Source organism: Callorhinchus milii, unplaced genomic scaffold, assembly GCF_018977255.1.
Source record: "Callorhinchus milii isolate IMCB2004 unplaced genomic scaffold, IMCB_Cmil_1.0 Scaffold11, whole genome shotgun sequence".
Taxonomy (NCBI): domain Eukaryota; kingdom Metazoa; phylum Chordata; class Chondrichthyes; order Chimaeriformes; family Callorhinchidae; genus Callorhinchus; species Callorhinchus milii.
In genome coordinates, this window is record NW_024704752.1 from 6,255,169 (window position 1) to 6,399,347 (window position 144,179).

Below are 144,179 nucleotides of genomic sequence, written 5' to 3' on the forward strand. Positions count from 1 at the left end.
TGAATTTAAAGTTCAGGAGGACATTCCACATATTTTTGTTGGAACAGAAAAAAATGTGACGATGTAAAAAAATTAGCTATGGTAATTCCTGGACCATATATGTTATATGAACTTACGTAAAGTGAGGGTAGAGCAATCCTTAGACACAAAAGAGTACATTTAGTTGCAGGCTTTCACAGCTGTGTGACATGACAAGTGAAAGAAACCTAATCCAGAGATGGCAATATCAAATTTGCGAGACAGAAAATGGCACGAACGTCTTACTGTTCCAAATCCACAATTTTTTTCACAATACTGGTTATTTTTTTTCCAAAAATTCAGCTGTTCTTGGTTTTCAACTACAACGCAGGAACTCTTGGTACAATGTAATTGGATTAAATTAATCAATAATCTTTGCATTTGATACAGCACCTTATCATGTTGTTGAGATGTCTCAAAATGTTTCACAGAATATTCGGTAAAGTGAATTGACTGTATATTTTGTGGGCAATATGAACAGGATATCTGTTAATAAAAAAGCAAAATGGAACCAAAGTTTTAATTGTGAGATTTTCGAATCATTGTTACACATTATTTTTAAATGAAAATAGTCCAAAGGGATCTTTAACATCTACCTGAATCATCAGAATGGACATATGGGACCTCGGTGTAACATTTCGTCTGAAGAATGGCACCTCCAATAATGCAACAATCCCAAACGCTGCAATGGAGTGTCTGCTTTGACTAAGAACTCAAGCCCTGGTTCGGGGTCAAATACATGCTCCACACATGAAAAATTTCCAGCTGAGGTACTCCATAATACCCAATTGAGACTGCATGTTTGATTGTTTTCTTATTTTTGGAACGTTTAGTGAAATGAATGCACTGTTCAATTTATTTTTTAAACATTCAGAAATTTGGCTTCCGGTTTGTACTCTCTGAATGCTGCATGTGATATTTAATTACCAGCTGTAAATCAAGTGCTTCGTGATTGTCTTTCGAGTTCCAAGATTAAATAAATGTTTGGAAATCACAAAAATACTGTGTTATTTTGTAATATATGCTGGGTATTTTTCACTGCACGTTTTGATCTCAGAAACTACACGAGCTGCAGGGGTAATGGGGAAGTATCCACAGAATGTTTTAATCGTATTAGTGAATTAACAGTGATAATGACAGGCTTGCTTCGATCTTCTGACCACAAGGTTCTTTCAGAAGCTTTGTAATTTCTCGATGACAGGGCGAGTTGGTATCTGGCAGTTCCAAGAATTCAGCACTTCACTCCATCTCCTCTTTCCAGCTGGTTAAATATCCTTTTCCCTATTTATTTTATTTGTTTGGTTTACTGTTTACTATAGGTTTAAAGAGAAATGATTTGTAGTTGTCTATGTGAAAATTGTGCTTTCAAACTATTACAAAAAGATCTTTCACGAGTTTCACCAAATCATCTTTTTGAAGACAATATCCTCCAATCTTCCACTGAAGACACTCAGACAACTAATAATAAAAACTTTTTCTTTGCCTTCATGGCTCTCTCTCTCTTCACATTTGAGGCAGAGTTTGTGCATTCCCTTCCTGGAGGAAAACTCACAATCAGGTGGCGGGTGTGTTTTGCCCTCTCAAGCCTCACAAGTTCCTCCACACTCCATTTTCTCACTCTCCATACTGTTCTGATATCAGACATTGTGTGAGATTTTAGTACACTCATTTCTGCAATCCCATTATATTTGCTGTCTGTGAGTAACATTCCAGATAAGTTCAATTTAGGTAAATTATATATTTCACATTTTTTTGAGAGGCCAGGAGACAGTTAGAAAAGTTTTTTTTCCCCCACACAGAATGTTCTCATAATAACACTTGCATTGAGATTTCTCAAGGATTCACAGGATATACCTTAAAGTGGATTAAATTTTAATGTCGTCCTCTGTGTTGACACTTCCTCCTAGTTTTGTGTCATCCGCGAATTTCGATATATTAACTTCGATGTCCTCATCTAGATCGTTGATGCAGATGGTAAATAGTTGAAGCCCATGAACTGATCCTTGGCGCACTCCACTAGTCACATCCCGCCAATCTGAAAAGGACTCGTTTATCTCTACTTTATGTTTCCTACCCGTTTACCATTGCCCAATCCACGTTAATATGCTCCCCCCAATTCCATGGGCCCTTATCTTTTGGACTAATCTTTTATGCGGCACCTTATTAAATGCCTTCTGGAAGTCGAAATAGACCACATCCACTGATTCACCCTTATCTAGTTTACTGGAAATATCCTCAAAAAACTCTATGAGATTTGTCAAACGTGACTTCCCTTTTGTAAAGCCACGTTGACTTGGCCTAATTATATTGTGCCCTAAATACCGCACTACCACATCCTTAATCAATGATTCTAAATTTTCTCCTATCACTGATGTGAGACTAACTGGCCTATAGTTCCCCATCGTTTCCTTTCCACCTTTTTTAAATAGTGCTATGACATTTGCAATCTTCTAATCCATGGGGACTGTTCCAGAATCCAAGGAATTTTGGAAGATCAGACATAAGGCCTTCACTATCTCATAAGCTACCTCTTTTAAAACCCTGGGATGGAAGCCATCTGGACAAGGGGATTTGTTACTTTTTAGTGCTAACAGTTTCCCTAGCATCAATTATTTACTAATGAAAATTTCCCTAAGTTGCTCCCTGTCCTTATCCCCTTGGTGAATCCTATTGTTGGCAGACTTGTTGTGTCTTCTTGGGTGAAGACAGATGCAAAGTACCCATTTAGGGACTCTGCCATGTCCTTGTCCCCCATTACAACTTCTCCCGTCTCTGACTGAAGTGGACCTACATTTACCCTCACTAGCCTATTCCTCTTAATATATTTGTAAAAACTTTTACAATCAGACTTAATGTTCCTAGCTAGCTTACCCTCATACTCCTTTTTCTCGCTCTTAATGAGTTTTTTAGTTTTATTTTGCTGGTTTCTAAAACTCTCCCAATCTTCAGATTTGCTGCTTTTCTTGGCAGTTTTATAAGCCTTTTCTTTTAATTTGATGCTTTCCCTAACTGCTCTAGTTAGCCACGGATGAATTGCTTTCCCTGTGGTACTCTTATTCCGCAAGGGAATATGCGACCGCTGAGAATTTTGCACTACATCCTTAAATATTTGCCACTGCTGGTCTACATTTTTACCTCTTAATCTTATTCTCCAGTCTATTTTACCTAAATCTTTCCTCATATCTACAAAATTAGCCCTATTTAAATTCAGAATACAGAATTTAACTATATCCCTCTCTAACTTAATGCAGAATTCAATCATATTGTGATTACTCTGCCCTTGAGGATTCTTAATACCTACACTGCCAACTAGCCCTGTTTCGTTACACAAAACAAGGTCTAGGATGGCCTGTCCCCTAGTTGGTTCCTCAGCATGCTGCTCTAGAAAGTTATCTCTCATACACTCAATGAACTCTTCTTCTGACCTACTTTTGCCGATTTGGTTCTCCCAATCTATGTGGAGATTGAAATCACCCACTATGATCTATTTACCTTTCCTACATGCTCCACTGATTTCTTGATTAATACTCTGTGCTATATTGTGATCGCTGTTTGGGGGTCTATAAACCACTCCCATTAATATTTCCCATATTGTCTCGACCTCCTGGATTTCAGATCCTTCCTCTCCACTGTTTTTATTTCATTCCTAATTAATAGGGCTACCCCCCCACCTCTTTTCCCACAGTGCCTATCTTTCCTGTAAACTGAGAACCCTGGAATATATAACTCCCACCCTAGATCTCCTTGTAACCATTTTTCAGTGATGGCTACCAGATCGTACCCATATGTGTCTATCTGTGCTTTTAATTCATCAGTTTTATTCTGAATGCTTCACGGATTCAGATATAACATTTTTAATTTCCTACCATTTCCTCTACTCTCTGATTCCTTATCTACTTTGCCAAGCTTCTTACCCCTAGTTAACATATTCCTATTATCTGCCATGCTATTCTGCACTGTCATCTTTACTTTTTCTAATGCTAACTTACGGTTTCTCTTACCTATATATTCCCCCCACTTTACTAGTTTAAATTTCTAATTATTTCGCTGTTAATTCGTTCAGCGAGGATATTTGTCCCAGCACAATTTAAATGCAGCCCTTTTCTCTGAAAGAGCTCTCTTTTCCTCTATTGGATTATAGGTTTAAAGAGAATTAGTTATGTGAACATTCTAACAATTACAAAAAGATCTTTTCACGCACTTTCACCAAATGAAGACAATGCCCTCCAAATCTTCCACTGAAGGGAAATAAGAAACAAAACTTGTGGAAATTGACAATTAAGCAATTAAAATGAAATCAGATTTTCCCTATGTGCAACAACTTGTTGGCCTAACCCATAGGAGAGCGAAGTTATTAAGTGAAGGCTGCCAGCAATACACAAGCTGACTAGACTTGGTAGTTGGTAAATTATTCAGATTGGAATGCAAGAGTAAGAATGCCGCATAGTTCATTGGAACCCTTATGGGTTTGGAACTAGGATCAATGCAATAGATTGGAGATATTCCATGAGATCGAAAGAGACACACATAAAATTCAATAACAAAAAACTGCAGATCTCTGTGGAAACAGCTCACTATGGAAACGCTGTGTGAACCCAGCTTGCGATAAAATTCAATTTCAATGATGAACATTAGCCATAAATGAAGCCAATGCTTCTCTTGTCCATACTCTCACACTAGAGCATCTTGCTGCAAACCTCTGATAGAGATTGCAAGTAAATATCAGTAAAACAGTTGCAAATGGTCTTCGACCAATTCTACATGTCTGTTAGATAAAACCATAAGCTTTCTCCCCGTCTCCTTTGCTAAAGTAACCCGAAGCAACTGGCCTAACAACCGTCGACCACAAGATGGGAACTGCGCCTGGAAAGAAAATACTCAAGTGAGTTGGAAAATAAAACCTGCTGTTTTAACCAAAGGAAATGAATACCAGAAGGGAATAAAATACACTCTGTGGTACAGAAAAGAAGCTACTCCGGCAGGGGAATGGAGGGAAGGATCCAAGGCAGAACAAAGCAGAAACTGAAAGAATGAAGAATTAGAAATGGAGGGAATCTCACGGGAGGGTGGTTGGAAGTCTTTAAGCATTATTGGCCCTACACAATATATCGGTTTTTAATTCTGCCCAAAAGACTTTCTCAATTGAGCATTCCTGTGCTGATACATTGCCTATCACGTGGACATATAGGAACACATGAATTGCTGACCAAAAAAGACCAAAGTCCATCTATTTCACCTTCTACGAACTGGGTAGACACATGCTATAATAATAATGGAGATGTGGACTAATCATAGCAATCAATCACTATCAATTAGACTACAACAGAGGTGAGGAAAACCTGCTAGTGATAGACATATGTGCTTTTGTAAAGTTGTTGGCTGCTCCTAGTTATTTCCCCTCCCCCCAAACCCCCCCTCGCCACCCCCCCCCCCATTCAAAACTGATGCAGTGATAGTCGTCAAAAGATAGCAACAAAGAGTGGGTTTATATGTCATTGATTGGAGTCCAACACATATGCAACTGGTTTTGCAGCCAAACGTTCAATAAAATACAAATAAAGAAGCTTTGTTGACCATTCATTTTGGTGGCCAAGAACTTTTAAGGCAATCGTAATTTTGTTGTTTTATATTCGGGGATTATTGCCTGTATTAGTCTATTTATAAGGCATCGATGCAAACTGAAGTGCTGCTGAGACCACATCCTTGGGTTAGTTTTGACAAAAAGGCTTCAGGATGATTTGTTTTTAAATTGATCCGCTCAATCCTAGTTTATGTTGTTCTATTTGTGGTAAACTGCAGTGGAGCATTCAGTACAAATGCAATATTACAATTATAATCCTTGCATTTGATATAGCATCTTATCACATCGTCAAGACATCTCAAAGCGCTTCACAGAATATGTAGTGTAGTGCCTGTGTATTTTGTGGGCGAAATGCAAAAACTGTATTAACTAAATGGAAAAGTTAGAATGACTTGTTGAACTGGTCAAACAGATGCCATCACTTGGTATCTCCATCACAGAGCTTTGGGTTTGGTTCCCAACCAAGGGGCAGCAAGCTTAATGTGAGACCTGACTGATGTTTGATCTCAAATCCCTTTAACTAATGAGGTTCATAGTTTACATTCAACCCACAAGACACCATTGTCTTCACACAGAATTGACAATGTTTAGTTTTGTTGTCAAATTTAAAGGTTTTGTCATTTAAAATAAAAAAAACTATTGATCTCATATCTCAGAGATGAAAGGGTCAGAGCAGATTTGCAGGTTTAAGAAGCAATCAATGCTAAGAAATAATAGAAAATTACTTTATTTGAAGTGAAGGAAGCCTCTAGCAAAAAAAAACATTCCTCGATATCTGTGGCTATCCAACAACATAAAATGAATAAAGGAGTAAAATACAAAACCAAAATGTATATTGTTTTAAGATTCGTGCTGGGTAAATATTCTGATTTGTAATACATATTCTGCACTGTTATGCCATTATAGCACACTACAACCTTGTCAAATGTCTTTATCTACATGACAGTGTTTTTTTTTGCTATTTCAATAATAAAACAGCAGGACTGAATGTTTGTGATGGGAAATCTGACTAATTACCTGTGGGATGATAGATTACTCTAACTCAGCAGTGCCAGTCATCGGAAACAAAGCATTCACAGATATCAATCAATCCTTTGACAAACTAAATTTTCAGCACATTGAAATGGCCAATAAATATGTGTAAGTGCATGTTGCCCTGTTAAGTACTCAGTATTGTCCCTTCATTCTTTTTAATTAAGCATCTCTCCAAACACAAACTGTGCAGCACTGATTTTAAAATCCAGCCACTGTACTCATTTCAGCAATTGTTGCTCAATGTCATTTAATCTGTCTTTGTACAAATTTATAAAGTCCACCTGTTTAGCTAAAAGTCTTGTTATGACCTATTTACTTTTATCCAATTCTGACTACTGAATAAAATAGAATTTGATTGGATATGATTTTGCAGTTGGGTTCAAGGATCATGATGTCTTGTAAATTTAAGTGATTTGAGCAACTTCCAAAGTTTGTTCAATAAAAGACTAGTCAATGAGGTCATAACTTGTTACTCTTTCTTTAACATAGGAATACAGGAAAGTAAGTAAAGACTTTGCACATCTTCTGGACAGTTTCAAACATCAGATATAATGCTCTGTGTGGTGGTAAATATAGTAATAATCATTGCATTTGATATAGCGCATCACATCATCAAGACATCTCAAAACGATTCACAGGATAAACTATAAAATGCAGTGACTGGGTATTGTTTTGTGAAAATGTAGATATAGCACACTTTCACAATATACTCGCACAATAGGATTTCTTCCTTTAGAAAACATTCACTCTATGTAGTGGAACTGGCTATCAAAATTTTGATTATTTTAGACAGGTGACACATGTACAACATAGATAGATGCTAAAAATAATTGACATGAGCAAAGGTTCATACAAAGGTTTTTTTGGGGGGAAAGAGAGATCAAATACTTAGATACATCTGAGTTTTCATTCAGCTAAAGACTAATGAAAATCCTTCAAAAAACTATCTTCAAGATTCTCTCTGAATGTCAAGACATCATACAAATCAGTGACAGCATCCTCACACAACTCACACTTAGATAAGTTTGGCAAGGTAAGCAAGGTCATCTTGGAGCTGAGCTGGCTCTAAGGTGGCATGCTTGGCAACATTTTGCTGGAATCTAGTCAACCCTGTGTACTGGTCTCATTAGTCTGGTTCCGGAGCCAGGAATTTATGGGGGTTGGTTAGATCACTGAAAAGAAAAAAGTACTGGTAAGGTGATCAAACAACAGAAGGGCAAGAGAACGTCAAATTACTGCCTACCAGGTTAATAATCTTTTGGGTATCAATAGAAGAACAAAACAATCCTCACAAACAAAGCCTCGATGGCCAGTCTAAAATAATCACAAATCATTTAAGCAATGTGACATGTCCGATGGATCACCTTACAAAAACAATCATATCCTGAGCCACCGCTCCCTACCCCCGCCCCATGCACACCGATATCGACATTGCACCACCTACCCCAGCGCCCCCACCCTCATGACTTTCTGTTCCAGCAGCTCGGTTTTAGGAGTGGGAGGGTGGGGGGGGCGGAATCTGTATTGGATTTCCCTCTCCCAAGATCCTTGCCCCCTGCCTCGGGAGACCTGCACTCCACTTTACAATATATTCTGTGAAGTGCTGTGAAACAACTCAACGTAGTGATAAGGGGCTATATAAAATGCAAGGATTATTAATATCATCATCACTCCCACAATCCACCCATCTATGTCAAACTAAATCTCTAATCAGAAATGTAATCTTGCACCTTTCCCTCAATCAGTAACAATAAACACATAATGTGCTTAGTAACCATGTATAAGAGTTACTTAGCTAAGAGTATTTTTCAGGTTCGACTGCTCTCTGAACTGTCCGACTAAATGATTAAACAATGCATGAGCAAAAGAAAAAAAATTGTGAAGGCAGTTCTGATCTAAAATGTAGATGGTCACAAAGGACAAGTATATCATCTGAAAATAATATGAATGTCTTCGTTAGTAGCTGATAAAAGCCAGAAACATGATTAGCTGATGGTAGAAGGCATCAATAATTGTGAGTTTCTAGTAATAACAATAAACCTTGCATTTGATATAATGCCTTATCACGTCTCTGAGACATTTCAAAGTGCTTCACAGGATTTTAATATAATGTAATATACTAATAACACAGCGAGCAAGTGATATTAACAGTCAGGGTCAACTTGTTGACATGCACTAAAGACCATTTGCACAAACAGGTTGGCCATTTCAAAGAAAGCGGTTAATGGAATATTGGGGTGCGAACAACAACAACACATTGCATTTGTATAGTGTCTTATCCCAAGTTGCAGGACATTCGAGGTTTTACACCCGAGCTGAGGGTTGGATTCATGTGGGCTGCGGGGCAAGGAGGTTGGGGTAAGAAGATGACTGAAGGTGCGATCGAAGAGAAAGGTCTTGAAACGGACCTAGAAGAAGGTCTCCAAACTGAGCTCCACATCTGCCCCTTCTCTCCTCCCTCTCCCAGGCATCTTCCTTATTGTTAAACGCTTCAAGGTGTTATCCTACATTGAAGGGCATTGTATAAATGTTGTTGAGTGTAATAAAATAATTTCCTGCCTCAGGCTGTTATTCATGAACTACTGCTCTAGAGTACAGCAGCATTCCTAAATGTATGACAGTGTCCTGCTTCATGTTTCGTAAGCAATTTGTATTATTTTCCCGCAACATTCGTTTGCTCCCTATTTCCTTTCATTGAGAAACTGACGTAATAACTGCTGCCAAGTGGTGAAATTGATTATTGAGGCAGCGCTCATTTATTTGCACTTTTTTTGTGCCGACCAAAGAAAAAACAGTTTTGCAGTTGCAAAGTGGCACGCGCAAAGACGTTTTTGCAATCATTTTTACAGTATGCATTGCGTAAGGAGCCAATAAATTACATAATTACGCTGCTGCTATTCACAACATCAGTACATGTTCAATGTAATGCATTACATACATCTTTCATCAGTAATGACGGTCAACTTCTGTGGCTCACCATTTCAATGAGGTTGTCTTACCCTGGGACTTCTCAGCTCATTAAACATCTTTCAAACATTCATGGACAATGCTAATAATGTCAGAAACAGAACTTACTTTGGAAGCTACCACATGCCATGGACACCTCCTCCTTCTGCGATGTCATTTGGTCTTTCATCCCGCCAGTAAGATGTCTTTGGGTTGCTCCACGATGCTGAGATGCCACAGAGAAGAGCCCTGTTTCTCTGCATCACTTCACACCTCACCCCACTGGATTTTTCTTGAATCTTGCATCTGTAACAAAAGTCAGCTTTTGAAACTAGCGTGAATTCAGAATTACTGATGCCAAAATGTTATTGTCGCCTCAAAAACATCATATCAAGAACCCACACAAAAATCATAGAATGAAGTATAGATTTGCCGACGGGAGCACCTTGAATCTGACGCTCCAACCACCAACACTGTATCCTCGGAGAATTAATCCCAGAGTCCTAATTTCTGGTGATAATACTTTCAATGATGTCGCCAAAGAGATATGATTGGCTCTGATTACAATTCACCAGGGTTAAAAGTGAATAAGGAAAATATGATTTCATTTACAACTATATGTTGGAACTGTTCTTTGTATGAAAAATGTGCATATTTTAATATGAATTTGTTTACCTTACATTTTACAGCGCCAATTTTATTTTGCAACACATAATTACAAAATTATCATATTAATACACTCCCCGTGGCTATATTATTTCACACTTTGTTATCATGTAACTCATCTAATGTGATCAAAAGCTGAGCACCTTCGCAGCCCATTTCAGAGAAGCAGTGTGAGTGAAGAATGGCAGACACAAATTTAAAATCATAGCTTTATCAAAGAGTGACCAGTCCCAGGTAAGACAATATAGTTTCATCAAATAACACAAAAGTGTATTCCAATACAAAGAACTGAGTTTCATTTAGTTTTCAAAGTAATGTAGATTTTTTTCTCTGGTGGTTTTGCAAAAGAAGGCTGTGGGTTCATGCGCCACATCGGGACTTTGAATTCGTAGTCTAGGCTGGCCCTCCAATGTAGTACTTATTAAATCCAATCAAAATTTGTAGGTACTATTAGTAGTAATAATAATGTAGTAATCTTTGCATTTGATATAGTGCCTTTCACGTTGTCGAGACATATCAAAGACCTTCACTGTAAAATGGTTTTGACTATACTGTGTGAGCAAAAGGACAATAACAAACCCCTTTTATAGATTATTACTATTTGTCAACGGCTGGAATGACTTTGCAAGGTTGGTGGCTGAAGACTGCATACGGGTTTGTTGCTGTCATGGGAAGAGATGAAGCCAGTACTGGAAGGATGAGATTAAATGGCCAAAGGGCCTTCTTCACCAAAACCTATCTTGTGAATTTCCTAATTTTTTCATTAGGAAATGGAGATGCATATTATTACATAGCTCAAATAATTAATCATTATTAATAAAATATGTGCAAAGACTGGTGACTAGAGAATTTTTTTTTAAAAACGCATTGATTTGAGATCACCTGAACCCGAATGCTTTCATTAACTCATTTGTTAGCAAGCGTTTTTCCAAATTATTCTGAGAATCTTCCGGTCTGACCGCAGTAAGCAACTTTATTGTGATGTTATCAAAATTATAAACAACATTTTGGGATTTATTGGATCTTAACATGTAAAACTCATTGATAAAAGTAAGCAATGAATAACCAACTTTGATTTGTTTCGGTGAATATGGATGAGGGAAGAATATTATCCGGGACACTGTGAAGCCTGATGTTTTTGAACTGTTGCTTTGGGTTCATTAAAATCCACCTTAACAGCCAGACAGGACTTTAATTTAACAGCTCATTCACAAGGGCAACATCACATCAATACAGCTCTCCCCCTCAGTACTTCATTGGGAGTGTCAGTCTGCATTATGAGCTCAAGCTCTGATCTGGGGCTCGAACCTACAACCTTCTGACCCAGACGCGAAAGAACTACTGACTGAGCCAAAACAACGCATATTTCCTCTTGGGAGCCAGACTCTGAGTTGGAACCAGGATATAAAATTAATTTCCACCCATGTAATGGCTTGAAGCTCATTTATATCCTGCTTCCAATACCAAATCTTTTATACACTCATTTACAAACAGATACTTTCAGTAGAAATTTATATGCCACAAAACAAACAACTTTTTGAAAGAGTAATTTGTTTTCTTGAAATGAAAGATATTTATTGACCATTCATCCCATTAGGAAGCATTGTTTAGGTTAATTTTCTGCTGTGTAAGGTAGAATGAGACCTTTTGTACATTAATAGTTTAATACATATGAACTGACAGTTCTATGCATATGAGCAACTCTTGGTAGTTTGGTTTGGATATTCTTATCTATGGTGATGGATTTCCATGTGTGTCACACAGCGACTGACCACACAAAAAATGGTCTCATCAAGAAAACCAGTAAAATGCACAAAATAAGTTACCATTCTTCAAGCAGGAAAGTGAGGGATGTCAGGTTAAATGGCCGTCAGTGCCAAGCTCAATACTTCCCTCACACAATATTTACACACGTGCACTTTCCATCACTGTATAAAGATTAGGACGATAGATCAAGTCAGGTTTGGAAATTGTTCTGCGGAACTGCAGCAATTCATTCAATACTAATAATGATTTAGTGACCAATGTACCAGATTGAATCATCCTTGTGAACACTTATTTGCCAAATCTCTATATATTGTCCATTTGAAAAAATGAAGTAACACCAAGGTTACCATCACGTGACAAACACCAAAATATGTATGTGCTTTTTCACACATCCAGCCTCTATGATTCACACAAGGATGGCAGTGGGCTACGCAATCTAATGGACTAAACATGCATTCAAATAGGTTAATTAGTTCAAATTTAGTTTGAAAGTTCATCATCATTTTGGAATGGATTTGCAATGCGACAGTGAGTGACATCCATTCCTCTTATCATTTCTGGTGCACTTCCAAAGGTGGAATAATTCTCCCTCCCCTCTTTCAAGGTCTGTCTCAAGACGCATCTCTTTGACCGCACTTTGGGACATCTTCTTTCCCCTCCCTATCCCTTTCAGCTCGGATGCCAGACCAGCAGTGTCAGGTAGGTAGCGATGTCGTCCCAATGTGAAAAGCACTATATAAATATAAACTATATTGTATTTACTGACGACTGGACTTGTCCGCCAATCTCCTGAGCTATCCTCAAACGTTCAGTAATTGTACAAATGAATTAATACTGATTTTACCTGAATCTGGTTTGAACAAATTTTGATACTATACTCCAACCTCACACTGATTATTAACCCAGGTCCTAATTTTTCTAGTATTTGGTGACCAACATGTACAGGTCAAAGTACATCCTTCCTAACTTATGTCTTGTAACATTGAGTAACACTGGATTGGACTATCCCCTACCTGTGACATAATACTACTATTCCTGTTACTTTTCAGCATGGTGCCTTATGCCTTTCTGAAAACATCTGTCTAACCATGGTTGAACTACCTCACACTGAGCAATGCTCCATACCCTTTATTCGTATGTGTCCATGCAGCAGAGTTTGCTGTATCTCTCATTTTCATGAGGGTTTTTGTTTGCTGTTGTATGAATTCTTTATCCACATTTTCAAATTATCTAGGTACAAAAATTGTTTTCTTTGTGTGTATTAGATGTCCTGAGAACAGGGTGCAGCTGGAGGGCAACTGTAACGAGGCCAGATGTCTCCCGGATTTTTTTTTTACCCGGGAGCCCAAAGGGACGCGGAGAAATGATACAGCGGGTCAGCCACTACATTTGGTTCTAAATGTCCTCAAACTCAAAACTGTGACAAGCAAATTATAAAGGCAGAGGATAAGTGTGTGCATAGTTTCTAACAGAATTACTGTACAATGGCTGCAGTTTGTGCAAATAATGTCACAGCTTGGGGCTTTGAAATTGAACATATAGAACAGCAGATGGCTGAGTGTTACACTTCCTTCCTTCAAGCACACTCCCTGCCATCTGTTATTTTATATAATATATATATACACACACACATACAGTAATGGTTTTGTTTTGCGATTAAATGTAAAGAATGAGGGTAACGATCGGGACCCTGCTTCAAAAATCAAACAGATGCGAAGAAATTAGGACTAACTTTAACATCCCCTTGTTTATTTTTATCTCTTGCTTAAATGATGCTGTTTGAACAAGCAAGTCTGGATGACTTAACGGAGGGGACCAGCTTGGGGAAGCTACCGAGTTCCACAGAGAAGGCAATCTGAATTAGTGAGTCCACAAACACATACGCACACGTGCACGCACACGCACGCACAGGCACGCAGAGTTGATGATACGATAGTGCTGGCTTAACTCATCTCCCTCATGGTGTGGCTCAGGAACTCGTGCGAAGCAATACCTTAAATGAAGGCATCGCCGCCTTAAATATGTCAATCAATAAATAACTGCTTCAAGAGATGGACAGATGAAAATGCCTATTAGTCGATCATGTGTCTTTGCGTTTGATTTGTAAACCTTGTACAAAGACTCGTTCTTTAAGCCCATTGTGAATATACCGATATGTTAGTTTTAGGTAGCACATTTAAAACTATGACAAATTTCTTTTAGTTGATCAATCAACCTACCTGAAGTTTTTTTTTCCCCCACACAAACTGCAATACAAAAGAACTGCAAGTTATGTAACAAAATAGAAACATAGAGGCATGGTGCACTTGAACCTACTTGCACCAGTATTTAAAAACCTAAACTGGTAGCAGTCACATCTAATTACTGTCAAGGTAGCTTTCCCATTAACTTCTCATTTGTGGGTTGAATGCACAATACTAATGGGGTCACTACCTGAGTTCATTAATTGAAATCACACTCGTGATGGATCATGTGACCTCTTTTAATGACATATGTCAAAGGATTTTACATCATATTGTAACAGCATGCCGTGACTCAAAATCGTGCTCCACATACTCCCAGACGAAACATTACGCTTTGAAAAAAAATTATAATTATATTTTGACGTTCGGGGTCAATTTTCTCTGGAGTGCAGATACAACAGAGATGGGGAAGGAGGGGGTGGGGAGTATTTGTTTCCGTCAAGACCTGCAAAAGGAAGTTCAGTGATTTGCTGCCCTTTCAGTAGCCACTGAAGGAGGTTTGCACTTGAGGTGAGGAGTCGCTAGGGTTGATCGGATCCTGCATCCGTTTGATTGGGAAATAAAGGGGATTTTTCAGTGTGGATAAAGAGACCCCCTTTGAGTAACTGCTCAATAGTGTGTATCACTCGGTTTGACCCCTCTTTGTCCTCAGTCTCATGACCCCATAAAGCAGCAGACCATACATCATCTCGGCTGATTTTATTTCCCTCCAAAAAATATTGCTCCAGAAATAAGACAAGTTATGCGTTTTTGCAACTATCCCTTACATGTACATGCAATAAAATGTGAACCAAGCATGTTATATTCTTGAGGACTTCATTATAAGATGGGAGAGGTGACATATTTGCACAAGAAGCACAGAAAAAGTTCACTCATAAATGCACTTGCACTTCCAAAAAAATTGGAATTTTAAAGCACTGTCCATCATAGAATCACAGAACATTACAGCATCAGCAGGCCATCAAATTTGTTGCTGGTGTTTTTGTTCACATGGACCACTTACTCAAATCCCACTTTATTCCAAGTTCCCTACACAGCAACTTACATTTATATAACAGCCCTTGCACAGGGTAGCATCTCAGAGCGCTTGATATCCCTCCATAAGGCGATATTCCGCTTTTTTTAAGCATTTAGATCATTTTCTTCATTGTGTTCTTCTAATCAATTTTGGAAGCTACATTTCTCACTCTTTGAAAATAAAACTAAATAATTAAACAATGATAAGCACGTAAAATGTAATGAAAAGCGCTTTCACATTCACATTCTCTTTTAACTAAAGTGCTAACAAATTCTGCAACAGAATTTTTCATGTGAAAGGACACATTACAATGAATTGATAGTGTGCGTGTTAACATGATTGTTGGGAATGGAGAAGCTCTGAACTATTCACTTGGAATTTCCTAACACTGGTCGATGTGCAATGTCCCATGATCAAAATCTATAAATATACACTCACTATACTTTCACTTTAAATCCACACAAATCACTTTGAGATGTTTCGGTAACATGATAAGGTTCTGTCCCAAATGCTAGGATTATCATTATTGTTTTTGGGCTTTAAAATCCTGTACAATCCTAGAATTACAGAACATTACAAGCCATCAAGCTTGCCTACAAAAATACAGTCACTGCACTTGACATTATATCCTATGAAGTTCTTCAAGACATCCTCCTGGCGTGAAAGCAACAAATGCAAGGATCATCATTACTATTATCAGGCTGTGAATCAGCGTGCCATCACCACCATGGAGACACCATCATGCATGAAGACCTTGAAGTTGATTAATTCCAACATGTTGAAAGCAAATAAGACTGATCAAAAAATAAATATGGGATCGGAACTTTACTTTCAGCTTGTAGAAAGCATTTTGAATAACAGTTGTTTCAAAGAATTGTTTTGTAAGGGCGAAACTCTGATCTTGGATGTACATTGACCCCTTACCTCTGGGAACCAGGCCTTCATTTGAATCCAACTGGGTTGATTGAGTGAACTTCTCTCCTCTGCCTAATGGCTGTGTACATTTGAGCAGTTCAGCACAGTTTATATTGAGGGTGGGCCAATAGCACAACTGACCCTAATCTGGCCTGAAACTGTAATCATGGGTACAATTTAAAAGCAGCTTAATGCTGTGATGGGGGGGATAGCAGTTTGGGTTTTCAGGAGGAATGAGATCAGGTGGGTTGAAGGGTATTCTTCTGACCAAATAAAATTGGTCGTTCACTTTGACAATTTCTAGGCCAATTCTAGCACAAATAAACTGTCAAATTTCCCCACCTCTCCATCACTCCCCTTACCTACTGATCTTCTCCTGTTTGTTGATATAAAACTTAGACCCTGAAAACAAAATACGAGATTTTTCTTTTGTGGATAAAAATGACTCTAATGGTACCTAGCAGTATGGGAAATGGAAAACTCTTCGCTGGTGGAGTACAGGGAGCTCTTCTGCTGAAACTGGAAACAAAATGCTTTGGGAGCCAGCTTCCAGTTACTGTTCATGGGCCTTTAACAGAGACAAACAATTTATGAACAATTGGGAACACGGCAGGTTTCTGAGAGGCGCTGTGACACCCTCCATTCGTGAAGCTAAGCCACCCAATGAGAGCTCAACCGCAATTATTACAGATTAGCTATTTAACAAGGAGGAAATTAACCTCTTGACCCCGAGGAGGAATGAACTGTTCGCCAACTTCGGAACTGTGGCTCAAAACTCATGCAAGAGGCCTTGTTTCAATAACACTGAAGTGTGAATCATTGTTCCGAGATATAGTGGCAAGGAGGCAGGCAATATTTGGCTTAGGCATGAGCGCTTCCCCACCCCCCCACCCCCACTTGCATTTATCAGAAAACAAATCTGGAGAGAGATCACCAATAGGGTCAAAGCATTGTCCGTGGTCTGTACAGCCCAGCAGGAGCACAGGAAATGTTTCCATGACATGAAGAAAGCAACAAGACGGAAACTGGTCATCAGCTGCTGCCTGGCAAAGAGTCGTCGGCCACTCATACTAAAGGTTCTCACACAAGCCCGGAGAAGCCTAGAGAGTCTTTAGCATAGAAAGTCTGAGGCCAAGAAAGACTTCACGCTTTTAGTCGTGAGACCATTGTCCATTAAGACCATTGACTATTCTTAAATTCAGTCTCAATAAGGAAGCCAGTTGTCTGCAGTCCTTAAAAAGACCTGCAGAAAACCAGCATCCAAATTAGAACTAATTTTCTAAACTTCACAAAATTCTGCATGGTCTTAACATTTTAAGACAATGATTTTTAAAGCTAAGAATATCACAAAAATGTGGGGCTCGGCAGGGGGAAGACTGAGGCTGAACTGATCAATACAATATTGGTAATGTTGTTTGCCACCATTTAACTCAGAAAGTTTAACCCAAGAATTAAAAACATTCTGTTATATATAATGCATTTGCACACAAAATAAACAGTCACATCACTTTACAATATATCCTTTGAGACATTTCAACGATGTGATAAGGGCACTATATCAAATGGAAGGATTATTATTTTTATAGTAGTTTACAAATACACAATGTTATCTTATCTGCCTTTCAGTACTAACACTTGACTAATACATTTGACAGCTATTTTTCTTCTCTACAGAAGAACCTAGATACTCTGAAGTGCAGAGCTCCAATCCATCATTCATCCCACCGCAAGTTGCTCACACATCAACCCCCACTCTATCAGACACTATCAAGCAGAGAGGCTTACACTACCCCATTATTACATAGAACCAGCACATAAACCAGCCACTCAGACCAAATAGTCTCAGCCAGTATTTATACTCGGTCACTCTTATACTTTATTCCCTTCTCTCTCTCATGTACGTAGCAAGCGTTTTCTTAAATACATTGATGTTTTTTGCTTCATCCATAGCTTCCGGGAATGAGTTCTGCATTCTCACCACCCTCTGTGTTAAGAAGTTGATCCTATCATATCAGAGTCCCAGTACAGTACCCATTAAGCACCAAGAATATAGCTTGACCTCATGTTAAAGTGGTGAAGTTCAAAATGAGAGATTATAACTATAGAGGTCAGTGAACCCACCTTCAAAGTTAGAGTGTTAGAGTATAAACAGATATTGCCAATGTATTTCTATCACATTACTATGATGAGAGACAACAATAACAAGATTCCATTTATTGAGCGCCTTTCACGTCGGGAGGACGTCCCAAGGCGCTGTACAGTTGGGTCAGGACCTGAGCCTTGGGGGAAATGGTCAGGCTGAAGGGAGGGAAGGGAGGAGGGGGGAGATGGTCGGGGTGAGGGGAGGGAGCGAGGAGGGGGGAAATGGTCAGGGTGAGGGGAGGGAAGGGAGGGAGCGAGGAGGGGCTAGAGAGTCGAGAGGGGAGCTGAAGGCACGGTCAAAGAGAAAGGTCTTGAGACCGGTCTTGAAGGAGGAAAGGGAGGAGGCAAGGCGAAGGCACTGGGGGATAGAGTTCCAGAGACACAGGAATCATACAAGGATCATGTCCCAGAGGAATGCTCTCTTTTTCATTATCCATAAAGCATTAAACAAATGACTGCACTGAGAAATGACCATAGACCAATTTGGCAAAGGAACCCTCAATGAAGGCTACACAAAGACTCAGCCAAAGTGAGAGCAAATTTCTCTTAAGCTTTCTTTTCCCTCTTCCTTTACCATCAAGTTCAATATCCAATTGTCTTTTGTACCCCACAACTGATTCCTGGCCAGGACCACTTTCCTCAACCTCCGCACATGGGTTCTCCTCCCGCATGGTCAAGTGTAGAATACCCAAAGGCTCTGTTCTTGGCCACCTTGTTTTTCCTTGTTTACATGCTCATTGTGCATCACTGACCACCTGCAAATGAACTGAAGTGAAAGAAGTCTGTGGTTGATGTCCGCCATCAGAATGACTATAGATTTTCATTTAACCATGAGAATGTAATCAGTGATGCTCCAGAACTTGAGGAAAAGACGCAGTGAGGTAAAATTGCTGCTGTCTATCTAACGGTTTACTTACATCTTCATGGAAATGTGCCTATGACCCCCTTCTGGAATAGTACATTGTTCACCTCTTGAATCGAGTTGGACACTGAATTAGCTAAAGCCCTGCAAACCAACCCCATGTGATTAGAATGATTGAGTATTAACAAATTTCAGAGCAGCTGTGACTTTGAGAGCCACAGGTAGGGTGGTTCTGGTCACATCTGTTAGCATTTGGCATAACTGCAATTGTGTAATTATGTCCCCCGAGAGCCTCAAGCTCCTTAGAACCTGCTCCCCTGTTAACCTCAGTGATGACACATTGTGCCTGTAAACCTTCTTGCTTTGTTATTGTCATATGTTGAGACTTCTGATGTGCCCAAACTTCCCATTCATCCTGTTCCTCATTGTAAAGACTCAAAGCAGCCAAGGTGGGAGCAAATAAGAGGCTTCTTTTCCTCTTGCTGGATGTCATCAAGTACTTGTTTCTTAGCACCATTTCCGATCTTGTGTTCAGGGCAATGACATAACCAATTTTTTTTTGTTTATTTAAAATTGCCTAAGAATGAAATATTATCATAACATTATCATGTCAAAACCATCTCAGAGTATTCACATATTGATTACTCGGAGATTGAAATTATGTAGGCAAAATGCCAAAGCTAATAGTCACCAGCAAGGCCCAATAAAAAGCAATGCGGCGAGTGACCAATTCAAATTGTGTAGGTGACACCTTCACATGGAGCATCCCATCAGTACTGTCTTGATGACAAGCTCAAGTTCCCGCAGGAGGAAGTGCCACCAATCAAACTAACTTGTCTGTTTCCCCTCCCAAAGTGCTTTAGAAATCAGTTTCAAGCGTTGTTTCAGAAATTATAAACCTCTGTCTACCACTGTCAACTGTTTTATGGTGAATTGGATGGCCGTTTCTGGATGTTGCCTCAGGTCGGGACTTAGAATTCATATTGTCTCGACTAGTGGCTCTCAAACTTTGTCATTGTGAGCCTCCCTAAGCAAGGAAAAAAAACTGCACCTCTGTCTTGTTTACTGAAACAACACAAAGAACTGAAAAGAATATATGTAATAAAGTAGAAGAGCTTTGTTCAATATAGTTATAATAAGTGTATGAGTGTCAAAAGTACTCATTTTTATTTCATAAAGTATCTTTTGTGTTATCTCACAGTGCTGTTCAAAAAAAATTACACATCATAGCGGCTAAACTAAAACAGCATAAACATTTTAGGAAATCAAAACACCAAACAAATATAGATTATGCCAGTATCCATAAATATGCCATCAAGTATAGATTATACAGATTATCCATCAGTCCTACCTCATCAGTAGGAGGAGTAAGGTTGTTTGGGGCTTGATTGTTGCGGGCAGCATTGTTGTGGGGTTTGGTTGTCGGGGGAAGAGCTTTGCTGGGACACGGGATCAACCCGGCAGAGCCCCTGGGACTGTTGGGAGGTGTCTTATGCCTCCCCAGACACACGTCTCCCCAGACGCACGCCCACCCCGGGAGATGTGGCCCATAGGTTGAGAACCTCTGTTCTAAGACAAAGCTGCAAGGGTTGTTAAGAGGTGCTGAACTTCGGATGAGATGTTAAATTGAGGTCCTGTCTGCCTGACCAGTTAGAAGTTACAGATCCATCCCATGGCACTATTCGGCAAGAAAACTTCTTCCCAGTGTTCTGGCCAACAAACTCCCATAATAAAATTGGTCACTTACCCCATGGCCATAGGTAGGACATTGCTGGGTGAAAAATTGATTGCCACGTTCACCCACAAAACACATACTTTCACATTAATTTATAGTATGAAGCGCTTTGAGACATTATAAGGATTATTATTATCATCATCAATGGGATTATTATCAATTCAGAAACATGGACCCAAAATTCATCCCCATTTTGGGAGTCGACATTGAGCAGGGTTTACACTGCAGTTGATCTGTCTTGGAAGTGCTGACTGATTACATTGCTGCCCAAAGTGGGAAAGTGTTCAATTTCACAGCAACAAAAAACCGTCTAGTTGTGTCAAAACCTTAGCTTGTCAGATACAAACACAGAAAGGAGAGCACAGATCAACAGGGACCACTGAAGCAATGGTTAGCTGATGTCATGGTCTCTGCACAGAAAAACGTAAAATGATTCCAAGCATCTCAATCGCAAGTGATCCCACATCTTTACATTCTTTACGATTTGCAAGATTTAATTTTCCAAGAAATACATGATCACACTTTGATTGTAAAATGTATATTTAATATTATCGCAGTGGTGTACTATAACTTAAACATAAGATAGGAGATAAAAAAATCAGAACCACTTTTAGAAGGCATCAACTCCCTTGCCATTGGGTTTCACACTGGAAGTTAAGTCATAAACATAATTTACTAACATGTCATAAGTGTCAGGGTTTGTGCAGAGTAAAACTGTGTTGCCATTTACAATAACGGTAGCATGGTCACAGGGGTTTCATTAATTTTTACTATCACCAAACACAGCAATTTTTACTGGTGAAAGGCTATTAATAAAAGCCTGCAATATAAACTCTGAAGGAAGCTAATAAAACACTTAAACACAGTGTGTATTTTAATGCTAACAATGATGATGTGTGTTGGCAGCAATAATGGGCGTCTTTAAAAGCATTGCAATTGATAACAGACAATGAAACGCAAACAAGATGATTGAATTGTCAAACTCTCAATAATAAATTATGGAGTAGTTATGACCACTTGAATACACTAACTACAAGACATTGTCACTCCACACTGTTGGAGCTGTAAATGCAAGCAACAAGGACATTGTCAGGCAATGACACCTTTCAAAAGAGGATCGGAGAACCTTCTGCACTGTTAATTCTATGTGGACAAAATGTGGAAATCAGAAAAACAAAGCAGAATTCATATAGGTTAAGAATTTTACCATCTATTTAAATGAACTCCTTTTTATTTTTAAATAAACAAGCCTTCTGGTTTTGGCAGGTTAACAGATTCTCAAATGCACTAGAAAATGCTTCCCCATAGCTGTTATGCAGCAAATAATTATTCTGCCATGCTCAAAGCATTGCCAAACAAGACAGCAGTTATCCAAACAGCAAGCACTCGGGTTGTATCCGCCTGTTCAGAACTAGTAGAGTTCACTTAAAACATGCAATGAGACATTAAAACAGGATCCTGTTTGCCTGTTCAGGTGGATGTTAAAGATCTCATGATGTGAAACAAAATAGAGTTTCTACTAGAATCCTGGTCAACAGTCCCCCAGATAAAACTGGACATTCACTTCATTGCTATGTGTGTGACACTGCTGTGTGCAAATTGGCTGCTGTTTAAACTTACGAAAATACACTATCACTACACTTTACAATACATCCTGTGAAGCGCCTTGAGTTGTCTCAACAATGTGTTAAGGTGCTATATCAAATGCAAAGATTATTTTTAAAATCTACATTCAAGGGCATTTTCATCAATCTTCGACAGTTTATTTTTCCTCTGTCTCAGGATGTGAGCAACAAAGCCATTGTACCACCATTCATTTTCCATCCCTAGCTGACCTCAGAAGGAATAAGCAATAAAATAAATGTTGGCAAAACAAATCATTTACGCAGATAGATAAATGCAGATAGTAAAATAAGTTTGAATTTTGTTCCCTCTTTCCTTCAAAATGGTTAGAACTTGTCTACAAATTGCACTGATCTATGATGAAGGCATATCTTGGACTCTAGACAAATATGACGAACTGAAAGTAAAAGCAAAATACAAATTAATGTATCATTTTAAAGTGGCTAGTATCTGTTTTAAAACTCATTTTGATTCATACTGACTTCAAGGCTTTTTAATAAATGGGCGATGTGAAGTTAGTGTTTAGGTTTATTGTAAAAACTAAAGAACTTGCATTTTGAAATGTCTCAAAGTGCTTCACAATAATTACTATCAAGTGTCGTGATTTGATTCTGAAGGAATATTTGTAAAATTCGCTGTAAACTTTGGAAAAACTACCCCAGGTAGCATTTTGGTATATTTGCATAGATGGAAAAAGGTGAGAATAGCTTGGGTCAAAAAATGTGGCAGGTTTCTAACATCGCTGGCAAAATCAGTACAAGTGTAATAACGCAACCAGCAAGGCATCTACATCATTGATACATGATTATTCCTTCAGTGGAAAATTTACAGTTTGTACCTTAGCTTAATAAGAGACTAGAAATCTAAATACTGCAATGAAAACTTTTTCCATTTCCAATATGGCTTTTTTTAAATGCATAAGTGACGTTATCAAAGCAAACAGTTCCTGGCTCTTTCAGAAATTGAGCGAGTCCCAAATCTCATGAATTTTGGCTACGCTGCATTTCTAAAGAAGCTGTGATACATTTTTACATATGTGAAGAGCTAATTCTGATGGAGCAGTAACGAAGAGACACTCGCATGTGTTAATTCATTATTGAAATATTGGCACGAAACATGAAAAAGATAATGTTCTGCAAACAGATTTGCTGTGAAAAATGTAATGATTACCAAACACTCCTCATGCAAATTTCAAAGAGATATTAAGCAAAAGTAAGGACTGCATTACTCATTTATACTTACAGTAAGCCTTGTATGTGATATAGCGCCTCATCATGTCTTTGAGATAACTCAAAGCGCTTCACAGAATATACCGTAAAGTAAACTGACTTGATGAGGCATCACTTGAATATCATAAAGTGACGGATGAAACAGATCAAAGATCTGCAAATCAAAAATACTTTAAATAGCTGGAAAATATCTAGGACTATGGGGCTGTGTTGTTTAAACTGGTGAGTTTTTTTTAAAAAAACAATTCAGTCACTCATTTCATACTGCAATACCTTACATATGCCTCGCTGCTATATATAAAAAGCTGATAATATGTGCTAACAGGTCAAAAAGGTTATTTTAGGTCAAAGGTCCTGGTTATACCTCGCCTTTTTAAACAGCTTCTGGAACAGGTTTCACTCTGCCATGGCTTGTTAGCCTTTGCTTTCTTGTTTTGCTTGTTCACACAGCATTTGCCTGCTGTCAGAAAAGTGGTGTTTGTGCAACGACAAGCAGAAGAGATGCTCTGCTCGTTCAAGCAGAGTCAATAAGCATGAGAGTAGAAACAGCGACCCCCAACTGGTTGACTAACTGATAAGTCACATATATGAACTTGACAGTCTAGAACTAAGGCCAAGCTTTCTGATTTCAATCGCATGTAAAAATACCTTCAAGAATCAATGCACATTCATTCTGGATTGAAAGGACAGAACACCCAAATTTATGGAGTCGAATTGTCAATTTCTAAATCACTGGGGGAGAGAATACCCTCGTATCCACAAAGCAGCATTCACCTTGGCCTGAACTACTATACAATAGGGTCATGAATCTTTCATGGAACTTTTTTTTACTCTCATTAAAGCTAAGGCTGTGCAAAATTCTCGCTCTGTTTCAAGACAGATGAATCCAGGACCCATAGGTGAGTCACTCTGGCTCATTTGGTAGCATTCTTGAACCCTCACCCTTCTGATCCAGAGTCAAGTCCCAGCCGATGACTTGGTACTGGAGGAATGCTGCATTCTCAGGGGTTGTCCTTCAAATGAGTCACTGGAACAAGGTTCTGCCTCTTCATTCAGGTGATTGTGAAACAACTCTTAACACTTTTTAAAAGGAGAAGCAACTCATTCCTACCCCTGACTTTTCTAGTCAAAACAACTATTCAAAGCTTCACGTTAATTAGGATGATCCACTGAAATTACATCACATCTGTAGATTACAGCATAATCACATCTGGAAGAATCTCTGTTCTTAGACTATGGAATTAAGTCAATTACAAAAACAGATTCCTTATTGTATCTTTAAGAGTACTTTTTTTGACTGTAAAACGTAACAGAATGATCTGCGAAACAGCCTATTACTGTAAAGTATAGCAAAGACATGAGAAGGCACTATATCAAATGTGCAAGTAAAATATTATCATAGCTGAAGTTATGCATCAGTTTAAGGAATTATTTTCTTATGAGTGGACTAAACCACACATTCCACTATTACCCACAGTAAATTCTTCTTTCTTCTGATGTGCTTCCACTTTAAAAAAATTTAACTTTATATTTACCTTTTTTTCTCAACACGGGATACCGTTTTGACATAAGAGGAGCTTACGGCACTTTACTTGATTAATGATTAAAGTTAAAATAATAAACCTTTCTGAGTCTCTATAGAGACATAAATGAAAAAATGCTATTCTTGCTTCTATTCTGCCTTAGTGACGTTTCCGGGATCAGTCTCTACCTCTGTCTCCTTCAATCTCAGTCTCAGTGGATTTGGGTCTGTCTCCCTTCCTCTCAGCTCCTGTCTGTTTGAGTCTTGGTATTTTTCAGTTCCTGACTCGCTCCTACCCCTGTCTTTTCTAGTCAAACAGCTATTCAAAACTACATGTAAATTAGAATGATCCACTGGATTTACACCACATCTATAGATTACAGCATAGTCACATCTGGAAGAATCTCTGTTCTTGGACTGCAGAATTACGTCAATTGCAAAACCAGATTCCTTACTGTATCTTTGAGAAGAGGACATTTCTTGACTTTAAAACACAACAGAATGATCTGCAAAACAGCCTATTACTGTAATATATAACACCCACTGAACGGTTGTCAAGATGTTATTAAAAGGGGGTTTAAGTAGCATTTTATTTTGAAGATTAGGTTGCAAATTTATTGCCATCACTGGTGATAAATGCTTGTTTTTATAACAGTCTGAAGTTGATACTACGCCACAGTGACAACATAGCAATCATAAATCACCAACTGCACTTCGCTGAAAGCAAAGATAATAAAAACTGAATACATATTAATTTGCACAGCATTCGTTGCATCTATAATTGTTTTCAGAAACACGTTATTACAAATTGCAATCCAAACTTATGTGCCTTCCTAACCACAAAAAATACTTTGCAGGATGAACAGGTTACTTAGTTGAAGAGGTTTTGCTGCAGCGATATTTTGGAGGTCAAACCAGCTCTTTTCAGTTTCCAAACAAAATAAAACAGGTAGTTATTGATCAAATATTACAGCCCAATAAATGGCACGAGAAGAACAAACGATTGGTGGAAACATGTTATGAGGCTGCAACAGAATGAAGAGGTTTGAATGACATCATAAAAGCAAGACTCAAGGCGCTCTCTATAGTCATGAGAAACTCAAGATTGTGAGCCAATAAATTGCCAGCCACAGCTTTCCCAATAGCTTATTACACAAACCATGAAACAACAGAATTGAATCCTAATTAGGTTACGTTAGCTGATCTCACCTGAAGCAACAGTTGGGATGTTACAATTGGTCTCAGCATCCAGTTAGGAAGGGAAGCAAGTGGATCAATATTCAGTGAATACCCTATCATGGTTAAATAGCCTGCCAACACTCACACATGAATAATGGGTAGTTGATCATTCTGGTGAGTTTCAGACAGAGAAGCACTTCAGTCAATTTGATTTCATCCTTACAGAACACCAACTCTACCCAATAATAATCTTTGCATCTTATACAACACCTTATACTGCACCTTGTGGAGTCCTGTAGCTTAGTGGTTAGAGTAATCACCTCGCAAGAGAGAGGAGCTCACCCTACTACATTCACATTACAGCTCAAGCTGTGTTTTTTTAAAAAATGATTCCATTGTCCTGGCTTCAACCACCCTTCCAGGCAACCTGTTCTACTTGTTAGTTATCCTCCGAGTAAAGAAAAACGTCCTGGTGTCTGTCACACAACTGCCCTTTGCAACTCTAAACCTATGTCCTCTTGTTCTACATTGCATTGGATCCATCAGAAAATACTGTTGTTTACTTTTTCAATCCCATTTAAATGGTATAAGGTCTTCTCTCAAGACTGAAGAGCATTAGCTTGTCCAGTTGTTGTTCACAGCTCAGACATTTTACGTAAGTTGCTTGTGGGCCATTAATGTGCAAATTGATTGCCTTGTTATACAAAATCCACATGAGTCACACCACTTTACAGTATATCCTGTGAAGCAATATGAGATTCTCAATGACATGAGAAACAGTTATATCAAATGCAAGAATTATTATTTTTACCATGTCACGGGACCAAATCTCAAGCATATAGCTGTAATGGGAAGGCATATAAACATGTGGGAAATGTCCACCAAAATGCCAACATCATCCCATGATATTAATACATTTACTAACGCTGAGTGCCACAAACTCTATGGGTGACAACTCTGCTGATCCCCTCAGTGATGTCTAGGTCCATACGCCTCTAAGCAGACACAGCAATTTTCAGCTAAGCAGTGAATCGGTTAACTGTGAACAATATCCTGGATCTCTTCCAATTTAAGGTGCAACCAATTTGCGAGGTTGCAGTACACTAAAGGAACAACACACTGTACTGCAGAGTAATAAGATGAAGGTTGGCACTCAGTTCCTGATTTCAGTAGAGGGAGGGGAAGAGAGAGACTGCAAACACGAGAGGAAGGTTGCGAGGCATAAGGCAGAGGTGAGGACGCTCCAGAGAAAGGAGGGAGGGAAAGTAAACACCTCCTGTTCTCTCATGTCCCCTAACACAGCCAAATTGCCAATTGATTAATCCCCGCCCCCATCCACACATAAACTCTTACTCTTGATTGCAGAACTGCAGGTAGAGTAGTGGGGGAAGAGGAGGCGTACTGTGGGCACAACTTTAGTGAAGTGGAGAAAAATGGGGCACAGTAAAAATAACCGAACTTGCATTGATCTTTGATGCACACACACCAACAGCTGCTGAGCCACTGCGCAATGCGTTGATTTGTGTACAGCACGTTGTGCGACTTGATAAGATGCAATTAAACAAAACAGCTGTCTGAAACTTGCCACTGCCTTGTCGCGTAAATAAACTCCAATGTGAGTTAACAAGATGAGTCCTGACAAGCTAATAATGGATGAATTCAGAATCATTATTGGCATATCCCAGTAGATACCAGGATTTAGCCATCAGACAATTAGTCAACCTTGATGATTCTATAACAAGACATACTGCCAATGTTAACAGCAACGCAGTGCAAGACACAATGCTTTTTTCTTCCCAATCAGGGCAGTGCTCTTAAGTCTACTGAGAACATATTCAGTGTATATGCAGATTGAAATGTGGCTCAGTTGGTAGCACTCTCGCCTCGGAGTCAGAAGGTTGTGGGTTCAAGTCCCAAGACGGGACTTGGAACCCATATAGTCCAAGCTGTGCGCTAAATGGTCAGCGGTCCTTCAGATGAAAAGTTAAACTGAGGTCCCGTCTGCATGTCGAGTTGGATATTTAACATCTCACGGCTCTACTCCAAAAGAGAAGGGAGTTATTTGCTGTGCTGACCAACAATTTTCCAAATTTAAATTGGTCACTCACTCCATAGCTGTTTGTGGGACATTGTCGGGTGCAAATTGGCTACAATGCTCAAAATACAGTCAATGAACTTCTAGAATATTCTGTGGAGTGCTTTGAAATGTTGCAACATTTGATAAAGCTCTATATCAAATGCAAATATTATTTATTGGAAATATTTACTGTACTAATGCATCAACTGATAAATTTGCTATCTTTCCATTAATATAGATTGACCAAAAAGTCGTGATACCTACTGTATTGTCTATAAAAACAATATATCATAATTTCTTTAAGACTTATTAGACATTGTAATGGCATCACAACTTTTTGGTCAACCTGTAGATACCCTTTATACTATATTGGAAGGTAAGAAAAAAAGCCACCTAAATTATTCGGCTTGACCTCAGCTTCAAGTCAAGAGCCTGTTCACGCAATTACATAACCTTAACATTATTTTATAATTATTAATCATAATAATCCTTGCGTTTGATATAGTGCCTTACCACATTGTCAAGTAGTCTTGAAGCATTTCACAAGATTTAGTGATGAAGTGTACTGACTATGCATTTGCAAATAACCACAACAGCAAATTGACCCACAGTAATGTCCAAAAAACAGACATTAAGTAAGTGCTCAAGTTGATTTTGGGGCATTGCTCTCCAGGACACAAGGAGAAAATTCCCTTCTCTTTTTTTTTTGAATAGTACCATGGGACCTTGAGCATCCAACTGAACAGGTGGACCTCAGTTAAACAAAGACCACAACTCCAGCAACATGTCATCTCCAGCACTACAATGTGAGCTCAAAACCTTGATGTGGTGGTGGGGGGGGGGCACTTTCCAAGTTCAAGTGATGCTTTATGAGCAATATAAAGGATTTTGCAGGCTGCACAAACTGAAAACTTCCCCTATATTTCACTACAATGTACTTGTCTCCACTGCTGTAGATTCAACCAACAACTTGCATTTATGTAGCACCCTCCATGCAGGGTAGCACCCCAGAATGCTTGGCAGTGGTGGAGAACAACATCCATCAAGGGGAGGTGACCATAAGCATGATCGAAGGGGAAGGCCTTCATGCGCAACCTGACGATGCGGAAGGAGGGGGCAAAGTGGAGGAATTTAGGGAGAGTGTTCCAGAGTTTCAGAGTGACTGAAAGCACAGCAGCCATTGGTAGAAGGGACATTCAGTGAACAACCAAGCTCGGAAAGCTTCAATGCTTAATGTTGCAACCCACAAAATACATAATCACTGCATTTTAAAGTATGTCCTGTGAAGCGCTTCACAACATCTCGATGACATGATGAGGCTCTGTATTTATCAAATGCAAGAATTATTAATTTTATTATTATAACCTGTTTTTTCTGGAAGGTGGCAACAATCCTGATGTGAAAAGTTAAAATCCCTAATAACCAAAACATTGATTGTAGTAACCGCAATACTTCAGCAAAAAATACTTCAATACATAAACTACCAAAACAATCCATCGTTTGATGTATCTATTTTTTGAATCATAATTTAGAACACAGAAATTTTCGACACAGAAGGGGGTCATTCAGCCCATCACTTTAGTGCCAATACCATCATTTTTTTCTAAATCACCTTTGTTTTTATTAATCCTATTTCTCCAGCTCTCTCCTCTGTATCCATTAATGTTTTTACTGTTAATTATGTTATCAACAGCTCTCATTGTTAATTGGCACATGTAACTAAATATTGCACTGCCCATGTGATCTGGGAACTGTGGAGAAATGTTTCACATCTCCGCGCTAATAAGGTCATGATTATTCAGCCACTGGGACTGGGACTCATTTCCGTCTAGTCCCTCAGTCCCACAATAAATTCCAAACTCCTCACAGCTATAATAGAAAAGGCTGCCTTAGCCACAAGTTCATTCAGTAATAAACCTGCAGTAAATGAGTCTTAGTCCTGTAACGTAAATGCAGCCACAACCCTGTGTGTCCAGGCAGACATTGAAGTTCCCATAAAACAATTCAAAAATAGAAAACCTGTGGAAATTACCTGTCACATTCGCCTACAAAATACAGTCACTACAGTTTACAATATATCCTGTGAAGTGCTTTGAAACATCCTCATGATGGTTGGTTTATCAAATATACCGATCATCATTATATGCATTTTTTTAATATATTTTTTATATAGCTCATCAACGATAGGAGATCCATGACAAATATGCCAGACATTTTGTCTTTATTAGTATAGACAATAAATAATAGTAATCCTTGTATTTGGAAATGCAACTTTTATATCAGGAGAACTTCCCAAAGCCCTTCACAGGAGTTCTGTGCAGTGAAGTGACTGTGTATTGTTTAGGCAAACACAGTAGCCCAGTCGTGTACAGCAATATCCCACAAACAACTGTGAAGTGAATGATCGATTTTTATTTGGGGGATTGTTGGCCAGGACGGCAGGGGAAACTCCCTTCTCTTTTCGAGAAGTACCTGCCCTCGACAGAGACAGGAACTCAGCTTAAAGTCTCATCTGAAGGACGGCACCTCCGGCAACACAACACGTTCTCAGCACTGCATTGAGTCCAGGTCCTGAACCCACAATGTTCTGACTCAGAAGTGAGTCTGCTACCAACTGGGCTGGATGGCCTTTCTTATTCCATGCCCATTATTCCTCTCCGAGTTATTTTTAAATATTTGCCAAACGTTACAGAAAAAAGTATAAATTCCTGAAATCTGCTCACCTAAAATTGGAGAGCATTTAAAATTAGGGTTTTGCCACTGAATAATTGTTGCGGGGAACTACCGGTTGCAAAATTAAGCTTTGAGCCTCACTGTTTCTCATCGAATACTTTTTGCAAACTATCACACTCGCAAGCTGCATACACGCTTTGGATCCCAGCACAGCAACAGCCTTCTGCTTTAGCCTTTCTCTGCCAAAACATTAGAGACAGATTTTTATTCAATCATTTTGCCTTCGTCCTTCTGCGCTGTGATAAACTTGTGAGTTTTCCACCCCTCCCCCACTCACCACCACCACGGTTTCAGTATTTTTAAAGGGGATGCTGAATAGTTTGCAGGAATAAATTGGGGCAATACCAAAAAAAATTTACATTAACCACAAGGTTCATGGAGGATATTTGGATGATTTTTTAAGCATTTCTTGGTTGCACGAATTTGAAACACACTCAGGGCTACAGCTGAGGAAATCTGCCCCCTGGTCACGTGAAGCCAATTTTTAGGGAAAAGTGCAACATTCAGGTGTAAACGATCTGAAAACAGGAGGATAAACTGTTTGGCAATAAGATAATGTTAACCCCTCCTCAACACCCCACCCCTTGCTGGTTAAAAAAAACTGTCAATTAAGAGTGCTGTGAACACAGCACTCAGCAGTATTGAGGAGCAAAGAAAATTTATTAGGATCACAGAGCTGAGAAATCTTAGGAAATGACAGGTCTACATGAGGAATGGGGGGAAGTGGGCTTGATACACACAACACTGGTTGGCTGGCTGGAGCAGGATTTCACAGTCTACAGATAGAGGCAATAAGTGGTGTTTAGTGGCATGATATCACTGACGCACAGAGGAACCAGCAGAGCCAGCAACAGACCTTGGATCAACAGCAGTAACAGCAGCTGCATATTCATCGAGTGAAAATGTTTCCTGTTACGGTAAATGTCTTCACTCTCTGAAGATGCTCAGAGGCATACAGGCGTGCAGTCTATCGCTCCCAGGGCATTAGTAAACCCAACTAAAGCATAAAACTGCTTTTTGATCTGCTGTTAGTACAGCTGGGCTCTGGGAAAGCCTCTATAACAAGTTGCTCTGCTGACCTATGCAGTAAAGAGCTTACTGACACACTGGACACAGAACTCTTAAACATGTGAGAAATATCACTTGTTGGGATATGAAATGCGCCAGTGGCTTAGAAGATTATAGAAGCAAAGAGCTTATCTAAAATTACTGCTTGACCTCCCTGCCCAGCTATCGGTTTTAAGTCAATCTGGTGGCTTGCGACAAGTTACAATTATCTCACCTTTCAGGTAAAGGAATATCGTGAAGCACTTCGCAGAATGAGATTCATTAGAAATTAAGTGAATGTCATCACAACAATACTAATAATAATCTTTGCTTTTGATTTAATGCCTTTTACAATGGGAAGACAACTTAAAAGTACTATACAGGATTTGCTGCAAATTGTAGTGATTGCGTATTTTGTCAGTGAATGGTGCAGACAATTTGGGCATAGCAATATCCTATAAACAGAGGTTAAGTTATGTTGGCAAATATAGCAAGTATTTTGTGCCAAGGATATCCAACAAACAAGAATGAGATACGTCATGGATAAGTTGTGGTGTATTTAGCTCATATAATACAGTCAATTCACATTATAATATGTTCTGTAAAGCGATTTGAGATGTCTCAATGAAATGATAAGGTACTATCTGTATACCAAACGCAAGGATCATTATTATAATAATAAATTATAGGATCTATCACGCACTTGTTCCTAAATAAAGCAATCCTTTCTTCACTTGCTACTAATGGGAAATTTCATCATAAATATACGTGCAAGAATTGTGCCTTTGACCGTCCCAAGGTTGTCATTTCCAGGCAACACACTTCCTCCCCTCATTCAACCTGCTCAGATGTAATGCTTAGACATTCTGAGGGGAAACTGCTCTTTCACTTCCCATACTCTATGTGCCCCTTGTGGACGCTTTGCACCTTGTTTCTTGCTGCAAATGGGAGCTGAAAAAATGTGTAATTCTGTACCTTCCTGACACTTTGGGGGTGATTCTCCATATTGCTTTAAGTTTAGTGCATGTTTGGGACGAGTGCTTAGAAGTGGGAAATCCTGGTATATTTAGAGAAACAAAGCACTTTTAGTAGGACAAGGCAGACAAGGTTTTGCTGGTTTGCCTGTCGCTTACCAGCAGCAAAGAGGTAAATACTATTTCCTGAATAATTATTTTGCAGGGCTGTAAATAAGCACAAATCTACTGGACCAAGATCAACAACTTTACCAACAGGTCATTAGGCAGCATTGAGAAAAGCATGTTGATATTTGTCTAATTTCAATGCCTGTGCCCTGCATAATATATGTCAACAAGCAGAAAAGTCTTCCTCACAAACTTCTTCTGATTTGCAAATAATGAGTATGGATATGAATAGGACTAGTAAAAGTCCAGAATTTAATAAATTCTTAAATGCAGCCTTAATTTTGAAGCTGACTTTCCACAAGTTCTTTTTGACTACAGAAAATCGTCTTCAAAATTGAAACTAAATTCAACACCTTACCAAAGTGTAATCAATTTAAAATGTAACATAAATAGAGCAAATCTAGACCCAGATGGACTTGCTTCCCAATAGTAGAGGAAGCATGTTGCTATTATTAACCTTGCATCTTACAGCATCAAGTTAGTATGACTTTGCAATGGAAGTCATGACTTAAATTCTGGCAGAAAAAGTTAATATACAGTACATTTGTACAATATGGAATACATTAAAAGAAAATCAATTTTTTTTTAACCAGACTACTATATAATTCCTTAACCTTAGCTAAATTGTCCACAACAGTGCCGTATTAACCACAAGGTACAAGATATGAAATACGTTGAGAAAGCAATTATAATAAAAAGGGAATGCAGTTGCATAGCTAATTTCCATTTTTTTGTTCACAGTAAGGCATATATGACATACAATGCACTTTCATACTTCAAAGCATTTTAGATGCGCACCATGACAGATTTGTTGGTATTCTGTTGGCAGGGTCAGTGCAAAACGAGAGAATGCACAAACAACATGTCAATCCATTGAAAAAAAGAGAATGTGCTGCACATCTAACAGTGGCGCACAATGCATCCTGCACTGAAGTACTGTGCACAATGTAATACGCTTCATCGCACTTTGGGTCAAAATTAGGCTTTAGTTACACTATATAAAGGCCTGCTTCCATTTCATTTGATTTGATTACACCACATCAGTATCAAAGTAGTGTGTGACATGAACTACTCTATCAAATAAAAAAAAGTAACCAGTTAAGCAATGGTGGTTTCTTATATCTATCTCCCTGTTCAAAAAGAGCGACAACAGCATAAGTAAAGGGTTTGCACCCAAGTTGGGGGCTGGAGTCAGGAGCGGTGGAGGTAGATTCTTATGTAATTCTGCATTTGTCTTACAAGAAATCTAATCTTCATTTTCTAAGATGCAAAAGGTTTGAACCTCTTTTCAGAGGTCTTTATAGCTGGCCTAACAATACACTTTGTACTTCTATCTAAGCACATAGTAAACAAGTTACCAAGTCAAACTGTGGTCTTCTGAGGAATATTATACTTTTTTTAATATTGTGAAACCCATTTAATATTGTGCAGAGGAGGATTTGAGGCTAGTATCGATCCAAGCAAAGAGTTACATCTGGAGCAATCATTTCCAATAGTGTATTAATGCTTATTGTCTCTTCAATCAGGCATTTTCAAACAAGCTCTTTATAAGGATTAAACGTATCAGATTTTCTTTCAAATTATAATTTTAAGGAACATGCACAAAAGTACTCTTCTGATGGTAAAAATTCTTAGCAACAATCTTATGGTGTACCATATATATTTATATATATAAATAATATATTTATATATATATAGATGCCCATTGTGATGCTGAAACAAACCTATTATAGCAAACTTGGGTTGCTTTCTGCAAGGTGCCTAAAGTGGGTAGCAAATGCAGTTCTGCCTTTCCAATTTTGTGCCAGTGAGGCTCAACTTCTGTTTGTTTCCCTCATAAAGTGGTGAAATGTGAATTCACTAGTTCCCAAGATTTGCATGCATATAAACAGAGTGCGCAGTCAAACTTTTGTTAATGAGTGAAGCTTACTGTACAAAGCTTTAAAGGTTAGAAGTCTGGATGCATTTGGCTTGAATCTGGAGTGTTTTCCTTTTGCGGGTCACCACTCAAGTTGGTTTGTTTCTTGTGGCTTTAATTGAGTCCTGTTTTACTTTTCCTCAAGTTGGGTTATCCATTGCCAGGAGACTAGTGAATTCTCAGCATATGCTGTAGGTCACAAATTCCATCCCTGACCTTACCAGAAAATTGGGAATACGATCTGACAATATTTTTTGACCTACCTCTCTGGAAAGAAATTCTTAGAATCATAGGAGTTCAAGTCAGCTTTGTTCTGCGACCCTTTTGCTTTCAGTGGGTACCTCGCTTCAAGGTGGTTTTCAATAAAAACAAAGCAATTTTAAGAGTTGAGATTCTTTGTGTTATTTGAGGTTATTTGTGCCCGATGCATATTAGGTTTATTTTTTCAATACAATTCTTGTTTTTTTTCTCATTTTACTTGTACAAATGCCACTTTGTCATTATTTAATATAAATATAATGATTAATGTATTTGCTCTGGTTATCCTGCAAGAGTAAATTACTTCGCATTTACTGCTCTCTGCAGTTTGTTACCAATTATGATAAGCAAAAATTACAGTAACTTCCAATACTCTGCATTTTGCATAGAATGTTAAATGCAGAATATTACAAGCTGACTAAAATGACAGACCTCATCTGGAGTATTGTGTTCAGTTTTGCTGTTCCTTCCACCACCCTTTGGAAGGATATGTTAGCGTTGGAGGACGTCCAACATTGATTCACTCGGATCACACCTGCGATGAAAGATTGAATAAATGAGAGTTATATTCCCTTAGAGCTGAAGAGGTTAATGGACAGTTTTATTGAGGTGTTTAAAATAATTAAGGGATTTGCCAAATTTCTCTCTACGCGGGGAATCTCGAAGAAGAGGGTATGCGGTGTTCATGAAATTAGAACTAACTGAATCTAGAAATAATTTTCTCATGCACAAAAGAATGTGGAATGCACTGACCCAGCACGCCATAGGCACAGAATCAATTGGGGGTGTTTTCAATGGCAATAGGTACTTTGGAAGTAAAGCGTTTGCGAGATACAAAGAAAATAATGTTTTGGTGAAGTATCTGTATCGTTTTCCATTTCACAAAGAACCAATAAATTGGAACATCTCAAGGCAAATTAGATTGAAAAGATAAGGAGTTTCCATTAAATGATAAACTAAAGCAGCAGGGTCAATGAAGATAAGTAAATATATTATATGAAGATAACAGAACACTTAAATCAGTAGTCCACTTCACCATGTTAAAGGCAGTGAAAAACAAATGCCTGCTGTGTCAGTGTGAGACTAAATAACCTTTCAGCTCTAATCATACTCGAGTCTTGGACTCACTAAGTTACACCAGGATGCTGTGTCAGAGAACTCTTCTTAGCTGGCAGCTGGCTATAGAGTCCAGTCAATGAGCTATAATCACAATGCATGTTAAACTTCTATCTTATAGAATAGTTTTTTCCTTCACGGTCCTGGATTCTAAACAGATCAACAGAAGGGTTTACTGCAGCCCATTAGCGAAGTCCAAGACCAGGCTGCGCAGAGAATGTGTGTGAAAAAGTGCTTTGGGACGTCCTCCCGACATGAAAAGCGCTATATCAATTGCAAGGATTATTATTATTATTTATTATTAAAAAGGGGAAGTGAGTAAAGGGAGATGGCTCCAGCCCATACTAGTTTGATGTTCAGCAAATTGAATTCTAAACAAATGCTGGCACATTGCCTTGCCAAGGCCCCTCATGTGAGGACCTGGAATAAGTACTTAGTGTCAAGTAAGCACAGAAAGTAGTATTGGACCTGGACCTCAAGAACAAGATTGCTGCCACATAACAAAAAGGCCTGTATAAGTCTTTCCAACACATTGGAAGCAGATGTTGAATAGCTGATAAAGAAACCCTAAGGTTTGGAATGATAGTCTCTGGAAGGTATTTCATGGAAGTCGGGTTGGTGAACACACACTCTTACATCCAGGGCTTAGTGCACACTTTGATGGTAGGAAGAGAGGTAAGGGCTGTTGCTGAAGCGCCACGCTTCAAAACAATGGAATTGCTGCTTAATGGGTAAGGATGTGTGTCCAGACTATGGGCAGGATGATGGTTGCAATACTCACATATTTTATGCTCAGTTGTGCTGCTCGACAAGAGGCTCATACAGAGTTTCTGGCACCTGTTATTCACCAAGCTAGGGCTTGCACCTGTCCTTGTCAGATGTCAACAGACCAACTGATGACCATCCTTTTTTCGAGGAGGAGAAAGTAAGCAACATCTCATTGGGACTGAGTTGTCCCCAATTTGTGGCGAATTCAATCGTCTGAACTTGAGACAGGTAAGTCTGTATTGTTGTTGGCAGATCAGCCCACCTGGCTCATTGGAATGAGTTGGAGATTCCTGTCATTGAGGGCTGGAAACCTTCCCACTTGGCACCTGATAATCCAGCAAGCCAAAGCCCTAACAGGTATGGTAGTCCTAAGTGGTCAAGCAGTGCACTCCAGAATAGTAGACTGAATGGTTTTAATTGATTACTCTAGTAGTATAATCATCTGGAAACTAAGTGTTGAGTACTCACAAATGTTTTGTATTATACTCATTGCACTTTTTCTGATTCAACTATTTACTTTTAAAATGTCGACCTGCAGACCTTTTGTGACAAACAAAAGAATTTGCAAAAGTGCTCAGCAAAGAAAGGTTTCTGTGTAAAAACACTAGTGTCTATTCATGACATAAGAGCAACGAACTGTCTTGAGCACTGAGATTCCTTCATTCATTTCAGAATTGCATGAATTATTGACATGAGTAATAGAATGTTCATACATGTTAAATTCTCATAAAAGTGGTTAAATATCATAAGTGAATCTACATTCAATGTCTGGCACAGTAAAATGCATAAGATATTTATTATAGTTTAACATAAATCCAAAATGGGACTGTGGGTCATTCATCAAGCACTGAATGCCTCAAACATCTATGTGAAGTATTAAGGTTGAATGTATGTATTTCATAATGTGATTTTAAGGATTTGTGTGTTCCACACACACAATATATATTGTATTTTTTTCTCTCTCCCCTTCTTGGCACTCCAAACAAATGTATGTTGACACTTGCAGACTGGAAAGCCACACAGTCTAGCTTTAGAAATTTCCATGCACGCACTAAACCGCTCCTTGGTTGAACTCATAGGAGGTACAATTTCACAACAATGATAAAATGTCGTTTAAAAAAGGAATATGTCCTTTTAAAGAAAAACTATCCTCTCTGGGCCTCCCACCATTGACCTGCCAAAAACACCTGCTTCCACCAATCTGCTAGTGACAGTATGTAGTTGGCTGATTGCTGGCAGATGCTTGTGTGTAGACTAGGTCCTGCTGATCTAGTGTCCCTCCATCCCACTGTTATGCGAGTATGAAATATAGTCATGTCAATATGCCACACACTGCTATGCTAATACCAAAAGCTATGTCAATATGCATTTTGCAGTTCGTACAGCAACGCAAAGTATATTGGCACATCATATACGTATATTCAATACCCAGTACAAATATCAATACTCAATATATTAGATTTGCAATATGAAGTATGCTGGCATATTAATACATAACACACATATCAAAAGCAGTACACTAAAATGTCACTCTATAGTAGGCCTGTCAACAACAAATTACATTATAAGGAGCGGTCAAAGAGGAAGGTCTTAAGACAGTCGTTGATAAAGGCAAGGGAAGGAGCAAGCCTGAGAAATTTAATTTAACAATATTCATTTATTTTTATTTATCAATTCCCAGTATATTGGCATGTCAATACACAGTATGTTGGCATGTCAGTGTACAGCAAAATGCACTGTTAATATGCTGTGCTACCTTTTGTTTTGTATTACATTTGAAGGATAGCAACTTGCATTTATAAAGCACTCCTCACACAGAGTAGGGTCCCAGAACACTTCCCTGTGTGAGGGGCACTCTGCAACTGCAAGTAATAGAAAGATTCACATACAAATGTGGCAAGAGACTGAGAGGCTCAGACCCAGGACAAATCTATACCAAGGCTTAGGTCTCTGAGTGGAGACATCTGAAGTCAAGCTTGATTACTACACTGACACCCAAACACTTCAAAATGTAAAACTCAACACGGTACTAACTTTACAATGAATTGAAAGAGAGAGACGGTAACAGACAACATCTCTTCCTTCCCAGTATTAATACATGGAAACATTACAAAGTAGTCCTCTGGATCCAATAACTCAGGGATCGTGTTATAAGTGAAGCATAAAAATGTCTAACTTCCGGATTGTCAGGTGATCATTGACATCACGTCCTGCATGCTGCACATGTGCAAAAAACGCATCTTTTAAGAACATAAGAATTAGGAAGAGTACACCATTTGGCCCCTCGAACCTGCCCCGCCATTCGGTAATATCATGGATGATCTTCAGACCCAACTCTAATTACCTGCCCTATCCCCATATCTCCTAATCCCTCTATTTTTTAAAAATCTATCAGTCTCAGCCTTGAAGATGTTCAAGGCCTGAGCATCTACAGCCTTCTGGGGTAGGGAATTCCATAAATTCACAACCCTCTGAGTGAAGAAATGTTTCCTCAACTCTGTTCTAAAAGGCTGACCCTTAATTTTAAGACTGTGACCCCTGGTTATAGCTTCTCCTACCAGGGGAAACAGACCCTCAGTGTCTACTTTATCAGCCCTTTAAGAATCTTATATGTTTCAATAAGATCTCCCCTAATTCTTCTGTACTCTAGAGAATATAGCCCTAGTTTATTCAGCCTATCCTCATAGGTCAGTCCCCTCATCCCAGGAATTAACCGAGTGAATTTACGCTGCACCCCCTCTAGGGCAAGTATGTCCTTTTTTAAATAATGAGACCAAAACTGCACACAATACTCTAGGTGCGGTCTCACCAAGGCCCTATACAATTGCAGCAAGACTTCCCTGCTCTTGTACTCTAAACCTTTTGCAATGAACGCTAACGTGCCGTTCGCCTTCTTAGTTGCTTCCTGCACCTGCAAACTAACTTTTTGAGACTGGTGTACAAGGACACCCAAATCCCTCTGAACACTAACACTATCTAATCTCTCCCCCTCTAGAAAATAATCTGCTTTTCTATTTTTTCTACCTAGGTGAATAACTTCACACTTCCCCACATTAAATTCCATCTGCCACTTACTCGCCCACTCCCCTCGCCTATCTATATCCCGTTGCAATCTTTTTGCATCATCCTCAGAGCTTACTCTCCCACTTAGTTTAAGTGTCATCCGCAAATTCAGATACGTTACATTCAATGTCCTCGTCTAGATCATTGATGTAAATTGTAAATAGCTGAGGCCCGAGCACTGATCCTTGTGGCACTCCACTAGTCACATCCTGCCAATTCAAGAATGACCCGTTTATCCCTACTCTCTGTTTTTTACCCGTTAGCCACTCTTCAATCCATTTTGTGAAGTGACATGTGAGGTGCGTCCTATGCATAGCTCTTGTGCATAAGAAATTATGACCTGATGACCCAGAAGACAGACTTTTTTAAAAAAATTCACACAAAGGTGACTCATCTGCACCAGAAGCTAGGTGTACTGCTCTATCAATCCACAAAACAATGCTATAATAATAATAGCATTTGTTTAAGCACCTTATCACATTTTTGAGATGTCTCAAAGCACTTTACAGAATATACTGTAAAGTGAATAAGCAAGGCAAGGTAAAAGGGTTTTCACACCTCTGTGTAGTACTTAGAGAGCGCTGTGAGGTCGGATGTTAAACTGATCTAATCTCTGTTCTTCAGGTGGACTTTAAAGGTCCCATGAGACTATTTCAAAAGAGAAGGGAATTTCTTCTGGTGTCCTGGCCAAAAATCCTCCAAATAAACTGGTATTGCAGCTCATTGCTGCTGTTGTGGGATTTTGATGTGAGCAACAAAAAACAGTCACTACATGTGACAGCAATTCATACAAAGAGTTTTGAGACATTCATTATGGTAAGTTGCATCCATCTTAAATGAAAATGTAGTCCTCAATTTCCATTTGGTCTCTGTCCAGCAACTGGCGCTTTCTGACATTGGATCCACTTTGTTGGTCCTTGCAATCAAAGCACTATTTCATCAAACAGCAGACAAGATTTTGGACTCTCCTCTGTGCAACCAAGCTATAGGGATCCATTGTCATCAGCTTAGACTATACAAGGCCTGGAAAACAAACGTGTCTGAGAAAACCCTTCATCTGCAGGTTATCATGGCATAGACTCATAATCGTGAGACTGCCCACCCCCAACCCGATACCCACTGAGAACTGACAAACCCATCACACGTATGAATACAGGCTGGACCTTTTGACCCAAGTTGAAAATTAGCAAAACGAAAGTCACTCCTTCACATAACCCAGGATCTAACACAACGTGTAAATGATACCAGTTTTATTGGTTGCTGTTTTCATAGACATGTTGAGTTACATAATAAATTCCCTGAGTTTTAAAACACCTGTTTTGTTTCAAACTACTGTAGCAATCCTTTAGCTCTCTCAGGGATTGTTCTGTGAAAGATGCCTGTCATATTGCAATGATGTCAGCAGCAGTAGAGTGTCAGTGAAACAAAAGGCAGCCCCTTGCACGGCAGCACACCGACAATAAGTACAGGCTTTAGCAAGGCATTGTTCCTTCATTTAACTGTAGCACAGACGGGCAGGTTGCAACTTCACACCAAGTACTGCTGAGCAGCGAGTTCCTCAGATGTGTGAATATAAGGAACAGTTCACCCAGGGAAACAGTGGGGTCCATCACTCACTGATCATTTTAGAAATAATGACCTTAGATGTTAATTGTTGGGCTATCCAGCTGTAAGCAAGTATTGTAAAAATGGCTATTTTTAGTGATCTGTACAAGACAGAACCCTGCAGAGATGAACAGTCAGTGTTATTAAAGTCAAGAAGGAGCAAGACAGATTTTTGGTAAAATAAGTCATTAAAAGTTACGTAGAAATAAATGTGATCAGACATGGTCACATATGACCACGGTCCATCCAAAATTTGTATTTTAAATAACACAATTCTCTATATAACTTATGAGTTATATCCTCCATGGCCTATGTGGTCTGTTTCATAGAATATTACAGCCACAGAAGGAGGCCATTCAGCCCATCCTGCCTGTGCCAGCTCTTAGGAAGAGCTACCCAATCAGTCCCAAGCAGAAATCTGTACTGAAAAGCACATGCAGAACATAATTTGTGTAAAATGATCCCTCTTATGTACTGTGTCCTGTAGTTTGTTGCCTTTCAGTTTATATTCTCACTGTTTTGATAAAATTGGTCATTGACTTCCTGGCTGAGTGTGAAATATTGCTGTGCACAAACTAGCTGCTGCATTTGCCTACAAATGCAGTCACTACACTTTAAGTAAACTGTGTGATGCACTTTAGGTATATTGCACTTCTCTATTGTCATCACTGTATTTGTCCACATTAAATAAACTTTGATATTTCTTATCCCAATCTTCCAACCTATCCAGATTCCTCTGGATTTGGTGGCCTTGTTCCCTTTTGTTCGGAACTCTATTCCTGCCTGGTAGTGTTAGATAGCTTGGTGTATGCGCCCACTTTCAAATCATTCATGTACAATGCAAACATCAATGACCGAAACATGAATCCCTGAGCCATACCAATATTCACCTCATCTCATGCTGATGCAGCTATAATATAATATATAATAATAATATATATATGCTCTTTGCTTCCTCTGAATCAGCTTATTTGCGATCCATTCCAAAAACTCTCTAGTTCCCCCATTGCATGTCTTTGATCTTGTGCGACCAATCTCATCCATGTCACTATGTCAAAAATTTGCAAAAAATCTAAATATATAAAATGGCCACTGAGTTGCCCTTGTCCAATAGATTCATCACGCATGGCCGCCTTCCGATAATCCTGCTGATTCTGTTATTATATTTCTCTAGGTGCTTTATTATTCCCTCCTTGAAGATGCCCTCCAATGCTTTACCTGCCAGAGATGGGAGACTCACCAGTATGCTTTTAGTAAATTGAAATTAGGTCCCCCCTTCTGCATCACCACTACTTTTCCTAATGTTTCTCAGAAGTTGCTTCATTGATTTGCTTGGCAACTTCCTAAAAGTAATTCAGTGTGCAGTCAATAATACTTGTATTTGATATAGCGCCTCATCATATCTTCGAGATGTCTCAAAGCACTTGAAAGAATATACTGTAAAATGAATTGACTATATTTGGTGGGCAAAATGCAGCAGCCAATTGCACACAGCAGTGTCCCACAAACAGTCAAGGATTGAATGACTAATTTTTTTTAATAAAAGGAATTATTATCCCCAGAAAAGCAATCCCCAATCGACTAACAACTGGCTTCCTAATTATCTCTAGGTAAACAGAGGTGTGTGGAGTAAGGAAACATGTTCAATGTTTTGCCCTGCTGGGAATCAAACCCAGGTCTTTCGCTTTCGAGGTGAGTGTTCGAACCACTGAGCTACAGACTGCACAATAGTCTTGTGCTCTATTAGTGCCTTCAACCTGCCTGTCATCTCTTGATTTCTGTCATTGTTCATGCTTCCTCTGAAAATTCTACCTCTGCACTGGGAAAGCATTCTGTGGTTCCTTTTATGAACAGGCACAAAGAAGTCATTTAGGGTGTCTCCCTGCACTTGGTCACTCATTATTTTGTCACCCTTGGGACCTCTCAAAGTTACTAATGTTTCTCTGCCTAAATGCTACAAGTATAATTATAAAAAGACTTTCACGTCATTATTCCCTGCAGTCAATCCTATTTTCTATTTTATCTCCCCTGACCAGTTTAACCTCCTTAATCATATTCTTACATATACCTCTTTCCTCTGTTCCACCTTAGATTTATAGTTTAGGAAAGTTCTTTTTGCCCTCATTTTCCCCTGCTGCCCACATTGGTTTCCTTCTTCCTCTGCTGTACTCCTTTCCCAATGGTGTATGGTTACTTTCTACTACTCTCTACAACGTATTCTGGAAATGTATTCCATTTTGTCTTTGTATGCCTGCCATCTATCAATGTATTTTTCCAGTTCATCTCCTGTTTGCTCTTTGCCCTTTCAAAATTTCACCCTCCTAAGTGGCTCTGTAGCACTCTTTCCTTTCTCCAAAGTAAACCTGATGACAAATTCCAAGTGGTCACTGTTTCCAAAGTTATCTCAATTCCAACCTCTTGTTCCACCCCTGGATGTTGCATACTGCCAAACTCTAGTACTGCACCTTCCCGTATAGGTTAATAATCTCTTTGAGTCAGCAGCAATCCAGTATCATGTTCACAAATGGATTTGGCTCTTTTCATTCCTATTACAGATCTCACAATTTATCCTTGGTACACCTGGTAAATTAAAATAGGCCTCTGCAATAGTTCCGTTGATAAATTCACAGGTGTTGGTTCCTGGTCTGTACCGCTTTTGCTAAACTCAGTCAAAATTATATTTAGGTACAATGCACCGGCGGTAGCCAGCTTTTTCAAACCCACATTTATTTATTAACATGTTTCCACAGATTAGATATTAAATACGTCGTGACTTGTTTGTTATATTAACTTCATCCTCTGAAGCCACCTCCAGTCTCAGAAAGTCACAAAATCTGTGCACCAGCATAAATTATAGTTGGCAACCAGTGACCTCACAAGTTAACTCATCAAGCATTTAGTATTGGTTTTGATTTATGATTAAGTTTTAAATGTCACATACCACAAATGCATTGTAAATTATCATGCTCCTTGTAGTTGACTTAAACAATTCAGCTTTGTCTTGGCAATATAAACCACAAAGTCAATGTTATAATCCATTACACCACTCAAGTCCCTATAACATTCTGCTGATGTACAGTATTTAACCCAATTCAAGTGACCCAAAACCTTCCCTAAGATCAAAGTTAATCCTTTCTATTCAACTTGTTTGGTGAATAACCACTATTATAATGTTGGCATAATATTTTAGTAACCCAGATAAGATTCCTCATTGAGATATTGCTTATCTTTAGCCTCTTTGTGGCTGGCCATTTTTTTAAAAATAGTCATTCACATGACCGACTCCTGAGTAACATTAAAAACTAACACCTAATATCAGAGTCCTGAGTGGTGTATTTACTACATTTCCACCATATGCACAGAACTCTCCTCAGCCCTGGGCTAATGTGATTCGGAACAGGAATAATAAATCTGGCGTCATGCTCGTGATCTCTTTACTGCTGGAAGTCATAATGCTTCACATCCAGCAGCAGAAACCGAGCATTAGGAATCACATTGTTGTTTGTTTAACATTCCTTTTCCTACTTTCATACTTCACTTGTTTTTGGTTCATTGCCCCCAGCCCCTCCAGGTCCACAGCATTCATTGGGGTTAAGAGTACGTAGGTAAGAGAACAGTCACCTCCTCTGACATACTACATGGTTTAATCAGCGGCCGGTCGACATGTAAGAATAGGGGGAAGGACTGAATGTGAATTCAATGATGCACTTGGTATTATTTCTAACACATAACACCGACCACTCTCTTGGCTGTGTTGGTACATTAGCTCTGTATCAATCAATCCCTAAAAGTTTAACTGCAGTTTAAATAATTGTTGACATATTTCCACCACATGCTCATGTAATCTGTATCTGAGCATCAGACTTGTTTTTGTGCTGAAATTGGATAAGTGGCTGATACAAGAAAGCTTTCTCAGACAAAATTCAGCAAAAAAAATCTTCCTCAGTACCTGAGTGCAGTCTCATTTCATCTTTTATATCCTGTCTGTGGCCCTACCCTTTTTACCCATCTTCAAATTGCACCTGAAGACTTTCCTCTTCGACATTTCTTGTGGTCACCTCCCCTTTCTTCCCATCTTAGCGTCAAACTCCACCATTATTCAGCACTCTAAGATGCTACCCTATGTGAAGAGTGCAAGTCGTCGTTTGTAGGGCATTGCTGGCATAAATTTGTTGCCACACTCGCATACAAAATAGTCACTACACTTTACTGTAAATCCTGGAAAGCACTTGGGACATCCTCCGGGCCTAAAAGATGCTACATCAAATTTGAGAATTATTATCGCCTGACTTGATTGCCAATATGAATTAACATGTATGTTGTGTTTATACCAGGTTTATTTTTTATTATTACGGACTGAAAACTCTTCATGTTTGATTTCTATACACTCAACATAAAATTTGATTGTGCACAGTACCAACTAGAAGTCTTTTTTTTTTAGTGCCCACATGTATTTTATGCTACTTATTGCTGCAATGAACAAACTGCACTTTCAGTTATAACTTGATAAAGAGTGTGGGTAGGGTTGGTTATACTACTTCGAACACAGTCCCAAATTGCTCTGTCTGTAGCCTGTAGAGAGGTCTGCAAATGTACAAGCAAGCCCATGTGTGGAGCTCCAAAACTGGCAACTAACAGCTGCTGAAGTTAGAAGTGAGACCCAACCCTCCAATAATATTTAAAACTTCAATTGAATACAATGGATTGCCCAAGAACTTTCAAACTTATCCATTTTTAAAACCTTTCAAGTTTCAAACTATTCACCAACATTCGTCACAGCAGCCAATTCATCGATTCTATTCAGAAATCAATTCTGATTCAAATCAAAGTCCTTAGACCCTGATTTAGACTTCACTGATTAATCCAATATGAATATTGTGTTTAATTGGTGCTAAACATCCAGCTTGTGTTGGCTCATTGTCAGATAAAGTTGTACCCACATACCTCAAAGCTCCAGAGCGAAGTATTGGATGATAGTCAGCAAAATGTTCTGAACTCTACAAAGAAAGTTAAAATTGTTGTCAGTTTTTGGCCGATTGGCGGATCACTTTCCGGGGGTAATAAACACTTAAAAAGAAATTGGTCAGGGGCAAATCTTTAAATCCACTATTAATTTGGAAAACAGTTTCTTTTTAGTAATGGCAGAAAAACTGCTTCCAACTTAAGACCGGGAAATGCAAGGAATTTCCACAATTCTGTTCGATTTTGAGTTTTAAGGACAAATCATTGCTTTACGGCCAAGAACAAGTAATAATATTGTTTTACAGAGTAAGACTGCTCCCAGCTCTACTGCTGGTATTTCCATTGAATCCCATCATGTAAACCTTCCTTTCCATGTACACAACAGATGTGAGAGAAACCACTGCCAAGAGTTAGTGCAGGACACTGTCAGAGTTTAAAGAGCCTGTTTGTGACATGTTTATGGGTATATTAACAGGAAGCTTAAGGGTGTCAAATGCACACTGGTCGGGGCAACAGGGAAGCCTAGGTATGGGGATAACTTTTAGCACCCACTCTCAATGATCATAATAATAATATTTATATTTGATATAGCCCCTTATCACATCATCGAGATGTCTCAAAGCTGTTCACAGGAAAGTGGATTGATTGTGTATTTTGTGGGCCAAACGCAGCAGATGTTTATCTGGGCAATTGTGGACCTGGACCCCACGAGAGAGAAAAACTCCCTTCTCTTTTTCAAATAGTGCCATAGGATCCTTGGTTTAACGTCTCATCCAAAAGGTGGGTCAACCAACTCAGGTTACTCTTAGGCTTACCCAATAGCCCCGTAAAGTATGTACATGGAAAGCCTAAAGCTGCCTGCCAAAAAAACAGCAAGCATGCAACAAGTATATTCTTTACTGTTCCTACAGTGTGTCTTGGCGGTGGTTTGTGCCTCACATATAAAGTCATCAGCCCAGAACGCTTGGGTTTCCGGTTATAGTATGGGTCATGCATTAAGAAATGAAAGGGGATACGGTTTTTATTTTCACTGGATACAAGCTATTGTTTTGGAAACTAAATATTTTTCAGATTTTTTTTCCCCAAAAAATTACATTTGAAAAAAATTGTAGTTATTATTAAAAAAAACGATGCTTTTGCTGAAGCTTTTAAAATTGAACTAACTCTGTGTGAAGACGATCCCATTATCAGCACTGAGGTCTTCAGTGGGTCTGGTTGATTGTCTGTGCCGAGACTGGCCTAAGTCGGGAACAAACTGGAGCCTGTCCTGGAATGTGGTTGACAAGAGTTCATAACCGATGCTTGAACTATGTGTATGTCAGGGATTGAGTAACAGCATCGTTTGGAATATCAGATAGTAATAACAAAGCAGGAATGTTTTGTAAATGTCAGCCTGTCGATAGCACTCTCGCCTCTGGGTTCATGTTCCACATCTGGGACCTGGAGGGCACAGTCTAGGCTGGTGCTCCAGCTCAGTGCTCAGGGAGCACTGCATTGTCAGAGGTGGCGTCCTTCAGATGAGACATTAAACCGAGGCTCTGTGTGTGCCTGTTCAGGTGGACGTTAAAGATTCCTCGGCACTCTCTGTAAAAGAGAAAGGAGTTTCTCCTGGTGTGCTGGTCGATAATCCCCCAGATAAAATTGATCAATCACTTCATGTCTGTTTGTGGAATAATTCTGTGTGCAAATCTTCTGTTGCATTTGCGTACAAAATAAACAGTCATTGCACTTCAAAGCGAAATCCTGCGAAGTGCTTTGAGATGTCTCGATAAGCCGCTATATCAAATGCAAGGATGATTATTAAGCATCCAAGCTTCACATTTATTTCAATCCCCTTGCCTTGGGGCTTCTGATTGCCCATTTATGTGTTCTGAAGAGTGATGGAGAAATTCATCATACCATTATGTGAGCTAATGCTAACAAGTAGCTTTCTGAAACTTATAGCTTGTCCTCATTTACTTCCAGTCAACCAATTAATACAAGGCAGTAGGAAAATGAATGGAATTTAATATTTGGGAACACATTCCCTTTGGAATTGTTACTGAAAGAAACCAGATGAATTTACAAAATGATGTTGAATTAAGGAATAAAATCAAAGCCCAATCGTTGGGCAAATGTATTACACATTTTATAGAGCCTTAACAATCTAATAGTACTTTACAGCAATTACTGTCAGGTAATTGTGCTTTAGAGGCAAACACAGTACTTGGTTTCTGCACAATAAGGACTCACAAATGAGTCATAACATGAAGGACATTGAAACGAATACTCTGCAAATGCCGATACACAGGACGTCAGATTAACATCTCAGGCACCTCAAACAATGCAGAGATAGAGTCCTGTAACTCAGTGGTTAGACCACTCGCTTTGCAAGTGAGAGACCTGAGTTCAATTCCAGGCAGAGGGCGAAACCTTGGGCAAGTTTCCTTACTCCACACGCCTAATAATAATCCCTCCAAAACTAAAAACAATAATTAAATTGGTCATTTTCAATCTACGACTGTTTGTGGGACATTGCTGTGCGCAATTGGCTGCCGCGTTCGCCCACAAATATACAGTCAATTAATTTTACAGTGTGTTCTGTGAAGCGCTTTGGGACGTCCTCCCGACGTGAAAAGCGCTATATCAAATGCAAGGATTATTATTATTATTATTATAAGCGAGAGTCCTAGCTTTGATTCCCAGCAGAGTGAAACCTTAGGCAAGTTTCCTTGCTCCACACGCCTGATAATAATCCCTCCAAAACAAAACAATAATGAATTGTTCAATCCACAACTGTTTGTGGGACACTGCTGTGCGCAATTGGCTGCCGCGTTTCACCCACAAATATACAGTCAATTCACTTTACAGTATATTCTTTGAAGCTCTTTGAGACGTCTAGAAGATGTGAAAAGTGCTACATCAAATACAAGGATTATTATTTATTATTATAATATGCGGCAGCTGCCAAGCAACAGTATCAAGGACAGATGTCTGGACGTGGTGCACCAGAATGGACTAACGGCATACAGATGTGTGGTAATTTCAATCACAGTGTGATGTGTTGGTGTCCTAGCCAAGATTTGAATGCCTCTTACCTATAAAAACAATTACATTTGTGCCCTGAAAGATGTACCAGGGCGATGGACTCTGCTGTAACCTGGGCGAGGAACCAAGGCAATGTCCTCTGTTGGAGCAGTGCTTTCTTCTGTCTCGTTTTCTTTTCTGTATGTATGCTGAGACTCTGAGGTCTCTAGGGCTACTGAGAAGGCACCTGTCCTCTTCCACCCCTGTTGCTGGTTGGCTTTGGTTTTCTCCTGGTTGGTCACTTGAATGGTACGGTAATCCCAGCACTAGTCTTAGACAGATGTGAGGTGCTCTTGACCCTTGTCCTCCATCATTCAATTACTGCAGCTCCTCAGATAATGGCATCATCTTCACATGTGGATCGATTCTGCTATATGCTGGGGTGCGCTGCATAGTCACAGGTACCGTCCTTCAAATGAGGCTCTAAACTGAGGGCTTATCTGCCCGTTCTTCCAGTTGATGTGAGTCCATGGTAAGAGAAGGGAATTTCTCTTGATGGGGAATGAGCCATGGGCAACAATTATAAAAGGTAGGACTTTTTATTTGATCTATGAGTAGAGATGAGACGATCATGGGCCAACTTTTACTGGAATAGACATGCTGTGGTTAGATCTGGTACAGATCTTTGAAATAATGATGGGTTTTTGATTGAGTTGATAGGGAGAAATTCCTTCCAGTGGTTAGTGACTCAGTGACTAGGGGGCATCGATTTAAACTAATTACCAGGTGAGCAAAGGAGGAATTGTTTTACACCGAGAGTTGTTAGGATATGGGATGGCCTGCCAGGGCCAGTGGTCAAGATGGGATCCATATTAGCTCTCAGGAGGGAACTAGATGATAACTAAAGAGAAATACTCTGCAGAAGTATTGTGGGGAAAAGGCAGGTAAATGGGATTGAATGGATTGCTCTTTCAAGAGCCAGCACTGACAACACAATACAAACATTCATTTATGGAGCGCCTTTCACATCTGAAAGATATCCCACGATGGGTCGAATCATGGGACATTTTGTGCTGTAAATTTCAATGGTTTCTAGGATTCTTGCATCTTGAAAAGAGACGACTCAGTGTATAACATTTTAAAGGGTGTTGGAAAGTAAAGCCAGAATAATAGGTTCAGATGCACAGAAGGATGAGGGGAAATAGATTTCAGTTACAAAGGACAATTTTGCAGACCATGCTGTGTGCAGATTGGCTGCCGCATTTACCTTACTATACATAGATGGTAATTGTCGTGACATTTAGTGCTATAAAGATGTCACTACTTTCGTTCTTTTGTTCTCGCTCTTTGTTCCGTTTTGTCCTCTCTTTCGTTCTCTCTCTTATTTATCTGCTGTCCAAAGAGTTGTCACGAGTACTCAACGGGAAGATTACGGTTTGAGACAGAAGATGGAAATCTTGCAGTGGTTCTTAGCATAATTGTAGTTTTCTGGTTCTAAATTCCAGCCTTTCATGTGCAGCATGTGCTTTCATGTGCTCCAGCCCAGCTCCTATGAAAGGTAGGTGGTTCCACGTCTCTCCTCAGGAGATAGGATCTGGCAAGGAACATGCTATCCCTATCTGGACATTTGGTATGCCTGGCTTTCAGCCCAGAGGCAACCTGGTAGATAATCTCTTGTGCAGAATATTATAGTTGCTGATAGTTGGCTTAACTTCCAGACAATGCTTTTTTCAGTTATCTTCAGAGATCATTAACCTAACCTGCAACAGACGTGGCTATGAAAGAGCTGATAGTTTTGCAGCCCTTTTTGTAGAGCAGAGGGAAATCTGTGGTCCTAATATTAAACCATTTTGAAACTGTTACAGACTTCCTGGTTCCATAGTAACTGATGGTAAAAGGACCTTTATCTATCCACTGTTGTCTAAACACAGTTGGCCTCTAATTCCCCCCATCTTGACCTAAATGGCCACTTCATTTTGAAATTTTAGATGATGTGGAAAAGCACAACATTTTTAATTTGGCTGATATTGTAGGCATTTGCCTATAAATACAGTCACTACCATCATGGTAAAAAAATCTTATGCGACATGATCAGATACAAGGATCATTATTATTTGAAAACAAAAACAGAAGTCGCTGGGAACACTCAGCAGGTCAGGCAGCATCTATGGAGAAAGGAAAGTGAGTCAGCGTTTTGGATCAACCACCCTTCGTTAGAACTTGGGGGCATATTGGGAGGGAGAGGCTTTTAAGGGCTAACAGAGAGTGGGGAGGCAGGCCATTTTGCTTTTCATTATTATTTGTTTTTCGAGTATTTTTTCATGTTAGACATCCAACATTTAGCAATATTCTCCATATCCAATAATATTATTATTATTATTATTCTCAGTTTGTCCATTTAAACTTTGAAATCTAATTTGACGAGGTATTCAAGTACCTTCTTAATGTTTAAAATTAAGAAGTTAGCAGACTGACTTTATTGGAAGTTTGTCCTACAGGGTTTGCTGAAATTCTCCCTTAATCCCTTAATCTTAATACTCAGTCAAAATGAATCAAACCTCTAGTTTTTAAATTGACATCAATGTTAATTAATGGGCTTGCAAATATGTTCCACGTAAGCATTCTCAAAATCTAAATCAGGAGTCTTTCTGTTTGATTCCACAAGGATAATCTTCCATTTTATGCAGTGCCTTATCACATTGGTAAATCGTCTCAAAGGACTTAATAATACTAATAATAATAATCCTTGAATTTGATATAGCGCTTTTCATGTCTTCTAGACGGGTCAAAGCGCTTCACAGAATATACTGTAAAGTGAACTGACTGCATTTTTGTGGGCGAAACGTTTCACAGGATTCCACTGTGGAGTGTAGTGACTGTGTATTTTGTATGCCAACACAGCTAGCTGCTTTGCAACAGCAATGTTCCATGAAACCACAATGAAGTCGGTAAACTTTTATCTGGAAGATTGTTGGCAAAGACACCAGGAGAAAGTCCCTTCTCTTTTTGAATAGTGCCATGGGATCTTTAAAGTCCACCTGAAAAAGCAGATGGTTCTCTCGGTTGTTAACATCTCAACTGAAGGACGGCACCTCTGATAATGCAGGCAGCAAGCTCGAATACCTGACATGGAGCCTGACCCCAAACTGTCTGACTCAGGGGCAAAGAGTTCTGCCAGCTGAGCCAGGTGCACACAATGGAAAGAAAGTGTGAAGATCTCTCTTTGATTTCGAAACCTTTAGTCCCAGAGTAATTTTACTGCGAATGCTTCTGAAGTTAGAGAATCTTAAGATTTCATAGAATTTGACTGTTGCAGACTCCCTCCCCAGTGATCTGAACAAACCTACTGTAGTGTGGTTTGTGAGTCGGTAGTCAAATATGCTTCAAACGTAGTTCGGTACTTGATCAAGATTGCTAACAAGTAGATAATGTTCAACCAAATAGGCCTCAGTTAATGTTTTATCCAAAGAACAATTTCATTGTTAGGTGATTCTTGTACCATTTTTGATGAGATGCCCACCTTGTCTTGTATCAATGTGTGTTATTTCCTATTTATCCACATTCAAAGTTTATCCAGTCTGCTTAATTGAACCAGATCACTTCCGGTGCCTTCACTGAATCCGTCATTGTTACTTAAAGTTTGGATCAGCTGTTAGCAAACACTTTTACCACCTTTCTGGCCTCACACCCCCAGCTCGGGTGCTCATCTAGCTCTGTGAATGCTCTTTGGGGCATCCTGCTGACGTGAAAGGTGCTGTATCAATGTAAATTGTTCTGTTGCTACAACTTGAATTTTATCCCACATTCTTGATCAGCTGGACTTTCATTAGTCAGTGAGCATGTGGTGATCAGTTGGATTTCATCTGTGAGCCTATGGATGTGAGTTCTGCAGTCAGACCAGTAATCCTATCACTTTAACGTGATAACTTTGGGAGTCTGGGAATTTTCAGAGGGAAATCAGAGCACAACTGTCAAATAAAGAGGATCTTTGTTACTTCTTACGTTAATTTTACGCAGAGAGACTTAACAGATGAAAAGCAGTCTTTGTGCTTTTAACTAGAGAACAGCAGAGACCAGTAACGGTATAATTTCAGCCATATTTTGAGTCTGCCTAAATCCTGTATTAGGAACATGGAATAAATGGTCTACTGTTACAAGGGGAGTGCCTTGGGAATTGCGTTTTCGCTATTTAGGATTGATGTTGCTTTACGTTATTCAGTTCAGCACTTAGAGTGCATCTTGTGTCATTGACCCCAAAACAGTGTAAAACAGCCGCCCAGACTGAAACTCAGTGCATCTCTGACTACTTTTTATTATTATTAGCTGTCTGTCTTGACACACACGGAAACCAATCGCCATGCTTAAGAGTCTGCAAAGTAAACTACTGAGATTTCCACAGACGTGGCAATTTGTGTTTGTCTGGTACTGAGTTTATACTGTGCCTCTGAAGGGACGTTCCCTGCTCACGTAATCCCAGAGAGTATTAGGCTCAGCAAGAGCAAAAATCATTACAAAATCAGTGTGGTCATTGCCACCTTGATACAGTAGAAACTGTTTAACATCCATGCACTCAACCACAACAATTTGCATTTATAGAGCCTGATGTCGAGCCATTGGGGAGGGAGGAGGTGGCTGTAAACACGGTCGAAGAAGAAGTTTTCAGGCATGATCTAAAAGAAGGGAAGAAGGGGACAAGGAGGAGGGATTGAGGGAGAAAGCTCCAAAGCTTTGGGGTGCAGTGGCTGCAAGCATGGCCGCCAATGATGGAGTGGAGGGGACAAGGGATGAGGAGGCAAGAGCCAGCTGAGTGGAGGACAAGTCTCTAGAGCTTGTCAGGTCAGGAATGTGTTAAACATTTTGGCTGTTAAGCAGATTTAGCTAGATTTCACAGCTAAACAAGGCATGTTCTGGGTGCTGGGTGCTGGAATTTTAACTGTTTGATATCATCTCCCATTTAGCTGCTAAAAGTGTGAACTGTTTTCTGTTTAGCTGTTAATGTCTCGAAGTAATAGTATGTTCCTCGTATAGCTTTACTTAGTGAGTGATATATTTAGCTCAGTGTTTGGTTTTCTGTACTTTCTCCACCCAGTTTATGTTTTAAGACAAGATTTTGTGGCGTATTTTGCTGATATGGCAAAAGGCACTTTTGTGAAATTATTTCCTTTCCTACCCCCATTCCTCTCATAAATGAATCCCACACATGCCAGGATAACAGTGGGAGTTCTTGTTCTGGATGACTTGCCTCTCATACCATTCCTTCTACTGCACCTCCTGCCAAACCACCTCACTTATCTCTTAAAATATACCTCATTTGAACATCTACCAGATATTTAAAGGACATCAGCCTGGCTCAGTTAGAACCACTGAGTTAGAAGGTTGTGGGTTCATGTTAGCTTATCATGTTAGAACTTAGTCGAACCTGATGCTACAGAACAGTTTTGAGGGTCTGCTGCATTGTTGGAGGTGCTGTCTTTCAGATAAGATGTGAAACCGAGGTCCTGCCTGAACATAAGGAACTTGAAATTCTGCACTCAGCTAAGAGCGCAGTACTGTACTGAGTAGCTAATCTGTCCTTAATTTCCTCAGCCTTTTATATGCAGGATTTTTACTCCACATTGGAAGCAAACAGACAACTGTCTTGACCCGACAAAACATTTCTCAGCTGCTCATCTGGAAAGGAAAAGTTGTACCAGTCAATGCTGCAAAGTTACTCAGTCAAAAATTAGTAAAATGCTAATGAATATTTATGATTTGGAAAATATTTCTTTGACCTATTAAAGTCACTTATGACTTATCAAAGCAGCACATTGTGTTTCTGCATAAATCGAGCGTGTTGACCTGTAGTTGCAAGTAACTTGGTGAGTGACTCTCTGATCCTTCCACAATAAATTCTTACAGATTTATTGTTTGATACGCTGCCTGTCACTTCATAATGGATTTATTATTCAGTGTAGTGACCATGTATTTGCAGGCAAATAAAGCATCCAACTCGTGTATAGGGCAGGGCAATGAAGTGAAAAAAAATTAATGATTAGTCTGAGGGATTGCTGGCCATGACAGCGGAAGAAACTTACTTCTATTTTTGGATTTTAACGTAGTCTGTTAAGTCTATGAGCTCAAAGCTCCAGCATGGGGCTTGAACCCACAACCTTCTGACCCAGTGGTGAGAGGGATACAGACTAGGCCAGGCTAGTGCCTCCAGTGGAAATGCAGGATAAAATTTGCATTCTTTCTTAACCCGTTCCTTATGTTAATTAACATCGGGAATGGGTTCAGCAACAGCAAATTCTACCCCTATATTCTGAATGGGAGACTCACTTTATGTTTTTGTCTGAAGGAAAATGTGCTTCACTGGCTCCCATGACATGAAATGAGTTGCCTTTGGAGATTTACTCACCTTGATGAAAAGCCAAGCTGCCTCATTCATCTTTTCGTGTTTCCCTTTCATAAGAACATAAGAATTATGGCCCCGCCATTCGATAAGATCATGGCTGATCTTCAGACCTAACTCTAATTACCTGCCCGATCCCCATATCCCCTAATCCCTCTGTTTTTAAAAATCTATCAGTCTCAGCCTTGAAGATGTTCAAGGACTGAGCATCTACAGCCTTCTGGGGAAGTGAATTCCATAAATTCACTACTCTCTGAGTGAAGAAATGTTTCATCAACATTCGCTCTTTGTAATTTCACGCAGGAGATATTCAAGGTTGAAATCGCTTGAAAGATCCCAGGACGATAAAATCAGCCCGTATGTTACTTTTACTTTGAGGAGGGTGCACTTCCTTCCGATTGAGGTCCACATCCTCGCAAGGTGTGTCAGCCTGGTTCGGTGGTAGCACTCTTGCCTCTGAATCAGAAGGTTATGGGTTGAAGTCCAAAATAGGACTTGGTATTGCAATGCAATGCTGGGAGGAGTGGGGGTCGCATTGTCGGAGGTGCTGTCCTTCAGGTGAGATGTTAAACTGACGTCTCGTCTGCCTGTTCAGTTGAACATTAAAGATCCTATGGCGCTGTTCGAAAAGAGAAGGGAATTTCTCTCGGTGTCAATGGAAATTACACTGCATTGGAGTGTCATTTTAGACTATGTGAGTTCAAGTCCCGATGTGAAACTTGAACCCACAACCTTCTGACTCAGTGTAACTACTGAGCCAAGCTGACACGTAGCTGGAAGACAGAAAGTGGGGGAGTGAGAGGAAGAGAGCCCAGCAGTTAGGGGTATAGACTTTGAAAACTTAGCTCCTGATGGGGGGTGGGGTTGGGGGGTGGGAAACACACCAAGCTTGGGTTAGCTGAGCGGAGCAGAATGGGGAAGGAAGAGATCAGGGAGATGGGGAAGTTGTTGGAACGTGAATTGATTTATAGGTTTAACAAACCAAGATTCCTTTACACTCTGTCCTATTAAATCAACTTTATCTACTGAGCTACTCAACATGAAAACTAAACAGTGGTTTCACTTCTGCGATAATTATATGACCTAATAAATTAGTGGTTTGTCCGGTAATGGGATAATTTCACTTGTGGGGCTACTTTATTGAAAGGTACTGTTTATTAATTTTTACTTTAATTTTCCATTGACACAGTGCCTTTCAGTTCTACTTTTAACGTCTATTTTGTGTCTTTCTTAAAAGAACCGTATGGAAAAATTAAAGCTGTATTTACGAACTTGCCAAATTCTGAATACTTTAAAATGTTACGTAAATAGGGTAAATTTGACATGCACAAATTGGCCTCCGCATTCGCCTACAACATGACACAGTCACTACACTTTACAGGATATCCTGCAAAACACTTTTGGGTGACTCGACAATGTGATAAGGTGCTGTATCAAATGTTGTTATTATTATTATCATTATTATTCAAATCAAGGCCCTTATGGAATGTAATCATTGCAATATCAAATACCATAAAGTTTTAACAGAGAGAAAGGTTAGTAATAACTAGGGACGGTATTGGTTTAAATGGTGAGGGCATTCCTGTATTTCTGCTTAGCCAAATGGTTTCCCTTTCAGTGGTGCTGTGCTGATGGAGGAGACAGACCCACTCATGTGGATACTGTTCAACATAATTTTATGTGTTGTCATAGCAATGGCATCCATGGAGTACGTGTTTCAATACTTTGGTCAAGGCTCTTTGACATGTACACAGCTGTTCTGTAAAATGCGACTCAAAAATGTTATTCTCTCGCTCACAGTCCTGACTCACACTCTCTTGCTATCTCTCTCTGTCTCTGAGTTCCATCTGACTCTTTTTCTCTGTCCCTGAGAGAGAATCTATTCTCTCTCTTTTGCTATCTTGCCATATCTCACTGCATCTGTCTGTCTGTTTGACTCTCTATCTCTCCCCAGAGAGAATTTGTTGTTCTCGCTATGATCATCTGTCTCACTGTATTTCTCTCGGTCTGTTTGTCTTGCCTCTCTCTTCCTATTTCTTTCACTGTCTCTTGCTATCTCTCTCCCTTTCTCTCTCTGTCTCTTTCTTGATCGCTAATGAAAGAAAACGCTGAATAAAACAGACTATATAACAATTAGGAAAGGGGGCGTATAAAACAACAGGAAGCTTGTGACAGTGATAAAGTGAGCCAATAGCAGGAGGAAGAAAGCAATTGGTGAAAACCAAGGGAAAAAAGAGAAACCATTAAATGTTTGGAGAAGAGAAAGCTGTGTGGTTTTAGGCAGATTCTTGAGCTGAAATGTGGTCATGAGCTCCGTGTGAAAGTTGTGTTAAGGCTGGATAGAGTGCTGTGCAACAGAGATAAAATAACTACACCAGGTCCTGAGGAAGTGCAGAGGAAAGCAAAGAGGATGATCCCCAGCGTTGAACGAATGAGCAATGGCTAGACAAGCTTGGCCTCTTCAGTCTTGAGAGAAGACAACTCAGAGGGCATCTTATAGAGGTGTATCAAATTTTAAATGGGATTGAAGAAGTAAACCCGGAACAACACATCCGGATGTATCAAGAAAGTAGAACAAGAGGACGCAGGTTTAAAGTTGTAATGGGCAATTTCAGGACAGACACCAGCTAGTTGTTCTTTACCCAGAGAGTAAATTAATGACTGAAATAGGAAGGGTTGTTAAGGCCAGGACACTGGATTCATTTAAGGCTTGATGCTGTGAGGTGGGGGGTGGTTTTGGAGGGATGAGATCAGGGCCTTCTTCATCCAAACTGATCTTGTGAAATAGTTTGCTTACAATACCTTGTACAATGGCCAGGTGGACAGTCTGAAGCTCAGACTGAAATTGATGTTGTATTTCTTCCCAGTTCCTAAACCAGACCTTGGCACTTATTGATCTACTCTATCTTGTCATTTCAGAGAACCTCTTGGTGCTGACGGTCGCTACCAAGGTCACCGATGGATTTAAACGCTTCATGCAATCGGCAAAACTCCTCAACTACACGATCAAGGTGAGCTTTGTGCTGAGTTTCCCTTAGGAAGCCCTGTTGCACTTCATAGGGAGCTCTGACCTATCTGCCTCAGCCATTGCTGTCTGTGGCTCAGTCTCTCCAACTCCTACTCGGAACATAGGAAAACAAAACACAGTACAGTTTACATTTAGACAGTGCTTTTCACATTGGTAGGATGTCTCAAACCAACGTGCTGTCTGCTTGTTCGGGTGGAAGATAAAAGATCCCGTGGCACTATTAAAAAAAAGGGAATTTCTCACGGTGTCCTGGCCGCCAATGCCCCAGATAAAATTGTTCATTCACTTTGCGGCTGATTGTGAGACACTGCTGTGGAATTCTGCTGCCACATTTGCCTATGAAATACACAGTTGCTACACTTTCTAATAAATCCTGTGAGGCGCTTTAAGACATCAAAGATGTTATATCTACAACAATAACTTGCACTTACAACAACAACAAGATTACATTTGCATAGCACCTTTCACATCGGGAGGACGTCCCAAGGCGCTGAAACTTAGACAGCGCTCTTCACAAAGAACAGGGTTTCATGCTGCATCAAGTGGCTGGGTCAGATGCCCACCAAGGAAGAAGGGGCCATAGACATGGTCGAAGAGGTAGGATTTAAGGTGGAATTTAAAGACTGAGAGAAAGGTTCCTCACTGGCAGAATATTAATATTTAACTTTTCCCTCTAAATAAGAATTGCTAGATGAAAGAAGACCAAGGTCCATCCAGTTTGCCTCCACCATCCTGGCAGTTGCAGGATATAATATTCCAGGATATTAACTCCTAAAAGAAATCTTATCCAATTTGCTTTTGAAAGAATCAACACTTTTTGCTTCCACCATCTTCCTAGGGAGCCTGTTCCATACATTTACTACTTGCTCACTGAAATAGTGTTATCGCAGATTTGTTTTAAATTTGCCCCCCTTCAATCGCAGACTGTGTCCTCTGGATCTACTGTTCTGGACAAGATAAACCAACTTATTATGGTGTATGTTATTCAGTCCCTTTAGAATCTTAAAAAATGTGATCATATGGCTTCTCAACCTTCTCTTTTCCAGTGTGAACATGTCCAGTTTACTTAATCGCTCCTCGTAGCCTACGTCTCTCTGATAATCTACCACACCAGCACTTGGGCTGAACAGAGCAGAGGTCTGAGAATCCACTGTTGTGTCTCTCGGCAGGTGCTGGGGAAGGAGAGGAATGGCGAGGAGGGCTGGCCTTCAACTCCATTGGCGGAGGACAGAAGGTGCGATTGCTGAAGGAGGAGATGAGGAAGCACGCTGATCGTCAGGACCTGGTGGTGCTCTTCACTGAGAGGTGTGGATTCCAACAGCCTGGAACCTGTCACAGCCTGGCTCTGTCTCACCTCCCGAGTCAAGAGGTTGTGAGGCAGACCCAAGGAATGAGTGCAGAGGCAGGTTTATACCTGCACCAGTTGCATAAGTAAAGTCATTGCTTTAGTTGTTGCTCACTGGTAGCTGTGAGGATAGTTGGTGTGAGCTTGAGTTCAGTTCCATCCAGGTACCATCTGTGGAATAGAATAGATCAAGTCAGAGTTGGTAGTAATTTGTCTCAGGTTCAAACGTTTGTGGGTCCAAGACCCATGTCAGGACTTAAGCTCACACTCTGGCACAGTGTGTTTGGGGGGCGGAGGGGGGGATGGAGGGAGGAGGGAGGTGTCCTGCATTGTCAGAGATGCTGTCTGCCTGTTCTTTGGATTTGTGTTGAAAAGATCTTGTGACAAAGTTGTAGGCAATTATTACCTTTTGAGATGTACAATATCAGTTCCACCAGAGTTACAACAACAACAACTCACATTTATATAGTATCCTTGATGCAGGGTAGCATCTCAGAGCACTTAGCAATGGTAAAGCTTGATGTGGAGCTGGAGAGAAACGGGAGGTGACTGTAGGTGCAGTCGAAGAGGGACGTCATCACACGTGATCTGAAGACAACAACTTGCATTTATGTAGTGCCCTTCGGGCAGGGTAGTGTCTCGGAGGGCTTAAAGATGGGTAAAAAGGGAGAAGGCATGGATTTGATGCAGGAGATTGCAGAGATTTGGGATGTAGTGGCTGAAAGCATGGCTGCTGATGGTGGTGCGGATGAGGTTTGGGGTATTTAGTGTTCGTTGAGATGGAATTGCGCTCCCACTTAGACACACGGCTGCATATAATACTGGATTAATCCATGGTAAATCCCTGAATCCAGCTGGAAATACTGCTCTCAGTGTAATCGGTGTATGGAACACTCACAGTTTTAGAGAGAATATTCATCCCCATCTTCCTTGGCAGGAGATGTCCTGTCTTTAAAAATAAAAGCTTTTGTTCTGAGAGATAAAAGCTGTCACATGAATATTCAAAATCTTGTTAAAATAAGCCACATCCTGAAAAAGATCATTTCGCCTCTTTTAATCTGAATGTTGTTGGAGGGATGGAATTTGCTAACATGGATCAGTGACGTGCGTACACATGCCTGCAAATGCGCTGGAGCATGGGAATGTTATCCCATTGTTTATCCTGATCCCACTCCAGGATCACCTCGGGAGCAACATTCCGAGGCTTGAGAGAAAAGAATCCCGCACGTCCCTCTCTCACGAAATGCAGCGGGTAATTAGTGACAAATAATAATAATGAATAATCATTACATTTGATACAGCACCTTTCACATCGGGAGAACATCTCAAAAGCCCTTGCCAGGATTAAAAGTGAACTGTAGACACTGTGTATCGTGCAGGCGAGACAGACTCAGCAGACAGTTTGCACACACAGCGCTGTTTTGTGCACACGTAATATATAATGAAAATTATTTGACAGTCAACCTGCTGCATGACCTCGCTGTCTGCTCCGTGGGGGTAGGACACCAAATGGACTGTAGCTGTGAAGTGAGTAGTCTGCTCTGTACTGGGTAATATGATGGTATTTCTACACAGAGCAGTTGAAAGGAGGTAACAATGACGTCTCTTCTGTCTTTGGAATCTAGAGACAGAGAGGGAGAAAACGCAGACTGCTTCCCATGAGAATCATCAAGAAATATTTTGTCGTTGGCCTGAGTTTAATCATTTCCTTGAATATGTTTGTTGATCGTTTTGAAGGAGGAAGTAACTTAGAACGCCACCCTCTCTTGATGTCAGCCTTAAGTGACTGTCCTTTATATTATTAAGGTTTGTTGGTTGTATTCAAGCTTTATCCTCTGTTAATATCTCCCTGCAATTTGATGAGAGAATCTGGTTATCATTGCTGATCCAGACTTGTACTTCCCAAAGGTCGATGTCCAATTGCACTGGTAGCGAACATACACTCCTGCCCAGAATCTGACACGACCCGGGACCTCATCTCTTGAGGAAATATTGGGCTGATATTTAGTCACACAGAGAGGGGATGATTCAAGACGCACTTTAACTGCTGTACGTCAAGTCGTTTGTAGCAGTGAGAAAATGTGGGATTGCAGTTTGAACCAAGATAAGTAGCATCCTTGCCAATGGCCTGCAGATACCCAGGCTGGCCAGGTTTCGGTCTGTGACCATATCCTAAATATTATTACCTGAGCCTCAGATTACTGAATGTCCATCCCAAATGGATCACGTCTCAGAGCATCGTTGCCAGTGACCAAACCCAGCTTCGAAAGCTCTATAAATACTGTGGTGTTTGGAGTCCAGAAACTGAGTCTTGCGACAAACAACAATGACGACAACTTGCATTTATATAGCGCCCTTCGGGGCATAGTAGCTAAAGATGGTGGAGCGGAGGGGACGAGGCACAAACAGGTTTGTGAACTTCAAAATAACTTGTCTGGTTGATATTATCTCCGAAGAGTCCCGCACCTGTCTTTCAGCATCAGCTGATCTTAATCTATAACAGTTTTCTTATGTTTTACATCTCGTAAACTCTTGCTATAAGCAATTATTAATCTGCCCATCAGTTGTCCAGATGGAATCCATTGTGTTTCTAATTGCATTGGTCTCTTGCCAGTATAGACATTCTTTTCAGTCATCCATTGTAGGGTGCAGGAGAAGAACTGTGACATTTATTATTAGAGGTTGACAGCACTTATGATCGTATTAATATCTTTTTCTTCCAAGTATTCTTAGAGCAAGTAGCTATTTGTCAGTCTCAGTTGGCACTATTTCTCAGTCTAGGTCTGAAAGTTGGTGATTCAAGCCCCGAGTCGGAGTAAGTTTCCATACTCCACACGCCTTTGTTTACCTAGCAGTAAGTAGGAACTCGGCTGTTAGTCAATTGGCGAATCGCATTCTGGGGTAATAATCCCTCCATAAAAATAATTTGGTCACTCAAACCATGACTGTTTGTGGGACACTACTATACCCAATTGGCTGCCACATTTTGTTCACAAAATACAGTCAATTCGCTTTACAGTATATTCTGTGAAGCACTTTGAAACATCTCAACGATGTGATGAGGCACTGTATCAAATGCAAGGTATATTATTAGTGGTAGTAATTTGGATTCTGTTGAAATGCCCATTGCTTTTATGTTCTGTCTCCAGTTTTGACATCATCTTTGCCAGTGGCCCGGATGAACTGCTCAGTAAATTCCAGCGAGCAAATCACAAGGTGCTGTTCGCTGCTGAGAGCCTGATCTGGCCAGACAAGAGGCTGGCAGAGAAATATCCTGTCGTTCGCAGTGGGAAACGATTTCTTAATTCAGGAGGTGAGAATCACAGAGAGGTGGGTCCTTTTGTGGGGCACTGCTGTGCGCAATTGGTTGCCCCGTTTTGCCCACAAAGTACACAGTCAATCCACTTTACAATATATTCTGCAAACTATTTTGAGACGTCTGAATGACATGATAAGGCACTATATCAAATGGGAGGATTGTTATTATTCTTCTAACACTGGGGATCATCTTCATTGCTCTCCTCTGCACTGCCTTTAATGCCTGTGCAGCCCCCCTTTCTCTCTTGTGATGTTGTGGACAGGAGCGAGGTCAGGATCAATGAGGTCAGAGATCAGTGCGTGGTATTGTGATCAGGAGCAAGAATCCTGATCAGTTACTTTAACCTCTGAGATTAAAAGAGCCCATTATAGAATTGCCTCTGGAATTCCAGACTGCAGGATGTCTTGGATTCTGACATGCGTTTGCTTTCAGTGCAGCATCCTGACATGACCTCCTACTGAGAGTGCAAAGAGCGAGGTCAAAGCTCAGCTTGTGGTATTTTCTCCTCAAAGGTATAAAATCCAGGGCTGCCTCACAGGCCTGGTTCATGAATACTGCATTCATTTGCGACGCATTCCTCAGTTTATGCTCCGTCTCTCAGCGTGTTACTTTGACTGAGTAAATAAACCATGCATATCTTCCTCTCCAGTGTTGGGCACTTACAATCCATCGACTCAAATGGCTTGGCAGATGGCCCTTGCCTAGTGTCTTTCAGTTAAAACTTGGTTAGCATATGAGTTAGAGCAATTGCCTCGCAAGCGAAAAGTTTGATTCTCGGGCGGGGTGGAACCTTCGGCAAGTTTCCTTACTCCATGCGCCTTTTGTTTACCTAGCAGGAAGTAGGAACCCGGATGTTAGATGGTTTGGTAGATTGCTTTCCGGCGTAATGATCCTTCCAAAACAAATTGTTCCATGACTGTTTGTGGGACACTATTGTGTGCAATTAGCTGATGAGATTTGCTCACAAGATATACATCAAAAAATTACATTTGTATAGCGCCTTTCACGTCAGGAAGACGTTCCAAGGTGCTGGACAGTCAGGGATTTGGACCCGAGCAGGGATTTGGGATCAGGAGGGGTGGAGGCCAAAGAGAGTAGGAGGGTGGCCAAAGGTGTGGTCGAAGAGGAAGGTCTTGAGATGTGCCTGGAGGAGGCAACGGAGAGAGCAAGACGATGGGACTGGGAAGGAGTTCCAAAAAGTGGGGGCAGAGAGGCAGATGGCCCAATCGCCGATGGTGGACCGGGCTGGGCATGGGGTGTGGAGCCGGCCGGTGCTTGCTGAGCGGACGGGTTGATATAGTGTTAGCAGGTCACAGAGGTAGGAAGGAGCAAGGCCGTAAAGGGCTTTAAAGGCGAGGACAAAGATTTTTAACTCTTATCATCTGGGGGATGAGGAGCCAGTGGAGCCGGACGAGGGTTGGGGTTATAGTGTCACGGAGCCTGCTCTTCTGACTAGTTTCAGCTGTTTCAACAGGGCTGTTGACACAGACAGGTTGGAGCTTGCTAACAATGTGCTGGGATTCATTAGTCTCAGATACAGTATATAAATGTTCTCAGAGATGCTTTTCGTCTGACCATATGTGACCTTGAAGGCATTTTCATGACTTATTAACAAGATGTTAGAATGAAGGAGGCTCTTTGGCCCATCTGATCTCATCCTTCCATAAACCGCCACCCTGATATAGTGATCCCAGGCTACCTTGTACAGCACTCCGAGACCTTGCCCTCCCCGAATGTGGGTTGCCATGTAATCCGTTTGCTCTGTTTACTTGTCAAAGCTTTTATGGGCTACGCCACACACCTGAACCGCATTGTGGAGCAGTGGGAGCTGCAAGACAACGATGATGATCAGCTGTTCTACACCAAGGTTTACCTGGACCCTTCAAAGAGAGTGAGTCAATCGTTCCAAAGAGAAGGGGAAAGGGTTTTCATTAAGTTTTACTGCTTTTAGACTGAAATAATGGGCACTTAAGCAAGTTGTTTGGCCTAACAGGGCCCGGCTGCTGTTTTTCTCTACATGGGCCACCAAGTCTAATTTCTACTCGGTTGGACCACTGTGTCCAGGAGGAGTCCACAATGCCCTGTAAAGCGCTCTCAATCTATTATAAGAAGGACACCATTGTGCATGATAGGCTTCGCCCACAAAATACACTCAATCCATTTTACAATATTCTGTGAAGAGTTTTGAGATGTCTCAACGACGTGATAAGGCTCTGTATCAAATACAAGGATTATTATGATATCAAATCTGTTCCTCGCTTCCCCGTCTTTCCTCCCCTCCACCTCCATCTCAAACATATACCCTTTATACTATCCCTGCAGCTCGGAGCTAACTTCAGAGCTAACAATTTTTCTTCTTCTTTCATTCAGGTCTCTCTCAATATGACTTTGGATCACAAAAGCAACATTTTCCAAAACCTGAACGGGGCTGTTGGTAAGCTCGGAACCTTCCACTTGCCGGTCACTGGAGTAGAAATTCTGTGGTCTCGGGGAGTTGAAACGAGTCACCCTGTGAGAGCTGTCCAAACAGACAGCGTTGCTCGTTTGCTGCTATATCCTGTTAGAGAGAGCTCGCAACTCTTTGCATGCCTGTTCCTCAAACCTGTCATCTGCGTAGCAGATGCTCAGAGCATTGTGATACCAGAACCTTTTTCCAACAATCTTTCCTGTTTGGACTTAGCAATGGATGAGGCTGGGGTTTAAAAATGTGTCTCATTTTACACAGCGGAGACCTCCTAGTCATTAACTAGGATGAGATGTTAGCCCAAGGTCCCGTTTGCCTGTTCTGGTGGATGTTTAAAATCCCATAACATGGTTCAAAAGAGAAGGGAGTTTCTTGCTCTCCCTGTGTCCTGGCCAACAATCCCCCAGATAAAATGGGTCACTTACTGTTGGCTGTTTGGAGGCCATTGCTGTGCGCAAATTGGTTGCCATGTTTGAACACAAAAATACACAGTCAATTCAGTTCACAGTATGTTCGTGAAGTGCTTTGAGATGTCTCGTTGACTCAATAAGACGTTGTATGCACTTTGTTTTATTATTATTGACTATTTAAGTGGATGCGGTTTTCAAAAGTAAGCCCATTGATATTAAAACTAGAAGTTTAGAATGTGACGTTTCTTTTTTACCAGATGAAGTGGAGCTGAAGTTCGAAAACGGAAAGGCACGAGTCAGGAACATAGTGTACGAAACGCTGCCTGTTCTAATCCACGGCAATGGAAATACCAAGGTATCTGGACCTCGGCACCTGTCTTATCTTTCGCCATTTACCAATGCAGAGAATGGCAAAAAGAGGCACCCACAATCACTGCGACCCTGAGTCTGAACAGTTAATACAAGTGGCTAAAGTCAGCGTGGCTCAGTCATGAGTACTCTGCCTCTGACTCCCATGGTCATGGGTTCAGACGCTGCATTTGGGGCTTTGAGCTGACATTCTAGACTGCTGTTCCAGTGAACTCCTGAGAGGTGCACTGAATTGTCGGAGATGCAGTGCTTTGGATGAGATATTAAACTGAGCCCCTATCAGTGCCTGTTCAGGTGTTGAATATGCTAAAGATACCATGAAGATATTTGAAAAGACAGGAGTTTCTCCGATCGTAAAATATGCCCATCCAGCATTGCCAAGTGCTTTGACGCGTCCTTCTGACATGAAAGGCGCTATATAAATGTTAATTGAATTGTATAAACAGTCCGAAGGCCAGAATTTAAAAATTCACTTTGTATATCGACTGAAAAGTCTCTTTCTATTATAGAAATATTTTGAGTCTTGATCTTTGTGCTTGATTTATTAGCTCCTGTTGAACTATCTGGGAAACTACATCCCTGATACCTGGACTGCAAAGACTGGTTGCACTGTTTGTGACCAGGACACGTTGGATCTGTCAACGCTGGCTGTGAGTACTTGCCTTTCTTTGGTTTTTCATGACCAACTCCTGACTATCCTCCTGGGGGGAGGGGAGATAAGCGGGGTCTCCTTGGAGCTGAACTGATTCTAAGGTGACATGTTTGGCAACGGAATAGCAACGGGCATGGAATCCTCCCACTCAGCTCCTGTTAACATTGCAAGCCAAAGCATTAATGGGTAGAGTGATTCTAGCTGGATAAACAGTGGGAAAGCTTGCCTGACAGTGCTTTCAAAAGGCAACCTATATGGTTTTAGCTGGTTAGACTTCCAACAGTATCCAACCCACACTCTGGGGTCCACAAGCCTTGGGTCTTGACAACCTGTACTTAATATTCTTGGAATTAGGTAAACAGGATTTGTACCTTCAGGGAGAGTGCGCGCATTCCGTTCCAACAATCTATCTCTGGAATTTCCATGTGTAGGTGGGATGCATGGAAATCTCAGCTTGGTTTGGACACTCTTAAGCACGGTGATGGTTTTCCACATGTGTCACACACCCGGCTGACCAAAAAAAGTTGGGTTCACAAGTGGTGCAGCTGCGAAAATGACTGTAACATTCAGGGACTGCAAACTTAGCTGTGAATTAAAACAAGCAAAACATCCATATAAAAAGCTCCTTGATAGCCTGGCTCAGTTGGTAGAAGGTTATTCCACATCTGGACTTTGAGCTCACAGTCCACGCTGATACTGGTGCAATGCTGGGGTTGTGCCACATTGCCGGAGGTGCCGTTCTTCGGATGAGATATTAAACCAAGGTCCTGTCTGCCTTTTCAGGAGGATGTTAAAGTTCCCATGGCACTATTTGTTTCCCCTGGTATCCTGTAGCTCAGTGGTTAGAGCACTCGCCTTGCAAGCGAGACACCTGGGTTCAATTCCAGGCAGGGCGAAACCTTGGGCAAGTTTCCTTACTCCACACAGAGCCTAATAATAATCCCTCCAAAACAAAACAATAATAAATTGGTCACTTTCAATCCACGACTGTTTGTGCTGTGCGCAATTGGCTGCTGCGTTTCGCCCACAAATATGCAGTCAATTCACTTTACAGTCTATTCTGTGAAGGGCTTGAGACATCTAGAAGACGTGAAAAGTGCTATATCAAATGCAAGGATTATTATTATTATAACAATCTCCCAGATAAAATCGGTCACTCACTTCATGGCTATTTGAGGAACATTTCTGTGTGCAAATTGACTGTCGATTTCAGCTTTGAATACACAGTAAAATCATCTGAAATGCTTTGAAGACATTTCGATGATGTGATGAGGCATTATATCCAATGCAAGTATTTATTAAGGAAGTCGATGTGCCTTGTTGAATGCCAACTATGGGAAGATAAACTGATTTGTCCTCATTTGAGTTTCTTTGCAGTTTGATAAACCACAAAACCAAACACTTGGACAGTTAAAGCGGAAGCTGGGAAATATTATTATTTCTTCACACAAAGGCTAGTGAGGATGTGTAATGCTCTGCCCAGAAAGCTTTAGAGATAGGTGGTCGGTATGGTATTACAAAAGGGCAAGGCTTTGAGAGTGGAACACCTGCAAATATCAATTAAACTGGTGGAACAGGTTCAATGGGCTGAATGGCCTCTTCCTGCTCCTCTTTTCCGTCCTCCGTAAGCACAAAAGAGCAGCGAGGATTAAACAAGTTATTTTCCCACATTAGAAAATAATAGATAAATCTCTTGCATTACACACTGGGAAGCTTTATAAGTAAAAAAGAACATGTACAATTTTTGCTTTGAAATGTGAAATGAAACCAAAATAACTTGATGTGGTATTCTAAGTGGTGCCGGGTTTCAGTCCTGTTCCAAAGGTTGGCGGTGAAGGAATTTTCAGTTGATTGGCCCAAAGGAGAACAGACAGAATATTCGAATTGTATATGGACCTAGTCCTTTTGAAAACTTGGTAATCAATCCCAAGTCTGTGTTTTGTGTTTTCTGACAACCAGTTGGAAGGGCATTTCTCCCACAGGTCTGTTAACGGAACTGATGATGAGGTAAATGGGAAACAGATGGTGTGGTTATGACATAGTCCTTAATAGAATGGGCAATGGGAGCTTGATTTTGTCATCCGTCTAGACATCCAACACAACATGCCATTGAACCTGCATTTGCTAAAGATGTTAACCTTTTAAACAAATGCTCTGCAGTACAGGACTGTTTTAGTAGTGAGACAGGACTGTTTGGCTGGAGTCTCTTATGAACAGAAAAACAATTCAGCTTGTTCCATGTCAGATTACCGCAAGCAGTATCGTTCTGCAGCAGAATTCTCATATCAAAGGGTGTTTCCTCTTGTTTTGTCCTGGCAAACAATTTTTCAAATGAAATTGATCATTTACATCATGGCTGTCCACAGTGCCTGCAATTTACACAAAACACCGTGAAGCGCTTCATCAAATGCAAAGATTATTATATATGACTCAAGTTTGGGAATAGACATACTTTTTGGTGAAGAGCTAAAGTGTTTTCCCTACATTTACATTGTGCTACACCTATAATAATCCTTATATTTGATACAGCATCTTAACATTTTGTTGAGACATCTCAAAGTGCTTTACAGGATTTACTGTTATGTGTGGTCACTGTATTGTATGGGTGAATACAGCAGCTAATTGGAACATGGAACGTCCCACAAACAAGTGGAATTTAACCAGCTAAGATATTAATACGAATAACCCTGGCATTTGATACAGCAGTCTATCACATCCTCAAGGTGTGTGGAAGCGCTTCACATTATTCACTATAAAGTGTAGTGACTGTGTGTTTTGTAAGGAAACATCGCAGCCAATTTGCACACAGCAACATCTGACAAATGGCCATGAAGTGAATGACCAATTTTATCTGAGGGATTTTTGCCCAGGATATCGGTAGAGAGAAACTCCAATTTGCTTTTCAAATAGTGCCTTCAGATCATCCTTGGGATCATTTATTGAGGATAATAATCCTATATTCAATGGCCTTACCTCTGCATGTGTTGAGCTGTGGTCGTACACCCAAATGCTCTTTTGTATGCACTCATAGATTTGCATTACAAATGGATTAGTTGCATGTAAAGACACTGTCTGTGCTGCATTTGAGCTTGGATCATACAACTGAAGGAACAGTGTGACCCACCCCACTAATCTGATAACATTTATGGTGAAGTGTTTTCCCTTTGTTATCCTTCTCTAATGACTTTACAATTAACAGCAGTCTGTTCTCATAATTTACCCAGTGTGGGATTTATTTTATCCACTGGAGAATTTGTGTCCCAATGGCTTTCCAACACTCGTAAGATGTCCAGCAGTGGTTCACTAGACAAATACCTCAACTGAAGAGGCTAGCTATCATGAGAGATTGGTAGATTGGGGTTATAGTTCTTAATGTGTTAGCCGAATGTGTTATCTACTCTGCTATGAGCAATTTGCTGCTGCATTTTGCCTTCAAAATATACAGTCAATTCACTTTTAGATGGCTCATCGACATAAGGTACTATATCAAATGTAAAGATTATATTATTATCATCCCAATTCCTTGCTTTGTTTAGACAAAGTCTCCCTAGCCTGGGTTGTATATCTCTAAGGCATTCCAAGATGGGATTGAGAAAGTCAACATAGAGCAATGCTTTCAGATACTTTAGGCCATATGAGGGTTCAGGGTTGTGAAGGACAATTTGAGCACATCATTAGGAAGTATACCTTGATTTGAGTGGTAATTAATGATTAGAGCAGGGTTACCAGGGACGGTGGTTAAGGCCAGGGACTTGGACGCGTTTAAGAACCATCTCGATGCTCTAATGGGAAGACTGTAGGATGAGCCAACAGTCGTTGTCATCTGAACCTCTATTATGGTCTTGTGCCATTTGTAGCTCTGTCCCATGCCAGGAAACTGTTAGTCTGTGTAGCCATAGAATGCTTTTTCAGATGTTCAGTTGTGTGGATAAGCATTAGCCATGTAGGAAAGAAAAGTAAGCAGAGTTATGTACTAACTACATAAACCTTTTTTTCTCAAAACCCAGAACCAGAAACTTCCTCTTGACTAAACTGCTTGAGCTTGTAATAATATCTCTTTGCCAAAGACTATTGCCCTATCCTGTTACAGAAGCCCAGAAGGGTTTGCTTCTAATAAAACAATGAACATTCATGAGTTTTCTATGCTCAGAACATTCAAAATAAACTTAGCAATGGGAATCTTCTGTGTTTTGTTAGCACTTACTTGAGAAACTTTGACTCGCTCCTGTTAAACCTATTAAGTCAACGGGTTTGGCAGATCTTGGGACAGATGGTCTACTGCAGGGAGGATACATATATATATCTATACGGGAGGTTGCTGCTCTATGCCAAACACTGAAGTTGTAATATTAGAATTCACTCAACGAAGTGGTTTACTTTGAAGATTGAAATTAATTTCAAACTGTATTTTTTCTCTGGAAAGATGAGCAATCACGGGCAAAAAATTCCACCCAGTCTTAGTCTGAAAAAAGAAAATAACGGTGCTGCATTAATGTGGAACATTTTTCAATTTATAAACTCATACGGGAAGCCGGTGTCCTGGCCAACAATCCCTCCGGATAAAATTGGACATTCACTTTATGTCTGTTTGTTGGATATTGCTGTGTGTAAATTGGCTGCTGTGTGTTCACCTACAAATAAAGTCACTGAATTGAATCCTCTGAGGCGTTTCCCAGCATGGAAAGCACTAGTGAATGTAAAGATTATTATTTTATTAATTTGGTTTCTTTAAAGAATTGCACGAAACTGGCATCTGAATTCACACTAATTGAAGAATTCTGTGCTATCTTAAATCTCAAGGCAAAAAGATCCCGCAGGATAAGACTAAGTAGAATTTTGGACCCTTCGAGTCTCACCATTCAAGCATTAAAAAGGTGTGCGAGATGTTTAACAGGAGAGATGAAAAAATAAATCTAGAATACTTTCAGATACGTCAAAGCAACAAGGCAAGAGAGCTCAGGTTTGGTGACTGAGGGCAGGTTTAGGGCAGATAAAAGGGCATAGTTCTTTACACAGATGGTGATCAACAGCTGGAACGAGTTTACAAGGAGGCCTGTTGAGGCCAGAATGTGCGACATTTAAAATGCTTTTTTTNATTACCCTGGTTCCTTTCCAGCCAATGTTGTGTGATGTTATTCATCTTCCACGTCACTTGCCACAATGTTCTTGATCTGGTCAATAGGTTAGACTGAGTCACATGGCCCCACTTGTAACTCCCTTCCCCCCCCTCCCACCCGCCAAAACACAATACTCAAACCAACATCCCACCGCCTTGCCCACCCCACCATCGACGGTTGGACCTTCAGCCTCTCTGACCCACCCTCCCCTCTGGAACTCCATGCCACAGTCCCTCCGCCTCGCCCCCTCCCTTGCCTCCTTCGAGACCCATCTCAAGACTCTTCTCTTCGACCATGCCTTTGGTCACACTTCTACCCCTACCCTTCCTGCCCTCCACCCCTCCTGATCAAAACCACCAACTCCGGTGCGGATACCTTACTGTTCGGCGCTTTGGGACGTCCTCCTGATGTGAAAGGTGCAAGACAAATGTCAATTGTTGTTGTTGTTCAGGTGGATGTTAAATATCCCACGGCACTATTCGAAAATATAGGAGTTTCTCCCAGTGTCCTGACCAACAATCCCCCAGATCAAATTGGTCATTCAATTCATGGCTGTTTGTGGGACATTGTTATGATCAATTTGGCTGCCATATTCGCTCAGAAAATACAGTAATAATAATAATCCTTGGATTTGATATAGTGCCTTATCACTGTTGTTGAGACAACAACAAATAACAAATTACATTTGTATAGCTCCTTTCATGTCGGGAGGAAGTCCCAAAGCGCTGGGAAACGTGTCAAAGCACTTCATGGCATATATTACAACATGTAGTGAATGCATAATTTTTGTGTGAAGCCAGTTGCGCACTGCAATAAATCATATGAAGTGCTGTGAAACATTTCAACCTCATGACAAGGCACTGTATCAAATGTGAGGATGATTATTATTCATGTAAATCGCTGTATAATCATTTCCAATGGCATTGCAGCTCACAGTCCTACTTGCCCTGCATTTTACTCGCCTGCAGAGGTGAAGTTTAACAGGATTTGGAGCAGGACACCGCCAGATCTGATCTCTGGAGCAGAATGTGTGTCATATAGCTCAGTGGTTAGAGCACTCGCTTCGCAAGCGAGAGACCTGAGTTCAATTCCAGGCAGGGCGAAACCTTGGGCAAGTTTCCTTACTCCACACGTCTAATAATAATCCCTCCAAAACAAAACAATAATAAATTGGTCATCTTCAATCCACGACTGTTTGTGGGACACTGCCGTGCACAATTGGCTGCCGCGTTCACCCACAAATATACAGTCAATTCACTTTATAGTATATCCTGTGAAGCGCTTTGGGACAACAACAACAACAAGATTTCATTTATAGAGCACCTTTCACGTCGGGAGGATGTCCCAAGGTGCTGGACAGTTGGGTCAGGACCCGAGCAGGGGGGGGAAATGGTCAGGGGAAGGGAAGGGAAGCGAGGGAGCGAGGAGGGGGTAGAGAGTCGAGAGGGGAGCTGAAGGCACGGTCAAAGAGAAAGGTCTTGAGACTGGCCTTGAAGAAGAAAAGGGAGGAGGCAAGGTGAAGGCACTGGGGGATGGAGTTCCCATAGTCCAGCCTTGAGGTGATAAAGGTGTGGACCAGAGTTTCAGCAGCGTGAGGGGTGAGGTAGTGCCGTAGTCTGGCGATGTTTCGGAGGTGATGGAAGGCGGTGCCAGTCGTGGCGCGGATATGAGGGAGAAAGGACAACTCAGGGTCGAACAGAACACCGAGGTTCCTGACTGGCTTTGAGAGGTGGAGAGTGCAGCCTTGGATGCTGATGCTGTCAGCGCCTGAGGTGCGGAGGCGCTGACGTGAGCCAATCAGGAGGGCCTCAGTTTTGCGCACGTTGAGCTGAAGAAAATTGTCTCTCGTCCAGGACTCAATGTCAGACAGGCAGACTGTCAGGACATCGGTGGTCGTGGAGTTGAGGGTAGAGTTGGGTGTCATCCGCATACATGTGGAAGTTAACCCCATGTCTGCGAATGATGTCACCAAGGGGGAGCATATAGAGGGTGAAGAGCAGGGGACCGAGCACAGAACCCTGAGGGACACCACACGAGACAGTGCGGGGGCTGGAGGAAAAGCCGTGTGTGGAAACAAAATGAAGACGGTGGGAGAGGTTCAACCTAAACCACTCAAGGACAGGACCTTGAAGGTTGAGGTGAGAGGACAAGCGGTGGAGGAGGATAGCATGGTCGACCGCATCAAATGCTGCCAATAGGTCGAGGAGGATGAGGAGACAGAGGGAGCCCTGGTCGCAGATGGTCAAGATGTCATTGGTGACCTTGACCAGGGCGGTTTCTGTGCTATGGTCTAGAAGACATGAAAAGCATTATATCAAATGCAAGGATTATTATTATTATTATATGTGACCTTTTTTGAGGGGTTGAAGGAATGGAAAAACATCTGTGAATTTTAGCACTGGGGAGAGAGCCCTGCTTTACACAATGGTCCTTCTCTCACTCTCTTGTTCACTGACTTTCCCAGTTCCCTGAGAATGAAAATGCTATGTATATACAGTGAAGCCTTATACACTTCCTTTAGGTAAATGAAGCTGCTCCAATAAAAGGCCTTTGAGTTGATTACATTCCTTTTAGAGGATGTTAAGGGCCATGTTCAGGCCTCAAGCTTTTCTCTCAAGCTATATGTGCATTCTGCAGAAGGGTGCAGTTAGCTGGCGGTCGTACACATGCTATGGCAGAAAAACTAAACACTCTGATTTGAGGCCTCCTAATATATACGGTTTTCTTGGCAGGGAGGGGGCCAGAAACCAAACACTGAATGCATCCAGCTGTGCGCAGAAACCCTCGAGAGACCTGTTAAATCACATTCCATTGGAAAGAGTCGTGCATTGGATATTGTGCAATGCGATGTTACAGAACCCGCCCCCAGTCAGCCTTGTGACATCGGCAGATGAATCTCTTTCAAACCAGTGCCTTTCCCACATACATGCATACTCCAGCATGATGTTTGGACAATAAATATGCTCAGTTATCTTCCCTTTTCCCCCTCTCCACCACCATTATATATTGTGCCAGCTGTATTCAGCCTACCACTGTTGGTAACACTCTCACTTCCGAGTCAGAAGGTTGTGGGTTCACACTCCATGTCAGGACTTTGAGCTCCCATTGTCTGGGTTGTCACTCCAGTGGGAGAGAGCCCATTGTCGGAGGTGACTTTCTGCAGATGAGACATTCACGGGTCCAACTACCTCTTCAAGTGGACATTAAAGGATCCCTTGGCTCTATTCAAAAAGAGAAGAGAGTTTCTCTTTCCCTGTATCCTGGCCAACAATCTCCCAGATAAAATTTGGTTGTTTCTTTCCAAGGCTGTTTGTGGGACGTTGCTGTGCGCAAATTAGCTGCCGTGTTCACTTTACAAAATACACAGTCACTACACTTTACATAAAATCCTGTGAACGGATTGTTATTATTCTCAGCATTTGTATCTGGAATCCTTCCTTCCTAATCCCGGTCGCTGTGTCTTTCATGTAGGAACTTCCCAGATTGACTATTGGTGTATTCATCGAACAGCCAACACCTTTCCTTACAGAATTCCTGGAGCGGCTGCTGACCCTGAATTATCCAGCAGAAAAAGTCAATTTCTTCATCCATAATAATGTGAGTCCCTTATTCCACGTGCTCTTCCTCATTCCTCTCAACTCGACTGACTAATCCCTGGGGGGGGGGTGGTAACCAGAGTCTCCTTTGGGCTGAGCTGCTTCCAATCTGAGAGCTTTGCAACAGAATTTTGGAATCAAACCCCTGTGGTGGGTCTAGTCAGTTGCTGATCCAGGCGGGTCTGCAGTACAGGGCACTGCTGATGACAGTTCAGCCATCCTGGTCCATCGGCAGAACGTAGAGGGACAGACCCAATTCTGTTCCTGTTAATCCAGTAAGTTAAGGTTTTAATGGGTAGACTAGTCTAGCTGGACAGGCAGCAGAAAAGCTTGCCAGACAGCGCTCTCAATCGCAAGCGGTTTTATATCCAGCAGATACACCCAATGCACTCTCTGGGGTCCCCAAGCCTCGTCTCTCACCAGCCGGCACCTAAATACTCTCCAGAATTAGGCAAGCAGGGTGCGTCCCTCCAGGGAGAGAGTGCCCATTCCATTCCAAGCGCAGGGAAATTTCCATGTGTAGATGGCATACATGTATAGAGGTTAACTTGGTTTGGATACTCTTTAAGAACGGTGATGGGAATCCCTGTGCGTTAGATACTTCATCTGACCGAAAAAGATGCAGTTAAAGCGGAGACAACAGACCAGAATTACTTGAATAATTTACAATTCATCTTCAGCCGACAAGGCTTGTAGTAAAATCAGAGAGTTTCTCAACACTACCACAACACTACTGGGTGTGACTGTGTCTGCGATTCAGCCCATAGTATTTTTTTAAAAATTGTTTAAGTCGGATGCAGCAATACCGTTTCCCTCTGCTGTAACTGTCTTTCTGTTCCAGGAGGTTCATCACGAGAAACACATCCAAAAATTCTGGGAGAAGCACAAAGCCGAACTTCAGAACGTGAAGTTTGTGGGGCCTGAAGAGAATCTGACCCAGGGAGAAGCCAGAAACATGGGCATGTGAGTAGCTGTGCTTACTACTCGCAGCGAATAACCGCACACCATTGTTTGTGTTCAGCACGCGAGTTAAACTTTTGCAAACATTGACTGCACACGGACTTGCTCAGCTTTTGTCTGTCACTATACCCTCTGTTCTGCTTGACTTTTTATTTTGAGTGAACTGTTCCTTTGTGTTTAAAACTTGTTTCTCAGCCTTGTGGGGCTCACTGCCCCTTCTGAACATGGGATTTCCCTTTTAAAGTAGCTGTATCCAATGGCCAAAGTATATCTAGTTTATGTAATCTGATATTAGCAGTGGCTCCTCTATATAGACTGATATTAGCAGTAGTAAATGTTACTGTATCTCTGTATAGCCTGGTATTACTGGTGACACCTTTATATAGCCTGATATTAACAGAGACAGCTCTATATAGTGTGCTGATAGCAATTATCTCTGTATAACCTGATATTAACAGTGAACACCTGTGTGTAGCAGTAACACATCTATATAGTCTGATATTACAGTATCATCTCCATATAGTCTTGATATTAATCGTGACAGCTCTGTACTGTATAATCTGATATTAGCAGTGACGCTTCTATAACGTCTGATCTGAAGAGTGATACCTCTGTATAATCTGATATTAACAGTGACAACGCCAATATAGTCTGATAGTAGCAATGACAAATCTCTGTGTGATCTGAAATCACAGAGACACCTCTATATATTCTGATTTTCAGAGTGAAAATATAATCTGATATTAACCGTGACACTGTATATAGTCTGCTATTAATGGTCTGTTATTGCTCTATACAACCCAATATGATGTGTTTACATTACATGACTCAGTTGGGAACAGATAGCTTTCTGCCTGAACTAAACATGTGGAACAGAGGGAGCGGGGGATGTGGAGCTGGCCTCAGTCAGTGGAGTACAGGCAGTGGACGGGGAATTAGGACAGCAGGAGGAAGTGTAGGGTGAGGTAAGGGCATGGAGTCATTTAAATGCCTCACTTTTTCTATAAACTCAGTGCCAGAAGAGAACAAAGCTTTTCACATCAATGGTAAGGAGTAAAACCCGGCTTAGAAGAGGAATCAGCAAAAGACAGGGACTAAATCAGAGCAAGGTAGAAAAATGATCTCCAGTAGTTACCCCAACGCACACTCTCGGATCCTTGGCCCCAGCCTTTACCCCTGCCAACCTGCACCTAATACTTTCCGGAATTAGGTAAGCAATATGCGTCCCACCAGGGAATTTCTGTGCATAGGTGGGAGGCATATGCGGAGCTTTCAGTCTGGTTTGGATACTCTTAAGCATGGTAATGGGTTTCCGCGCGTGTCAGACAAAAAAAAATAGAAAAGTGATCGGTGGGTACGTGATTGAGATAAATTGCTTACAGATTTTTTGGGTCTGACCATGCTTTAAGAGTCTCCAAACCAGACTTGAGAGTTCCGCATATGGATGCCACCTACACATGGAAATTTCATTGTGTCTGGAATGGAATGCGTACTCTCTCTCCCCGGAGGGATGCAGCCCAGTTTTAGTAATAATAATAATAATCCTTGCATTTGATATAGCACCTTATCATGTCATCGAGGCATCTCAAAGCTCTTCACAGAATATACTGTAAAGTGGATTGACTGCAATTTGTGAGCAAACTCTTTCCACATCAACGGAAAGGAATAAAACCTGGCTTGAAAGACTAACATTTGGATTAGCCAGCTGCGACTGCATCGTTTGCGAACAGGCACAAAACGATTTGGCTCTGCATAAGAAAAAAATACGCGTTAAATTAAATCACAAGGGTTATAAAAATTTTAAAAAGGGTTTGGAGCAGCTTCTGCAGTGTATTACAAGTTGAGTGTTTCAGCACTGCAGACACGCTGTTAGTTAAATGACTGCATGTTTGGTAAGCTGCCAGCTCAGTGTTTTTTTNCCTCTTGATTGCTCTTCTATGTCGCTGGCAGTTCTAAACCAATGCGTTGTCACATGGAAGTGCGCCGTGCCCTTTCACAGTAAATAACACGTACGAAAGCCTTATATTTTACGTCTGTCCATTGAGTTTCCCACTTTTGTCCCAGCGAAGTGCTTCAGAGCGTGACGTATAAAACCATCTGAGACTCAGACTATTAGTGCAAACTTCAGGAGTAGAAAGGCGTCTAATAATAATCCTTGCATTGACGTAGTGCCTTATTGCATCATTGAGATGTCTCAAAGAGCTTCACAGAACATACTGTAAAGCAGATTAACTGTTTATATTGTGGGCCAAACACGGCAGCCAATTGCGCACACCAGTATCCCACAAACAGTCCTGGATTGAGTGAAAAACATTTGTAAACATTTTTTTAAAACAATAAACATGTCTAAACAATTTATCTAACTTTCTGCCTGATTCGTTTTATAATGATACGTCTCTAAAGCCACGCTTACACTCGAAGTTGTCTGCAGAGATGAGACTCCTTAAACCTAACACTTACCTGTCTCAGCTGTCAGGAGCCCTAGCCTCTTCCCCAACTTCGCTCTTCCCACCTCCTTCCCCCAAGGGCAGAGACAAAGCCCCTGAAGGCAAAATGATTGCAACAGTATTAATCTCTTAACCGCAGCTTGTTATTTTATGGGAATGTCCCTGTGTCATTTTCCAATTGTGCTGGTGGACTGTCTTACGAGTTTATCATCTTTTGTTACAAAAAAAGTCTCCTGTGTTTCCTGCTCTTTCTGTGCTAAGAAAATCTGTGGGTTTCTTATGTTTGAGTATTTCTTCCACGTTGTGTGTTTTGTAGGTGTGTGTGTGTGTGTTATGTAAAATGTTTCTACTATTTTCTACAAATTCCTTTTAATGATAAAATGGAAATGAAACCTGCCAAGATTAACATTAAACCAACAACTTGAGACCACAGCTGCAGCTGGACTTAAGTAGGTCAGAGCTGTCTCTAAGAAGCGAGAGTTAATTTCACTGCCTGTGATGTGTGTCTTTCCTTTCTCTCCAAATCAGGGATTCCTGTCGTCAGGATCCAGAGTGTGATTATTACTTCAGCCTTGACGCAGATGTGATGCTGACAAATTCAGACACCTTGAAGCTTCTAATGGAACAAAACAGGTAACCGGTTTTCTAAAACGTGTTTATTCATAAAACTTTAAACTGTGTGTATGTCGGGCAATATCCCACATCGGGACTTGGAATCACATAGTCTAAGCTGACACACCGATGTAGTGTTGGAGGTGTCATTGTCAGAGGTGCCATCCTTCAGGTGGGACATTAAAACTGAGATCCCATGTGACTATTCAGGTGGACTTTAATAATAATAATATAATAATCCTTGCATTTGATATCGCGCTTTTCACTCTTCTCGACGTCTCAAAGCGCTTCATAGAATATGCTGTAAAGTGAATTGACTGTTATTTTTGGGCGAAACGCGGCAGCCAATTGCGCACAGCAGCGTCCCACAAATAGCCGTGGATTGAAATGACCAATTTATTATTGTTTTGTTTTGGAGGGATTATTATTAGGCATATCGAGTAAGGAAACTTGCACAAGGTTTCGCCCTGTCTGGAATTGCACCCATGTATCTCGCTTGCAAGGCGAGTGCTCTAACCACTGAGCTACAGGACTTTAAAAGATCCCATGGCACTATTAGAAAAGTGAAGGGAGTTTCTCTCTCCCAGCGTCCTGGCCAACAAACCCCCAAATAAAACTGGTGATTAATTTTGTGGCTGTTTGTGGGACATTGCTATGCACAATTGAACTGTTCCATTCGCCTACAAATACAGTCACTCCATTTCATAGTAAATCCCGTGAAGCGCTTTGAGACAGACTTCCGACGTGATAAGGCGTTATACCGAATGTAAAACTCCACCTCGGTTTAACATGTCATTCGAAGGACGGCACCTTTGACATTGCAACACTCCCCTTCAGCACTGCGTTGGATTGTCAACTTAAACTACGTGATTCCAAGTCACAACGTCCTTCTCCTTTAATGTCTCTTCCTCTTGACGTGATAGGCGCTGTAATAAATGCGAGGATTTTTATTATTATTACTAAGCAGACTGCCTCTAGCAGAGTCGTGGAAAGAAATTTCATTTAAACACCCCCGCGTTATCTTATAATGTAACTAGAATTTAGACTGATATCCTCTATCAGGAGGCGAGAAGAATAGATTGTTTCTGTGCTGGAGGCTGCATTTTTACAGTCTAGGACATAAGTATCCACTGTTATGAGTGGTTGTCTTAATAAAACATGTTTTATACCCACTTGAAGCAAACACAGAGATTTTATTAGCTTGAGTCGTCTTAAGAGCTCAGTCAATAAATGGTAATGACTGCACATTCACGTCACCTTTGGGATTCGCTGCAAATGTCAGCGGAATCGATTGGGAAGTAAATCGTTTGCAGGAAAGGGGCCATGGCTGAACGAATGCATGTCAAGAGCAAAAGCGGCAAGTCTCAACAACAACAAATTACATTTGTGTAGTGCCTTTCACATCAGGAGGACGTCCCAAGGCGCTGGACAGTCAGAGATCCGCATCCGAGCTGATGGTTGGGATCGTTAAAAATCCCACAGCTCTATTTGAAAAGAGAAGGTTTTTTTTCCCCCTGTGTCCTGGCCAACAATCCCCACAGCCTTGGTTGATTGGTAGCACTCTTGCCTCTGAGTCAGGAGGTCTTGCATTCAAGTCGCACCTGGGGACCTTTGAGTTCTTAATCCAGGCTGACATGCCAGTGCTGGGGGAAGCATTGCGTTGTCAGAGGTGTCATCCTTCAGATAAGACCGCTCCCCGTCTATGCCTGTACGGGTGCCAATTGGCTGCCGCATTCGCCTACGAAATGCGCAGTCACAGTTTATTTCTCCCACAAAATATATAGTCACTTCACTTTACAGAGTCTTCTGTGAAGCGCTTTGGGACATCTCAACGATGTGATCAGTCGTGATTGTCAAATGCAAGGGCTTATTATTATACACAGTCACTTTACTTTACAGTAAAAGTCCTGTGAAGCCCTTTGAGTTGTTTCAATGTCATGATAAAGTGCTTGCTATATCAAATGTAAGGGTTATTGTTATTATGTTGCCCATTTTAGATGTGTGCAGACTTGTACTTTAGCTGTGAGGTCCTGTTGACATTGAGAGTCAGGGTGGGGGGAAAGACAGTTTTAAAAATACCTGATGTAAATGCTGCAGATTAAAATAGTGCACACCCGTGATTAAATTAATCCAGCCTCTCGGCTAACCGTTATTACGCAAGGCTGTAATCTCCGAACAAAATGAGAGAGGGTGGAATTCAAAGTGCCTGCATTTAAAAAAAGGATCCTCACGAATCATGCTCTCTGCTCTGTCATTAATCGGCAGAGAAATTGCACTGTTTTAAAAACCACTTCAGTCAAATGTCTAAACCCTTCCGTTCAACTGGTCCCAGACAAATCGGGGCTTCCCATTGAAGTGCAGGTCTGATTTCAGTGTAAGTACTGGATGTCAAGAGCTGCGCTCTCTCTCTCTGATCCAAAGAAAATCTTACTCATCCAGCGTTTAACTCCAGTATTCCTTTTCTAAGTATGAAACAGTAGCTTGTCAATACTCCCTTCCAACTAAGGCAGACAGTCAGCTTCAAACCTGAGCCAAATTCAAGGGAAGATTTTGGTTATATGTTCTGCTTCTAATTTTATTGCGGTACAGTCAAGCTGGATAATCAGAGGCACTTTTGCCTCCGAGTCAGAAGGTTGTTGATTGAAGGGACTTTGGAATACTTGGGACTTTGAGCTCACATAGTCGAGGCTGACATTCCAATGCAGGGGTGGGATTGCAACTGCATAGTCAGACAGTGCTGTTTTTCGGATTAGACATTAAACCGAGATCCCATCTATAATTATTATAATAATAATAATAATCTTTGCATTGACATCACTGAGACATCTCAAAGCGTTTCACAGAATATATTGTGAATTGGATTGTATTGCACACAGCAGGTTTATTACAGTTTAGGAGGATCTTAAAAGATGTCTTGGTACAATTCGAAAAGAGAAGGGAGTTTCTCCAAAAACTATATCATCCAAATAAGACAGGTCACTTGGTTCATGGCTGTTTGTGGGCTATTGTTATGTGCAAATTGGCTGCCGTGTTCACTTACAAAACTCAGCTGCCTGCACCTTACAGAAAAATGCTTTGAGGCATTAGAACAACGTGATAATACGTTATATCATTACTATATTAGTATGATAATAATAATAATAATAATAATCCTTGCATTTGATATAGCGCTTTTCACGTCGGGAGGACGTCCCAAAGCGCTTCACAGAATATACTGTAAAGTGAATTGACTGTATATTTGTGGGCGAACGCGGCAGCCAATTGCGCACAGCAATGTCCCACAAACAGTCGTAGATTGAAAATGACCAATTTATTATTGTTTTGGGTTTTTGGAGGGATTATTATTAGGCGTGTGGAGTAAGGAAACTTGCCCAAGGTTTCGCCCTGCCTGGAAATGAACCCAGGTGTCTTGCTTGCAAAGCAAGTGCTCTAACCACTGAGCTACAGGACTCCACAGTCCACAGCCCACAGTCACAATGATGAGATTGTCAGCCTCATGGTACTTTATTCTTCTCTCTGGTCTCCAGGAAAATTATTGCTCCCATGGTCATCCGCTCGGGTAAGCTGTGGTCCAATTTCTGGGGGGCTCTAAGTCCAGACGGATACTACGCCCGCTCTGAGGATTACATTGATATCATCCACGGAGACAGAAAGTGAGTAACTCGCATTTTTAGCACCCATTTTGGGCTCAGTTGGTAGCACTCTCTCCTCTTAAGTCAGACGCTTGTGGGTTCAAGCCCCATGTCGGTACTTGGAATCACATAGTCTTTCGCTCCAATGCAGTGCATGTGGATGAAGGAACAGCTGAGAAGCGACTGGTTTAACACGATAGGAGGTACGCCTGTCTGCCAACGAGATTATAATCGTGTCAACTTTCGTACAAATTAATTTTTTGGCTGTCTCAACGGTATTTGTGGTAGCACATATTAGACCGGTTAACATGGCTCAGTTGACAGCTATTTTTAATCAAAAGAGTGACATAATTACATAGAATTGCGTAGTTACATAGAGTGATACAGCATGGAAACGGGCTTAGCTTGTCCACACTGGTGTTTATAGGCAACACGAGCCTCTGGCTCCCCCGTTCCCCTTCCCTATTCCTCTCACACTCATGTGTGCATTACCTTTCTTCTTAAATACATTTGATGCTCTTGACCACAGTGACTGACAGTGAGTTCCACGTTCTATCACCCTTTGTTTGAAGAAGTTCCTCCTAAACTCCCTATTAGATCTACCACTGACTCTCATATTTATCTTACATCCTGGGGGTCATGGCCAAGAAACCCCTAAGATAAAATAATAATCTTTACATTTGATATAGCGCCTTATCACGTTGAAACGTCTCAAAATATACAATCAAGTGAATTGACTGTAATTTTTGGGGCGAAACATGAAAGCCAATTGCGCACAGCAGTGTCCCACAAACAGTCATGGACTGAGTGACCACATTTATTTTTTAAGTGTGTTTCCCTTCAAAACAGTTTGCGGGAACTTGTTGGGTGCAAAATCGCTACCTCGCTAGCCTATCAGAAAGGTATTACGCTTGACTGAAATGCCTACAAAAGCACTTTGATAGATTTTGACATATGGTGCTATAAAATGTATCCTTGCTGGAATCAGACCCATTTTATTGCCCTTAATGTGTGGTTGCCAGAGAACTACTGTTGAATGAATGGCAGCCGCAGGGTTTGAGTTCCTCTGGGGCTGAGCAGCAGCTTATAGTTGATGTTGGTGGCGTTGTGTCTTGCAGAGGCCTGTGGAACGTCCCTTACATGGCTCACGTGTACCTTATTCAAGGAGAGGTGCTGAGAACGCACATGAAAGAGAAGAACCATTTTGTCCTGGACAGGATGGATGCTGACATGTCACTCTGCAGAACTGTTAGGGAAATGGTAAGGGGTTGGGGTGATGGGTGCATGCGAGTGATTGTGTGTGTGGGAGCATGCGGGCGCGCGCGTGTGGGAGCGTGAGCTTGTGGGAGTGTGCGTGCTAGAGCGTGCCTGCGCACATGTGGGAGCGTGTGGGCGCACGTGTGGGAGCATGCGTGCGAGAGCGTGCCTGCGCACATGTGGGAGCGTGTGGACGCACGTGTGGGAGCATGCGTGTGAGAGCGTGCCTGTGCACGTGTGGGAGTGTGCGGGCGCACGTGTGGGAGCATGCATGTGAGAGCATGCCGGCGCACGTGTGGGAGCGTGCGGGTGCGCGGTTGGGAGCGTGCGGGCGTGTGTAGTAGTGTGTGAGCGTTGGCGCGTGCGAGCGCATGAGTGCGCATGTGAATGTGTGTGAGCTCGCGAGCGTGAGATCGTATGTGTGAGTATGTGCGTGTGCCAGTGTATGTGAGTGTGCCAGTGAGCCTGCATAGACATGTCTGTGTGAGTGTGTGGCACGTGCATGTGATTCTTTGTTCAAGACTGACCATCAGCGCATGAATCCCCTCGATGCTTTACATCTCATATTCTGAAATCCACAAGCTGGTGGCCTGACCCTTACAATCCAGACCTTTTTAATCATACATCAGTTCTGCAATAATAAATTATTGTCAGAATGAAACTCAATACATAACTTAACATTTGCAGTAATGCCTTTGATTGTAATGGCACCTTCTTTCACATAGCAATGTGAATACTGTATCTGACCGAATAAGCGAAGACCTCATATCAATGGGGAACATGTATCGAGCCTGAGAGATATGTTCCAATGTGAAATTCTTTAAACCTTTAAAGGTGCAATTTTCCCGTTCAGCTTTCAAAACCAAGTATGAATTCTTGGCTGAAACAGGGGAAAAATGTGGTGTGAAAATGCTCATCACAACCTGGATTAGTGAGAGTTAAAAATAACATCAATTTAAGACCTGAAATATCCTTGTTGAACAGTGTAATCTTGTTCTTTCTTTTTGAGATTGTTCTAACACTGTGTCTGCATCCCTCGAAAAGTTAAGCTCCTTTTTATTACGCCGCTCGCCAATTTTTCGGTGTTGAGTTGGTTGACAAGGGGTTACGACTTTTGACTGTGGTGAAGGGAATACATGCTAGCCTCCATGTTAGCATCAGCTTGTCTCAAAGCCAAGAAAACCACAAAAAAATTGGAATAAACCCTCCTTTAAGGAGCCATTCCATTGGAGCTTCACATTAATGCGTGGATTGATAGCAATTGCAGCCACGTCTGGCAGGAGAATCTATTAACAGCAATAATAATAATAATAATAATCCTTGCATTTGACATAGCAATAATTTTTTTGTGAGCGCACACCTTTTAAAACCTAAAAGCGTGTGCGAGCGGGCTTTGAAACTGACAGTGTGTCAGTTTAGCAAGAGGCAGTACTTTGTGTCTAACCCTATGACATGAAGAGAGCGTTGCCAAAGACCTGACAGCATGGCTTTGGGTACACATAACAGTCATCTGTGGACTTTCAAGCCAGGTGGGTCCTTAAATTGTCAGAACAAACATCCCTCGGCGGATATTTTCCGCTCCCACAGATGCACTTTGTTTTGAGAGCAGTTGCCCGCTTGCGGATGAAAGAAAGGTTCCAATCAATCCGCAGTGCTTATGTCTGGCTGAAAATATGGAAATTAAGTCAAGAGTGAACAAGAACACTGGCCCCTTTGTGGTTCAAGCTTTTTTTGGTGGGAGGGAGGGATATTTTACTTTATCTGTCTCGATTCCCGATTCTGCACCCAATCCACCTGATGAAAGGCATTGGTGCTGGAGCTCAGTGATTGTGGGGAGCACAGCAGCTAAACCCGTTCATGCTCATAGCTTCTCTTCCCCCCGCCCCCACATCCCCGCCCCCCCTCCCCCCACCTTGGTTCGGGATGTTTGCAAATTGCACAGAAAACTGCGTAGGTTCCCCAGTTTTACATTTCACAGCAAACTGGTGGGAGCAAAAGGTGATATCAAAAGAGCTGGCAAGTACAGACATCCCTCTTACATTGTTCATACGTTCCTCTTACCCCGATCATACATTCCTCTTACCTCGATCATGCATTCTTCCCACACTGATCGTCCATTTCTCTTACCATGGTCATACGTTCTTTTTACCCTGATTGTATGTTCCTCTTACTTTGATCATGTGTTCTTATCTTGATCATACATTTCTCTTACTCTGATCTGATCGCCTCTTCCTCTTGCCCTGATCGTACGTTTCTTTTGCACTGATCGTACGTTCCTCTTGCCCCGATCGTACATTCCTCTTGCCCTGAGTACGTTCCTCTTAAGCTGATTGTATGTCCCTCTTGCACTGATCATGTGTTCCTCTTACCTTGATCGTATGTTCCCCATACTCTTATTGTACTGTACTCTTATTGTATTCATATTGTACTGTATTATCAGGCATGATACTCTCATTCCTACATGTCATTCTTTGGATGAACCTCTTGGATGAATTTTCCTCTCAGTTGTGACACCCTGTGGGAAACAGCTCTGTTTTCTCTTCTATGCGTACCGTTTTTCCGAGAACCGATAGATTGTGGCTGGTTTTGCTCCTCATGTCCTCTGTAACTCATCTCTGCCTGATGTATCACCATTAACGTAATTCTAGCATTACTAACCATTGGCGTGGGAGTGCAAGGTGGGGGCCAAGAGGGAGATTGACTGTTGTTCTCTTTCACTTGTGCTTTGAAACTTGCCGACACAGCTGCCTGCTGGTTACATTAACCAGACACCTCTCTAGCGAGTTTGAGTTAAAGCACGTCTCCAGTGGCTGCTCTCTGTCTCTCCTCACACAATGTTTCTGATTTAACGTGGCAATGTGGTGAATCTTAATCTCAGTACTTCTCCTTCATTTTAGACAATAGAAAAGGAGAAAGGCTCCCCTACACCGGAGAGTTTCCATATGTTCAAGCCCCCAAAGGTTCATTTTGTTTCCTCAATCTTTTCGTAAACAACAAAGCCTTTTTGTGACTTTTTTTCCAACTTAAGAAGCGCCGTCTCTACTAAGAACTGGGCCCAATCCTCTCTCTGACTTAACATCTACAGGGTGTCCACAAAGTCCGGTTACTCCCCCTAACAACTGAAACGTTTGGAAGAATTATGATAATTGTATTTAGAAATACTTAATTGTATTCAGTACAGGGGGGTAACAAGACTTTGTGGACACCCTGTATATTAGTTACCAACAATAATTTGTATTTACATAGCGCCTGTCATGTAGAATAATGTCTTTAGTGCTTTATAATGGCGGGCAGACACCAGGGGACCGCAGGTAAGGAGATGATCGTAGGTGGAAAAGGTAGGTTTTGAGGTAGGAGATTAAGACAGATAGAGAGGAGGGGGTGGGTGCAAGTTGGTGGGGTCAAGGAAAGGAGTTCCAGTGGCTGGGCGTAGAATTGGAGAGGACGGCCAAGTACATTTCCAACTATTTTTCCGACCACTCACTGTTTAATGTGTTTAATGGGTTACAGACGGGTTCTTTCGAAATGTTAAACAATAGCAAATCTTAAACTGTAATGTACTGCACCAGGAAACCCATGGATTCAGGATTTTGTACGTTATCTTTTGTAAGAAAAATTTCCTTTGCAGATTTTACTGCTGCTTTAGTTTTGATGTACTTCCTCGCTCCATTTTAACAGGTAATAGGAAGACACACACACTAATGTGTGAATACAAATTAGGGAAAGTCAGAAATCCCTCAAAGCATTGGTGAGGAATCTTGAAGGTCACACAGTGTAAACTTTGGAATCTCCCAGGTGATCATAATAATCCTTGCATTTGATATTGCGCCTTTCCTGTTGGCAGGACCTCTCAAAGCGCTTCACATCATACACTGGAAAGTGAAGTAACTGTGCATTTGGCAGACAAACATGGATGAGACATTAAACTTTTCAGGTGGATGTTACACAAGCCATAGCATGATTCGACAAGAGAAGGGAGCTTCTCCCAGTGTCCTGGCCAACAATCTTCAAATAAAATTGTTCATTCGCTTCATGGAGGTTTGTGGATTCGTTCACGTGTGTAAACTCTGAATCCCACCAATCCCAACTGTGAAATCATCTTTCTACTCTACACACGGACAACTGTGAAATACGTTGATATGGGCTCAACATCTCACTTGTGGTGTAAATAGTGGAAAAAGAGGAGAAAACCATGAGACAAAATCCATTCAAGATGCAAATGCCACACAATAGCCCATGGTGTTAGTTGACCTTGAAGACACTGCTGGCCAGTGAAAAAATCCATCATATCCCACGGTGCAACAAGTATTTTGGACTGTTTCAGCACTTATTCATATTGAAGTCAAAGAGATTGACTGCTTGACCCAACAGGACTCTGCCCACAAGACAATAGGGCTATTCTGGTGCCTATTAGATGCTCACTGACCAGTTAAGCTTCCGGCTTACAAGGCAAGGCAGACAACAATAACAACAACTTGGATTTATATAGCGCCCTCCACGCCGGACGGCGTCTCAGAGCGCTTCACAATATCGGATCCTGGCGCCAAGCCAGGGGGAGGGGGAAGAAGGTGACCAAAGACGCGGTTGAAAAGAAAGGTCTTTAGCCGAGACCTGAAAGTAGGAAGAGAGGGAGCGAGGCGAAGGGAGTGAGGAAGGGAGTGGCTGAAGGCAAGGTGGCCGATAGTTGAGCCGAGGATTTGGCAGACAAGGAGGAGGCCAAACGCAGAGGAGCAAAGGCAACGGGCACTGTTGTGAGGAGAGAGGAAGTCAGAGAGGTAGGCGCGGAAGGATTTGAAAACAAGAGTGAATATCTTGAAATCGATCCTCTCTGGGACAGGCAGCCAGTGCAGTCTGGCAAGGACTGGGGTAATCGGGGAGCGGAGTTTGGTGTGGGTAAGAATGCAGGCAGCAGAATTCTGGATGACCTGGATTTTATGAATGGTAGTGAAGGGGAGACCGGCAAGGAGGGCATTTGAATAGTCCAGCCGAGAGGTGACAAAGGCATGGACCAGGGTTTCAGCGGCTTTTGGGGTGAGATATTGGCGGAGATGGGCAATGCATCGAAGGTGGAAGAAAGCGGTTCTGATGAGGGACCAGATGTGGGAGAGGAAGGATAATTGGGGTTTGAACCTGATGTCTAGGTTGCGTACCGGTTCGGAGAGTTTTAGGGGCAGGTTGGGTGGGTGGAGGAGGCGAGACCCTACGATTGGAGACGTTGACAAGAGCCAAAGAGTATGACTTCCGTCTTGTCAACATTTAGTTGAAGGAAAGTCGCGCTCATCCAGCTCCTGATGTCTGACAGGCAGGCTGACAGAACATCAGGGGCCTGGGAGTCGCAAAGTGAGGTGGAAAAATAAAGTTGGGTGTCGTCCACATACATGTGGAAGTATACCCCATGTCTGCGGATGATATCCCCAAGAGGGAGCATATAGATTAGGAAGAGGAGAGGGCCAAGGATGGATCGTTGGGGTATCCCGGAGGCGAGAGTGGGAGGAAAAGCCGTTTGTGGAGATGTACTGCTGGCGGTTTGTGAGGTAGGACTCGAACCACGAGTGCGGTCCCACTGAGGTGGATGACAGAGGAAAGGCCGTGGAGGAGGATGGCGTGATCGACTGTGTCAAAAGCGGCGGAGAGTTACAGGAGGATAAGGAGGCAGAGGGGTCACAGATAGAGAGGATGTCGTTTGAGACTTTCACATGCGCAATCTCTGTACTGTTGGGCAGGGCGGAAATCAGACTGGAGGGGTTCAAAGAGAGAGTGGGAGGAGAGGTGTGCGTGGAGTTTATTGGCAACAATGCGTTCTAGGACTTTGGAACAGATGGGAACAGACTAGACAAGGGGTTGTGAGGGGCTACAGAGATCATTCAAACGAATAAACTGCAAGAAAAGAAGAAAGAGTAATTTTATAAACTATCCTTCCAAATGTTCTTGTGAGCCATTAAGGATGGCTTCCGAGGTTCCACGGGCCCCAGAAGCCATCAGTGTCTTAACCTAAGGGACCACTCGTTGTCCCTGAGAATCGACGACGAGTGCCAGTGGTCTGAGTAGGATATAGATTCACAGACAATGATTGTGTTCTATTGAGTGTTCTACCTATCTAGTGGGAGATGCTGGATAGTAAGCAGGAGATGGAATTTTCAGGGATCCCTTACCGATACACAGGTCAATTTATACTACCACAGCTGAGATCTGATCTAGTTATTCAAGCCAGTTTTGGTAGAGGCTGCTATAACTGGCAACTGACATCTGCATTGAGAACAGCAGCGTCGAAGAGGGGGGTCGAACAGCAGAGGGAAGAGGGGATGGGTGGGGAAATGTCTCCAGCTATTTTGTCTTCAATAATTAGGAATCTGCTAATGTAAACCTCATGTTAGACTGCCTGCTAGAAATGGGAGCACAAGACATTGAAGTGGTGCGTGATTTATCCCCTGTCATACAATGCACTGAAGAAAACATATTTGATGGCAGGCGTTCAAAGTTCAGTGGCATTTCATAGCAGGCAATGCACTGATGTAATGTGACTATATTTGTTCAGTGTTGGTTGCTAACATCATGTGTAGAGTTGTCAGTGATTTAATCAGACCGCTCCGCTACATTCTTTGTTAAATGCCTCTCCAGTCCTTGTTTCCGAGCACTTTCCTCGTTGATTTTAAATCAAAACCTTAATTCACTGATATTCTCCCATCTCCGCACAAGAGGTTTGATGATGCTGGAGGTAATACCTGTGGATCTTAGACTTTGAAAGTGAAACCAATTTCTGATCAGTGTGTTGCATCTGAAATTGCTGTCATCTGTGTCTCCCAACAACTTGTGCTTAATTAGCGCTTTACTTGGAGATGGCTGCTGAGCAGGGAGGAGAGTGGAGTGACCATATGTTCCTACCTCAACAAGATGGGTTTTAAGTCTGGACTTGAAGATAGAGAGTCGGTGAAATGGAGGGGTCAAGGGAGGGAGTTCCAAAGTTTCGAGACTCTTAAACACGGACGTGGGTTTCTGCGTATGGCAAGATACCTGGCTGATCGAAACCAAAACCTGTTAAAGGAAAAACTCGTGTCACTGAACATATCCCTTTGTGAAATTCAAGTTGGTGACTTTGAGACCTGTGAGGTGTTTGTTTTTAAAAAATTATATACACTACAAAATAGGAAGTTGCTCCTCTTCATTTTCACAGTCATTATGTCACTCCTCTCACTACCTGACTGAGAGTTCGCACAAGGGATTTCACCCAGTTGCTAACTGAGTTAGCGTATGGTAACACAGGAGCCAAGGCTGGAACAATAACCGCAATCAGTACAATTGATATATTGTCTTTCACGTTGGGAGAACTTGTCCAAGTGCATCATAGGATGTTATTGTAAAGAGGAGCGACCTTGCATTTTCATAGGCCAAGCCTTGGCTCTTGCCAACCTGCGCCTAATACACTCTGGAGTTAAGTAAGGAGGGACAAATCTCTGCACATTCCGTTTAGACACAGAGAAATTCCCATGTGTAGTTAGGATGCATGGAACTTTCCGTTTGGTTTGGATACTCTAAAGCATGGTGATGGGTTTCTGCATGTGTCAGCTATCTGGCTGACCAAACAGAATTGAACGGGTTGATATTCCACACAGTCTGAGATAATGACATTGGAAACGCATGCAAGGTCATAAGCCTGAGTTGTGAATAATTTGAAAGACTTGGACATTTAAGCAAAATTTAGTTGGCGGAAGAGGTGGAAAGTGGCTGTGAAGTGAATTAAATCCTTACCTGGCGCCACATTCTGTGTAACTCCTTGAACTTAATTACGTTTTATATAATATAACTACATTTTTAGTTAAATTTAACATTTTAATCCTTGAAATGAAATATCAATAATAATCCTTATATTTGATACAGCGCCTTATCACGTCTTTGAGACGTCTCAAAGCGCTTCACAGAATATACTATAAAGTGAATTAACTGTATATTTTGTGGGCGAAATGGACCTCGATGCTGAGCCGGGAGTGAAATGTATTAATAATTATCGGGGGTTACTGAACAAATGGTGAGACATCACCAAGAATTGGAAAACAGCTCCACTGTGTCGAGCTCCCAATGCTCTCAGGAACCTTTGTGCCATTTTAACCCTGTATTGGTAGCAATGTCTTCTATGTAAAGAGTGAGGATGCAGCGTTGGTCATCTAAAGAATACACAATGTATGCAGTGTATGACTATGCAGTAAATTTTTAAATTTTTTTTAACATTTTGCTACAGATTTATCTGTTGCATCAGAAATTATTGCTGTGAATTAAAACTATTAAGGCAAAATGTTTGCAACAGGATTCGTTGCAGATATTAGCGGGGCAGTCTAACCAACACCCATTGAAAAGACCTTTCAAGCTTAACCAGATTTCTCCTCCATCCCTTGTAATTTCACGTTAATTCACTGCTGCCCTTTATAAACATTAAGAAAGCAGGGTGCTTCTCATTCGGTAAGCAGGAATTTGACACAATGGGCTGAAAGGCCTCTCTTATGTGCCATGAATTTCTAGGAAAGCAGGATGTCTCCCTCCAGGGAGAGAGTGTATATTCCATTCCAGATACCGGGAGATTTCCACGTGTAAGTGGCATGCATATGTGTAACTCTCAGTCAGGTTTGGATACCGTTAAGCATGGTGATCTGTGTATCAGACACCCGGTGACCAAAAAAGAGATATGTATCTGAATTAATGATATGCGGAGCAAGCTCAACTCTTTACAGTGGACATGCTGCTAGCTATTAAAATTGCTCCCATTGAACCCCATTCTCAAATGCACAGTCTATTCCCGATCCTTGTTGTACAGTCTGTACTGATTGTCTTATGTTGGTCTTTAGGGTATTTTTATGTACATCACCAACCTGCATGAATTTGGACGGCTTATTTCAACCCAGAATTACAATACCTCTCACTTGCACAGTGACATTTGGCAGATATTTGACAACCCGTTGGTGAGTACTGGCAAACATTGAACTCTTTACAGCATTGGAATTCAAGCTTGGGAACAGGGTAAAGTCAGTACATCTGTGTGGGGGGAGAGTGGCATTAAGTTTGTCTATTAAGAAGCAGATGAACACAGTTCTTGTGTTATAGGATAAGTGATAATACAACTTACATTTACACAGCACCTTTCACATCATGAGGATGTCTCAGAGAGCTTAACACTGCTGGTTTGGACACTTCAGAGTGGGTTGGGATGGGGAATGATATCCAAAAGGGCTACATCTTGAGACTACTATAAATGAGGTGAGAGAGGAGGGCTCTGGTATGCAATTCCAGACGGCGGGACAGAATGACTGAAAGCCCCTTCCCCAGTTATGGGGGGCATAGGGTGGGAGATATGAAACATGCTGGTGTTCAGTGAGCAGAGACGATGGAAGGATTTGAAGGTGATCTTCATGATAATAATTCTTGTATTTGACATTTAGAATGTCTCAAAGGGTTCAGTTGCTGTAATGTGTAGTGACTGTATTTTGTAGGCAAACACAAGAGCCAATTTGCGCTCCTGCAAAGTCCCACAAGCAGCCATGGAGCGAGTGGTTTTTACTCTGTGTCCTGATGGTCACTGTCTATTCTTTGTAGGATTGGAGAGAAAAGTACATCCACCCTGACTACTCAAAGATCTTCTCCGAGGACATGGTTGAGCAGGTGTGTAGCTATTTTTAAGGCTTTGTTCAAATCAGTTTGCACCACATCTAGAGTACTGCATACTATTTTGGTCACCGCGACATAAGGGGTCTGCCTAGGCCCTAGGAAAAGCAGCAAGGATGATCATTAGAGTTAGAGAAATGAGCTATAATAATAATATTCCTTGCATTTGATATAGCGCCTTATCCCCTTGTTGAGACATCTCAAAGTGCTTTACAGAATATACTGTAAAGTGAATTGACTATTTTGTGGGTGAAACGTGGCAGCCAATTGTGCTGTCACCAGTGCCCCACATACAATCATAGATTGAGTGACCAAATTATTTTTTTTACCCCCAGAAAGTGATCCGCCAATTGACTAACAACTGAGTTCCTACTTACTGCTAGGTAAACAAAGGTGTGTGGAGCTCTGTAAGTAAACTTGCCAGACATTTTGTTCCACCTGGAAATCGAACCCAGGTCCTCTTGCTTGCAAGGCAAATGCTCTAATCAATTAATCAATACGCTACAGGATTAGACAAGCTAGGGCTCTTCAGTCTTCAAAGGAGTTGTCTCAGAGGCAGCCTTTGTAGAGATGTATAGCGATCATAAATAGGAGTGAAACATCTAAAACCTAGAACAATACTTTAGAATGCCACAAAACAGTAGAACAAGAAGACATGAGCAGAGGGCAGTGCTTTTATTTAGCGGTGTCCAAATTGTATGTAATAGTCAAGGTGCAGCCTGAGCAAAGCAGTGCAACTTATAGCTTCAGAAATGATACCTGGGGATCTAAACTTAAATGATCTAGCAATATATAGTCCAGCATCCTGGTGACCTTGTTTATTACCGCCTGACATGTATTGTCTCATACTTTACCTCTCAATTTTACAGCCATGTCCGGATGTTTACTGGTTCCCCATCTTCTCTGATACCATGTGCGATCATCTGGTGGAGGAAATGGAGCATTACGGGATTTGGTCAGGTGGCAGAAGCGAGGTGAAATCTCAGCTGGTCTTTTTCCGCCCTATTATGAGCTATAATAATAATAATCCTTGTATTTGATATAGCGCCTTTCACTTAGTTAGAGATATCTAAGTGGGAGTGAGAGCCTGAGTAAGTGGGAGATGGAGATTACTGAAGGTGCGTTCAAAGAGATGGGTCTCATAAAGGTTTTCTGAATGCTTCAAAGTCTCACCCATCTGGTGATTGTATTTCAGGACAAACGGCTGGTCGGAGGCTATGAAAACGTCCCGACAGACGACATCCATATGACCCAAATTGGACTAGACTACGAGTGGCTGCACTTCATCCGCGAGTACATCGCACCTGTCACGTTAAAGCTGTTCTCCGGCTACCAGACCAAGGTGAGCATCGTCTGTGCAGCACTCTGCAGGCATAAAGAGAGAGGGACAGATTTGTGAGTGTCAGCCTGGCTCAGTCGGTTGGGGGTTCAAGCCCCCGTCATCTTTGAGCTCACATTGTAATCAGATACTCCAATGCAGTGCTCAGGGTGTGCTGCATTGTCAGAGATGCCATCCTTTGGATGAGACATTAAACTGAGGCCCCATCTGCCTGATCAGGTGAACATTGGTGCTATTTGAAAAGTGACGGGTGTTGTCTCCTGGTGTGCTGCCCAACAATTCACCCAGATTTTTTTTAAAAATCGGTCAGTCACATCCTGGCTGTTTGTGGGACATTGCCTGTGTGCAAAAATTAGCTGCTGCGTTTGCAAAGCAAACATCTCATAAACAGCCACAGAGTGAGCAACCAATTTTACTTGGGGCATTGTTGATCAGGACACCAGGAGAAACTGCCTTTCCGTCCATTATATGTTAATTTAATAACCAGCTTTAAAAATATATCTCTTTGGTTGAGTCTTTGCTTAACATCCTTAGATCTCCCTTGTCCCTGTTCATCCCTATCGACCAGCAATTCCACCTAGTCTTAGCCTGCTACCACCACTGATAACACTGTACTGAAGGTTTACGGTTCTTTTCCAGGGACATGCTATGCTGAACTTTGTCGTTAAATATACCCCAGAGAGACAGGCCTTTCTACGACCCCATCACGACTCCTCAACCTTCACTATAAACGTGGCTTTAAATAGCAAAGGAACAGATTTTGAGGTGAGTTAAACCCACTTCTGCCTATCCCACTTTTTACTGTATCTCATTCTCTGATCCATCACCACAGATTTTCATCTGAAAACTTAACCCAGGACTGCGATGAGCTCTCACTCTGCTTCTGCTTTAATGAAGCAAACCTGTCTGGTGATTGATGGAGGGAGTAGAGGTATAGGAGGGAGGGTGCGAGGCTAAGGATTTTCAAGGCGAGTTTCAGAGAGCGAGGTAATGGTGGCTGAATTGGTGGGACAGACAGATGGATTGATGGGGGTTCTAGTCGGTCAAGACTCGACTCATTTAAGAAGCAGCTCAGTGCCGCAATGGGTGGGTGGTAGTGTGGTTGTTCTGGAAAGATCAGGTGGGCCAAATCTTCATCTGAACCTGAAGATATCTTCTTAGCTCTTTGCTTGGGTGAGCTGCAGTGTTGACAGAGCTCTCATGACTTACAAGCCTGTGGCAGACTGAATGCTATAAAGCAACCAACTGTAAAGCTGGGACAATCAGGGCCCGAGATAGCTGAGCAGAAGCAGTAGGTAATGGGGAGAATGCAGGTTGGAAAGGTAGGGAGGTGCAGGGAGTGAAGGGATTTGTAGCCGAGCGAAAGGATCTTGAAATCGTTCTGTGATAGGGAGCCAGTGGCGTCTGGAAAGGGCTAGTGTGATTGGGGTACAGAGTTTAGTGTTTGTGAATATGTAGGCCACCCTCTGAGTCGAATAGCAGCAAGACACAAGAATTGTCTGCCAGATGCTGGGAGTGGATGGAGCTCGTCATCGAGACCAGGCCATCTGAGGGAAGGGAGGATAAATAAGGACAGACCCTCCCCCTCCCTTTCCTGTCTGGTTAGCTGCAGGGGAGGATTTGCTGTGGGCTGCTCTTGACTGCTCTCAAATTGCAAGGAGAATCAATAGATCTCAGTCCCGTTTCAGTTTGACAAAATGACAAAACTTGCATTTATATAGCGTCCTTCACGAGGGGAGTGTCTTGGAATGCTTAACAACGGTTTGGCCGGCAGTGCAGGGGAGGGTGGGAGAGGTGACCGAGGCAGACACAGTTGAAGCGGAGAGTCTTCAGGTGTGAGTTGAAGATGGGCAGAGAGGGGGAAAGATGCAGGGATTGAGGTCAGCTACTTTGATTCCATTTGGAAAGATTTCATTCACGCCTTATGTAATGGGATATGGAATGCAGGTCAGACAATTGTTGATGTTAAGGTGGCGCGGCTGCAAGGCAGAAGCCAAGATGTGCGTTCCCATGGCTACTCAGACTTGTGCTGGGTTCCCTCTCTCTCTCTCGTGCTCAGGAGACCCACTGAAGCCAATGAGCTCAAGCTGTCAGACAAGAAACCCTCACCAGGGAGTGGAGAGCAAGCTTGATTGAAAGCACCATCCACTCGTTTATGCCAAACCCTACTCCCAGCGTGATCCTTGAGCTGTCAGAAGACAACCCCCACCCTCTCCCCCCCCCCACCCCAATTCCACCTAGTTCTAGCCTTTACCCTATCTTATGTTTTGGGGTAAAAGTTACGGCAGCTCAGAATCGGGGGAAAATGTAAATTCAACATTAATTTTGGAAATCCGCCTTCCTAATTCTCGCAAATCTAGACAATATTTATTTAAGAATCTCGCACAGTTTTGCTCAGTCTTAAACTGAAGGTAAAAATCCTTGTCAGTCAAATTTAGTGCCTCCGACTGGGTTCCAGTTCCAGTGCATTTGCAGCAATAATACACATTGGGACTGAGCAACTGCGTACATCTAGTGTTTCACCCAGCAGAACAACTCAAAGATTTTTACAGGAACGTTGGGGAGACCTGAACAAATGGGAGCAGGGGGATAGGAGGGAGATAATATTAGTTTTTAAAGGGATTTAAAAACAGGGAGGAAGGAGCTTGAGACTGAGCAGTTTGGGGGAAGGAATTCCCATGAACTGGGGTCAGACTGAGAAAACTGTGTATTCTAGCTTCTCTTCCCCCCCCCCCCCCCCCCCCCCCCCAGTACCATTGAGCGGGTGTTTCTGACTTACTCAAATCCAGTGTTTATCCAGCCCCCCCCTCCCCACCCCCCGTTTGTTTTTAAACCCTCGACTGCCCAGCACCTTGGGACTTCTTCCCGACATGAAAGGCGCTATATAAATGCAATTAGTTGTTGTTGTTAGACGGCAGCAAAACCTTGCAAAAGATATTCCACGCTGGGTTCCTTGGCATCGCATTCCTTAAACTCCATAAACGTATCCAAAATTCCACAGACCGCATCCTTACTGCCTTAAGGTCTGTCTTTTGACCGTGCTTTTAGCTAGCTTCTCCCCCTCACCACCCACCCCTTCCCTAGCTACCCTGCAGCTCCCAGCCAGCTGCCTAAAGTGCTTTGAGATGTCCCCTCTGTCCAAGAACTGAATAAAATACGATTTCTAGTTCCTTTCAGGAGGACATCTCAAAGTGCTTATACAGTAAACTCCTGATAACTTGTCACTCCAAGGAAACTTACTCAGTGATGAGTTATCCAGACTGTCGAGTTAGGCGTATGTGTAAATGCAGCGGGATACTGACAGTAGGATGATTTAGTGACAAGTTCAGCCAGGGTCGAGTTATCAGAAGTTCATTCTGTTTAAAGCGAGCAGCCAGTTATATTGAATTGACGTGGAGCGACTTTGAGTTACTCTTTGACCGTGCCTTCAGCTCCCCTCTCGACTCTCTTCCCCCTCCTCGCTCCCTCCCTTCCCTCCCCTCACCCTGACCATTTCCCCGCTCCTCGCTCCCTCCCTTCCCTCCCCTCACCCTGACCATTTCCCCCTCCTCGCTCCCTCCCTTCCCTCCCCTCACCCTGACCATTTCCCCCCTGCTCGGGTCATGACCCAACTGTGCAGCGCCTTGGGACGTCCTCCTGACATGAAAGGCGCTTTATAAATGGAATTTTGTTGTTGTTGTTACTGATTGTTGAAGGTTTGATCCGCAGGGAGGTGGCTGTCGATTTCACCGCTACAACTGCTCCATCGAGTCTCCCAGGAAAGGATGGAGCTTTATGCATCCCGGGCGTCTGACTCACCTGCACGAAGGGCTTCCAACGACGAACGGTACCAGATATATCGCAGTGTCTTTTGTGGACCCATAGAATAGTCAACACCTTGACAGAAATCCAGAACCCTTGTCCGGACAGAGATCTCTCTGGTTTATGTCAACTCCAACTCAGCCTGCAACACGCCTGACTCTGAGCTCACCTTGTGCCTTGAAAGAAATACATGGGTACCGTTTGTTCACAGGGTTTTTAAATAGTTTGAGGTGAAATTCCACCCGACTTGAGATTTATTTTCTTAGCATTTCACGATTCGGCAAATTGCCGAATTCGGTCTTAACTTTGAAGCCACTTTTTTTTCTGTAGTTTACGGTGAAAAAAACAGCGTCAAAGTTAAGGTTTTGAAGAGAAGGGAGTTTCTCCCTATGCCCTGGCCAACAATCTCCCCGATAAAATGAGTCATTCGTTTCATGGCTGTTTGTGGGACATTTCCGTGCTCAAATTAGCTGCCACATTCACCCACAAAACACACCATCATGACACTTCACATTGAAATGCTGTGAAGCGCTTTGAGTCTTCTCGATAGTATGATATGGTGCTAAATCAAAGGCCAGGATTATTATTGTAAGACTACATTAAACCAAATTTTACACCCACTGTTTACAACTTAAAACAGAATAAATCCAGATCCGGGTGGTGTTTCTGCATGTAAAATAAGTTCCTTTTATGGTCCAAGATTTGTCTTTTAAAAAGAAATATATTAAACTTGAATAATATTTGACCATCAGGATTGAAGGAGAGTGTCTGGGATGGTGGATGGGGGAGAACTGTATATTGGCCCCATTTGTTCCATTGTGTTGATACCAAACAGCCTCTCACTGTTGAATAGTCATGAATTGGAGGATTCATCTGAAATCCATTGGGTGAAAAATTCCACTGAATCCAGATTGACTCCATTTATGTAGCATGTGCAGAATTTTGCAAATTGCTGGATTCAGCCATAATTTCAAAGTCAGTTTTCTGTCTTATAAGAAAACAGCTTAAAAATGAAAGTTGGATTGAAGAATTTGCCAAATTCTAAATGCTCTGATTTGCTACAAAAATAACAGTAGATTCCAGTAGAATTTCTCTGTACGAATGTTGTCTCGTGGACTTGCATCTCAGAATAGGCCGAGAGAAGTGTCCACTACTGCATTCATTGTGTCTTGTTTCCGAAGCTAATCAAGGGTACTTAATTCCTCTCTCCCTCTAAATTGTCTTCACTGCTGTGTGTTGTGTTCTGTCACAGAGGGCCATGGGTATGATGAGAGCTGCCCTCGTTGATAGCCTGTACAACTCAGTCACCTCTTTGAACTAAGTGCATCTAGACCTACATCTGCTTCTGCTCCATATTAAATCAGTTCACGTGCCCCCGAGGCTCGGCTTAGCCTGGGAGACCATTTTATTTACAGGAGTCCTGTAGCTCAGTGGTTAGAGCACTCGCCTTGCAAGCAAGACACCTGGGTTCAATTCCAGGCAGGGCGAAACTTTGGGCAAGTTTCTTTACTCCACACACCTAAAAATAATCCCTCCAAAACAAAACAATAATACATTGGTCACTTCAGTCCACGACTGTTTGTGTGACACTGCTGTGCACAACTGGCTGCTGCATTTTGTCCACAAATATACAGTCAATTCACTTTACAGCATATTCTGTGAAGCGCTTTGATACGTCTAGAAGATGTGAAAATCAAATACAAGGATTATTATTATATATTATCTCAGATTGCCCAGTGCTTTCTCAAACCAGGCCTCATTTATCAGCCCGTTCTTATTTTTATTAACAGCTGTGGTAAAATGGCCAGGGGCACAGACACGATGGGCCAATTGGCCTTCTTCTGTGTCGTAACTTTCTTTCAAAAATATTCTATGGATTACAACTGGATTGATGAAAGTAAAGATGGTCTCGCAGGCTAAGACGAGGTGGAATTTGGGGTCTGGAGCACAGAGAGTTCAGCTGCCCCTGACTAATGTCCGATTGTCCTGAGCTTTGTTCTGGGAGATAGTTTAATTATTTGCACAGCAACTTCCAGTGTAAGATCTGGAAACCTGTGGTTGACACTGCAAATGTGAAATAGAACTAGGCATGTGCACAAACTGGTGTCTTTTGACTTCTCTTGTTTACAATTTCCACACACACGCAAATTGCCAGACTGATCGCTGCTTCCTAATTATTGACTACAATGTTTCTTCTCCCATTGTGTCAGGCCAAAACTCATCTGTTCAGTGGATCTGCCTTTTCAGGGTAAACTAACTTATTCATCCAGGTATTTTGATGTTTAAATAAAAGTGTTTTTAAAAGAAAAAGACTGACTTGATGGATAATATTTAGGTGAATTAATATGGGAGAAAATTGCTTTATTTAAGTTTTGTCTTGTGTTTTGATGTAACATTTACGGTCACACAAAAATGGAAGTAAAAACCACAATGACTCAATTCTTCATGATCTTTATTAACTATAATGTTGACATCGCCTTACAAGCAAGCAGTCCCATGTTTGATTCCTGGGAAGAACGAAACCTTGGGCAAGTTTCCTTAATCCACACGTCTCTGTTTATCAAGCAGTAAGTCAGAGCCCAGTTATTAGGCAATTGGCGGATTGCTTTCCGGGAATAATAATCCTTTCAAAAAAAATGATGATAATTTGGTCACTCAATCCATGATTATTTGTGGGACACTGCTGAATACATTTTGCCCACAAAATATAGTCAATTCACTTTACGGTCTATTCTGTGAAGCACTTTCAGATGTTTTAAGACTTTTCTGAGATGAGAGCACTGCCAACAGAGAGCTAGTGTGAGAGGGAAGGAATGTGGGCCCAGGAGCGAAAACATAACGAATGTCTCAATCTTGTTTTAATTTAAATGGTTTGTGGTAGCTATTACAGTAGTAAAGCTGTTTCTGACACTTCAAGTGCTATCGGGTGTGAGTTAAAACCTCGAGGGCCTGCTCGGGTTTGGCTGTTACAGGTTTATGAAGGTGCTGTTAGTGGAGGCCCAGCCTTTAACGTGGTAAAGCCTCCGAGCAGTTCTCCTTTATGTGCGTATATAACACTGGCTACACACAACTATTTAACCTGGGGTTTGTCAAGGAACTCTGACCTCTGGGGAAAAATCCATCAGGTTCCTGGTGTACAGCCAGTACAAGGTGCTTTCACACACAACACTCATATACTTGTCAGTATAGAGTGTACACACACCATGTCAGTACAGTGTATACACAGACCAGTCTATGGTGGTCCCTCAAGACGGCACTGTTAGTAGCACTTGCTTTAAACGTTTTTAAAGTTCAGTTACGTTCTCCTGCCTTTTTTTTGTAAAGAAAAAACTTTTCAACTTCACTCCAAGCCCAGATAGACACTGCAATGGACATACAGTGTTCAGCTTTGCAGTGTCAAGAGCTGTTATCCTTCAGCCGAGACATTAAAGCATCTGTCTGTTCATGTGGATGTTAAAGATTCCATGCCACTATTTGCTGTGCACAAAATGATTTGGCATCAGCGTGTACAGTCAATACACTTGACGTTTCTTACTGTAAATCTCTCTGGCACATAAGCTGCTAAAAAAAAGTCTCCTTTCTCCCTGCTTTGCCGGTGCTGAATGGGTCTTTGTGTATCCTGGAGGCAGGAGCCTTCAGTAGTGCTGTTTTTCTCAATGTGGTTTCCGGCATTAGTAGATTTTAAGATATACTTAACACTCCGCTACCAGTTCGAGGCGAGTAACTAACAGAGCCACGTCCTGAACGCTTTCAGCGGGTTCCATTCATCATCATTAATGGCTGTTCAAAAAGAAAGTTTGGGTGAGGCAGTAAAGTAAGTAAGAGGCACAGATTTAAGGACATTACCAAAAANGAGGAAAGAAAGGGGTTAGGGGGATTTGTTTTTATATATTACAGAAAATGTGGAATGCCTGACCTGGAATTGTGGTTAAGACAGAATCTGTATTACTATTTAAGAAGGAATTAGATAAAATATCTGAAAGTGAGAAATGTATAAGAGTGTGAAGGGAAAAGACAGGGGAGGGAGACTACACAGAGAGCTGTTTCAGAGAGCTGGGACAGACGAAACGGGCCCTGCCAAACTGAGGCTTTCTGTGCTGTAACCGTCAGCCAGATCCAACAGTGCAGAGACTTGGCAACTCCCCCAACACTGTGGCATCATGCGGAGAGAGCGCAGAGGAAATACTGTTCTCTCAATCACCAACACGGTGAAGGGCGAGTTTGACGGAGTGACAGGGAGTTTCTCCCTGTGTCCCTGGCCAGCAATCACCCAGATAAAACTGCTCATTCACTCCACGGTTGTTTGGGGGGCATTGCCATTGCCAAAAGGGCACCCGTGCTTGCCCACAAATTACACAGTCACTACACTTTACAGTGTATCCGATGAAGCGATTTGCTACAGCCTTCTGGAATGAAAGATGCTGTAATGAAACGCAAGGATTGTTATTGTTGTTATTACAGTGTAAATCACTCTGTAGAGGTAGTTTATAAATGTTTTTCAGTGATGGGTCAGCCAGACCAATAACACTGCCACGTTACATATGAATGGATGTTACTCTTCTTAGTATGTTTGAACTTCCTAAAAGAGCTACTTTCTGCAGGAGGTGGATATTTTGTTCACTGGCTATTTTGTCGAGCCATTTCTCAAGTCTTAATAACAGTCCCAGTTGCACCAACGAGTATAGGAGCTATATTTGTTTTATACTGCCACATGCATCTGCATTCAATTTGTAGATCGATATATTTTCTGATCTTCTCCAGTTCCTTTTCTTTAAGGTTTTTAATCACTTATTATTGTTATTAATTATTATTATTGTGGTGTACACAGCGCTACTAGAGATGAGACGTGAGCGGGACAGGTGGGTCTGAAAGCAGGCCTTCACATCAATGAAAGAGCCTTTGTTCACTGTCTCCTTTGCAGTTTGCTGAAGTGTTGACAAAGCCAGCGTCGCACTGTTTGCTCTTTCGCTGTTGAGCCAATCCTCAACGCAGCACTAGATTTGCCTGCAATCCTCTGGGTCTGTGGAAATAAAGAAACCAGAAGCAATAGCCTCTTTGTAATGATTTTGGGTTAATTATTTCCCCTCTTATTAAAAATAATTTCTCTTAATCGTTGTCCTACAGAATACTCAGTCAGTACACTTTACAATGAATCCTGTGAAGTGCTTTGAGATGTCCTCCCGTAGTGAAAGGCGCTGAATCAAATGCAAGGATTATTATTATTAATAATAATATTTCATAATTATTATAATCCTTGCATTTAATACAGTGTATGTCATTGACACGTCTCAAAGATCTACACAAAGTTCCTGCAAAGTGCAGTGGCTGTATTTTAATGGGAGAATAGGGCAAACAATCTATTATTTACTCTGGGGATCAGTGGCCAGGCAATAATGTGGTGATGTCTGTGATACGGTGACTTTTAAGTATCTGTGCTCCACAGACCATTTCACTTACATGCTTTCTCGGGAATTTTTAATCAGCGTTGGTCAATAGCTGCCCTCCGCTGGACAGTGAGGATATTGCAGCAATTATCAATCATAGCCAAGACATACTGTAAATTTACCATTGGTGCTCTAAAAAAGCTCAAGATTCTTCTAAAAAAAACACTGTTATCTTGTGCAACAGGGTTTCTACTTCAGTATTTTTGAGGGAAAGAAATGCATGACCTGTTTTGGTAATAAATCATATTCTCTTGGCTGAACTCCATTTGAGTGCTGGGGGTAGTGCTGGATTGTCAGAGGTGCTATCCTTCAGATGTACATTAAAGATCCCATGGCACGATGTGAAATGAGAAGGGAGTTTCTCTCTTCCAGTGTCCTGGCCAACAGTCCCTCAGATAAAGTTGGTCATTCACTCTATGGTTGTTTGTGGGACATTGTGGGACATCTTTGAGATGTCTAGAAGACGTGAAAAGCGCCATATCAAATGCAAGGATTATTATTATTATTACCGCGTTCACCTACAAAACTACAGTTACTACACTTTTTTACAGTATATTCTGTAAAGCACTTTGTGATGTGTCCTCTTTATGGTAGAGTTGCTGTATCAAAGGCAAGGATTATGATTCAGCCTCATTGGCCTTAATTTTGTTCCAGGATTTTCTTTTAGAATCTTCTCAGTACAGTCGTGCAGGCCAGACGGAGAATATTGCCTCACTAACACCCCCTCCCTCATGATAACTTTCCCACTATATTACCAATATCACTGTATTTCCCATTATGTTATCACACCCCGACTGTGGCTGCTGAGCTATTCGTATCCCGGCTTTACTTCACCTCACTCCTGCCTGTGCTGTCTTAAAGCGCTTCACAGAATATGCTGTAAAGTGAATTGACTGCATTTTTGTGGGCAAAACGTGGCAGCCAATTGCACACAGCAGTGTCCCACAAACAGTCGTGGATTGAAGTGACCAAATTATTATTGTTTTGTTTTGGAAGAATTATTATTAGGCGTGTGGAGTAAGAAAACTTGCACAAGGTTTCGCCCTGCCGGGAATTGAACCCAGGTCTCTCGCTAAACATACACACATGCACAAACTCACACCCACACACATACACAAACTCACACGCAAACACAAATACATAAATTCATTCACCAACACATACACACAAAATCATACATATACACACAAACTCATACATCCACATGCATACATGTTGGCTTCTGGGCATTGAGCAGAATAAGACCAGCTTATTCTTTACAGCCTTCCTTTAATTAAGGACCTGAGAACAGAGGAACCAAAGTGACTCAGCAACTCATGCTTTGAAAATTCTTTACTTAATACGAAATGTAAAATTTGTTCGTTCAACTATCACAAATACAACAGACAGGGCAATAGCAAAGACAAATGTCTGTATCGAAGTAACAGAATCAGTAGATGGTCAGTCCATAAATCATTCGAATCTTTGCTTTTTCGGTAGAGTCAGTTGATAAATTCACGAACAGCAGCAAAAGTCATGCATCAGATGAAAAGTCTTTTGCTTCAGACCTGAAATTTCTTGCTTGGGTAATTGATCATGCAGTTAAAGTTTAATCCTTCATGATGGACAGCTGGGCTGTGCACCTTGCAGTTGTTATACATTGTTATTCTTCTCAATAGTTGTTATAGGTTGTTATTATTCTCCTCCCGTTACCTTTCAATCGATTTCAAACATTCTAGAATTTCTGCAGTTTCCTTCTGCCTGAAATTGCTGGAGTTAACGAAAGTTGATGAAGCAATGGAACAGTCTAAGTCTGACGGATTTTAACCCCGAAGACAAAACACATTTGCTTCACCACTTCATATCGTCAAATGAAAGATAGCTCTTGTGTGGACAGCACCTGATAAGCTCTGGCCTAGGCTGAACAGAGCACAGTTCAAACATACATCTTTTATAATCGATGTTCCACAGGCAGGATAAGAATAAACAATCTTTCCTTTCTCACATCCATGAAGCAATTATCTCCCATAAAAGAATAATAAAATACAATCTGCAGAGTTGTTATAGAAGGACATGAATTGTTATAAAACTTGAATTGTTACAGAAAACATCTTTGACACAAACGTGAATTTGCTATGGGAAGATATCTTCACCTACCTCATCTTTGCCACAACTAATTAAAACATGAATTTGTTATGGCCAAACATCTCCAACAATCTTTCAGCTACAATAACAAGTCATCTTGACACTTTGTTAGCTGCATCAACATTTTTAACCATTAATCAAAATGGTGTCTATTCATCATAAGCGTTTCTAACCATTGATTAAAATCTTTCGACTACATGCGTTAACATATATTCACAATTTCAGTTACGAAGCGGGATCACAACATACACAAGTCAACATATATACACAGGCACAAGTTCACACACATATACAACCACCCCCATACCCACACCAACTCACAAACTCACACACACACCCACCCAAACACGCTCACACCTACACAAACCCACCCACATCCAAACACACGCAAAGACATGGCACACAGAAACACATACACACACAGGCTTGTACACAAACACATGCACACACACACACACATACTAGCACATACACTTGCCGTATGTTGAACCCCAGTAGATAACGGGATGTGCCAGGTTGTTCCCGGTGTCTCAGTGCTGCCCACTTGGTGGCGACATTGTGCTTTGTGCTCCCGAGTCACTGTCACCACAGCTCCCCGCAGCCTCATGACTTCACCTGAATTTCACACTTTATTTTCTTGATCCGCTTTCGCAAAGTGAAAAATTTTCTCCAGCTGTGAAAGCTCCTTGTGGTAACCTCCACACACCCCCGCCCCCACTCTCCTCTTGTTTCCCAACCAACCGAATGATGAATCCTACAGTTCCCCTTCTCGCATGCCAGCGGAGCGATGTTCCGATACACTCAAGTCTCCCACATTTGCACAGTGACAGCCAGTAAACAACCACACCATATCTGCCCTTCAATGTACAGCAATGGGTGGAGTGGAGCTCTGTGTACATAGGAACAGGAGTCGGCCATTCAGTCCCTTGAGCCTGTACCACCATTCTGTTAGATCACAGCTGATCTGTACATCAACTTCATTTACCTGCCTTTGCTCCAGATGCCTGAATACCTTTACAAATAACCTTTCGTTATGCTTTGATAACAAAAATCTATCAACCTCAGTCTTGAAAATTATTATTGATCCAGCATCCACAGCCTTTTGGAGGAGAGAGTTCCAGATTTCCACTACCGTTTGTATGAAAAAACACTTCCTGATTTTACTCCCTAAATGGCCTAGCTCTGATTTTAAGATTATGCTCCCTTCTTCTGGATTCCCCCATCATCAGAGGAGATAGTTTCTTTGCAGCTACCGTATCAAATCCCTGTAAAATACTGAGTAAACGTCTTGTAAACTTTATACAGAATCACTGAAATCTATCTCACAGGAAGAGACCATTCATTTGGCCTACAAAATACAGTCACTACACTTTACCGTAAGGGTGACCATACGTCCCCAATTTCTGGGGATAGACCCTGGATGAGAGTATTCCTGGGGCCGAATTTGACCCGTCTTAAGTTCGGCAACAAACTGAGCAAGAACAATAACATTCTAAAACAGATACACTCATCAGAGAAAGGTGTTCTGTTGAATGCAAAGATCATTATTATTTTATTCGACCCATCACGTCAAGGCCCGCTTTCAAAATTTAGAATGACTTCAGATGACCCGGCTGCCTGTTTAGGTGGATGTTAAAGATCCCATGGCACAACTCAAAAAGAGAATGGGAATTCCTTCCTACTGATGTCCAGGCCAACAACCCCCAAATAAAGTCGATCACTCCCTCCGTGGCTTTTGTGGACTATTGCTGTGTGCAATTGGGCTGCCTCGTTCGCTTACAAATACACAGTCATTCCATTTCAGTGTAAATCCTGTGAATCGTTTTGTAATGTCCTCATGGACGTGGACAAAGGCGCTGTATCAATGCGTGGATTATTATTAGTCATTTTATTATGAGCAAAAATCTGGAACGAGGGGTTGCAGACTGTGGCTCGGACGAAGGAAAAGTGAACGGACGGATCGGACTTTATGCAGAGAAGAGGCAGAAAGGACGACCCAGAGGTTGGTGGAGGCAGATTATGACAGTAAACAGGTGATAAAACTGGTTATTCACTTCATGGTTGTTTGTGGAGCATTGCTGTGTGCAAATTGGCTGTGGGTTCGCCTACAAAATACGCAGTCACTGCACTTTACACTAAATCCTGTGAGGCATAAAGACATTTCACCAATGTGCCAAGGCTCTGTATCAATATTCATTATTCAGTGTTTCGTGGGACGTGGCTGGCACAAACTGTCCAATATAATTGCCCCTGTAAAACCCACTTTATTTCTAAATAATTACACAGAGACATGTTGAGATGTGTCAAGACGTGTCGAGACATGTCTTCTTTATGCTGAAAAGGTGGCGGGATAAATGTAACAAGAACCAAAGTAATTTATATTCTATGTTCAACAACTCATTTAATTACTAACACCCAATAATTACTCGCTGGTTAGATTAGACTCCAGTAGTACCCTAATGCACACTCTGGGGTCCCCAAGCTCTGGCTCTTGCCAAGCTGCGCCTAATACTTTCCGGAATTAAGTAATCAGGATGGTCCCTCTGGGGAGAGAGTGTGCAATCCATTCCAATAAATATCTCTGGAATTTCCATGTGTAGGCGGGATGCATGGAAATCAGTTTGATTTGGATGCTCTTAAGCACGATGATAAATTCCAGGATTTGTCAGACCCAGGTCTGACCAAACAAAATTGTTCACAAGTGGTGCAGCTGTGAAAATGAATGTGTAACATTCAGGAACTTCAATCTTGGGTGAACTAAAATAAGCCAAACATCCATTTTAAACGTCCTAGACAGGCTGGCTAAGTTGGTGGAAGGTTATTCCATATCAGGATTTTGAACTCATAGTCCACACTGACACTGGTCCAGTGATGTGGGGTTTCCGCATGTGGAATCCTGTAGCTTAGTGGTTAGAGCACTCGTCTCGCAATAAGGGGATCTGGGTTTGATTCCTGGGCAGGGCAAAGCGTTAGGAAAGTTTCCTTACTCCAAACTCCTCTGTTTTCCTAGCAATAAGTTGGAACCCGGTTGTTAGTTGGTTGGCGGATCACTTTCCGGGGTAATAATCACTCAAGAAAAATGTGGTCACTCAATCAACAACTGTTTGTGAGACACAGCTGTGCACGACTGGCTGCCATGTTCCGCCTACAAAATACACAGTCAATTCACTTTACAATATATTCGGTGAAGTGATTTGAGATGTCTTAATGACGTGATAGGACGCTATATCAAATGCAAGGATTATTGTTATTTTACAGAATATCTTGTGATGGGCTTTGAGACGTGTTGATGATGTACTAAGGCGCTTTATTAAATCCAAGGATTACTATTATTATGACAATCCACCTTTCAGTCCAGACATCGCCAGTCAAGTTGTTGCTTTGCAGCTGGTTATGCATCGGTGGAGAGCTCATTATTTATTCTTAAATATCACAGCACGTCAGGAGATGCTGTAGCAGAAACAAACAGCGAATGTGTATGAAGGCAGCCACTGAGTCAGTTTGGTAACCTGGCAAGTAAAACAGCGCTAATTGATTTCTGAGGGTAACCATTCACGCAAGAGGTGCTGGAAGCTTTTCATATCAGTTTCTGCTGCTTGTAATTAAGTCTCTCTGTCCCTTTACGAAGTGGGAGTGAAGCCACGAGAACCAGCCGAGCTCCTTTCTTTTGAAAAAAGATCATTTCTGAGTTTAATAAAGCCAGAGAAAAGGCTTTAATTGATTTCGGAGGGCAAACCGATATTCTGGTGACAGCCTTCTCTGTCCTGTTGACTCTCGCAATTAAGACAGCTTTGCTCTTCCCCCCACACTCACTGTCCACCCTATTTGCCTTGTTAAACATCACAACCTCACAGCCACTGACCCCAACAACAGCTGAGCCATGGAAGACGGAAACCATCTGTGCTGATCTCAGGCTCAAGCCTCCTCGCTCTAGATTAGTTCCAAGTCATTAGCAAGGGTAATAACAATTCTCTAATCACAGCACCTTGCAGTTCAATCCCACCCCCTCTCCGCCCAGCACAGGATTTCACTGAGAGTCACACAGGATTCACAACCGCTCGCTCGCTCACTGAATCTTTTAAGACTTTCCTCTTTGACTGCGCTTTCAATCATCTTTCCTTCCCGCCAGCTTCTTGGACTTCCCTCCCCAACCTCACCTCTCCCCGGCTCAAGTGCCCTGTGTGAAGAGTTCTGAGATGTTCTTCTGACTTGCAAGACTCGGTTTAAATGCAAGAACTGTGACCTTGTTCATCCACAAAAAACTTATATGTTCCCTGCACCCTCCAGTATATCCTGTGAAGTGCTATGGGATGTCCTCCCCTTGTGAAAGGCGCTGTAACAAATGCAAGGATTTTGTATATTCATTATTAACATTTTATTAAAGGAAAAGAAACATGGCTTACAGAGCAAGCGAGAGAATGGCTAACGGAAACGTGAATTGATTTTAGAAGTTGAAGCAATACAAGGTACATAATTCATGAAATATATTATTACTGAACAATGGTACCAGTGACAAATGTGGGGAATGACAACCGCATGGACTTCAGGTGCACTCCGTGGATGGAGATGATATTCTGAGCACATAATTTACCGAATGATGAAATAACTTGCAGACTGCAGATTGCCTCTTTCTCTCCTATTTTCCTCCTTCAAATTGAAAAGCACATTTTCCCACGTTTGGCCATGATAGCAGTCAACGTGTGACATACATATTGTAGAAATATTATGCGTTGCGCAGTATTTCTGCATTCAATCAAAACGTAGAGGGTCTCCTCCTCCCTGCATGATGAGATGTTTTCAGACCATGTAAATCACACAATTTAACCCCATCTTTGCCATGCGCAAAGCTTCATATCAAAACCCACTTAACTCAGGTTGCGGGAGTGACTGGAGGTGGTGGCTTTGTGACATTGAATTTGCACTAAGTCAAAACTATTTGGGGATATAATTTACATTTATACAAACCTTTCACGTCAGGAGGACGTCCAAAGCGCTTGACACTGTTGGCTGGGCAGCCGAAGAGCGTGGGGGAAGTGAAGAAATTAGCAATAATTGCCCTGTGAAAAACTTTAGGACGATTTGACAATATTCCCACCATATCAAATGTAAGAACTGTTTTAATGATTCACCCACAAAACGCACAGTCACTGCACTTTAGAATATATCCTGTGAAGCACTTTGGGACAACCTCCCGATGTCTCAGGTGCTATACCAAATGGAAAAATTAATATTATAATTGAGGTACTTTTTTTCTATCAAAGTCCAAGCTAATGTTGTCGTAATGTCTTTTTTACTGTTAAATATTTTTCGGCTGCATTGCAGCCCAAGAAGATTAAAAATAGCCACGGGAAGAGAGAAATTTCCATTGTTAAACTGTGTTTACTGCATCCATCGCAAAGCTCATGGGATGTCAAGTGCTGTGTGACCTGACAGGCATTAGCCCAAGAGACAGAGCGGAGTGAAGGCTGCAGGAAAGCTAATTAAAACATGTTTAGCAATTATTTTCCAATTAATTAAACAAGGTTAAAATACTGGCCATGAATAATGGATTATAGTTAAGTGGAGTGAATCTACGGAGTACTTAACCCTTTAACCAAGATCTTGACAGCTCTCAGAATGTTAATCAGATGCTTGCTACTTGCACTGTTTACAAATGTCATTCAAACCCCACAGGAATTATTTAATATCCGCATGTTCTCAGCAAAGTCCATGGGACAGATGGATAAGGGAGGGAAGGAGTGACAGCTGCTGTCTTGTTATGAGTTAAGCCATTCACAAGATCAGTTCGGACAAAGAAGGCCCATTGATTCATCTGATCTGACCCCACCAGAACACCCACCATCCCCTCAACACAACTTCAAGCTGCTTTCAAGTGAGTGTTTGCCTACAAATACGCAGTCACTACACAAACAACAATTTCCTGTGATGCACTTTGAGACATTCCTCTGTGATCGACACTGTATCAATTGTCAGTATGTTTATTGTAAATGTTTTGGGAAGCTGCAACACAGCAATATTACCAGGCTCTGTCATTTTGCCTAGTTCACGCACCAGCTTTCTCAATAGGTGTTAACCTCTAAATAATATGTTAAATACATATTAACTTCAGCATTCTATACAAATACACATTGATCCCTCTGAGAGAGTATAAACACATAATAGCCTTTGTACATTGTATAAATATGTACTTACTCCTGTATAATATATGCTTCTATATAGTACTTACTACAGTATATGTTAAACTTCATATATCTAAATATATATCAACCTCTATAATAAGAGTGATCTTGGTTTGTACAGAGTCCTATCGAAGGGCAAAGCTTTAGTCAGTTCATCCTGATAGGAGAAGCTTCCTTTACGTATCATTTGGCTCTAATCACATAATCACATAATCTATGATAAAGCTGTCCTCACCAATGTTACATTAGACACAGGAATATTTCTGTCACACCAGCAATACAAATGCTGGATCTACTTCTACAATCTTCTATATAATTAAGGTTTACACATCAGCTAGGTTCAATTGGTCGCACTCTCGCCTCCGAGTCAGAAAGTTCTAGATTCAAGCCAATGCTTTCAATTCAGTTTGACTGATGCTCCAGCACAATGCAACAACAACAACAAGATTATAATGCAGAGGGTTTAACATCTCATCTGAAGCATAGCACCTCTGACAATGCAACACACCCCCAGCACTGCATTGGTGTGTCAGCTTAGACTGTACGATTCCAAGTCTCGATGTGGGGTTTGAATCCACAACCTTCTGATTCAGAGGCTAGAGTGTTACCGATGTGCTACACTGGCACATGGCAGTGGATTGTTCTGGGTTTACATTTTTCATCCCATTTAAAATCCTATAAGATCTCAGTTGAATCATTTCTTTTCAAAGCTCAAAAGCGCTGGTTTGTCTAATGGTTGCTCATATAGCTCCATCGTCTAAAACCAGGGATCATCCTCATTCTCTGAACTGTGTCTAGGGCCCTTATGTAAATATCACACATTTCCACAATAAACAAATACACAGTCACTACATTGACAGCAATCCCTTGTCAAGAGTTTTCAGATGCTTTGATGCGAAAGGCTCTGTATCAAACACAAGGTTCATCATTGTGTTAAATTGGTGTTAAAATATACATCACACACGCCTTTTATTAACAACCATAATGAAAGGCAACACAGGCAAAGATAATTTCTAAAAATAACAATTTAATAAGCTTGCTGGCATCCTACTGTTTGCAACGAGCATACAGGAGCATAGGAGTGTCAAGTGAATGCAGGTACCGAGATACTATATTAAATACCATGTCACAAACTATTATTTTGGCTTCATTTTGCGGACTGCTTGATCACTCTAAAATAAAGGGAAACATTAATCTCTGACCTTTTTTTCAAATAATACTATTCAATTATCAGTCTTACTGTTAGGAAGGACTCTCAGTGGGCGAGCGTAGATTGCTAATCAAGAGGTAAAACAGGGCTTGTACTTAAAGAATATCAGATAAAATGAACTGCTATACCTCTTCATTATGCTTCAAAGAATGATTATGTTAATATGAGGAATGAATTTTAAGATGCAATCGCGCTCCTTCATTTCAAAGACTGTCATCTTCACATAGACAGAAGAAGAGCGCTACTGGGCATAGCAGTAAATTATGCACACACTGAGCGAGCGCATTAATTGTATCAAATCACTTAGAATTCAGCTATATTTAGTAGCTGGGGTGACGTTAATATTAATATCAACGGGATGTTGACAGGAATCTACTAATCATTGTCTGTATGTTTTTAAGTCCCACTCTATGTTGGGTATGTTGGGGGGAGTCGGAACTACAATTATCATCATTACCACTGGGTTTGGGAGGGGGACAATCAGCTTCTGATTGCTGTCCAGTATCCTGCCCCAATCACACACACGCGACACACACACACTCAGACACATACGCACACACATATTCACACACACACACACTGGAATGGGGCACTTCACTAAATCACAAGATTAGTTTGAATTAAGAAGACCCTTCAGCCCATTGAATTTCATCCTGACAGAATGCCTGCCCTACTGTCCTCCCTTTACAGCATCAAGCTGTTTTTTAAACCAATCTTGTGTCCTGGTCTTAACCACCTGGAATAGGTTACCAGGAAGGGTGATCTATTCCAGTCTTTAATTACAACAACAATAACAACTAAGTGCTCCAAGACGATGCCCCACGTGAAGGGTGCTGTATCAATGCAAGTTGTTGAGTAAAGAAAAACCTCCAGATATCTGCCCTGAAATTGTCCTTTGCAACTCTAAATCCGTATCCTCTTGCTTTGCTCTGTCTGAAAGTAGGTTCTGAGATTTTTTTTCAATCCTATTGAAAGTTTGAGAGTCGAGACGCCAGGCTGAGATGGGATAGGATGCTCCTGGGGGAAATTAACTTGCTTTTCCCAGGAAAACTGTTCTGTAAACCTCGGAGATGATGTGAGTAATGAGCCTCTGCCAATACTTTTCAGCTAAAAAGAGACTAAACAGCAAAGGAAAGGGATGGCCTTTGCCTCTTGCTTAAAGCTAATGCTTCTAACCAAGCAAGCAGGAGCCAGACTGAGTAAGATTGGACTGATGTCACAATTAGTGTTACAATAATAATCCTTGCAATTTGATATAACACCTTATCAAGCATCAGGACGTCTCAAAGCGCTTCACAGGATTCACTGTAAAGTGTTGCGACTGCGTATTTTGTGGGCAATAGCGGCAGCCAATTTGCGACAGCCGTGTCCAACAAACAGCCTCATATGGAGTGAATGATCAATTTTAATCGATCATGTGATGGCTTTGGCCCCTGAAATAATAATTGTGTTTTTCAAAAGTAAACGTGCACATAAATTGATGTAGCCAACATTGCATGGATGTTGGGGAGGGTGGCTGAGGCCTCTATTTACTATATCTTCGTTGTACACAATATCCCAATTGGTATTCTCTCTGTCTCAATTCAATAAATCCCCTGACAGTCACTTGGCTGCATATATGAACTACTTGAAATAATCTGATTGTTTGTGGAGCGTTTCCCAGGGTTGAGAGCACAAGCTTAAGCCTCTATTAACTATCTCCTTTGCCACATGATTAGCAGCTAGGTGCCACGGGGAGTTAATACAAAGCAAAGCCTGAAGGCAGTAACCCACTTTTTTCTATTCTTCAAGATTCATTATTGTGTGGAGAGGTTTGGGAATTCCAGTGCTATTGCTTATTAGTAAAAACTCAGTGAGGAGTTTAGTCAGCCTGCGTTCAGTTGGTAGCACTTTCGCCTCTCAGTCAGAGGTTGTGGGTTTCAAGCCTCACATTGGGACATTGAACTCAGGTCTCGAATGACACTCTAATGCAGTGTATTTATTCCCTCCAAAACAAAACAATAATAAATTGGTCATTTTTAATCCACGACTGTTTGTGGGACACTGCTGTGCGCAATTGGCTGCCGCGTTTCGTCCACAAATATATGGTCAATTCACTTTACAGTCTATTCTGTGAAGCGCTTTGAGACGTCGAGAAGACATGAAAAGCGCTATATCAATATGCAAGGATTATTATTATTATTACTATCATATGTTGCACAGTCGGAGAAGCTGTGCTACAGATGAAATGTTAATATCGAGGCCTCATCTGTCTGTCCAGGTGGATGTTAAAGATCCCATGGCAGTCAAACCTCATCTCTAAGGAGAAAAAATCAAAAGGAACAGATTACAATTTAATATAAAACTGAAACAATTAAAACGTCAAGCTTGAATCGATCATGAAGGGGTATGGGGATTGAATGAACACTTTGCTCTGAGAGCCGGTGCAGGCTCGATGGGCCAAATGGCCTCATTCTGTGCTGTAAATTTCCCTGATTATGTAATTCATCTTAGAGCAGCAGCAAACCTGAGGGGGCGTCAAGTGATAGTTCTGATTTCAAACTCTTCTGAAGATTCCTCTTTCTCCTAAATTATTCACAGTGTTTCCCATCATGAAGAGAAGTCAATTCGATCCTTTGGGTAAAGCTCCTGATAGCTGTCTGAAAACATCAGCAGGCAAGATAGAAATGTAACAGTGTTTGGATACAATTTTGCAACTGCTACTATTATATAAATAAAATTATCCCCCAAATACCCCCGAGAGCCTGAACCGGCCCGTTTCATACTCTTAGCTTTGACAGCTATGACTTGTGTCATTGTAATTCAGCTACATAATCTGAGCTCGCTTTGGAAATTTGGAAAACCAAAGCATAGTTATGGTTTAAGCTTCCTAGGAGTGTCCGCTTCATTCTCCTCGATTAAACAACATGCACCCATCCATCTTCCCCTTTAGTGTACTTTGTAAAAATGGGCCAGGTTGCTAATAGAATAAAAGCATAATTCCCAAAGCCGTTCAAGCCTGATTATACGTCTATACGTGAAGCCCTGCCATTTTCAGCGGGCGAGCATTTAGGAGAGAGGAGGCTGCTTTAAGGCTCGCAATCCAAAACACAATGGTCAGAGGCTTAGGAGATTTCTCCTCAAATATCGCTTTTCTGGGCGTAATAATTCCTTCAAAAATTGCTTACTCAATCCACGACTGTTTGTGGGACACTACTGTGCGCAATAGGCTGCTGTGTTTCGCACACAAAATATACAGTCAATTCGCTTTACAGTAAATCCTGCAAAGCGCTTAGAGATGTCTTGAAGATGTGATAAGGCGTATCAAATGTAAGGATTATTATTATTACACACAATGCGGAACCCTTGTGATAGGAGATCTGGCCATTTCCTTTTCCAAAGGTCAACAGCTTGGACATAATTAAACATGGTAATGGTTTTCCGCATGAGTCAGAAACACGGCTGACCACAAACAAAAATTCTTCTGAGGTTGGGATGTGAGATGCATTGATTTTTGGCCAACAATCCTCCAGATAACATTTTCCGGCTGTTTAGGGACGTTGCTGTGCACAACGGATGCTGTTTTTATCTGCAAAATAAACAGTTACTGGACTCCACAGTAAAAATTCTGTGAAGCACTTTGAGGCATTTCAATAATGTGATAACAACAGCAAAATTACATTTGTAAAGCACCTTTAATGTCAGGAGGACTTCCCAAAGCGTTGAACAGTCGGGGATCAGGACCCAAGTGTGGGGTGGGCCCAGGGTTGGGGTGAGGGTGGGCAGAGAAGTAGGAGGGTGGCTGAAAGCACTGTCGAAAGGAGCCCAGGGAGGGACCACGGCGAAGGGATTGTGGGATGGAGTTCCAGAGGGTGGGGGCAGAGAGGCTGAAAGCCCGTCCACCGATGATAGGGTGGGTCGGGTGGGTGGGAGACATGGAGCAGGCCGGAGCCTGCTGAGCGAAAGATGCGGATAGGTTGATCGGGGGTCAGCAGGTTAGAGATGTAGGCGGGGGCAAAGCCGTGGAGGGCCTTGAAAGTGAGGAAGAGGATTTTGAATTCTATCCTCTGAGGGATGGGGAGCCAGTGGAGCCAGGCGAGGGTGGGCGTGATGGGGTCACGGAACCTGTATCAAATGCAACAACAACAAGCATCATTATTATATAACGATTGGGGAAGTTGGATGAAATCAGTGCCCAGTTGCTGTGAGCAGCATTAGGGTTCCACCACTGTTAGGCCAGAACAAAGGGACTTTAGCTCTGGATCCAACTGTGCTGGAGATCATCTGAAATTTGTGCTGTGTTGCCAGATCCATGTGCTATGACGCCATCAATGAAGTTGCAAAGCTCTTTGAGACCCATTAGAACTCATTATCACACACTTTCCTGCCTTCCACTTTGGCGTTGTGTCCAACAGTAATTGGTCATCGTGCATGTGGGCAGAATGCCACCACTGTCAGTGTTACTATTAATATTTTTACCTACAAGTCCCCGAACATAACTCACCAAAGGCCGGTGGAAATGGTCACATCAGCTAATAGCTAATCTGAGCCCTGAGATAAAGGTTAATAATAATCTTTACATAACGCCTTTCATGTCATTACATCTCAAAGCAGTTCACAAGATTCACCATAAAGTATATTAATATTAAATAATATTCCTTGCATTTGGTTAAGCATCTTTCACATTGGGAGGACACCTCAAAGCGCTTCACAGAATTTACTGTAAAATGTAGTGACTGTGTGTTTTGTAGGCAAGCGCAGCAGACAATTTGCACACAGCGATGTCGCACATTGATTCTATGCAAATGGAAAAAATAAGCCTGATAGCTGAAAAGGGGGACATTCCATCAGTTTGTTTTTAGTATTGTAACTCTATCACTGCTGTCCCACAGTTCGTGCCAAACCCATCACTTTATAAAGCAATTATTATCTCGGTGAGGCCAAAAGGTTAAAGACTCGCAATCATTCCAGAGTCTCTCAGCTTGAACGACAAAGTGATGATTAATTCACCTGAATAATTCATTGTTTGTCAATAATTGTTGGCACCGCTGCCAGCCATTTTGTGAAGTAGGAAATTACCTTTTGCTGATCGGAAATCTTCATATTCGGGGCTTTATGATAGGTCTCCTTTGCTGTCAGAGTTGGTTCTCCAACCCATTCAAGGAGATCCATGCATGAGAATATGGACAAGCATGCGGACAACCCACATGTAATAATAATAATTCTTGCATTTGATCTAGTGCTTTATTACGCTGTTGAGACACTTCGAAGTACTTCACAGTATATACTGTAAATGTTGTGTATTTCGTAGGCGTAATGCGGCAGCCAGTTGCGCATAGCAATGTTCCATGAACAGCCATGAGATTAGTTACCAATTTTATTTTTGGGGATGTCGGTCAGGACACTAGGAGAAACTCCCATTTTTTAAAAATAATGCAATGGGATCTTTAATGCCCACCTGAACAGACAAATAGGACCTCGGTTTAATGTCTCATCCGAAGGACGGCACTTCTGACAATGCAAAATGCCCCCAGCACTGTATTGGAGTGCAATCTTAAGCTATGTGATTCCAAGTCCTGACATGGGGCTTGAACCCACAACTTTATGACTCAGTGACAAGAGTGCTAACCACTGCGCCAGACTGAAACGCAAACCATTTCCTCCAGAAAGCGATGTGTCAATTGACTAACTATCGGGTTCCTACTTATTGCTAGGTAAACAGAGGCATTTGGAGTCACGAAACTTGCCTAAGGTTTCGCTCTGCCCGGGAATCAAACCTGGGAATCAGACAGACATAGAATTTTTCAAAAGGTTCTGCACAATCTTACATTTGAAGCAGTGGTCTTAAGGCTAAGACCATGAGCCATTTTGGGTTGCTTAAAAGCTGGTTAAAGAATTTCTGGGGGAACTTGGAAAGGTGATGTCTTTGTTAGCTTTATAAAAAGAATATATAAAATTCTTTAAATTTGCCCCATTTCCTGACGGCTTTATTTCTAGCTGAACTGTAAAACTCTCTAAGTTATACCAAGAGGCCACGAGTTCACAGCGCTGTGTGGGGAGCTGATTGGCTGCTCTATGCCACTATGCACCATTGCCCTCTCTTGTCATTGCTGCTAACTTGGGACATCCAGGAAATGTTGGCTTACATATGAACCAATTCACTAATAACAATTCAGGGATGTTTAAGGACACACAGATCTGGCCAGAACAACTTCAAGTGGCGATGAATTTAGTTGAGGTAACCTTCTCTGCAGATAATGGTTAATAAATTTTCAATGACAAAGTGGAGCTATATAATTGATAATAATCCTTGCATTCGGTTTAGCGCCTTATGACATTGTCGAGACGCCTCAAAGTGCTTCACAGGGATTACTACAAAGTGCTGTGAATTATTTTATAGGGCAACCTTGCAGCCAATTTGCAATGCCCCACAAAACAGTTGTGCAGTAAATACGGTTTCAGTTACAAGGCATCAGTTATAAGGTATCACATCACACTATTGCTTTCTCTAGGAGCAGTTGATAGTGATATGTGGGTATGCTCCAAATTGGATCTTCCCATTTTCTCCACGCACTCGACTCCATCATGTGGCTGTGATTATCCATTTGTGAAAACAACCTTCACTTATAAACTCGCCTACTGACGCACAGTCACTCCAGTTTACAGAAAAACTCACATTTGTACAAGTTAAGGCGCTACATCAAAAGCAGGGATTCTTCTTATAATAATCCTTGCATTTGATAGCGCCTTAAAACGTTTTTGAGACATCTAAAAGCACTTCACAGAACACACTGTAAAATTAATTGGCTGTATATTTTGTGTCCAAAACGTGGCAGCTAATTGCACACAGCAGTATCCCACAAACAGTTGTGGACTGAGTGACCAAATTATTATTGTTTTGTTTTAAAGGGTTTACTCCCTTTAAGGCGATCCGCCAATTTACTAACAACTGGGTTCCTACTTACTGCTAGGTTAACAGGTGAGTGGAGTAAGGAAGTTGCCTTACATTGTGTCCTGCCAGGGAATCAAATCCGAATCCTCTCGCTTGCGAGGCAAGTGCTCTAACCGATATGTTACCGGATATACCGGCTTTATCGTCTGATAAAGCGCTTTTCATTTAGGAGAACACTTCAAAGCGCTTACCCACAGATAGCAAAAATAAAACCTGTCTCACTGTTACCTGGCAATCTATTTCTACATTAAATAACAGTGATACCCTTGGAGTTTCTCGGTCTTTCCAATTAGTCTCAGCCTCAAGGAACACACAAAATTATTCAGAAGATCTTGACATGCTGCAAGCAATGTTTTTCATTAATTTTTATTGGAAGTATCCATTTTTCAGTTATTCTGAATATTTTAAAACATCTGTATATTGCCTTGGCCTTTCAAACAGAGACATGCACCCACACATGGACATTCAGACAGATCCAGCAAGGAACACATATACACACACACCAAGAACACTGCATGTCTCCCTCTACAGGGAAAGCATCTCATGCATCTCAAGCAACTAATTTTCTCATACAAAAGGGCAGAACCTCCATCAACCCCGTACAACCCTCAGCACTGCATTAGAGTGTCATCCAAGATCAGGAGCTCAAATTCCCAAATTCTCAAATTCCTGTTCCCCAGAGGCAAGAGTGTGACTGACTGAGCCAAGCTGACACCCGATGATACACTTTATTGGTAATGGTAAATCAAGCCATCCCATGCAATGTTACACAGATCCCTGTAAATGAATCAGATTTAGCAACTGCAAATGAGTCCTCTGTGCTTTGGAAACAAGCCAGATTCATTTGGCAGCGGTTGGCGCCACTGTAAAATGTCACGTCTAATCTTACTGAGACACGAACCATATCTGCAGCAATGAGAGCTTTGTATTTTAGTTAAAGATTTGATCAAAGGGACAGTCCCAAGTGATAAATGAGGGACTTACCCAGTGATATCAGTCTCTGCAACCTTGAGGGAAGTGATTTTCCCTATTACCTCCTGCGGGCATGCCTTTCAATCATATATATGGGTGCATTGATCAAAGCAACTCGATTCCTGGAGGATGCTATTAGTCCTGTTCCAAAGGCAAGCAAATTGATGTCGGTTTTTCATCCTATTCTTATTCACACAAACCTCTGACTTAATAGAGACATCTTGGCAACTGTACCATTGAGACATCAAAACAGCCATTGAATGCAATTCTTCCTGCAGTCACGAAGATTATATCTGATAGTATCTGGTGAAAGAGACTGGATCAGAAATCTTCCACATGTACACATGTGGAACACCCTGGTAACACCTGATAAAAGTAACGGAATTGGAAAGCTTTGCAACATCTTCTGTCTTTTCTGAATGCTGAGACATTTTTCCCTTTCGTTATATGAAACAGGGGAGAAGTCGCATTTTTACAGCCTCTTATCAGGTCTCGGAGTCCTGTAGCTCAGTGGTTAGAGCGCTCGCTTTGCAAGCGAGAGACCTGGGTTCAATTCCAGGCAGAGGGCGAAACCTTGGGCAAGTTTCCTTACTCCACACAGAGCCTAATAATAATCCCTCCAAAACCCAAAACAATAATAAATTGGTCATTTTCAATCTACGACTGTTTGTGGGACATTGCTGTGCGCAATTGGCTGCCATGTTCGCCCACAAATATACAGTCAATTCACTTTACAGTGTGTTATGTGAAGCGCTTTGGGACGTCCTCCCGACGTGAAAAGCGCTATATCAAATGCAAGGATTATTATTATTATTAATTGTCTCTTTACAGCAATTATTGTCAATTGTGGGGACTCTTTTTGAGTCACTCAAACTGCCTCCCTCAAACGTTTTATCTCACCCCATCTCTATCTGTCTTCATGTCCAGCCTTAAAACATACTATTTCAACCTCCTGAACACCCACCCTGCCATTCTCTTATCATTGAATCCAGCTGATTTTTAAATTAGTTCAGTGTTCTGGCCTCAACCACCCTTCCTGGCAACCTGTTCCAGTCATTAATTATCCTCTCAATAAAGAAAATCTTACTTTTGTATTTTCTGAAATTGCCCTTTGCAACTCTAAACCTGTGTCCTCTTGTTCTTCTGTCTTGGTGCATCTGATAGTGTTGTTCTGGGTTCACTTTTGATTAACTGCACTGTAATACCATTTCAGTGAATTATGAAAGCACATATTTACTGAATGTCTGCTATTCCACAGTGATAATTAACTGAACTCACCAAAGCAGTAAATGCAAAACTATAACCAGTTCATAAATGCTTGATAGCTTTGTGGTTGGGAGCACATTAATAATCCACAATAAACAGCAGTAAAATATTTACGGTGTGCTAGTATCTCATTCAATGCGGTACTGAAAGCCATGTGCCTTCATCCTTTACCATTACTGGTTGTAATTATTATTCATAAAACCTCTTCCAGAAAGCAGGTTCGTAAAAACTCAAGCCTGCACCTAGGAATGGTTCAAAGTACTTCATCTTAAATGGACAACGGCAGCAAAGGGGATGTGGGAAATGTCCCACTTTGTAATTCATGTAATATTATTATTATTAATATGGACATGGAAAATTTCCGATTTTTGTTCCACATTGGGGTTGAAATTACATGGTTCTATGATTCTAACACTGCCTGAAAGCCACATTCAAAAGTGGCTCAGGCAGCAGATGAGGCACCGTTCGCAATCAGCCTCCAACTCCAAAACAAAGCCTCCAAAGAGAGATGGTTCCCCCTTTAAGTGCTGAACTTATTGTTATAACCAATGTCATTTCACAACCCCCTGTTAAGTGCAGCTGGATGTGGAGTGAGTGACAAAGCATACACTGGATTGAAATGTGCGGAAGATGTCATAAACCAATCAAGTCAGCTTTGAGTAATTTATAACCATTGTCTGAAGGCTGAGATTGAATTCCAGTCTTCTTACTTTATGCGCTTGACAATATATGATCATCTGAATGAAAAATGTGAATGAGCTTAAAGGGAATGTCGAAAGTAACCTTGAACAAAGGTTGTCTTCACTGCAGAGTACTGTACTACTAAGGTCATGATTTCACATGAGAGGGTAATAAGGGGATCAGTCTGCATTTAGAAAGTCAAATCGCACAGACACAGAACAGTGTATTTTGGTCTTTCTCAACCTTCCAGGATGCTTGCTCCAGCTCACGAAGCAATTGCCATTTTGATTGCTCCTCACCTTTCCCTTTACACTCCGTCCTTGACCAAACCTCTGAAATATTGCTGGCTTCCATCCACGTCTCACCCCCAACACAGGTGTCAGTCTGGCTCCATTGGTAGCACTCTTGTCTTCGAGAGCTCTGAGACGCCACCCGGGGCAGAGGGCGCTATATAAGTGCAAGTTGTTATTGTTGTCTCTCAATCAGAAATTGTGTGTTCAAGTCCCGCATTGAAACTAGGCTGACACTCCAGTGAGAGTGAGTTGCATTGTAAGAGGTGTGTCCTCAGATGAGACATCAAACCGAGGTCCCATCTGCCTATTCAGGTGGATATCCTTTGTAGACGTCTCAACAACGTGATAATAAGGCACTATACTAAATGCAAGGGTTATTATTATTGTTAATGTTCACACTTTCTAGTAAGCACTGTGGGAAGGTGCAACAATCAGGGTTGGGGCATGATCAGATTCGTCTGTGATGCCCTCTGCAGTGAAATAGCCTATCTAGCTACTCACTCGGATGCGATACAAGAATACAACTTCTGAACCGTAGGCTGGTGAGAGTGAATGTCGTCAGGTGAGAACAGAGGAATGTGGGAAGCTCATTTTGTGCGTTCTTTTGGAAATGACTGCCAAGATTAATGACACTTGTTCATGGCTTTACATTCTGACTCACTGCTCTCCCGAGCTGTAACCATTGAGTTACAGCTTTCATAATAACAACAATCTTCGCATTTGATATAGCACCTTTCATGTTAGGAGGATGTCTCAAAATGCTGCACACAGGATCTTAATGTCAAAAGCAGTGACTGATTTTGTGTTGGTAAATAGCAATTCAATGTTCATTTACTATGGGGTAACATATTGGCATATGGAATAGGTTACAAGACAGCACAGATTTTACCCCTGTAACTCCTCGGACCTGCTCTTGCTGTAGGAAGAGGGGAATGGTAGTTTGAAGCATTTGAAACGGTGGTGCATAATTGAGATTTTAAGCTCACTAATACCCAAGGCTTGTCGTGAATGGCCTGGCACGGAATTTGCAAACACATCTTACTAATGAGGCTCTGGTGAAAGTAGTTGAATCCCTGGGAAGCGTTGGGTAAATTCCACTGCCTTGATGGAGCAGCTGTGTGAGTGTGATTAAAACATAACTTTGGATTTAAAAGAGAGTGTCTAGCATTTATCCTCTCCGCTTGACTGGTAGAGCAGCCTTGCAGAGGTAGCTGGAGAGCACCTTCTCAACCCACAGTCTAAATCAGAAAAATATTTTGGCAAATTGCAATTATTATACCAGAATAATGTCTCTCAGAACAAAAAGGACCCTTCCTGTGGGAAATACTGTTGATCTTAAATGCAGCTGCTGAATGATGCATTTGTATGTGTTTAAGTGTCCAGTCGGCTAGGCAGCTGTTTGCATTTTAGCCCCTCAAGGAAATTGTCAGTTTTCAATGAATGTACTAAACCATGGCAAGGAATACTCATGAACTAAACTGAATTAAATGAGGGCTGAACATTACAGTTAGAAACCTACAAATTCCAAATGTGGGTTTGGCGTAGGAATAGGCAGAGACGAATGAATAGCATGATGTTTGCCAAATTAAATATGACATTTTACAGAGAATACAAAGTTTTGCAGGAGAAAATTCTTTTGCAAAACTTTGGAATGAACCAGAAGCACACACACTTTGAGTCAACCAGAATCCTAACTTAAGCAGAGCATGTTAACCCACCAAAACTTCCCAGCCAGTCCTATTGACCTGTAGCTTAGTGGTTAGCGCACTCGACTTGGGAGCAATCTGGGAAATTTAGCCAAGTTTCCTTACTCCACATGCCTCTGTTTACCTAGCAGTAAGTAGATACCCAGCCATTAGTTAATTGGCGGATCAATTTCCGGGGTCATAATCCATTCAAAAAAAAATTATCTCTCAATCCATGACTGTTTGTGGGACACTGTTGTGCGTCATCAGCTGCCACATTTTCTCCGCAAAATATACAGTCAACGCACTTTACAATATATGCTGTGAAACGCTTTGAGACGTCTCAACAAAGGTGTTATATCAAATGCAAGGATTATTACTGTATATTTATATATATATAGTGTAGCTCCAAGCTATAAAATGTCCAAGTTTTACACTGAAAAGCACCAGGGGTCAGAATGCGGGGTTTAGGTTGTTCTTTGGGCCAGGTGGAGATGCTGTGAGAGTGATGACTGATGTGAGATAGGATATGAAGCCACATTATGTAGCCAGCATATTGTTACATCGGAAACTACATTCGAATATTGTACATATGTAAAGTGTGTTTATTCATTAAACTACCGCATTGAGATGTCCTCCCAGCATGTAAGGCGCTGTATAAATGCAATTTGTTGTTTTTGCAAGTTGAATGTAAGACTTGAGCCAAGGAGAGAATCAAAGCTAGAGGTGGAGTCAAAGAAACGGAGAGAGAGAGAATGTTTGAGATAAAGAATAAGAAAAAGTTGAGTGATAGAAAATTGGAGAGAATCAGAGAGAGGGAGAAAGAAACTAAGAGAGCAAGAAAAGCAGAGAGCGAGAGAGAAATGCTGGCATTATAACTCCTGATTTCAGCCAATTTGTGGTGATGAGTGATGACCCATTATCTACAAATGCACAGTCACTACACATTAATGTATATCATCTGAACCGTATTGAGACACAATATGAAAGACTTTATATTTAATGCAATGATTATTATTAATGTTATTATTATTATCTGCACTGTTTTCACATGTACAATGGGACCACTGCCATTTCTCAGACAAAGGGCCCTTCAATGTTAAATAGATCTCTTGTTTGCTTCTGAAATTCCTGACACAATCTCTACCTCCACTTGTTCTCTGCACACAGTCTGATCACATACTCACTGCTCTCTGTGTGAAGTAATTGGATCTCAACTCTCTGTTCATCTTCCCTCTTCCCCCCACCCGTGTCAGTCTATAAGGAGCTTTACTCTGTGGCTGTGCTATACTTGTTCTGAGATTGCTCAGTGCCAATACTCTGTGTAAAATGTGTAAACACACCTGATATGCACAGCCCTTCAGCTTGTTTCAGCTCAGTTGGTAACATTCTCTCCTCTGGGACAAATGGCAGAGAGTTCAAGTCTCACATTGAGATATAAGTACCTAGTCGAGGTTGACATTCCAGTGCAGTGCTGGGTCTGGGGTGGGGATGAAGTACTGCGTTGTCAGAGGTGCCATTCTTCTGCTGAGATTATAAATCAAGATCCTGTCCGCCCAGAGAGTTGTTGGGATGTTGAACACCCTGCCGAGCAGAGCGGTGGAGATGGAGTCCATTGTGGCTTTCAAGAGGGAAGTAGACAAGCATATTAAAAAGAGGGACTTGAAGGACTATGGGGATAAGGACCTGAAGTAATCTCCTTGATCTATGAGCCAATGCAGACTCGATGGGCCAAATGGCTACCTTCTGCTCTGTAGATTTGTATGTGTCTACGTTGATTCATAGATGTGCTGAAGTGAGTTATAATAGTTTGCACATGTTGGTTCCTTAGGCTCCCATGTACTGTGTTGCTGCTAAGAATATAAACAAAAGCGCTTGCAGAATATTTAAGCTATAATTCATGGCAGTGAGGGCTTGAGCACAGCTAATATTTCAAACACGCCCCAGCAATTCCTCTGAAAAATATGGACACAAAACTAAATTACAATCTCAATATAGCGTCAGCCCCACTAGTTTAATACATATTAGGAAATAAATAACAACAACAACTTACATTGATATAATGCCCTTCACTCATGGTGGTTTCTTGGAACGCTGTACAGGGTTGTTCAGGGTGGTGGGGTCGAAGAGGTGGGTCTTAAGGTCAGATGTAATGATAGATAAAGATGTGGTCAGGCAGAGGGATTGAGTCCTGGCGCTCCAGAGGTTAGGGGTGTAGTGGTGCTGAGCAAAGTGGGTGGGCAGAGGAATGAGGCACAAGTAATTCAGAGAGGTAGGGCGATGCTAGAAGGAGAAGGAATTTGTTTGTGAGGATGAGGAACTTGAAGTAAGGCTTTTTTAGAGACAGGGAGCCAGTGGAGACCTTGCAAGGATTGGGGTGATAGGGTGGGAACCTCAGTGCAGTAAAAATGTTTTGTAGACGTTTTTGAATAAGACTGCCATTTGATCCAGCACCTCATCATGCTAAAGCGCCTTCCCCATGAGTTACTTTAAAGCGTAGTGACTGTTACATAGGAGAACCAATATACGCCAGCAACATCCCATAAATAACAGTGAGATGAATGACCACTGCTCCCTGCTTTATTTTAGGATTCTCAGACGAGTTAACTTATTCTCAAGCTGGATTTTAAATGAGTCAAGTGTCCCACCCATCCAGGCAACCTGTTCCAGTCATTAATTACCCAGTGGGTAAAGAAAAACTTCCTAGTATCCTTCCTGAAATTGCTCTGTGCAACTCTAAACCACGTTCTCTTGATGCAACCTAAATTACTGCTCTGGGTTTATTTTTTCAATCCAATTTAAAATGTTACACACCTCTTCAAGGTCCCCATTGAGTCGTCTTCTCTCAAGATGGAAGAGCCCTAGTTTGTCTAATCATTACTCATAACTCGTTCCTCTAACACTGGGCATTATCCTTATTGCCCTTCTCCACACTGCCTCTACGGTCTTATGTTGTGGTGACCAGAACTGTACGCAGTATTTTACATGCAGCCTGAGCAGAGTACCATGCAGACTGAGTATGATATCTGGGGATCTGAACTTTGTAATCATTTAAACGCTTTGAGACGTCTCGAAGACGTGATAAGGCGTTATATCAAATGCAAGGATTATGATTTAGCAATATTTCTCCCATGTTCTGTTCCCCAACCTTCTCCCCATGTTCTGCTTTAGATCCTATCCATGGTTTCCTGGTGATCAATATTTTTCTGACTTGTTGTTCACAATCTTGCTTCCTTCTTTTCTGAGTTACCCTCTGGGAGCAGAGGCACCCCTGTTTTCCTAAGTTAGGTGATGCTTCCTTTTAAGGCTGTAGTGAAGGATAGAATTTGCTATTGTATCATGCCTTCGCCCAAATATGTCAGAGCACTTGAAATTACTGACAAGTAATTGATTCGACTATTATTTAGGCAAAACATGACAGTTAGCATGCGCAAAGCCAGGTCACACAAACCATCGGGGGTGAATGGTCAGGTTAGCTGGAGGATTATTAGTCAAGAAAAACTCACTTCTCTTTTCCAATAACAGGATAGAATCTTTTATGTTTATCTGAACGGACAGATGGGTCCTCACTTTAACATTTTATCCGAAGGTCAGCATCAACACAAGGCCCCTTCAATAATGCAGTGTTATTTCAGCAATGTAGGACTCCCTCAACACTCCACTGGAGTATCAGCTTCGACTAATGAGGAAAAAATTCTGGTGAGGGGTAGACACATTGCCTTTGGCAATGACAGTCCCTAATAAAATTTCCCCTTAAATTCACAGTATAACGCTTGCATCGGGGGATTGAACATAATAATAATCCTTGCATATGATATAGTGATATAGTAGCACATGATTGAGATTTCTCAAAGACTTCTCAAAGCACTTCACAGAATATACTGTAAAGTGGATTGACTGTACAATTTGTGGGTGAAATGCAGCAGCCAACTGGATCAGGCAGTGTCCCACAAACAGTCATTTATTATTCTAATTTTTTTTTGGAAGGGATTATTACCCTCGGAAAGCGATCCTCCAATTGACTAACAACTGGGTTCCTACTTACTGCTAGGTAAACAAAGACTTGTGTGTGGGATAAGGAAACTTGCCTCTAAGTTTTTACCCCACCTGGGAATCAAATCAATCAATCAATCAATCATGCAATCATCTGACCAAGAGGTGCGAAGTGCTACTAACTGAGTCAAGATGATACATTGTGTAGCTCCTACTCTTTGACAGGACTGTGTGGAATCTTATTTGGTGCCACACAAGACTTCTGTAGCACTTCTGGGGCCACTGTTCACTTTGTGTTCGCTGTGAGGCTAAATATCTGGGCCCTAAGGTAATCCCAGACCTAATGGAGTAGCTCTCTGGGACTAAATTCAAATCAAAGCACTAATTAAGCAACGGGCCTGACTGGAATTTGCAAAACTGACATTTTTCCACAATTTTGTGTCTGCTAAACATATGTGCTCGCAAGCCAAGCCATATTTGAAATAAGGCATTGTGTATGCTGTTGAAATAATGATCAGCCGTGTTCAGCCCAAATCAGCTCAAAACAATGAGCACATACAGTAAAGTCCTGATAATTCGACCTTGTCTTAACTTGTCACGACCACTTAAGTCATCATGCTGTCAATATTTATGTATTTGTACAAGTGCCTAACTCGCCACTCCTGATAACTCGTTACATGTCACTGAATCCTTTACCCTTGGAGCAACAAGTTATCAGGAGTTTACTGTAGAAATTTGATCAGAGTCCAGATTTAATAATAAAATAATAATACTTATACTTGCTATAGTGCCTTATTATATCATCAAGACATCTCAAAGAGCTTCCCAGGATTTACTGTAAAAGTGTAGTGATTGTGTATTTTGTAGGCAACACCGCAGCCATTTTGTGCAAGTTCTTTTCTTTGTGCTTTCTCTTCCTTTCTCCACAGCAATGTCCCTCAAACATGAAGTGAGTAAGCAATTTTGTTTAGGAGATTGTCAGTCAGGACATCAGGAGAAACTCCCTTCACTTTAAACATCCCACGGGATCTTTAAAGTCTGCCTGAGCAGACAGATATTGACTTAGCATTTCAGAATTGGGCACATTCTTAAATACAGCCTCACGTTTAGTAAATTTAATTTAAGAAATTATATAAAAAAACAGCTTCAAAGTTAAGACAGAATTAGACAACTTGCCAACTTCTGGGGGCTCTGACATGCTAAGTTAATAGAATAAACGTAGAACCAGGTGGAATTTAAGCACCCTGAGTCACCACCCCATGTGAAGGGCGCTGTATAAAAATGCAAGTTGAATTTCTCTCCCATTCATCTGTTATCTGCCATCTTCCTTCAGCCTCTCCTCCCCCACTCTCTGGAACTCCATCCCAGAATCCCTCCGATTCATCCCTTCCCTTGCCTCTTTCAAGTCCGTCTCAAGACCTTCCTCTTTGACCGCGCTTTTGGTGACGTTCCCGCTCCCACCCCCCTTCCTTGGCACCACCCCTCCCGAATCGGACCCCCAACTCTGGTGCAAACCCTTGACTGTCCAGTGCCTTGGAATGTCCTCCCGACATGGAAGATGCTATATAAATAAAATTTGGTCTTGTTATTATGAAATACCATACTTTTCACCTTGGCTTACTTGTAGCACATTGTAAGGCTTAACAGAGTTGAAATGAATTTTGACTGCAGAATGTTAATTTCGTAAAAAAAAGTTAATCTTTTTAAAGCAGAAAAACGTTCATGCTTGCAAGATGGATGTGACCCCTGGCTAATGAGAGGGTTATTTTCAGCTTTGTACATTATTGAGTAATTTCCTCAGGTACCCGATGTTGATCTGAACAAAGCAATAAAAAAATACAGAAATGGAATTTAATCTGCCATAATGTGCACCGTATAAAATATTAATTAACTGTCTAATTTCTTAGAAAAAGACATATTAATTGTGTCCATCCGGTTTTATGAATAGTGTGTCTTTTGTAATGGAAAATGGAACTGGGAATAATTGTGCTGACTTCATGGCTGGCACCACGAGTAGATTGCATTTCTTGCCTGTTCCAATTTATTCACTGGCCTCACCTTCTCTGTTTCCATTATTAAGTACAATGTAAGTGTCATGTCACATTTAAAGCCCTTCTTTCATGTTCCGACACAGTAAAACAGGGGACAAAATTGGATCCCGTTCAGAAATTAAATTCTACATAATGGCTGTTCCATACCATGCGTTCAACAGGAGACATCCTGGAACCTCGAGAGCCCTACATTGTCTAAGCAGTCACCTGGGCCTGCAAGCACTGGTAATTCTGAATGATGAGTTTGAAACAATTAATCAACTTTTTTTTATTAAAATGCTCTGGGAGGAAAATTCAAATGTATTTTTGAAATGCACACCCTCTCCTGTGATCTGGCTGTCAGCCTGGCTCGGTTGGTAGCCTCTGCGTCAGAAGGTTGTTGGTTCAAGCACCACGTCGGGACTCAGATTCATATAGTCTAAACCGTCGCTCCAATGCAGTCCGGGGATGGGGGCATGTTGCATTGTCGGAGGTGCTGTCCTTCGGATGAGACATTACACTGAGGCCTGTTTGGAAACAGAAGGGAGTTTCTTGCAGTGTCCTGCTTAACAATCCACCAATGGGACATTTCTCTGAGCAAATCGCATTTCCTTGCACTTTAGTCAGTCACTACACTTTACAGTAAATTTGTACGAAGCTCTTTGAGATGGTTCAACAAAGTGATAAGGTGCTAGACAAAATGCAAGGATTATTATTTATTTAACCTTCTGTGAAAAGCAATACTTCCAGACATCTGTCTTAACCTTGCCTGCACACCCCTAAAACTGTACCCTCTTCTTCGCCTCAGTGTATTGTCCTGGGTTTCTCTCTCTACCTATTCCAGAGTGTTTTGGGGTGCCTACTAACTCATCCTACAATGATACCTTCCTTGCTATCATATGAGGTTTACGGGTCCCATTCGCCCTCTATTGGTTGAGGACATCGTTACAGTAGGTTTATAATAATAATCTTTGCATTTGATCCAGCATCTTATCATGTCGTTGAGGCGTCTTAAAGAGTTTCACAGGATATACTGTGAAGTGGATTGACTGTGTATTTTGTGGGCGAAACAGGTCAGCCAGTTTTGTGCACAGCAATGTTCCACTAACAGCCGTGGATTGAGGGACTGATTTTATTTGGGAGATTGTTGCCCAGGGCTCCAGGAGAGCAAAACTCCCTTCTCTTTTCAATTAATGCCATGGGATCTTTAACGTCCACCTGATTGGGCAGACACGACCTCGGTTTAATACCTCATCCGAAGAATGGTACCCCTGACTATGCAACCCACCCTCGTACTTCATTGGAGCTTCATTTTAGACTATGTGATTCTGAGACCCGGCATGGTGCTTATACCCACAACCTTCTGACTCAGCGGCAAGAGTGTTACCATTGAGCCAGCTGACCCACAAGTTCAACATCTTGAGAAGGTTACTCAATAACCTTGGATTATATCCACTCAGCCCTACTCTGTTTCCAGTCAATAAAATAGAGATAAGTGCAATCTCCCTGGGGATGAACAGTCCGAGTAGATATGCCTATAGATCAAGGTAGCTCCACAGGAATCCAAGCCATTACTGATGGTTGAGCAGACTGACTGGCTCATCAGTGAGACTTGGGGACTTGAGACCTGCTCTCATCCGTACGAGCCAAAACCACTAAGAAGAAGGAATTGGCCCTAGGTGAACACGTGCTTCATACTTGCAAGCTACGTAGTGTCTATAATAAAACAATATTGCTGTAAAATATCTGTAGCACAGTACTCAATAATCTAGTTACCTAGCAATCCAGGCATGTGCCTGCGTATAAAAGAGATTTCAAACTAAAGCTGCATTGCCTGGAGTTAGCTCTGCGGCAATAATCTTTTATTTAAAAGAAATAACACTACTACCTGATCTTTGTTTGAGTCATGCAGCCTCTCTGTTACACAGTCTGATACACCAGTTTCTGATATAAACTCGTGGTGCTTTTGGCTTCCTCACTGCTGAAATAGAATAATTAGGTCATCCAAACCATTCCTACATTTGTTACTTTAAGTTCGCGAACTATAGGCCAGTCAGCCTAACGTCAGTAGTGGGAAAACTTCCAGAGACTATAATCTGGGACAAAATAAATTTTCTCTTAGAAAAATATGGGTTAATAAAGGACAGCCAACATGGATTTATTAAAGGCTAATCATGTCTAACAAACCTGATAGAGTTTTTTGATGAAATAATGGAGAAGGTAGTGCAGTTGATGTAGTTTATATGGATTTTCAAAAGGCGTTAAAGTGCCACATAAGAGACTTGCAAGGAAAATAGAAGCCCACGGTATTATTATTGTCATATTGGCCTACAAAATACACAGTCTCTACACTTTACAGCATATCTTGTCAAATGCTTTGAAACATCCTCTGCAATACATGCTATAACAAATACAAAGATTATTATCATTTCAGAGCTTGTGCTACTGGGCAGGTGATCAGTCGCATTTCCTGCAAAACACCTCAGTACACTACACCTATGCCTGTTTGTTTCTCCCGGTTTTGTAGGTGATGAGGATGGATAGGTCTCCTCAATTCCCATTGATAATTATCGTTCCATTTGACATAACGCCTTATCCCATTGTCAACATGTCTCGAAGCACTTCACATTTTACTACGAAGTGCAGTGACTGTGTACCTGCAGGCGAGCACAGCATCCAATTTGCACACATCAATGTCCTTAAAAAACAGCCACGTAGTGAATGACTGATCTGAACTCTGATCTGTGGGAGTGTTAGCCCTGTCACTTGGTGAAACTTCCTCCTGTTTTCTAATAGTGCCACAGGATCTCTAACATTAAAGTCCACCTGAACGGGCACATGGGGCTTCAGTTTAAAGGTTTTAAATGTCTTCCTATGTACCACATTGTGTACTGAAAAAAGTAAGGACCGGTGAGGTCCTCTGCAGCAAGCGTTTTGGCAACATTCCCTTTAATGAAGCACTAAATCACAGGTACCTTGAGCCTATCCTACCCAGCGGCTCACTGAGCTGTGAGAAGAGTTAGCTCCATGTTAAATGACCCTATAAATGCAATGGAAACTAGGATCCAACCTGTGATGCTTTAATACTGACAGATTTTTACTCGGGAAGAAGCCATATTTCACACCCTGAGGTTGAAGCAGAATATAGGGGATTAAGATGATTTCAATTTATCAGAATATTCCCTGTATCTGATAGACCCTATCCTCCATGAAGGGCACTGTACAAAGTTATTGTTGTACACTATCCCAAAGGACTTCACAAAGTTTCAGAAAAATGTAGTGACAGTGTATAATATTTGTAGGCAACAGCCATGACAGCCAGGGAGGATCTTTGGCCAAGACACTGGGAGAAATTCCCTTCTGTTTTTTGAAAAGTGTCAAGAGATCTTTAACATCCAGCTAAAAAGCCAGAGAGGATCTCAGTTTACATCTCACCCAAAGTACAGTACCTCCAACAATGTTGTGCACCTCCAGTGTCAGCCTGGACTATTCAAGATCAAAGTCCTAATCTAGGACTTGAACCCACAATCTTCTGAATCAGAGCGCAAGAGTGCTACTGATTGAACCAGGCCAGAAGCATATTTCTGACCTGCAACCCATATTACACAAATGGCTTGTTTTTAAAACAATTCTTCCTGAATAAGAAAACAAGGAACATAGCATGAGTTACTGCGAGGAGAGCAATTAGGGATGTCACTGCCATTATGAATTGCCTGGTCTCAAATTAAATGCTGGGAAAATGTAAAGTATGGTTTAATTCAGCAGAGAACTAAACTGTTTTTTTTCACATTTAAAACCACTTTGCATTAGGATTTTAAGGTAATTTAACATTTGTTGACTAGAAGACATCAAGTGTGTTTTTTTCACCGACAGAATATTGAACCGAGCAACTCAATTACACTGGGATCATAATGCTGGCTGCTTCTCACACTGGCTCTGCCACAAATGGTCCAATTTTATCAGGCTGACACACATGCTAAAGTCACTTGAAAACAAAATGAACCCAGTCCTGAAATGAATAACTCTTCCTATAGAATCCTATAGTACAGAAGGAGGCCATTTGGCCCATTGTGTCTGCGCTGGCTCTTTGTAAGAGCTATCCAATTAGTCCCATTCCTCTGCTCTTTCCCCATAGACTTGCAATTTTATTTTAAAGTAAATATCCAATTCCCTTTTGAAAGCTATTATTGGACCTGCTTCCACCAGCCTTTCAGGCAGTTCATTCCAGATCCTAACAACTTGCTGCATAAATAAATTTCTCCTCATCTCCCCTCTGGTTCTCCTGCACTTATCACATCAGAGAACACTAGTTATTTGCAGGAGATTTGGAGGCAAGGTAGAAAAGTCAGGACATCAGAGAGGAAGTGGGACCTATCTACCTATGAAGATGAGGAAGTTGAGAGTAAACAGTTACAGAAAAGATCCTGCAGGTTGGAAGGCAGATTCTTCTCATCAAAGAATAAGTGTTTTTGGAGAAGTGACATTATTGTTTCTTCAAAGAAATTCCACATGAGAAAGTAGGATTTATTAGGGTTGTGCTGCTTCAGGTTAAATGTTGTGACCTCTTCAAAACTTCTGCTAGGTTATGCCATGCCAGGTTTGCTACCTATATATGGGTTCATTTTGCTTTGAGGTGGCTTTGGCATGTATGTCAGCCTGGCTCAGTCGGTAGGACTCTCGCCTGAGATACAAGATAGTGGGTTCAAAGCTCCACCTCTTCAGGTGGATGTTAAAGATCCAATGACACTATTCAAAAGGAGAAGGGAGTTTCTCCCAGCCAACAACCCCCTAAATTATAATGTTTGTTCAACATTGTTGTCTGTAAAGTAAATTTGCCTGCAAATGTACAGTAAATCATGTGAACCACTTTGAAATGTTTTGACTGCGTGATAAAGCATAACATCAAATACAAGGATTATTGTTATCTTATGGTTAAAATAAAGAATGTTATTAATAATAATCTTTGCATTTTTGATACAGCATATTATCACATCGTCAAAGCACTTCACAAGACTTTTAACTGTGAAGTGTAGTGACTGTGTCAGCAAACTCAGCAGCCACCTGGTGGACAAGTCCAGTAAAGCACTGGCAGACTGTCTCTGTATCCTGGAGTAGGCATGAAGCCAAGAGCGAGCAGACGAACAGACAGAAAACAGAAGAGAATGTGGGAATGAACAGGACAAGAAAAAAACATCTGGTCAATCCTAAACCCAAATAGAGAAAGCAAGCTGAAAATAATTCTCTTAACACAAACAATGATATCCTCTGTTTTTAATATCATCTTTGCAAACGAAAATGCAATGAAAACTTATTTATACTTTACTCTTGAGGCTGACTTGGTAGCTGGTAACTTGTGTCTCATCTAGTCAATTGCTAACAAAAAAAATCACATTGAAAGCTTCCATGATCCAGCTTCCATTTAATATACATGGGAGAGAGCGAGAGAGATTGTGAGCACTGCATACGGACATGTAACGCTATGATGTTAAGGGAACACACACTGATAGAGCATCACAATCCAGAGGTTAATAAGCACATTACTTATGATCAGGAGCCTTTATACCTGTGAAGATTGCAAGGGCTTAAAATTGGTTTCTTATCCACGTTCAGTGGGCAGGATGTGCAGCAGAGATGAGAAAGCAATTGTAGGGCACTCAGGGTTCCACAGAGCTTAAATAGGTCACATTTAATGGACCAAATTACAGCAGCCCTGAGACCAGTCGGGTTTGCCGGCCGCTGGCTATTGAGTATTAATTATTTACTTTTGGTCTCACAATGACTCTTGTAAGTCTGTACAATTTCACGGCAAGTATTTTGTGCAGTTAAGGCTAATTGAGTGCGGTGGAGCTGAGGAGACACGAGGCCAAAGCTGCCTTTTGCTACATTTGAACAGCGCAGTGCATGAACGATGAGACAACACTGTTTGTTTCCGCTGCCAGGCGCCGCGCTTGGAATTTTAATGCATACGCAACGCTCGGTTATTTCGTTCCTGGCCACCACTTACAATACAGTAACACAATGTAATTTGCATATATATAGCGCCTTTCATGTTGGGAGGATGTCTCAAAGCATTTCACATTGATGGGGGGAGAGGGGAGGGAGGGAAGGAGGGAGGGGGATGCGAAGAGGGTAAAAATGACCGAAATCACAGTCAAGGATGTGCGTGGGGAGGGAGGGAAGGAAGGAGGAAAGGAGTGAGAGAGACTCTGGGATGGAGTTCCAGACAACGGGGGCAGAATGTCTGAAAGCTCGCAAGTACTCTGGTTAATCACCCCTCCACTTGCCAATCTCAGGTCCTTTGGCCATTAATAAATTGCGGCTCTCCTTTTTTTATTTGCATTTTAGGTAATAAAATGTGTAAATCAACTCAAATGAGTTCTCTCAGCGTGGCTGCTGCGATCAGTTTATATAAACATCAGATTAAAAGCCTAACACAGCATCAGAGCCAGCCCGTGACCTGCCTTTAACAACTATTTACACTCGCTGCTTCCCAGATGTGTCTGTGATCTTTGCTGTAGCAGTATTTAAACAAATGTCAGAAAGAAGGGATTAGGATGTGATTTGAAAGAGACTTCCAGTTGGGCGCTGTGTACATATAACAATGCACCGAGTCAACACCTATCCAGGCAGCATTTAATAATCCCCTGTAGACTCAGTGCTCAATTTCGCATCTACTTTCCATGTGTCTCTCTGTCTCAGCGCTGTTCTCTAATTAAGAATGAAGGTTACAGTCAGCCAATCTGGGCAGAGTATCCCTCGCCAGATGTTCTATCAATTTGCCTCAATTTTTGGGAACATTGCCACTCCCTGTCAGTGCCACTCTGTCGGGGAGAGGGGAGGTGGCTCAAAGTGTGGCTGTTTGCTTCCTTTTTCTGTTGCTAGTTGATTCTTTTTGCTGTTTTATTTGTTGTTGGTTTATTTGGCATACACAAATACGCCGTCACTACAATTTATAGTAAAATCAAGTAAAGTGCTTTGAGATGTCTCAGTGACGTGATAAGCCGCTATATCAGATGCAATCGGGATGAAATATGAGGCATTCCTTTAGTGATTCCTTGTGCTAATTAAGCCAAAGAGCATGCTAAGCAACATCACATATTTTACCCCCTAGTACTTTCTTTGGATTTTTGCCCGTCGTCCTTTGTTCTGTATATTTCAGGTGGTGTTCATTAATGTACAGCCTCAGTTTATGCTAATTAGAAGTCTTGTAAACATGCTTGATATTGAAGGCGCAGGAGAAAGCAAATTATATTCGTGTCAGCCTGGCTCAGGTGGCAGTGCTCTCGCCTCTGAGTCAGAAGGTTGTGCCCTACAGCGGGACTGAACCAGTTTTCAGTGACATTTCAGTGCAGTGCTGGAGGGAGTGCTGTATCGTTCCAGTTGCTGTCCTTTGGATGAGACGTGTGAAATGCTTACGATTCCCACGGCACTGCAGAATTCAAAAAGAGAAGGGAGATTCTCCCGTTGTCCTGGCCAACATTAAATAAAATCGGTCATTCATTTCAATGGCATGTGCAAATGGGCTGCTGTGTTCAGCTACAAATGCACATTCACAAACACTGTGCAGGAAAATCCTGTTATTCTATCATCATATTACTGTAGTCCAATAGCACAATCACAAAAAGTACTGCAGTCCATTAAACATACACTAGACTTCAAAATTCCCAGGGAATGAAGAATGCCCTTTGCCAACTTTCAGCAGTGTACTGTTACAGCACATTCGTCACTACCCTACAGCATTTTGTAATCAATAGTTAAAAAAAGTGAGGCATAATGATAGGTTGAGAGGAGAAACCGCTGAAGTAGGCATTGATTCCCCTAGACGTGTCTAAAAGGTTAGGGAGTGTTACAGAATCAATACAAGTCCTCAAGTGGAATTCAATTCACACTACCTCACAGACGTCCGGGTACCATTTAGACAGAGGTTGTCAGCATTGTTTACATAACAGGACATTTAACCGATGCTCCAAAACATCAGAAATTCCATCCTGGTTGGAAGTTGGGTGTGATGTCCACCTTCACACAGTGTTGGGAGATTTCTTTGTGTGGTGAGCGAGGTTGCCCCCACCCTTTAGAACAAAGGGATCGAGGCAAATTCTTCCCACAGTCCCTTCGCCTCACTCCCTCACTTGCCTCCTTCAAGGCCCATCTCAAGACCCTCCTCTTCGACCGCGCCTTTGGTCACCCTCCCTGCTATCCACCAGTATATTGTGCGAAGCGCTTCGAGACGTCTCAATGATGTGATAAGACGCTATATCAAATGCAAGGATTATTAGACTTCAAATGTACAGAACTCATCAGCAACAGAATCAAGTCTGTCTGGTTTAAAGCACGGATTATCTTCCCGAGGTAATTGCAGGTCACATCAATGGCGGTTACTCCCATTTACTTCTTGTACTATTTAGGTTCCTATAAGCAGCCGCAGGTGTCATTCAGTCAGCCTGGACCCGCTTTACTTTTTCCTCTGATTGGCAGAGGAAAGACTGTGTCGTTAGCTTGGATATTTATCCCTGTAAAAGGAGACTCTGTGTAATGCAGTTTGCCGCTGTCTGGGTTCAATGATTTTTACATTAAAAAGGCCGATTTGAAACTGTCTTCTCCACTGCTCATGTGTCAGAGCCCAAGGCTGGGTGTAGTAGCTGTCACAAATCACCAGCCTGTGACGCCGTTACATCTACATTGCCAGTGGCAAGTCTATCCCAGTCTTGGTTCTAATGCTTGTTAGAGCGAAGGGGAGTGAGCGTCTCATCTTCTGCACTTCCCCATGTGCCATCAAAATCTCACACTGCTTTTGGTTACAGAAAACCCAGGAGTGGGAGAAAACCGTGAGGGAGGCTGAAGAGAGCAGGAAAATGGACAGAATATATCAAGAGATAATGGTTAGGGGATGTCGAACTTTGGTGTTTAAAAGTCGGTGAAGTGAGGGAGTGGCAACTGAGTGAGTGACAGACTGATACTGAGAGAGTGAGGGAATGATTATTGGGAGGTGAGGAAATGATAACTGAGGGAGGCGAGTGTCAGGGAGTGGTAACAGAGAGGTGAGGGGATGATGACTGAGAGTGCGAGGGACTGAATGAGGTGAATCAGTTGAATGAGTTGAAGCAGAAGACAATGAGATGAGGCTTGGGTTCAGCGCAGTGAAGATGGCTCAGGAGGAAAAGGAGAGGAATGTTGAGAGGAGCAATGATTGGTAAAACAAAGACAAGAGAGAGTTAAACACAAATGCTCTGAATGTGGTGAAGGAAAACATTAAAGGCTCTATGAAAAAAACATTTACAAAGGCTTAGAGGGATTGAATTGGTCAGAGCACAAGACAGGTACAGAGCAGGTTTAATTCCCCCCACCCCACCCCGTTTTCTGTCAAGCAAGGCAGAAGCAGACGCTGCAAGGTACTCGCTAGCAGAACCTTCTCAGGCAAGTCAGAGATCAACTTGTTCATAAAGGCAAAGTGTTTGAGCTTCAGGCAGCAGTCACCCAAACAACAGTAGGCAGCCTGCTTCTTAAACCTGCCAATCTGTGGCCCACAGAGAAGCCACATGACAAAGAGAGACACCACACAGAGGCAGGGTTAGGCCCTCTCCATTAATGAGGGAATGGCACACACCAGCTGCCTTTCATCTCTCCTGCACTCAGATATCCAGGTTATGGAGGGAGGAATGAGAGGCAGATTTAAGTGCCGGATGTAGAGAACAGCATCTTGTCTGGGTGAGGGGAGAGATAGATTTGACAGGCGTGTGCTTTGAAACCTGTCCTGTGGGCAAACAGCCAGTCTCCATAGGTGAGGTGCATTAGAGGTAGAAATAATGAGGTGAAATGAATTAAAATTCTCCCTGCTGTATGGATGGTGCCAGCAGATGGCTGACAGCAGGGTAGAGCAAGAATTAGATCATGTGAATGGGAAAAAAACGTAGTCTTTCCACAGACATTTTTGGAGTGGTGTGGATCCCATGTCTGTAAAAATACATCCAGTGCTAAAGTGCACAATATTCACACGCTTGAAGGTTCAGCCATCTGTGATCGTCTCTAGTCCAGTTCCTGAGCCAGGTAGGGAATCCACCAACTCAGGTCCTGTTAACCCTACAAACCAATGAGTAGGGTAGTCCTCGCTGGAAAAGCAGCGGGAAAGCTTGCCAGACAATGATATCAATGGCAAGCTATGTGGTTTTAGCTGGTTAGACTCCAGCAGTTACCCCAAACACACTCTGGGGTTCCCAAGCCTTGACTCTTGCCAACCTGTGCCTAATACTTTCCGGAATTAGATAAGGAGGAGGCGTCCCTCCAAGGAGAGAGTGTGCATTGCAATTGCATTCAAACAATCCATCTCTGGAGTTTCCATGTGTAGGTGGGATGCATGGAATTCTCAGTTTGGTTTGGATACTCTTAAGCACGGTGATGAGTTTCCGGATGTGTTAGACACCCGGCTGATCAAAAGAAAAGTGCCCTGAGACAAGCCTGCATCTTAAATAGCTTTGACTTGCCTTTTCTCACTAGGTGGCAGAGGGGAGAGAGAACAGGGCTAAATGTCACCTGTGGTAACAATCCCATGTCTGGGCAGGCCAAGAACAGCCTCAGAAATACACAGAGCAAACAGCAAGGTATTGCCAAGTGCCTGAAGTGAAAGAATGATGGACCACAAATGGCCCTTGGGATGTATTATACCAATGTCCCAGAGTGTAAGAAGTCTTGAGCTGAGTAAGCAAATTTGCTGGGAATGCATGGAATCAAACTGCTGTATTCACCTGGGGCGAATAACAGTCATAAAGCAATATGTTTGTACTTCTACAAGTCTAGTTACAGTAAATGTAAAT

General features: G+C 41.5%; 1 protein-coding gene across 2 annotated transcripts; it reads left to right on the forward strand.

Annotated features, from left to right (window-relative positions):
• Window positions 1-59,467: 59,467 nt before the first annotated feature.
• On the forward strand, window positions 59,468-101,047 carry plod2 (procollagen-lysine, 2-oxoglutarate 5-dioxygenase 2). Of its 2 annotated transcripts, XM_042339080.1 has the most exons (19): window positions 59,468-59,578; window positions 60,765-60,900; window positions 64,090-64,253; window positions 66,038-66,150; window positions 66,630-66,693; window positions 67,391-67,488; window positions 68,051-68,152; window positions 76,743-76,868; window positions 77,709-77,830; window positions 80,803-80,907; window positions 84,414-84,539; window positions 85,637-85,778; window positions 88,673-88,735; window positions 94,610-94,723; window positions 95,355-95,420; window positions 96,293-96,397; window positions 96,619-96,765; window positions 97,402-97,527; window positions 100,471-101,047. In XM_042339080.1, the coding sequence occupies exons 2-19, from the start codon at window positions 60,851-60,853 to the stop codon at window positions 100,624-100,626; spliced, it is 1,989 nt and encodes a 662-aa protein (XP_042195014.1). In that variant the 5' UTR covers window positions 59,468-59,578; window positions 60,765-60,850; the 3' UTR covers window positions 100,627-101,047. The 2 variants fall into 2 exon arrangements, with proteins under 2 accessions (XP_042195014.1, XP_042195015.1); XM_042339081.1 differs by lacking the exon at window positions 88,673-88,735 and having other exon boundaries at window positions 59,469-59,578; window positions 100,471-100,977.
• Window positions 101,048-144,179: the final 43,132 nt, after the last annotated feature.

Excerpts from the sequence above, each read along its gene's own strand:
- plod2 (XM_042339080.1), top strand. The coding sequence starts at position 60,851 with ATGAGGAAGCACGCTGATCGTCAGGACCTGGTGGTGCTCTTCACTGAG. Across the intron at positions 84,540-85,636 it reads ATCATCCACGGAGACAGAAA|AGGCCTGTGGAACGTCCCTT; the intron begins GTGAGTAACTCG and ends TGTGTCTTGCAG. Across the intron at positions 88,736-94,609 it reads ATATGTTCAAGCCCCCAAAG|GGTATTTTTATGTACATCAC; the intron begins GTTCATTTTGTT and ends GTTGGTCTTTAG.